At 48.1% G+C, this 144,179-nt stretch overlaps 1 protein-coding gene across 1 annotated transcript; it reads right to left on the reverse strand.

The window, feature by feature from the left end:
- Positions 1 to 51,500: 51,500 nt before the first annotated feature.
- Positions 51,501 to 112,368, reverse strand: ADCYAP1R1 (ADCYAP receptor type I). The gene is made up of 17 exons (XM_061165424.1): positions 112,311 to 112,368; positions 101,178 to 101,316; positions 99,334 to 99,439; positions 83,625 to 83,732; positions 81,542 to 81,562; positions 80,255 to 80,296; positions 77,672 to 77,781; positions 76,932 to 77,029; positions 76,311 to 76,443; positions 75,294 to 75,447; positions 74,810 to 74,870; positions 74,174 to 74,243; positions 69,884 to 69,975; positions 62,119 to 62,202; positions 58,627 to 58,756; positions 57,163 to 57,204; positions 51,501 to 55,942 (listed from the first exon to the last, which is right to left on the reverse strand). Exons 2-17 carry the CDS (start codon positions 101,277 to 101,279, stop codon positions 55,754 to 55,756), a joined length of 1,542 nt encoding a protein of 513 aa, XP_061021407.1. The 5' UTR covers positions 101,280 to 101,316; positions 112,311 to 112,368; the 3' UTR covers positions 51,501 to 55,753.
- Positions 112,369 to 144,179: the final 31,811 nt, after the last annotated feature.

The raw sequence follows: 144,179 nt of genomic DNA on the forward strand, positions 1-144,179 counted from the left end.
CCAATATCGAGAGAATTTAAAGAAACATAGCCTAAGTCACTGGTGCTCATGTAAAATGGAACTGTCCTCCTGCTACTTTATAGCAAATATCAAAATCCTGAGAAGTGGCTTATCTGTCATCCTAGCCATCTCTCTTAGTGGATTTATCCCAAATGACTAATTAAGAATGTGACCAAGGTATTTACTCTCATAGGATGACTGCCTTTTGTTCCATCCTCTATGCTCCACATCAGAGGACTGAAGATGGTGTTTACCCCTCTTACCAAACAATTCATTATGTAACCGAGTGAAAAGAATACTGATTTTTTGATAAGAACATGTAGGACAAACATTACTTTAGTCCCATATTCCTTAATTTTTTATAGTAGGCCTTAGCTTTTGGCTTTGTTTCTATTATTCCTTCCTAGAAATAGTTCAAGTTTATACACTTTTTTTTAATTGAAAAACCTTATCTAATATATACAACAAATAATTCATATGGATTTGGCCCATACTGGTTAAGTCAAAAGAGGTCAAGGTACAGCAATAAAACCTCCACAAATGTGTGTGGTTTGTCACCACAAGGCTGTATTTCTTGCTCATGCTACACATCCCAAATGGGTAATTGGAAGGTCTGTTCCACACCCCCTCACTCAAGGACCCTGTGTCACGTCCTGGAGCCTCCGTACCTGGAGCATTACTGGTCGCCCAGGCAAGGGTGGCGGGGGGGTGGGGGGGGCCCGAGCAGGTGCTGCAACAGCAGTTCAGAGCTCCGGCCTGGGAGAGACACACCTCACCTCTACTCATGAGTCTTAAGTCACGTCATCATGCAAATAATTTCAAGGGTATGTGAACTGCTGTTCTACCATGATCAGAAGGCAGAAAAGCAGAAGCAAGCAAATCACCCTTGCGTCTATTACACAGGCGGGGGTCAGGGAGTTTGTCTCTAAAGACATCAGACTTAGGTGTCAGACTGCCTACTTCACTCCTGAAATTTTCTGAGTGCATTAGGAAAGAAGAAGAAACAGGGTCAGTCCCATGAACTGATGATTCATTCAGTGATTATTGAGTATTCCTTCAGCATTGTGCTAGGAATTAGGAAAATACAAAGAATTAAAATCACAGTGTTTCCACATGCTTAAATCCAGTGGAAGAAGTAATACTATAATATTTCATATAAATTTAATTTATATAACCTTGCATATAATATTGCATAAATTTAGGGGTTCCTTAATAACTCTTGACATCAATACAAGGCTATGATTTCTTAGCCTGTTTCAGACTTCAGAATCACTCAGAGAGCTATTTCAAATGATAACATAATTAAGCTCCAATGCCAGAAATATTGAATCAGCAAATATTCAGTGAGATAAAGTCTAAGCACGTGAATTTTTATTAAAATTCCTTAGATGACTCTGGGCTTACCCCAGTTTAAGAACCCTTGAAATATGAAAATTCAACAGTTGTGCTCTTAGGGACAAGAAGGTATTCTCGACACCAAATAGAAGTTTAGAGGAGGAGGATGAACTTGTAACCTGTAGCCTTGTGGTCAGGAAAGTTTTCAAGGGGAAGGTGGCTCTGGGCCCATGAAGAAGGAGCAGGATTTGGCAAAGTGGATACGAGATGAGGACTAACCATGCTTCAGGGATAGATATACACATATATAAATTATGCTAGAGGGATAAAGAATATTTCAATCAAGTGAGAACTTAAGTTACAATGATGATATTAAAGTATTTAGTTTAGACCAATATCCAACTCTATAGAAGGCTTTTTAATCAGAGTAGTTCCTCAGCACTTTGAACAATGACAGGCAAGTGATAAGTGCCTCATTAATATTTGTTGAATTAATTAAATTATTAATAAATCAATTCTGAATTGAGTAACTGAAAATCAAACCTCAAAAGCCAAAAGGTAATTAATGGCTGTTTATGAATAATTGATAGCCAACTTCTTTGGTTCTACTTGTCCCAGAGATTAAAACAAGAAGTTATATGACCTTTTTGTTCTTTTTAATAATATATAAACTACTCCTACTTTCATAAGGCATTCTCAAAGCTCACTGAATGAGCTGAAGAGGCCCTTGAGATCTCCTAGAATGCAGACTTATGTCATGAAGAGGCTAGCAGAGCAAAAGGGGAAAACAGAAAACAAAGAAAAAAAGACTGTTGGGGTCCAACAGACCTTGCTTTGTGACTTACTAGCTGTGTGGCCTTGGACAAATCAGTCAACCTCTTTGGAAAGTTGAGCTAATAATATCTAACATATGTACTTACTTGAGAAATAATACCAAGACCATAAAGACAATTTGGAAAAGTCTAGAACAATGACATGGTTAGGACCAGTACATCTTAACAATTACCTGAAACTATCCCCTGTGACAGATGAGGATATCAAGACCTGCATTCAACTAAAGCAACAGAAAGATTCACACCATAAAACTCATAAGGTCACACTACACAAGTAACCACACCTTGGTTGATGTTGGATTTTAAACTTTATTAATTTAGTACAACTGCATTAAAAATGCTGGACATTTTGCCATATGTGTAAACTATCTTGCTGATAGATGGAGAAAACTCCCTGCATTTTGTTTTCACAAATCACTGAGACACAAATGATTTAGCCAGCACACTTTCTTTGCATTGGCCTGACCTGTATTTACAAGGTTCTCTGTTGGCCATACTACCTCATTCTCTTCCCAACCCTGTGCCACCAGCTTAAACAAACACGTGCATCTGCTCATAAGAAACACACTCAGGTCTTTGTCTTTTCCAGGCAAAGAAACAAAACAAACAAGTAAACAAAAAAGGTTGATATGATAAAAATTGAGCCAACCATGGTTTCTGGCTATAGGACATTAAACTAGCTAACTAATTTAAAAAATCAAAACAGACTTGACTGCATGAATGCACAATTTATTGGATACTAATTCAATTGAGTGGGTTCATAGCTGGCCATATAAAAGCAATAATAAGAGTAGTTAGCATTTTTAAGTATGACACTGTGCCAAGAATTATGCTAAACACTTCATGTGGATCACTGTGCTATCTACACAACAGCCTAATTGTATAACACTATTTTATCCACACTTCTCACAGGAGGCAGTAGTAACACTGAGATGGTAAGCTATTTGCCTAAGGAAACAGCAAATCACTAAAATTCAAGTTAGGATACACAGACTTCATTTCCAATGCTTGGTTCTTACATTTGAATATCAGGATTGCCATGGATATATTTTTATATCTTGGTTTTATCATAGTATTCAGCAAAACTTTCCTGAAGTCCTTGTGCTCAGCATCTGAACATTTTAGCTGGGTATTAGCAAAATGAAATAAATATATGGTACATTTATTAACCCTGCAAGAGGTGTTGGTTATTGTCATTACAATTTTTATTAAACTTTATGAAAGATGATGTCTAGTTAGGTTCTATATAGCTCTGTCTTAATCAAAATATTACTGACTTGGGATGAAAACATGGAAGAACAGTTTAGTATATTTACATGTAACATATTTGCATGCTACAAATAATATTGTAAAAATTATGAATAAGAAACTAAAGATTCAAAGACTTTCAATAGGTTCATTCTTTTATTCCACAAGCATTTATTAAGCACTTATGAAATGCCATGCACTGTGATGGGCAGCCACTAGAAGCAGAGTTGAGACAAAGTATCTGACCTCAAGGAAATCATGATATAGCCAAAGAGTCTAACAGTCTGCAAAATGAACAAGTTGGTGTTAATGAAACAAGAACAGAATCCAGTTTCTGAACTCAAAACAATCAGTCAAACAAGTACTGGATAAGGAGTGGTGAATAATTTGGCTCAATGACCCTTGATGTGAAAAAATTGGGAGTTAATTTTGCCACAAGATCCACAATTCAAGAGCAAAATGTTTCTCTGAGAGACACATTCCTGGAATGTGCTAAAGACAGTGTAGTATTTAGAATAAAGCAAGGGATAAACTAGCACTCTGGGAAAATCTGATCTAATCCACAGTTCCCGGTTCATTCTGGGTACCAAAATCTAAGCAGTGATCAGAGATGCTTACAAATTGGAGATATAGAAGTAATAATGACCAAGATAATGATGACTCTGAATCATGCTCCATGAAGATGGATGGAGATCTGTGAAAGAGAATCCAGGAGCCTTGATAACTGTTTTTGAATATCCCCAGAACTGCAAGAAAGGATTAGATGCTAGCCCCTCTCCAAAGGCAAACTAAGTACTAATGGGAGGAAAATGTACATGGCAATATCTTCAAATACCATAAATGTAGAAAAATCAATGGAAAAAGAAGACAGAAAAGTCTAAGGCAGTGGTCTATTTTATTAACTTTCTGACTATTTATATATGGTGTTTGCAGAGAAAGAAAGGTACCCAAGATAGTTCACAAGGAGAAGACTGCAGTAAGCATCATGTCCAGCAATTCACACCATAGCAAGCATTTTCATAAGCATCCCTCACACATGAAGTGAAAACGGAGGTTGGGGAGAGAATTTCTGTCCTCTAGGATGACCTGAGTATGAACAACATACAGCTAACTGAACCACAGAGCAAGAAATAAAATATCCAAAGTTCGCATTAAGGTCTTGTTCCTTTGGAATTTGAACTTGAAAGGGTTACTAAATCTTGATAATTCTTCCTTGAAAATGTGTCCAGGGACAGACTTTTTCTTTCTAACACCTGCCACCCTGCTTGTTATCACCCTACTCTTGGCTCCTTCAGCAAATTCCCAAGGGACATTCCTTCTGCTTTAGTTGGACATTGCATTTTCATACTGGGATGGGGGAAGCGACTCACAACATGTATTTAAAGATCACTCTGGCAGTCATGTAGGGGGCAGACTGGAAGGAGTAAAACTGCTCCCAAGATGAACCAGTGGAGAAGGCATTGGCAGCCCACTCCAGTACTCCTGCCTGGAAAATCCCATGGACGGGGGAGCCTGATGGGCTACAGTCTCTGGGGTCACGAAGAGTCAGACATGACTGAGTGACTTCACTTTCACTTTTCACTTTCATGCATTGGAGAAGGAAATGGCAACCCACTCCAGTGTTCTTGCCTGGAGAATCCCAGGGACAGGGGAGCCTGGTGGGCTGCCGTCTATGGGGTCGCACAGAATCAGACACAACTGACTCAACTTAGCAGCAGCAGTAGCAGCAAGATGAACCAGGGCAGTCCCATCTCTCCCTGAAAATGCAATACCAATGTTTCCACTGGTATTAAATAATGTCAGCAGCACTCACTGAATATTTACAGGATTATTTTGTAGGAACTTTTAAAAAAGTGAATTCTCTCAATTTATTGTCATTTTACAGACAAGTAAACTGAGGCACAGAGAGTTTAAGGATTTAGGACCTCACAAATTGTTAGTGGTAACACTTTGCCTCCATAACCCAATCCCCATTGGAACACAGATAATCTGCAACTGATTAATTTAATCTGCAACTAGCTTAATTTCTATGCTTGCCAACTCACTTTTTCAATCATTTCACAGTATTTAAAATTAATAATCATTCATGAAGTTTTTTTTAATTAACAAGTTCACATACAGTGGAAATAACCTTCAGCTGAGATGTCAAGTGTGATGACTAGGGCTGTTTATTTTTTTTCTCCTTTGGGCCTCAGTTTCTTTGTAGATAAAGGGTTGACATAAAATGTATGTAAGGTTTCTCACAGCTCTAACATAGTATGACTCTTGGATGCAATAGGGTGAATGTAGCACAAGCAAAAATTAGAGTTTATTAGAAAATATTACTAAATCATCTATAGCCTTTTTGTTTTTGTTTTTGTTTTTTGCTTTTTACCATTAAGAACTGAGGCTAACTCCAGCCACTCAGGATGCTGAAGAAAAATTTGACGGCTTCTGCCTTCGGAAAAACGTCTTCAGGAGGAGAACCGCGGGAGGGACTAAGGCAGGGGGGCGGCACGCAGCGGCAGGGGTCGCGGGGATGCCCCCTCTGTGCAGCTTGGGATGCACAGAGATCTGCTCCTGGCCCCGCAGGTTCTGGGAAGCGCGTGGACCTGGCGCCCGGCTCCTCTCACGTCCTGAGCGGCACGGATCTGGACAATCCCTGGATCAGACTGACGCCTAGGGGCAGCGCGGCAATCCGCAGCCAGGGCTCTCGCGCACACAAAAGGAGCCGCGGAAGCTTCCAGCTGGAGCCGGCCAACAAATCTGCAGCGAGTGCTCTCAGATGCAGACACCACAAAGCCAAAACATTAACATTTTGCTTGCTATTTATTCAGCTTCCCCGTCTTTAATTCCCCCTCGCCAAGTAGCCTCCAAATGTGTCTCTTTGAGTATCAAAGTGATCACTTTGGATTAAAGTATTCCTTCTCAAAAGATACCTTAATTAAAATGTGTGTGGTGGCGGGAGGAGGGTGGAAAGAGACCTCTGTACTTCTGATCCTCTATGAAAAAGAAATGACTAGTTAAAGGGAAAGGGGATTGGCCTTTTCACAAGAGGAGATACAAAATAAATTACCATCAAGCTTTTTATTTGTGTCTTCCTGGTTATTACTCAAATCCTTGGGATAATGATGACAATAATTTATAACCAGTAGCAGGTAACACTTGCTTCCTATATGCTAGGCACTTCATTGCTTTCATTTAGCATGCACTAGATTATGAGTTAGGAAGGCGGAGAAAGGTTAAGTGACTTATCCAAGGTCATAGAGCTGGCAAGTTACTGTTAGAATTCCATTCATAGCCGCCTTCCCTAACTGCGATACTGCAATCCCTCCTAAACTGCAGCTCTCAAGGCATCTTTCCAACCTGAATTTACACACTCAATGACTTCAGCAAATAGCAAAATTTTATTGGCACTTAAGTAAGCTAGCACTCCAGGTTCAAAAGGAAAAGTCGAGTCAAATTCTCTCACAGAGGTTGAAAAGTAGTGGGATTACCTACAGGGCTGGCTAACTGCCATAGGGAAGGACTCGACATTGGAAACTGATCCAAGTTGTTTGGGGCATCACCTAAAAGTTTCTTTGGAGGAAATTCTGAAACTCTCCCTCAGTTTCCTCATCTCTAGAGTGATAATACTAACCTTGCTCGTAAGTTTCAGTTCACTTCAGAAACTCAGTCATGCCTACTCTTTGCGACCTCATGGACTGCAGCACGCCAGGCCTCCCAATCCATCGCCAGTTCCTGGAGTTAACTCATATCCATTGAGTCGGTGATGCTATCCAACCATCTCATCCTCTGTCGTCCCCTTCTCCTGCCTTCAAGCTTTCCCAGCATCAGGGTCTTTTCAAATGAGTCAGTTCTTCCCATCAGGTGGCCAAAGTATTGGAGTTTCAGCTTCAGCATTAGTCCTTTCAATGAACACTCAGGATTGATTTCCATTAGGATGGACTGGTTGGATCTCCTTGCAGTCCAAGGGACTCTCAAGAGTCTTCTCCAACACCACAGTTCAAAAGTATCAATTCGTCGGCACTCAGCCTTCTTTATAGTCCAACTCTCACATCCATATGTGACTTCTGGAAAAACCATAGCTTCGATTAGATGGACCTTTGTTGGCAAAGTAATGTCTCTGCTTTTTAATATGCTGTCTAGTTTGGTCACAGCTTTTCTTCGAAGGAGCAAGCATCTTTTAATTTCAGGGCTGCACTCACCATCTGCAGTGATTTTGGAGCACAAAAAAATAAAGTCTCTCACTGTTTCTACTGTTTCCTCATCTATTTGCCAAGAAGTGATGGGACCGGATGCATGATCTTACTTTTCTGAATGTTGAATTTTAAGCCAACACTTTCACTCTCCTCTTTGACTTTCATCAAGAGGCTCTTCAGTTCTTCACTTTCTGCCATAATGGTGGTGTCATCTACATATCTGAGGTTATTGATATTTCTCCTGGCAATCTTGATTCCAGCTTGTGTTTCATCCAGCCCAGCGTTTCTCTTGATGTACTCTGCATGTAAGTTAAACAAGCAGGGTGACAATATACAGCCTTGACATACTTCTTTCCCAATTTGGAACCAGTCTGTTGTTCCATGTCCAGTTCTAACTATTGCTTCCTAACCTGCATACAGATTTTTCAAGAGGCAGGTCAGGTGGTCTGGTATTCCCATCTCTTTCAGAATTTTCCAATTTGTTGTGGTCCACACAGTCAAAGGCTTTGGCATAGTCAATAAAGCAGAAGTAGATGTTTATCTGGAACTCTGTTGCTTTTTCGATGATCCACCGGATGTTGGCAATTTGATCTCTGGTTCCTCTGCCTTTTCTAAATCCAGCTTGAACATCTGGAAGTTCACAGTTCATGCACTGTTGAAGCCTGGCTTGGAGAATTTTGAGCATTACTTCGCTAGCATGTGAGATGAGTGTAATTATGTGGTAGTTTGAGTATTCTTTGGCACTGCCTTTATTTGGGATTGGGATGAAAACTGACCTTTTCCAGCCCTATGGCCACTGCTGAGTTTTCCAAATTTGCTGGCATATTGAGTGCAGCACTTTCACAGCATCATCTTTGAGGATTTGAATTAGCTCAACTGGAATTCCATCACCTCCACTAGCTTTGTTCGTAGTCATGCTTCCTAAGGCCACTTGACTTTGCATTCCAGGATGTCTGGCTCTAGGTGAGTGATCACACTATCGTGATTATCTGGGTCATGAAGATCTTTTTTGTATAGTTCTTCTGTGTCTTCTTGCCACCTCTTCTTAATATCTTCTGCTTCTGTTAGGTCCATACCATTTCTGTCCTTTATTGTGCCCATCTTTGCATGAAATGTTCCCTTGGTATCTCTAATTTTCTTCAAGAGATCTCTAGTCTTTCCCATTCTATTGTTTTCCTCTATTTCTTTGCACTGATCACTGAGGAAGGCTTTCTTATCTCTCCTTGCTATTCTTTGGAACTCTGCATTCAGTTGGGTATATCTTTTCCTTTCTCCTTTGCCTTTTGCTTTTCTTCTATTCACAGCTATTTGTAAGGCCTCCTCAGAAAACCATTTTGCCTTTTTGTATTTCTTTTTCTTGGGGATGGTCTTGATTCCTATCTCCTGTACAATGTCACGAACCTCTGTCCATAGTTCTTCAGGCACTCTCTCTTATCAGATCTAATCCCGTGAATCTATTTGTCACTTCCACTGTATAATTGTAAGGGATTTGATTTAGGTCATACCTGAATGGTCTAGTGGTTTTCCCTACTTTCTTCAATTTAAGCCTGAATTTGGCAATAAGGAGTTCATAATCTGAGCCACAGTCAGCACCTGGTCTTATTTTTGCTGACTGTATAGAACTTCTCCATCTTTGCCTGCAAAGAATATAATCAATCTGATTTGACCATTTGGTGATGTCCATGTGTAGAGTCTTCTGTTGTGTTGTTGGAAAAGCATGTTTGCTATGACCAGTGCTTTCTCTTGGCAAAACTCTATTAGCCTTTGCCCTGCTTCATTCTGTACTCCAAGGCCAAATTTGCCTGTTACTCCAGGTATTTCTTGACTTCCTACTTTTGCATTCCAGTCCCCTATAATGAAAAGGACATCTTTTTGGGGTGTTAGTTCTAGAAGGTCTTGTAGGTCTTCATAGAACCGTTCAATTCCAGTTTCTTCAGCATTACTGGTCAGGGCAAAGACTTGGATTACTGTGATATTGAATGGTTTACCTTGGAAAGGAACAGAGATTATTCTGTCATTTTTGAGATTGCATCCAAGTACTGCATGTTGGACTCTTTTGTTGACTATGATGGCTACTCCATTTCTTCTAAGGGATTCCTGCCCACAGTAGTAGATATAATGGTCATCTGAGTTAAATTCACCCATTCCAGTCCATTTTAGTTCATTGATTCCTAAAATGTTGATATTCACTCTTGCCATCTCCTGTCTGACCACTTCCAATTTGCCTTGATTCATGCACCACTATGTAAAAAGCTGAAATACCAGGCAAAAAATTATTTATAAGAAAATATCAGTGAACTAAAAATTTCCCTAATGGTTCAGATGGTAAAGAATCTGCATGCAATGCAGGAGACCCGGGTTTGATCCCTGGATCGGGAAGATCCCCTGGAGTAGGAAACGACAGCCCACTCAAATATTCTTGCCTAGAGAATCCCATGGGCAGAGGAGCTGGTGGGCTACCATCCATGGGGTCGCAAAGAGCTGGACACAACTGAGCATCTAAGCACACACACATCAGTGAGGTGGACCTTGAAGGGTTCCACATCCTGATGGGGGAATGTGTCTTATGCCCCTGTACACCAGGAACTGTGCCAGGGCTCAGTGCCCAAGATATGGTTCTTGACGTTGCCTGTGAAGGCTTCTGACCCAAAATTTCAAGCCTGAGTCTGATCAAGTCTGTAGACTTACCAATTTATGAGTAATACGGAAGACAGCAGAACATGTTAAGCACACAATCAGCAAAAAGGAGAATGTAACAAATTCTATAGGACAAATGATCCAGTTGATATTCAAATCAAGATTCCAACAAAGTCCACCCATTGAATTTGGTTGAGATGTCTCTTAAATCTCTTTTAATCTATACATTCAAAGAATGTTGGACTGTGTCGGAATCTTGCTTTGAATAACCAAGTATAAAATAGTATTTAAACATTTATAAGACAGTTGGAGAAATTTAAGCATCGACTGTATGTACTTGATGTTAAAAAATGACTTTTCATTTGTTAGGTGTGGTCATAGTATTGTAATTATGATTTATAAGAGTCTTTTTTTTAGAGAGATACTTATTGAAGGACTTATGGATGAAACAGTATGGTGTCTGGGATATGCTTAAAAATTCTCTTTGAATGCCATTTGCAACAACATGGATGGACCTAGAGATTATTATACTAAGTGAAGTAAGTCAGAAAGAGAAAGGCAAATTCCATATGATACCAAATACCATATGATATTACTTGTATGTGAAATCTAAAATATGACCCAAATGAACTTATCTAAAAAACAGAAACAGATTCAGAGATGTAGAGATCAGACTTGTAGTTGCCAAGGCGGGGAGGGGAGAGGGATGGATTGGGAGTTTGGGATTATAATATGCAAGCTATTATATAGAGAACAGATAAACAACAAGATCTTACTGTCTAACACAGGGAACTTTATTCAATATCTAGTGATAAACCATAAAGGAAAAGAATGTATATAAATATAACTGAATCACTCTGCTGTACAGTAAAAATTAACACAACATTGCAGATAAACTATAGTTCTATAAAATAAGTTTCAAAAAAAATAAAAATAATCTATTAAGGGTACAGTTGAAACAAGATTGGCCATGTGCTGGTTATTTTTGAAGCTGAGTGACAGGTTCATGAAAGTTCATTTTACTCTTCTATTTAGTGTATACAGTTGGCCTTTGAAAAACATGGGAAGAGCTTAGGCCCACTTATACATGGATTTTTTTCAATAAATGCGTTCTATGGTACTAACAATCATTTTTGGTTGAATCCACAAAATGCGGGACTGACAATACAGAGGAACCTCAGATCCAGAGGGCCAGCTGTAAAGTCAGCCTCAGATTTTCCACTGCATGAGGTCAAATGCCTCAAACCCCTGAGCTGTTCAAGGGTCAACAATATTCATATGAAAATTTCCATAATATTTTTATGAATGACTGATCTAACCATGGATAAGTAAGAATCCGGGTGAAAGAACATACATGGGTGCAAGTAGGAACATCCAGGCTGCTGCAAGGAACAGTGAGCAATGTAGACTGACACAGATTACATAAAGAAGGGGGCTGACACAGAGATTTGGGCAGAAAATCTGTCCAACCATCTTCCCATGCTTGATTTATTAGACATGGAAGGAACTCTCACTCCCAAAAGTTGAGTATGAAGCCCAGAAGGCTGGGGTGACATGTCCAAAGTCACAGAGCTAGATGTTGGCAGAGGCAGGGCTAGAAGTCACGGCCCCTGCTGCCCTGTTTCAAGCAATTAGGAAGAACTGATTAGGAAGAGCCATGAACACCTATCATTAAAAGAGCATCTAACAACTTTTGACAATTTCTATGTGCCAAACGTATAGTTTCCCTAACACTCTTTTGCATTAGATCAATAATTAATTCCATCTCCCAGAAGAAAAAAGTGAAGCTTGCAGAAGGGATGTGACTTATGCAAGTGCACAGAGTCAGCAAGTTGAGGAGCCAAGATTCACACCAAAGAATCTGACTAAATAGCCCACAGTCTTAACCACTGCTGGCATGCAGCGTGGGGCCAGCGTGGGGTCAGGGCTGGGCTTACTCAGAGAGTCGTCTGGCAGTAGTGCATGAGAAGACTTCGAGAGAAAAGAGACAGGAAGCAGGGAAACCAAAAGATACTGTAGCTGTCAAACAAGAGATGGAGAAGGCTTGAACAAAAGAATGAGAGAGAAAATAGAGACTGAGAGCGGAAATGAAGAGAGTAAGAACACATAAGGATCAAATAGCAGATTAGAAAGGAAACCATCAAAGATCACTCTGAACTTGGAAGGGTATTTAGAAAGAATAGTTCCTTTCAATTGCTGCTGCTGGGGGAATAAGGACATACTCACCATTACATTCGATGTAGTTATGTTTGGGTGCACATTCTTTACTGTAGAGTATACTCAGATGTTTTCTTTACAAAATTATGCTTTGCCTTGTGATTTATGCACCATTATCTATTCAATTTTAGCTATGAAATGGAAAGTAGACATGTCTTTTCAAGGAAAAAAAAAAGCAAACTTGGACACATTTTTGTGCCTCACAATTTCAAGGGCGCCCTTGAATTCTAGTTTGGAAAATCGTGCTTCCTGGTGCAGCCTTGACAGATCTAGACAAAACAGCCAAACCACCTAGAGCTTATTGAAGGAGAGATTAAAGTGGCTTTGAGGGGAAGAACCTTCATATGCAGGCTGAAAATTGAATCCCTGATGCTCCAGTAATCTCTCCATGTTTGATTTATTAAACATGGAAGGAACTCCCACCCTCTGTAAGTTGAGTGTGAAGCCCAGAAGGGTGAGGCGACATGTCCAAAGTCACAGAGCTAGATGTTGGCAGAGGCAGGGCTAGAAGTCAGGGCCCCTGCTGCCCTGCTTCGTGTGATGTGTGTGCCATTGGACCTTGAGGTTTCTAAACCACAGCATCTTAGGAGCAATAGAAACACACTTAATAACTCCTCCAGTGAACTAGTAATTTCTCATAGCTTTCAAATTAAGAAACCAAAAATCAGCTTAACTGCCAAGGTAATAGTCTGCTGACTTGGTTGGTAAATAAATGAACTTTATAACTGTCCACTCTCCAATTTTAACAGGGACGAACATGTTAATTGGTATTATTCTGAGAAGTACACCTTAATCCTTTCATTCCAGGCACAACACCAACCCATCATAGACATAATCTATGCCTACTTGGTAAACACATGATTCTAAGAGAATAAACCTGACATAGTTATGTCTCCACCCTATGACAAGATGATCTTAGCAAGGAATGTTAGTTTATTTTAAAAGCCCGTTGATAAATTAACAAGTACAGATTTACTAGGCCCAAGACAGACATCTGAGAACTCAGATGGTGTTAGAAATTTCCCTGTACTCAGGGCAGGCCGTAGAACTTGCTCCAGCTGCTTGGCCTGACATCCTGATGGAGGTACACTGGGAGAGATGGCAATGTCTTCAGATGCCAAGCCTGCCAGAAGCTCTCAGAGACATCTGGTCACTCTCTTGAGAAGGCAGAGACTCCAAACAACAGAGAAAATTAATTCAACAGAGCAGGATGAGCAGTGCTCTGCTGCTGATGGTCAATCTCAGCAGAATGTGAGTGCCATCAAAGACAGACAGAGAGCACCAAGAAATGGATCCAGGCTTCCTGTCAAACCACAATTCTACATCTGGGGCAGGTTGAGTAATTAGCCTTTGGGATCTGCTGGGAAGACAACAAAATGGGAAGGAAACACACAGCAGTGTACTAGCATCAGCGATCAGTCATACCAGGAGGAGTCAGTGTGGTTCTACAACTTGATTGCTCCATGCAGTTTCACCCCTGAGACTTGCAGAGGACTTTCACTGCAATGACCCCATCCATGGGTAAAGGGGACAGCATCAGAAATTATTACATTGTGCCTTGGGAGAATGTGGTCATAAAATCGGAGAGGTGGGGTCAATATACATAATAGATGACTAATCTCACTCATTCATTCACTTTCTGGGCTAGCCACTGTGCTAAATACCAGAAACACAAGAATGAAGAAAACTTAGGCCACTTTCTTTGGTGACAATGATCTAGCAAATCAAGATAAACTCTTGTTTACAATATATGGTAGAGGCCACAATAGAGGCATGAAAAAAACATTCTGTGCCAACGTAGAGAAGAAAGCAGCTAACTCTATCTGGGGAAAAAGCAATGGTCAGGAAGGCTGCACAAAGAAAGTGACATATGTGTAGACCTCATATGAGATTAGTTCACCATGTTGGGCAAAATATCCTTCCCAGGCGCAAGGATGCAACAAGCTTGGAAACAGAAGGAATAGCATCTACAACCTTTCGCTATAACTGCACAACCTTCCTTATCAGATGACTTGTAGCTCTGATTGTTGTCCCTCCCAAAAATATGCTTTAGGTCACTCATAAGAATTATTTGGTTCGTGCCACCTCTTACAATCAGTCATTTATGGGCCAGTAATGGAATGAGCAAGATATTATAAATCCTCCCTTTAACTTACAAAAGTACAAGAAAATAAACTTTTAAGGTATGGAGCTAAAATTTGTTGTTGTTTAGTCACTAAATCATGTCCAACTCTTTGTGACCCCATGGACTGTAGCCTGCCAGGCTCCTCTGTCCATGGGATTTCCCAGGCAGGAATACTGGAGTGGGTTGCCATTTCCTTCTCCATGGGATCTTCCTGACCCAGGAACTGAACCCATGTCTCCTGTATTGGCAGGCGGGTTCTTTAACACGGAACCACCAGGGAAGCCCATGGAGTTACAATAGCCATTGTTAAAGTCCCTTCCAGTCAGCCCTTAGATGCATCAGAGGAGAAGAAATATTTGTGGTCAAGTAAAGGCATTTCATTAGGATTATAAAATCTATAGCACATATCCTGACCATCTCACTTCATATTATTGCAAGAGGAAGGAGATTATCAGTAGCCAGAGTTTTCTCATTTCCCACACAAATTTCCACTTACCTTGGGCAACCAGCTTGGATTGTTCTGTCATGCCATTTTTCAGAAAAGGCTCATTACTTCCTTATCCCTTCTTGTTATGCTCCCTGAAAAATTCTATTTTTATTTTAAATGCTCAGCTGGGAACTTTAAACTTTGTTTTGCTAACTCATTTGTAACTGAAGCTGGAAAACAGCATATGATCCGAATTCTATAAATTTTCCTCCTAGCTTCAAAGACATCTACTCCCAAGAGCTTGAACTCTGGCACTTTATACAGCCACGTGCTCAGAATGCGTCGGAGGACTCAGGGTCAAACTTTCCGTCAGAATAGCATTTCGAGCTGAAATAGTCCCACAGTCACAATGGGGGCCTCCCCGCCCTTCTGTCTGGATTTTTTTTCTGGCCTCACCCAGCCATCCTGGTTCCCACAGTGACCTCAGCAGAAAAAAAGAGCTAAAAACAGAAGTGGAATATAAAAAGACTGTGGATGTTCCCTCGTGATAGTCATGCATAGAAGCTGCCAAATAATAGCATTTATTCACTGATCTCAGTATGCCAAGTGTAGGGAATACCATGACAAAAAAACAACAAAGTCTGGGTATCATGGTGTAGGCATTCCTGTGAGGAAGACAGAAAATGTATACCATCATGACAGTTACATAACGAAATGTAAAGTTGGCTAAGTGGGCAGAGTGATGGTGTGGGTGGAGCCTATTTTTGTTCAGATGATCAGGGACAGTTTCTTTGAGGAGCCAATATTTGAGCGTAGATGTCTGAAGGGAGGAAGACTCCAGATGAATATCCAAGAGAAGTTGTTGCACCACCTTCTGAGAAAGACAAGTCTAAATGCCTAGGCCCAGAGTGGGGGGACAGAGGTTAAGGGACTCTGGTTCCCATTAGTGACCTGCCCAGGCAGAAGCGCTCCTGTTAAATGGTGGCCTGCTTACTGTAAGAACTCCCAGTCTGCATCGAAGAAGTGCTTTGACTGGGTCAGTGCTTAAGATGAGTAGGGTTCTTTAGTGCTCAAAGCATCCAAGGGAAAAGAGTGATTCTGAGTTTCTAAAACTAATAATCTATTGCAAGGAGAGAAGACTCCATTCAAATTCAAAATGAGATAAATAAGATGGTTATCAGCATGTGTTTCCAGGTCCCTGCCTTAACCATCCCTGGACCTGTCATGGGAAAGTCAGGCTGATATTCAAATGGAAACACTGAGTCAACAGTTAGCTGAAGTTAGCTAACAGTTAGCTCCAGTGAGTCTGGAGTTTGGAGTAAAGATCAGGGCTATGCTTATGTATTTGAAGGCACTAATATAGATATGGTATTAACAGCCAGGGAAATGCATGAGCACACCCACCATCCTGCATACAAATAGTGAAAAGAAGGCTGTTAGTCTGCTAGAGCAGATTTCCAGGGCTGCCCCCATCTCAGTTCAGTTCAGTCACTCAGTAGTGTCCAACTCTTTGAGACCCCATGGACTGCAGCACGCCAGGCTTCCCTGTCCGTCGCCAACTCCCGGAGCCTACTCAAGCTCATGTCCATTGAGGCGGTGATGCCATCCAACCGTCTCATCCTCTGTCGCCCCCTTCTCCTCTCGCCTTCAATCTTTCCCAGCATCAGGGTCTTTTCAAATGAGTCAGTTCTTCCCATCAGGTGGCCAAAGTATTGGAGTTTCAGCTTCAGCATCAGTCCTTCCAATGAATATTCAGGACTGATCTCCTTTAGGATGGACTGGTTGGATCTCCTTGCAGTCCAAGGGACTCTCAAGAGTCTTCTGCAACACCACAGTTCAAAAGCATCAATTCTTCGGTGCTCAGCTTTCTTTATGAGAGAAAAGCTCTCACACATGACTACAGGAAGAACCATAGCTTTGACTAGATGGACCTTTGTTGGAAAAGTAATGTCTCTGCTTTTAAATATGCTGTCTAGGTTGGTCATAGCTTTTCTTTCAAGGAGCAAGCATCTTTTAATTTCATGGCTGCAATCACCATCTGCAGTGATTTTGGAGCCCCCCCAAAATAAAGTCTCTCACTGTTTCGTTATCTATTTGCCATGAAGTGATGGGACCAGATGCCGTGATCTTAGTTTTCTGAATGTTGAATTTTAAGCCAACTTTTTCACTCTCCTCTTTCACTTTCATCAAGAGCCTCTTTTGTTCTTCTTTGCTTTCTGCCATAAGGGTGGTGTCATCTGCATATCTGAGGTTATTGATTTTTCTCCTGGCAATCTTGATTCCAGCTTGTGCTTCATCCAGTCGGGCATTTTGCATGATGTACTCTGCATATAAGTTAAATAAGCAGAGCCCCATCTACAGGTCAGCAAAAGGCAAGGGAGAATGGGAATATGTGGCCAGTGAAGAAAGGGGAAATCACCTCATTTAATGGAACCAAAATGAAAAGGAATTCAAAAGATGGGCAACGATAATTCTGACAAATGTTATTAAGGGATTACTTAGAACTGGCATTTGAATTCAGCATCATGTTCTTTGGTGATCCTGATGGCAATTTGGTTATATTTAATCAAAGTAAGTATTTGTTTACACACACAGAAAGTCAAGCAATTTCACTTATAATAATAGTGTATAACCCAGAGAAGTTCCCTCATTGTCACATGGGGACTTTTATTAGGATTCTCACTGTAGCAACATTTAGGGGAAACGAGGAAGTAGCAATAACAACAGGACAATGAATAAATAAAATAGGAGTTTAAGCAGGAAGAAATACAATATGGCAGTGAGAATAATGGACTAAATTGTGTATGCACTTTGGATAGATTTTAAACACATTATTGAGTGAAAATAAAGTAAGAAAAAGTTACTTAAAGCAAGAAATAGTTAGATTTAGAACATAAAATTCTACTAAGTAAATTTTAAAATGACAAACTCTAAACAACAGGACCTACTTTTAAAGAATATTAGGAAAGTACACTGAAAGGACAGAGCCTGAATATGCGCACATGTGCCGTAAGAAGAAAACGATGAAGGGGACTGGAATATTAATAATAACCAAACCAAAGAGATGCCTCACGTGGACCAATGATGTTCATTGCCATGAACTGTGAAGTCTGATGAACTCAGCTCTGTTCACTTGTGGCCCTTACCTCACATCCTTGCAACAAGAGGTAACAAAGCTAGGAAACGAAGGGCAGAGTGAGAGGGTAGGTAATTTGTCACAAACTCATTCACTCCACTGGCATCACCATCCCAATCATCTCCCTCCTGTCCTCCTCCTCTTCCTGATCTTTCTAAAAGATCACTTCCAGTCAACCACCACTGCTGGCTGTGTCTCCACCTTTGCCTGCTTGGGGCCTCCTCAGATGTTCCCAGGGGATGTCACTCTCTTCTTAGGGCCCCCAGCACACACTCTGTATACTGTCTTTGCATTGATATCACCAGTTCTCACCATACTGTATGTGATTATCTGTTTCTGCCTCTACCTGCCTATTCTGGGCTGCCCCCAGAGGTTTCAGAGCCCAGTTAGAAATTTTCCCAGCGATTCATGTAACATTTCTCCACTAATTGAGAACCGCATATATTCTTTACCTTTTAGCTTTTTCACACAAAGCCTGGCGCATCTGTAGCCATAACTGAATTTTAAGTTTATGGAGTTATGGATAGGTTTATGGAGTTTATGTTTAGGTTTATGTAGTTTAGGTTTATGTTTGGGTTTATGGAGTTTAGGTTTAGGTTTATGGATTCACAATATATGCCTCAGATGGACAGATTAGTAACAGTGGACAAGTGATACCATAGCTTTCCTTTAAAAGCCTTTATACTATTGCTTTAATAGTTTTTGAAAAGTGATTTCTGTGGGGAAAGAGACAAATTTCCCATACGAAGGAATTCCAAATCACTGATGTAGATACCTGGCCCTCAGGGAGGAGAAGCACAACTCCCTACTCCTTAGCTGTGGTCCGTGCATAGTGGATTTGGAAAATTATAACTTGACAGTGCTAAAATCTGACAAACACTGACTCATCTAGTTATCAAGGTGAATGTCAACAGCCATAAATCACATTGATAGACTGTACCTTGGTAATGATGTAATTAAAATGCCACTTTACCTCTATGATCTTCCTCCCAAAGCATATAATCCCAGTCTAATCACAAAGAAAGCATCAGACAAATGCCCAAACATCTGGCAACTGTTTCTCAAAACATTCGAGGTCATCAAAAACAGGAAAAGTCTGAGAAATGGTCATAGCAAAGAGAAGCCAACAGAAACATGATACCTAAAGGTAATATAGTATTCTGGATAGGATCCTGGAACAGAAAAAAGGACATTAGGTAAAAACTAAGGAAATCTGCAAGGAGACCAAACCAGTCAATCCTAAAGGAAATCAACCCTGAGTATTCATTGGAAGAACTGCTGCTGCAGCGGAGGCTCCAATACTTTGGCCACCTGATGAGAAAAGCCAACTCATTGGGGAAGACCCTGATGCTGGTAAAGATTGAAGGTGAAAACAGAAGGGGACAGCAGAAGATGAGATGGTTAGACAGCATCATGGACTCAATGGACATGAATTTGAACAAACCCTGGGAGATAGTGGAGGACAGAGGAGCCTGGCGTGTTGCAGTCCATGAGGTTGCAAAGGGTCAGACATGACTTAGAGCCTGAACAACATCAATGACACAAGGAAATCTGAGTAAACTATGGATTTTAGTTAATACTAACATACAAATATGTGTTCATTAATTAATACACCAAATATATTTACTTATAACAAATACACCATATTGATGTAAAATGTTACTAACGGGAAACTGGGTGCACAGTGTATGGGAACTATGTACTACGTTATTAGTTTTCCCATAAATCTAACACTGTTCTAAAAAATACAGTCTATTGAAAAATAAATTGACTTTCTTAAATTGATGCGAATACAGTAAGGACAATGGCTATGTGATTTCCATTATTACTAGCACTGTTGGCCCATAACCGTAGGCTACCCTCTCCTCACCCCTCATCCAGCCAATTCAGCCCATAGGTAATGAACATGGTCACTCGTCTATAAGGCTGATACAACCAAACAAGTCAAGAAATAAGTGCTGAGGAAACGAATTGACCCTGGCTCTTAGAATGTAGGGCAGGATCAGGAGTAGGAAGTCCCCCAGCCATACAGTGAGTGTATGAGGTGAGTCTCCCCTTAATGGAAAAGAGGTCCCAGTTACTTCACTCACTAGCAGGAAGGAAATGTAATTCCAGAGAGGAGTGATAAGAGAGAGAGACCAGGAGAAACAGACAGAGAGAGAGAAAATAGAGATAATGTGTTAGTAAGAGTTCTCCAGAGAAAATGAACATATATATATATATATTGCACATTTTTGCAAAGACAATCACATGTTTCATTAGGATTAGGAGAGATCTGAATCTGAAAGCAGTTTATAAACTGTGATAAACTATTCATAGATCAATCAAACTGTGTGTGTATGTGCTCAGACACGTCCAATTCTTTGGGACCCTATGGACTATAGCTCATCAGGCACCTCTGTCTATGATATTTTCCAGGCAAGAATATTTTCCAGGTTGCCATTTTCTCCTCCAGGGGATCTTCCCAACCTGGGGTTCAAACCCGGATCTCCTGCATTGGCAGGTGTGTTCTTTAACATTGCTGCTCCCTTATTAGCATCTTAAAGGGATCAACAGAACCAGTACACACTAATCTACAGGCTCATAGCTAACAAACCTTTGCTGACAACAACTAAGAAACCTCAGTTTGGGAAAGCCACACTGGGAAGCCCAAGCAAGTTACATAAGGAGATTACAGCAAGTTAATGTAGAGTGATATTGGACACTTAGGCAAAGAAACTGTCCTTCCAAAGCAGATTTGAGAATTAAGCAAGTGAGAAAAAAAGCTGAGTCAGAATAGAAGTCATTTTTTTCATTAGTAGAAAGTGTTGATTTTATTTCTTTTTTCTGGGTCGTTTCCTGCAAGAGAATGGACTGTTAATAAAACAGCAAGATGGTACTGGTATTTTATGTAGTGTTAACAGAAATATAGAAATGTAATCATTAAATGCTTAATGTGAGACTAGTTAATAAAACCAAACCCTCCCTTTTCCCAATAGCTTTTCAGAAATTTTCCACCAAAAAACAATCACAACAGATAGTACCGAGAAGTATGCCGTTACTATGCAAGGCTCACTCCTGCAGTTAGCTGACATCAAAAGCATTCAGCAGGAACGGAGAGAGTGGCTTTGGATGCTCAGAAACAGATGAGTTTTTGTGCTTGGAAATGTGACTGCTTTTGATCTCTGTGGTTTCCATTTTGTTGCCTGTTTCTGCGGCTCTGTAGTACTTGATGGTGTTAGGCCAGGATCGAAGGCGAGAGAAATGAAGCTTTGTGAAAACAAAATGATCATTCAGAGACTTCCCTGTTGAATATTGCAAAACTCTAGGGGAGGGGTGCTTAAGAAAAGCCGGTGAGGAGTCCTCATCCCTCCATCCCAGTCAGATGCTGTATTCTTCCTATCTTCTCAAGCTCCTTTAGGGAAAAGGAAACATCTACTCAGGGCCTCCTCGCAGAGTCTGAAACACCTAGTAAAGTGAATCCCCAAAGGTTAGATCTAGATGCTTCCTACAATCAGAATGAATTGGTTTAATAACTTTAATTGTTAGTATTTTCGTCTTGCTTTGTTTTGTTTTTCTTTCTTAAACTAGCTGGTTCCTGTTTGTGAATGAATGTTTCTATCTGTTCCAGCTTTCTTCTCTGCACAGAAGCTGGAGGAGGTCTTAAAGCAGTATTTCATAAACTTCTGTGAGGTAATGTGTCACCTTTCTGAGAACCTAAATCTCAGGACTCTTCAGATCTTTTCATAGAGTGGTATGCACACACACACACACACACACACACACACATGTATTCCATGTAAAAAACTCTTGCTGAAAATAATTTTCTCCAGTTCCTCATATTTTCATAGCTTCATATGTTTGGTGTGCATTCCTATAAGCTTATACAAGTTGCAACAAAACACATTTCTAGAATCCTTGCTGGGATACAAGTGCAGGTCTGGGTGAGGAAACGACAGTAGGCATGAGTAAATGGGGCAGCACCGCCCAGAGGCTAATGCATGAGTCTGGGTTCCCAGGCTAGTTGACCTGCTGTGGCCCCTTGGGCGAGTTACTTTGGCTGTTCCCTCAGCCGTGAAAAGAAGATAAGCTAGCACTGCCTCACAGGATAGGTACTGCCCATCCCTGCCAAGCTCTCAATAAAAGTTTGCCATTATTATATACGCTTTAATTAACTCAACCTATGCTTCCTTTATTACTTGGCTATTCTATTCTCTTTCTCCTCCCAAATCTTAAGATTTGGAAACACAGATTAATGAGAAATGGAAGGGAATGGAGACTCCAGTACAAGGACAGCCCAAGCATGGGGTCATCCTGTCTGCTCAACGTTTCCCCTAGGACAACTAAGATCCCTGGTCATGCTACCCTGCTATGAGACCCAAAGCTACCGTACTGTGAGGTCACACAACAGGAAGACTTGCTGTCTCTTTCCATCTTGGGACAGGTGTGTTTATAAAGGCCCTTTTCCTTTTATTAAACTGAAATATTCCTGTCTTTGAGTCACCAGTGTCTTTTTAGAAGCATGCAGAATCAGTCTCATTTTCCTTCCCGCATGAGAAGTGTCCAGAAAGCAGCACATGTCCATATTCATTTACCCATCTCAGGCTCCATGTACAGGATGGGCTGTGAGCTGATGCTCAGATTTTTATTTAATTCACTAAGGTTTTAAAGATTTGGAAGTAGCTATGAGGTACCTCCATGGCCTTAAATATCCCTCTTGAAATCAAACTTTCCTATTTCTTCAAAATTCTTCATTAACACGATTTCTAGACCACCACCATCTCAGTGGTCCTGTGATTTAAGCACAGCATTCCAGGTGCAGTCTGGCCAGGTCAGAGAAGGAACATCAACATCCTTGGTCTGTTCACTTCATCCATCCACTTGCACTTATTATTTCTGTCCCTAAGAAATTCTTGGAGTTCTAAAAATGGGAATTGTATCTAATACAGCCCAACACACTTGACTATTGATGTATCTCTGCATTCCCTTTAGGCACAAGCTCTCCTAGTTCTTTCTAAATCTGTCTTGGCATTAATTTCAGCTCACGTGGACCATCATTTCATTTGCTGCTCCTTGCTTTGAGCACTGAGCTTTTTTAACTTTCCTGATTGACCTAATCTTTCTCTAAAATTAATTTTAAGAAAATAAAGTTTGTTTTCTTCCTTTCACGGTTGTTTCTTATTCCTTTCTATGTCTAATTTCTTCCAGTTATCAAGCTTTCTATTTCTCCCATCAGTTGATGGCAGTGTTTATCTCATCCTCCCTTTTGACCTATGTAGTGGCAGAAGATGGAAGCCATTCCCAGAGAAATTTGGGCTTTGAATACTAATCACCAGGAATGACAAGGTCAGGAGAGATAAAAGAAGAAGTATTTTGCTAACTTGAAATTAAAAGAAACAAAACCCTGCTTCCATACTTCTGCAGGCAAGTCAGCTACACAAATGCCTGAAACTGCGGTTCTCCCAAGGAAGAGCCGACAAGTTTAATTTCAGCACAATCCTTAAAAGAGCTTAGGGAGCTCAGGATAACTGGTGTGCTGTAAACCCATGATACGACAGGACAGGAGGGGTGGGCATTCCCTAATAAATATTGATACTGGCCCTCAGATTTTCACATGATGACGGTTTCCAAAGGGAGAGTCTTTTATCTGAAGGATCAGATTGACAGGTAATGTTTTAGAAGCTCTTTCATCAACAAAATGGGTGGAGAAACACTAGCATAATTAACTCATTTAGCTGCTGGGTTTTTTGTGGTTTTTTTTTTAAAGCTTTTCCACAACTCTCAGTTCATTCTTCTCTTTCTGAAGTAAGTTCCATTTCCCAGGTGGTCAAAGAAGGTCTACTGACTTCTTCAAGGTCAAACTACCAACCAGCGGGAGGTCTGAAGTCAGGCTGCTTCTGTGTGACTGTGGCTGCGTGAGAGAGGAGTATGGGGTGTGGCAGGTGTGACCCTCCATGGGGCGGGTGAAGGGCTAAGGGCAGCCCAGGAGGGGGCCGATGCAAAGACCCTGAAGAAGTAAAATCAGCTGTCCTACAGTCTGTGCATAAACCTTGTGAGGAAAAGTCACCGAAGCACCTCAAACCCACGGACTCCTCTCACTTACACAATTTCAGAGAACAAGCACAGAGCTGGGAGAAACGCGGAGTGCAACCTCAGGGAATCTCAGTGGAAAACAGAAGGGAATTCAGGTGGTGTTTTCATCTCCTCCTCCCTAGAAAGTTTTGAGTCTGGAAGAGAAAGGAGGCTGAGGTAAGTAACCAGCTGGACTGGATTTTAAGGTGCCTCCTACAATGCCAACATGATGACTACTGGCGGGAGTACATCTAACAGAAACTGGGAAGACATCACTAGCAAGAGAATTCTGAATAAAGGGGCTTTAAACCAAGCAAGACAGAAGAGTGTCCACATGACATGGTAAAAACAGAGTTGAGAAAAGACAAATTCACATTCACATATGAAAAAGAAGGGCATTTCACTTCTGCAGAGAACACAAAAATCCTAAACTCTTTTAACATCGTTGCTGTTACTAAATCTTTGTATAAACAATTGGTAGGATGACTTGAATGCAGCAGTGGGACACCTCATGCATTTCCCCTTTCAAATGAATTTATTTTATTTTAACAGAACCAAATGAGATAATGCATACAAAAGGCCTGTCAGCTAAAACTGTGTTTATTCACTTATTGATTTATTGATTCTATGAAGAGTGAGTGCTCAGTACTCTGTGTTAGATCCTGTACTATAGACACTGCCGCTACTTAAGAAAATTAAACATAACTACTTCTTGCTCTTTTAAAGCTTACTAGCTAGCAAGATGCCCATAGTACATAGTACATGTCATGTCAGAAAGAGATAGAACCGAAGTCAAAGAGGGGGGAAGAATTCCTTTCTCTATTCTGAGATCCCACTCCAGGATCCTCCACTGATTCATGTCCGTTTATTGTCCAGTAGTTTGTGATAATTCCTCATTCTTTCTTTGTCTTTCATGATCTTGGACATTTTGAACTGGTCAGTTGTTTTGTCTGAAGTTTACCATGTAGGGTTTGTCTGGTAATTTCTCATATGCTGAGATTATCCATTTTTATAAAAACACTTAGAAGTGATAATGTTCTCTTTTCAATGCATCATATCAAGGGTTATCAAGGTGTCAGTATGTCTACCTGTTTGTTAACTGATTCCCTGATTAAGTTGGTGTCTACTAGGTCACTACAAAGTCACTCTCTTTTCCCTTTGTAATCAATAAATTTCTTGGGGAAAATACTTTGAGACTAAGCAAATATCCTGTTTCCTCTCAAATTTCATCCACTGTTTTTAGCATCCATTGGAGACTTTGCTTACAGTAAACATTATGGTGTTTGTCTAATGATAACTTTCTATTGCCTTATGTCTTCTACATTTTTCAATATTTATTATTTATTTTGTCTAGCTGAGTCTTCATGGCATGCAGGCTTAGTTGCAGTATGTGGGATCTTAGTTCCTTGACCAGAGATCTAACCTGGGCCCTTTGCATTGGGAGCATGGAGTCTTAGCCTTTGGACTACCAGGAAAGTCCCATCTTCTACATTTTAAAATTAGTGTTCTTCTGCAATATAAGGAAGAGCTATCAATCTTCCCATTTTTTAATTGAGCCAATGATTTATTTGTATCAGTGTGAGTTAATAGTTATTTATTTTATTCTGTGGGTTATAATCCATTATGATCATTATTTATTTTGTTGCTCAAACTGTTTTGGGTATTGGGAGCACCATCTGATTGGCTCTTGTGTCCCAGAAAAAAAGACTTCTTAAAAGAGACATAAACATCACTGTTAAAGAAAAGATTTAAACACCAAAAATGAAGCAAACTGTATTTATCAAAAAAGATCACTAAAAAAAATGAAAGGTAAGCTACAGAGAAGCAGTTTTCTGCAATAACTATTACATCCAGAGCAAGTAAAGGGCTCCTAAGTCAGTAAGAAAGTGTCAGTTGACCAAGACTGGAAGCCTTGAAATGGCGCTTAAGGAAGGAAGATGTTCAAGTGGCTAACAAACACATAAAAAGGAGCTCAACCTCATTAGTAATCAGGGCAGGACAAATTAAAACCACAATGAGATGTCACTAAACATCTGCTAAATTGCTCTAAAATAAAGTACAACCACTTTGGGAAAAAGGTTGCATTTTTCCACTACCAATAAACTATTACGTGTTAATTCTATTCCTATACCTTACAAAAATGTATGCTTATGTGTGATATATATATATATATGTATATATATATATATATGGTGACATTCATGGAAACACTGTTCATAATAGCCACAATAATTGTAAATAACCAGTTGTCTATCCATGTAGAATGGATAAGTTATAGTATGTTTACCTAATGGAATACCATATAGTAATGAAAATGAATAAAATATTACTACACATAACAATATTGATGAATATTAACAAAGTACTAGGCAAAAAATTTATATATATATATATGTGTGTGTGTGTGTGCATACACACACAGAAGTAATGATAAGTGCTATGGTGAAAAATGGACTAAATAAAAAACTTAAAAATAATAAAGATGTAGGAAAGGTAGATTAGCCATGAACCCTGAAATTACACAATTTCAAATGTTTAGTAAATTATAAAGTATAAACATGGTAGAAAATGAAATACAAATGATGTTTTTAAAAGAGAAGATATGTAGTAAAAATAAAATGATCATAAATCAATTTACTCAATAATCATATATGTGGTCATTACTGATAAATATTAAAATCACAAAATTGATAATCTAACAATAAGAACAAGCCCAGTAATTTCTGTATAACTTAATCATTACTATTTTGTATATTTTAGTAATGAATAAAGACATTCCCTTTTGTCTCTCTTTACCAAAACTTTCTTGGCAATTTCCTTCCATTTATTATTATATATGATTTTTCAAGATTATGTTGTCACATTCCAAAAAAGGCACATATTTCATAAAACTTTTCAAACATATGATTATTAATCAGCTCCCCTTGAATTTGATGGCCAATATTCTTTTCTAATTTCTAACTCTGTCTCTGTGTTTTCTTTTTTCTTGACAAAATCAGCCAAAGACTTAATTATTTTACTTTTTCAGCGAAATAACTGTTGGGCTTGTTTATTGGTTTTGCTTATTTTCAATAAAGAATGTTAATTTTTATATTCATGTTTATTATCATTTTCTTGTTTGCCTTAATTAACTAGCCACAAATTGGGACATCTTCATGACTCCCAATAGTAGCTGTATGTGTACAACTCCAGACACTTCCCAGAGATTACTGTAATTGTTCTTAATGTAAGATTATTAATTTTACATTATTATAACAGACCCAACCCCTGGTCAGAGGACTCTGCACAGAATTCAACCCATCCAGTTAACTTATCCCCCTGTCCACATTGATTGGTCCAGGTAAAGCCAGTCTGGATTCATCAGAATTCTCCTGGATTTGCTCTATCTCTGGGGAATGTATCCTAGTCACTATAGTATTTGACTCACTTCAATGAGGTGAGGTTATATTATAGTGCGTGCATGCATGCACACTTAGTTGCTCAGTCGTGTCTGACTCTTTGCTACCCTGTGGACTGTAGTCTACCAGGCTCCTCTGTCCATGGGATTTTTCAGGTGAGAATACTGTATTGGGTCGCCATTTCCTCCTCCAGGACATCTTCCCAACCCAGGGATTGAACCCAAATCTCCTGTATCTCCTGCACTACAGGCAGATTCTTTACCAGCTGAGTCCTCAGGGAAGGGCATGCTATGGTAACAAAGCTCAAAATTTGTTTCTCACTCAGATAAAGTTTTCAGCAAGTCCATAGCGCTCAAAGGAAACCTCTCACAATTTGTACCTTAAGGATCCCTGTAGCTTTGCTTCTTAACAAAGCACTTCCTGGGTCACTGTGCAGGGGAGGAGAGGAAAAAAAGAGAACTCTTAAGTACCTCCAGCTGGATGTGGTTTGTGTCTCTTCCATGCAAAGCTCACTGACAACGTGGCCCCAGACTAACCGCAAAGTCATAGTCCTTTGTGCAAGGAAGAGGCCACAGAGTAGCAAGCGCGTAGTGGCTTTCTCTGCCACAGCCCCTGAGTCGGTCCAAGCCATGTCCCCACCCTGGGAGAAACCCTCTGTACATTGAAGCAGATTATATGGGCCCTTTCAGGTCATTTTAAGGCCTTTGGAGGATTTTAAAGAGAGGAGTGTTATAGACTGAATTATGTTCCCTCAAAATTTATATTTTGAAGCACTAAATGTGACTGTATTTGGAGATAGGGTCCTTTAGAGAGGTAATTAATATTAAATGAAATCATAAGGATGAGACTCTAATCTGATATGACTAGTGTCTTTATAAGAAGGGGAAGAGACACCTGAGACACACACAGAGAAAAAGCCAGGTGATGACAGAGGCAGAGGCAGCTATCTGCCAGCCAGTGAGAGGTGTCAAGAGAAACCAGCCCTGCCAGTACCTTAATCTCAGACTTCCAGCCTCCAGAACTCTGAGAAAACAAATTTCTGTTCTTTGAGCCACCCGGTCTGCGGTGTTTTGTTATGATAGCCCAAGCAAACTAACACAAGAGTGACATGACCTGACTTCCATGTTTTCTGCTGGCAGTCATTTCTTACCCACCTCCCCCTTCAATTGAGGATATCTCACTGTAACTCTACCAAAATCTTCATCTCTTACCTACAAGGATCTTGGGGTTTGGGGAATGACCTAAACATGGGCTGGCCCTTTGTCGTCTTCTTACAATCTGCCATTTTAAATCTTGCATAAAATTCCTTTATGTTTCTGGCATGGGAAAGCATCTTCTCTAGTTTCCAAAACAGTCATATTTTAGCCCTATTTTATGTTCAAATAGCCATTTCACTGAGAATTTGCAAATATGGTATTGCATACACATACTTCTTCAGTTCTCCAGGAAGTCTGAGGGACAGCCTATTTAAATGAATATTGGCGATAGTAACAGATTTGTTAAAGATTTTTTGATGTAGCAAGGTTATGAATTTAATAGTCTTTCTAGTTTATGAAAATCTTCTAACCTACCTGGTAATGAAGCAGCAGACAAACAACATCTGGGCAGATATTTATCTTGTTAAGTTAAACATGCACCTGGCCCCTTAATTATCAACTGTAATTGACAACTTCATCATCGCAGAGCACTTTTCTGTCCATGCCACAGTGGTGCAAGTAATTAGGTAATAATTAATGATTCTTTAAGTGCATTATTTCCTATGAGCTCAATTTTCACTGTATGTATATTTCAAGAGCAACAACTGTTTGTTTTACCCTTATAGATAAATGTTAAAAAAGAATGAAAATATAAAAAAGAATGAAAATCACTATGCTTACACTTGGTATCTAGAGGATCATCTATAATCAATTCTGACCTTTTATCTACTCCATGTAGTGCTTATTTTATTTTCATTCAGCCCTACCAAATAACCATAAAGTATCAGAGATAATTATAGAGACCAAATGAATATACATTCACAAAGACACTTATTACTTTGTTACACATGATAAGGAAACATGTGAATATATAAATGACCAACACTGGAGAAAAGATAAGCAAATTTATGGTACATGACCTAAACAAAATATTATGCAAAATTTTAAAATAATTTTGAAGACTATAAAATATGAAAAATGTCTTAATAAATTCTGATTACAATTATATAAAATATGTATGATGAAAAGCAAATAATGAAAGGAAATAAGCATGTCAGTAAAGTCTACAAATGAAAATGATTTTACTAGAGAATAGGAAAATGCATGGTTTATTTTTTAAAATAGTGTACTTACATTTCTGAATAGGTAATACATACCCATAGTACAACATCCAAAACATACAAGAGGATATGTTCAATGTCTGCCTTGAATCTGTCACTCAATAACCTTGTCTCATTCCCTAGAAGTAACTTTTGTAGAAAATAGTAACTTTTAACTAGTTTTTGTATGTATTCCAGACAGTTAATGCATTTATAAAAAGTATATATACATTTTTTTAAACACAAATTGTAAGAGTAATGTCATATTCACACCTTGATATTTTCATTCAATACATCTTGGAATAGTTCCATATCATTACATAGAAAGCCACCTAATTATTTTTAATGGCTATGATGTTTTATTATGTGAATTTATCATAATTTATTTAACCATTCTGTATTCATGTCATTTAGGTTTATTCCAATCTTTCACTATTTGAAATAAAGTGTTCCAGACAAAAGCCAATGTGATTCATTTAAAATGAAAATGAGATCAGACTTCTGATTTGAAGATAGCATTATAGAGTTAGAATTTCTTCCTTCATCTCCCCAGAAGTCTTTGTAAAGTAAAAAGAACAGGAAATGCAAACACGGAAACCATAAACATTTTCTTTGTAGCAGTGGATACAGAGAAAAACCTTACAGATATCTATCCAGCTCATAGGAAAAAAGGCAAAAGTAAAATGAATTTATATACCAAATCCTGAATCATAAAGAAAAATCTACCTTGATACAGAACCCATACTTATTCTCCACGGAAACCTTATTAAACATCCCATCCAGGACAGTGATATATACTTCAAATATTAGTAATTAGAGGTTTATGCTTCTGATAATTACAGAGTAACTGGTTTCAAACCAACTTTCCCACTAAAATCAACCAAAAACAACACTTGGAATATGCTTTTAAAATATGTATTTGAAAGTTCTTGAATAGCTACAAAACAGGGAAGATTTGCAAAAACAAATCCTGGAAAGAATGAGTTTGCAATGAGGTGAGCTTGGCATTAATTTCATACTGCTTTTCTGATCAAGGAATTTGATGATTCACAAGTGGTCACTAAGAACAGAGAGACTGAGCAAGTATTTCCTACACTTCCATAAGACTTGGGGCAAAACAAGTCAAGGAGGGGTCCTAATAAAAACCCAGGAATTTCAGTTGAGAGTCCTAAAGGATCTATGTTGTAGAAGTAGAGATGAACCCAGAAAATAGTCCATCCCTTACAGAGACTGAAGACTAGTTTCAAATTAACTCATTACCTGACTGGACTGACATAATTCTATCCTACCCTGGATGTCTATCAGGGCAAAACAAACCCTTTCTAGGCATAGACAACACCATCCAGACCATCTCCAAAATATTTTTATATTCAATGTAAGGACTTAGTAAAAACTTGTTGCTACATCAGAAAATAAAATCCAGATGGTTTAAATCATGAGGTGGAGGGGGAGAAAAACAGGTAACAGACACTGAGTCACAGGTGACTCAATACTGGTTTTATCAGACACTGTTTTTAAAATAAGTGATTATTGGTGTTCAAGAAATCAGGCGACAAGATGGTAGGTTTAATTAGGGAACTGTAAATTGTACAATAGAAAAAATAGAATTTTAATTTAAAAACTAAAGTTTAAAACTCAAAAGTTCTGTTGATAGCAACATATATTATATATACATACACATATATGTATATATATGTGTGTGTATATTATATGTAATATATTATATATTATTATATATAACATATATATATATAATATATGTGTGTATATGTGTATACATATGCACACACGTGCGTGTGTGTGTTCAGTAGCATCTGACTCTTTCGTGATCCCATGGACTGTAGCCCTCCAGGATCTTCTGTCCTTGGAACTCTCCAGGCAAGAATACTGGAGTGGGTAGCCAATTCCCTCCTCCAGGGGGTCTTCCCAACCCAGGGATCCAGCCCACATCTCTTTTCACCATCTGGGAAGCCCTGATTACATGTAGAATATTTTAAAATTTACAGATAATTAAGTAACAAAAATTAGAAAGTACAATTTTAAAATATTATGCCATCTTCAAAAGTATCAAAAAACTAAATACCAGAAACAAATCTAAGAAAAGATGTCATCTCTTCACTGAAAACTATATAATTTTACTGAAAAATATTTTTTAAAAAAGAAGAATTGGCTTAATATTATCATGCTTATGTTTTGGGAGACTCAACACTGTTGAAGGTGTCAGTTACTCACTCCCAAATGGACCTAAAGATGCCAAGGAATTTCAGTCAAAATCCTAGCCATGCTGCTGGGTCAACTGAATAGCCACATGGAAAGACAATAAACTTTGCCTTTGACTTCACATTATAATCAAGCATAAACTTGAGATGAATCAAAATCTTAAATGTAAATGATTTTTAAAAGAGCATTAAAAACACATGTAGGAGAACACATTTATGAAAATCAGAGACTAAGATTTCTTAAATTGAACCCTGATAGTAACCAAGAGAAAGTACACAAGAGAAAAAGATTAGTAAGATGGCCTACATTGACATTAAGAAGGTCTATTCATCAAAAGATTATATTATTAAGAAAGTAAAATTGAAAGTCACATAGTTGGAGAAGATATTATCGAATATATATAACTATCAAGAGATTTGTATCCAGAAGATATTTTGCAAACACCTCCAAATCAATATAAGAAAGGCTGTCAACTCAATAGAAAAATAGATATAAGATTTGAGCCAGCATTTGAAAAAAGATAATATCCAAACTGTCCAATGAAATACATAAAAATCTGCTCAGTGTCATTATTATACAGAGAAATGAATATTGAAACCATAATGAAGTATACTATTATATACCCACAAGAATAACTGAAATTTTAAAGATTGATGCTAAGTGTTGGTGAGCAATTTTAAATTCCATATACTGCTGGTGGGAGTGTTACATTGCACAGCCAGCCACTTTGGAAAAGAATTTGGCGGTATCTCCTAAAATTTAACATATACGGGCCTTACTATGAGGCATCCCTGGTGGCTCAGTGGTTACAGAATCTGCCTGCAATGCAGGAAATACAGATTCAATCCCTGGGTCTGGAAGATCCCCTGGAGGAGGGCATGGGGACCCACTCCAGTGGGAATTGCCTGGGAAATCCCATGGACAGAGAAGCCTAGCAGGCTACAGTCTATGGGATCGCAAAGAGTTGAGTACGACTTAGGGACCTTCCTAAATCCCTGCTGTCTTATATTTGGGAGATGACTCTTTCAAGTTCTGTGTCCTCATCTGAAAAAACAAGGCTATGAAACATAATCATTCCTGTTACATAGGGATTGTTGGGTAGATGAAAGGTAAAAATCTTAGGGAAAGCTTAGAACAGTGCTTTGGTATGTAAGTTTAATTCATCTGTTTATTTGTTTAAGGAAAAGAACGACTATGATTACTTCTAGTTTATTTTGGAAGGATCACAGCATAGCAATATTTTTTCTACACGAGGCCTGGACAAGAAGGCCTGGTTCAGATCAGTGGCTGAAACTGGGTCTATTCACTCACTAAATATTTCTGAGGCTCCAAAGTTCCCACCGTCGGCTCTCAGTGACCCTGAGAATAAAGTCTGCAGTGGTACCACTGGCTTCGAGAACTGTCCATTAGACATGGGGACAGTCTGAACTCCTGAGTGCAACTCTGCACACTTGAGTCTCTGGCCACCTCTCCCCACTGCTCCTTCCCATCATAATAAAACCCTTCCAGTGCCTAGAAAAGCCATGTTCTCTCACCCCTCGGCTGCTGCTTCTCTTACAGGGTACTCAGCCTCTGCACTAGTGACCTCCGAGGGTGCATAATTCTTTGTCTTGGGGACTGAACTGTGTGTCGTAGAACGGTCAGCAGCATCCCTGGCCTCTGCCCACCAGATGCCAGGACCACCTCCCCCTCCTTCCAGGATGTAACAACCAAAAATGCCTGTAGACATTACCAAAAGATTCCTATGCGGCAAAATCTCCCCTTGTTCCTGGCTGGGATCCATTGCTCTGTTAAGAATGCTTTTACCCACACTTGCCTGGCTACCTTCAACTCATCTTTAAGATTTCAGGTTAGATGTTACTGTTGAATCCGCAGTGTCAACAGCACCGCCACATTTAAACACACAGGTGATCAGACAAAGAGCAGCGTCAATCCGTGCCAGTGCACAGGACGGGAGGACTGAGGAGGCAGATGCGAAGTGAACGGGCGATTGGTAGCAAGTTGCATAGGAGGGTGAGAGTTGTGTAAGAAAATAGGGTGAGTTTGAGGTTCCTGAAATGACTGGGTTATGAGAGTGTAATGAATCAGGAGGGAACTAGAAAGAGAAGATTGAGGTTGGAGAGGAAGGCAGAAGGAAATAACGAGTCAAGTTTTTGAAACAAGAGAGGCACCTGTGGAACAGCCCAGTGCAGGTGCTCAAGAGAGCTGAGAGTAGTGAGTAGTTGCCGTTTTATCTCCTTTCTTGTCCAGAGTTGATTCTATGTCCTTAGAGAGCCCACAAATTCCCTCTCCCTCCCCACCACCCCATTCCATCACACACACACACACACACACACACACACACACACACACACACATTCTTTTCTGCCTTCAGAATCATTTAAAAATTGCTGCTGGAATAAACCTATATTTTAAATGGGGTTGGGATGCAGTGAGAAGATGGAGGGAAACGTAGGAGAAAGAATGACAGAGGCAGAGAGGGAAGCTATCTTCAGATCCTGCCTTCTTTCTCTGAGGAAGGACCCACAGAGCCAGCCCAATATGGCACTTTAATCTGAACAGCTGGTGCCATCTTGTGGCTGATTCTTATAACTAGTGGGACTGGTGCCTGATGTGAGGACCGAAGCCGGCAAAGGCAGCCAGAGGGGAGGAAGGCGGGAGTTTCGGGAAGCAACAAAGGAGATGTAAGTGATTGGAAAGGCAGACACGAGATATTCTTCAGGCACCCAGGCTTCATACATCCAGCTCAGAACAGGGCATCTGAACTATATTCTGGCTACCCACTGGGTGTCTCCCGCCTGCAGCGGCCCCTCCCTTGGGAGGCTGGCTTCTCAGAGCTATATTGTTGCCCTGTCGCATGAGTGCTCAGTCGCTCGCATCCGACTCTTTGCCACCTGAGGACTGTAGCCTGCCAGGCTTCTCTGTCCATAGATTTCCCAGGCAAGAATACTGGACTGGGTAGCCATTCCCTTCTCCAGGGGATCTTCCCGACCCAGGGATCAAACCCATGGCTCCTGCATTGCAGGCAGATTCTTTACTGTCTGCATATACAGACAGTAAAGAACTACCAGGGAAGCCCTATCACTGCCTTATATCCACCCCAGACCCCTGCACCCTTATCTTTGCCTGATCAGAAGATTACTCATGTCTGATTGATGTTGTCCCTTTCTGATGTTTTCTTCCTGATTATTAGCAGTCTTTATTACTAATGCTGGGATATAATAGTTCTTGTTTGGATATCCAACAAGCTTTTAATTAGAGAAGCAACAGGAAGAGATATTAAGCTGTATTAATGCAACTGGAAGCCCAGCGCAGCTAAAAGAAAGATAATCTCATAGATAACAGCACTGTTGGAAATTACAGGGAACAGCTTCCAGTAAATAACTAAGTGGAAAGTCCCACAGAGGGTCAAATGTTGTTATTTAATATTTGCAGCAAAGTACAGCACTTAATAATGTGGCTGTTTCCTATCCTTGTGGAAGGCAAACAACAAGAGCTGGGATTTCCCATTTAAATCTTAACTCTGGTTCTTTTTAAGGGCCCCAGGTCCTGCAATAATGAGTGTAATAAAAGTCTGTCTTAGAAATAATCCTTTCACCATCAACTCTCAGATAAAGGATCTCTAAGATGCTTTTCATCCCAAGAAATGTCACAAAAATGACCTTGTATCAGGACATCAGATAGACACTGAAATAGGTTGTCTGCAAAAATAGTCACAATTACTCTTCTCCCTATATTCATTCCTTGAGTCTCGGCTGGCTTTGACTTGTTTTGTCCCCCCAAAACTCAGTGGAAAACATTTGCCAATTCTGAGTCTGGATCTTACAAGGCCTTGTGTGCTTCACCTCCATCTCTTGGAACCCTACCAACTGCCAAGCAAGCTGCAGGCAGCCTGGTTGGAACTTATAAGAACCCACAGAGCAGAGACAATCATCCCAGCAGAACACCATGACACATAGGAGAACCCTAAGATGAGCAAAGTCATTCACAAGTCCATGGGAGGGCCCAGTAGAAACCAGAAAGTGAAAGTGAAGTTGCTCAGTTGTGTCCAACTCTTTGCAACCCTGTAGACTGTAGCCTGCCAGACTCCTCTGTCCATGGAACTCTCCAGGCAAGAATATTGGAGTGGGTAGTTATTCCTTTTTCTCAAGGGGTGTTCCAGACCCAGGGATTGAATCTGGGTCTCCTGTATTATAGGCAAATTCTTTACCATCTGGGCCACCAGAGAAGCCCAGTAGAAACCAGAAGAACCACCCCATTGATTTCAACCCAAATTGCCAGTCTTCAGAATCATAAGCTAAACAAATGCTGATTGTTTTAAAATTCTTTTGGAGTGATTTGTGTTACAGTTGTAGCTAACTCATAAGCACTAAATTACATCTTAGAAAATTTATATTTCCTGGCTGAATAGGAAATTATTAAGAAAAGACATTTGAGGGATGGACCAGATGGACTGAAGGAAGTTGGCCCTCCTCATTCTGCCTCTCAGAGGACTCCTGATTTCCCTCTGGAGTCACCCCACCCTGGCCTGGAGTAACCCTATGTAAGCATTAGTACATTCTAGTTAAGCAGAGAGAGAAAATTTTAATAAACTACAATTCCTGTCGTTCCTACACTTACCCAAATTGTTCTTTATTTCATACCTTATTTATTGTAACAGGAGATTTTTCTTACTCTAGAATTATTTGGACTGCAACTTATATCATTGTCTACTATCAGACCAATTTTTGTTTTTATATCTCTTTTAAGATATTTCTCACCTGCACAAAATCCTTCAGAAGCCATTTCCTTCTGCATGAAATCCCTCTGAAAATAATATTAGTAAAAATAAATGTAAAGATTGATAAATTGGACTTTATAAAAATTTTAAATTGATTGTTTTTCTAAAAGTGCTATTAGGAAAATAAGGACAAGCCACAGACTGGGAAATGCATTTTTAAATCATGTATCTGATGAAGGATTTGTTTGAAAAATGTGTGTTTTTTACCACTCTAACAACTGAATAATAAGAAAACATCCCAATTTTAGGGGAAAAAAGATACAAACAGATATTTAACCAAAGGAAAGAGATGAATAGCAAATAAACATGTGAAAAATTGTTTGTCAGGATAATTCATTAGGGAAATACAGATCAAAACTTTAGTGGATATTACTACACACCTAGTAAAATGACTTCAAAATAAAACTAAAACTCAAAAGGATACATGCACCCCAATGTTCACAGCAGCACATTTACAACAGCCAAGGTATGGAAGCAACCTAAGTGTCCATCAACAGATGAACGGATAAAGATGTAGTACATGTGTACAATGAAATACTACTCAGCCATTTAAAAAAAAAATACCATTTGCAAAAACAGGAATGGACTTAGAGAGTATTATGCTAAGGGAAGGAAATCAGACAAAGTACTGTATGATATATCACTTAAAATAAAACAAATGAGAGAATATAATAAAAAAGACTCATAGAGAACAAGTTAGTGGTTACCAATGAGGAGAGGGATGAGAGGCGGGTCAATATAGGGATAAGGGATTAAGAGGTACAAACTGCTATGTATAAAATAAGCTACAATGATATGTTGTACAATTCAGGGAATATGGTCAATTTTTTAAAACAGCTATAAATGAAACATAATCTTTAAAATTTGTGAATTACTATATTGTACCCCTATAACTTATATAATATTGTATATCAACTATAATTTTTTAATTTTTAAATTCAATTCAATTTAAATTCAATTCAATTTAAAAAATAAAGTAGAGTATTGTGATATCCAACTACTATTACTGAATTGTCTCTTTCTCCCTGAATTCTTTCAATTTTGTTTCATATACTTTGATATTCTGTTATTTAGTTCACATACGTTTATCCTTGTTATATCTTCCTGATTGACCCTTTTATGCCCCTCCTTATAGGTCTATTTAGATAATATCAGTAGAGCCACTCCAGAATTCTTGTGGTTGCGTTTGTATAGCACATCTTTTCTATTTCTTTTACTTTCAAACTGCTTATTTCTTAGAACCTAAACTGTGTCTCCTATAAGCAGAATATAGTTGAATCATATTTCACAAAGTGAAAATATGGCAGAAAATATTTTGGCCAGAGAGGAATTTAATAAATGGGGGGAGATGATACCCCTGGTTCCTTCCCACCCCTGCTGTCTGCCAGAAATAATGCCTGTTGCCATCGTGGAGTGCCAGTCAGAACTGGTGTCTGAAGACAAGAAACAGATAAGCACTACCCTCCACCCACCAGATGCAACTTTCAGAAGCAGAGATCAAGAAAGTAGTCACCCGAAAGGTCCCCTGAACAGTTAACAAGGAGAGGGTGGGACAAACGGAGAGAGTAATATTGACATGTATACACGATGTATGTATACTCAGTCGCTCAGTCATGTCCAACCCTCTGCTACTTCCTGGACTGTAGGCTCCTCTGTCCATGGAATTCTCTAGGCAAAAATACTGGAGGGGGTAGCCATTCCTTTCTCCAGGGGATCTTCCCAACCCAGGGGTCAAACCTGGGTCTCCTGCATTCACAAGCAGATTCTTTACCATCTGAGCCAACAGGGAAGCCCCAGAGGCCACAATACAGCATGATTTGTGGAACTGAGGAGCAGAGAACAGAGCTTCCAGGAATCAGATTGTCAATCAGTATTTTAGAGAATCCCAGCACTAGGAAATGGGGGTCAAGATATACTTATCCTCAAGATCAGCCCCTGGTTTCCAAAACAACGCCAACAGGAAGTGAGTGGCTGAAGGGTAGCAGGACCTGGTTGAGGTAGCTCCTGAATCTCGCTCTCGGGTGCAGCCGTGGAAGACAAGGCAGGAGGGCATCGCCTAGGCAGAGCTTGAGGTCGGCCAGGCAGGGTGAATGGTGGGTCGCAGGGAGGAGGAAGGCAAAGAGGGCCACAAGGGTCTGGGAGCGCCATCCTTTCCAGAAGCGTGGAAGAACATGAGCTGCCTGCAGTGTGCTCCTGTTTACCACAGACGACTAGTCTCAGCTGAGCCAGCCCAGCCCTAGGACCACCGTCTCCTGAACCAGTCTGACCATCTGAAACTAGGGCCGATGGGAAGGCACTGAGATGGGGTGGGAACTGCAGAGATGATCATGGGGAAGGACCGGTGTGATGAGCTCTAACAACCGAACGAGGAAAAGTTAGGGACACTCAGAACATCCATGGCATTTGAGGGCATCTGCATATCCAGCCCTGAATCACAGGTCCTTGTGCTGCCATCAGAGACAGAATCATGGAAAGTGAAAGTCGCTCAGTCATGTCCGACTCTTTGCAATCCTATGGCCTATACAGTCCATGGAATTCTCCAGGCCAGAATACTGGAGGAGGTAGCCTTTTCCTTCTCCAGGGGAGTTTCCCAACCCAGAGATCAAACCCAGGTCTCCCGCATTGCAGGTGGATTCTTTACCAACTGAGCTGGGGTCAGGTTAATCATGCAGCAGGTACTAAGAAAGAAATCAGCTTAACAGAATCAGCTTTTAAAATCAGCTCAACAGATTTTTAAGAGAAATCTACTTTTAACTATTAATAAATCAATGCTGGGTGGTAGGGATTCTGAAAAAGTATAAGACAGACTCCTTCAGAAACACAGAGGGAAAAACCAGCATCTGTGGGCAACTTCGGAAATTTTAGGTGGGTGAGGGGGGTGGATTTTTTATCATCATAGCAATTGGAGTTGGGATGTAACTGGCATTTACTGGGCGGGGGCCAGGGACAGTAGACATCCTGTAATACATAGGGCAGGTGCACACTAAAAATGAATTGTCCCATATCCTGCACCACTTTCCAGCATCCTAACAGACCTTTTGCCTTCTGTTATGTAGGCAAAACATGTAGGCTTTTACCTAAAACCTGGGCTGGCGGTAGGTTACATTTAAACCTGGACCAGGAACACAACTCCTGTTTATACTTAAACACAAAGTATTTGGACTGTAATTTCAAAATACATTGCATTTTCTCAGGAAGCCAACTGCTTTGCTAATCAAGGGAGGATTAAAGCCTCACCAAAAACTTTACTGAGATTTGTTCCTATTTTTAGATAATCATGTCAATGACAATAGTACCGCCAGTGGTGTCTGAGTCATTGGCACAGCTCGAAGAGCCTGCATTTGCAGCTGCTGTATTCCTAGTGCTAGGAGGGATAAGGACAAGCATCTCCCTCTTTCTGTCAGCTAGTGTCAGCTGAGAGCATTTACTATTGAACACGTATCATTACAGTTTAGTGCCCCTTTATTTCACCCTCATATTGCAGCTAGACCATTATATAACCTCTTTAAATTAAATAAATATATATGCATACTATATGTATATGTGTATGTATATGTACATGGGTATATAGGGCTTCCCTGGTAGCTCAGTCAGTAAAGAGACCACCTGCAATGCAGGAGACCCAGGTTTGATCCCTGGTTTGGGAAGGTCCCCAGGAGAAGGAAATGGCAACCTACTCCAGTATTCTTGCTTGGAGAACATGGACAGAGGAGCCCGGTGGGCTACAGTCCATGGGGTCACAAAGAGTCAGATATGACTGAGCCATTAACACTTATGGGACTTGTGGATATACATACATATAGGGGCTTCCGTGGTGGCTCGGATGGTAAAGAATATGCCTGCAATGTGGGAGACCTGGGTTTGATCCCTGGGTTGGGAAGATCCCCTTGGGGAGGGCATGGCAACCCACTCCAGTATTCTTGCCTGGACAATCCCATGGACAGAGGAGCGTGGTGGGCTACAGTCCATGGTGTCCCAAAGAGTTGGACACAACCGGGAAACTAAGCGCAATACAGCACATATACATATAGACACACATGTATTCTATTAATTTCATTTTAGGAAGCTAAAATGGGTGCTTCAGTCATTATGAGCTACATTCGGTGGCAGAAATGAGCATCTCTGGGTTAATCCCTGTGACTTAAAACAGCCCAAGTTTATGTCCAATGCAAATTGTAGGTCCATATTGTTTGCTCCAGCAGAGGGAACACAAAGATGACAAATCTTACAGGACTCTGTAAAGTTCAGTGGCAAAGTGGCCCAGCTCCCTTCTGCTACAGTCTATTGGCCAGGGTGTGTCACATGCTGATGCCTGACTTCAGGGCCTTTGCAGTTGCCATCCAACTCTGTTCTCAGAAACAGAAGGATCAGGATACTCAGGAAAGCCTAACACCCACGGCGTTATGTAAAAGGAATATTGGCTTTCATAGGAGTGTTTGCCACAGCATTGGGAAGAGCCTGTCCCATGCAACTTAGAGAAAAATAACTGGTTCTAAGGTCAGTCTGTGTCACAGCAATCATGGGAGGCTTTGTGAAGGGGGTGAGATTTGAAAGGTAGATGCTCATTGGTTATGAAAATAGAGGACATTTCAAAAACAGACTGGGTAGAAGATGGGAGAGCTGGAGAAAGACACACAGTGAGGGCCTACTATGTACAGGCAGGAGTGGACACTGGGTGTAAGGTGTCTGCAGGAGTCATCTGCTCTAAGTCACGCCCTGGGATTCCAGGGCAGGCCTGGCTGCCCTAAAAGCCCAGAGGTTCCTTTCAGTGACCCAGTTAGCCTCTGAGCAGAAGAGCAGGCTGCACAAAGGCACGGTGGCTAGAGAGGGCTTGAGGCTTGAATGGAGAAACGATGATGGCCTGGCTATAGCAGACCATGGATAATAAGGCACGGATTTAAAAGGGGCCTGGAATTCACGTATTTCCACAAATGTCACTGGTTAAGCTGTGCAACAGGCTTTGTTTGTGCCCTTGGGACACAGGAAGATGAATCAAACACTCTCTGCCTGGGGAGACCCCACAGGCCAGAAAGAGGAGATGTTAGCGCCTAAGGCTACAGGCCTTGGGAAGGCACACTGGATCAAAGGTGGTCCTGGAACACTGGTGCAGAGAACGGACCTGAGTCACGCAGGACAAGTCAAGCCTGAGCTCCCAGGAAAGCCAGCTTCTCATCCCCAGAACCATCTGTCAGGCAGTTACCTGTATTCATCTCCAGCAACACCAGGGGCTTGCCTCCTACAGTTACAGCATTCCCAGTCCTCCAGAGGGGACTCTCTGCTCTGAAATCAGACTAAATGAAACTCTTCAAGGCTTCAATTGTGGAAAGCCTAAAGAATGCTCCCAGACCCCAAATGCAGGCTTTGGAAGTGTTTGAAAGAATGTTTGGGGTCAATGCTAAGGTTTAAAATAACCATCCACAACAAGTGTACTCAGTGGGAGTTGACATTGACTGAAATCTGAACCACTGGATAAGTGTTTGCAGAATGCTAGGAAAGAGAGCTGGAGACATTGTCATGTTTTATTTTTTACTACTGGACTTACTGGAATTCATCTAATCGTCCATTATTTGTGTTCTTATTTCTTTCCTTCCCCATCAGATGTAAGTGCCAGTGATAACAAGACTGTCATATTTGCTGCTGTGTCCCCAAGGCCTGGAAGAGAGCCCGGATCATGGAAGGCACTTGTCAATATGTGTTTGTGGAATGAACGAATAGCTCGAGTGTGCTCAAATCTCAGCTAATCTTCAAGGCACGTTTTCCCTGATCCTGACACTAGACATCGTCTTTCCTGGGCCTCTTTGATAGCACATGTTTTTGTCTGGATTCCCAAGAAGTCAAGCCTGAAACAGAGATTCTTCAGCAAGTGACTCATGGAGGGCTGGCCTGGGGAGAAGCTAAAGAGGGATGAGAAAAGCAGGGAGGGGAAGAGGAAGGAGGCAGGCAAGGATGTTGTTTCAGAAGCGTCAGCCTCCTCCTCACCCTGCAGTGTACACTGCACCACAGAGGCTATTCCACTTGGGGGCCTGGGCCATGGAACCCCTACATTAATCAGTCTCCCGCCACAGGCAACCATGGATAGGAAGTATGGAGTGGGGTTAATGTTACCCCTCAGGCATCCTTCAGTGAGCATCTGGAGAGGGGACAGATGTGTGCCATTAGCAGCCCACACCTACAGCAGCTGGACTGGCCAGGAGACCAGCCGGGCACCAATGGCATCTGGACAGATGTCTCTGCTTGCCTTCTTTTAGATATTTCTTAACTTCCTGCAAACAACATGTTCCTCGACACCAGCCTCTTTATCTTTTTCACTTTTGTGCTCCCCAGAGCACCGGGGGGAGGACATGTCAAACATCTCACTGAAAATCTGAGGAAGGTATGAATGGATATATGCGACCACTCATGCTTACAATGAAATGTGAAAATTCTTAGACACATATGCACTTCCTAAATGACACCAAACATGTTTCTTATATTTATGTGACCTTCAGAAATAAATAATAAATTTTCTGTATGATCAGGAAAAAAAGGGTATGCCTCATCTACTTCCCTGGTGGTTCAGTGGTAAAGAATTTAACTGCAATACAGGAGACCCGGGTTCGATCCCAGGTCGGGAAGATCCCATGGAAGAGAGCATGGCAACTCACTCCAGTATTCTTGGAAAATTACACCGACAGAGGAGCCTGGCGGACTACAGTCCATAGGGTTGCAAAGAGTCAGATACAGCTGAAGCAATTAAGCAGCAGCAGCATGCTTCATCTGCAGGGAAGGCAGAAATCTCTCTAGGCCACATTCTTTCCACAGGAGACTTAAGATATAAGTTTTTCCACCTGATGTTAATTATAGTAAATATTTTAACTTACTCTTGCCCACATGATCTCATTTATGAGTCACTGTGTGGAAACAAGCTTGGTGAGCAGAGCACTCGGTGCTGGGAAGAGTTCCTGCCTTTTCCAGGTTAGGGAAAGGCTGCCCGTGCCAATAACCAAGTGACCGACAGAGGGCAGCACAGACCTATGCACCAATTTTTTTTACCAGGACAAATTAAGATGGGAGATCTCGCCCGCAGACATTTTGGTTGGCATGGTGAAGGATTGGCTCTTGGTTCCCAGGCCTTTTATATTTGCTGCTGCCTCGCCTAATTTAGGTTAAATGACTGATTGTGTCAGGACCTGTTTTCAGTTTTTCTGTGCTTGTGATGCAAATGAATGACAAGGCAGGACCACTGGCTGTCTGCAGAGCCCACGATGCCTATCCTCTCCCCTCTGCATGCTTCCACGTGGCCTACCTGCCGGCCGGGGCCCAGCCTCAGGTCTCGGGTCACTGAGAGGCCTGGTGCAGCCTGGGCGTCACATAGGCCCTCAGAGCAGAAGCCTTGGTGTGTGGTTGCATTCAGTGATGGGCTATGGCTGGTCCTGGGGTTCTGGTCAAAGCTAAAGAGGCAGACATTCTGGGGTCAGGGCTGGAGCCAGTGTTCTGAGTGCTTGAGTGGGCCACATAAGGCAGCATTTCCTTGCACTTGCCTAAAGACAAAACCTGTTGAATCTTCAACTCATCTGTTACTCTGCATCACTTTCATTCCAGCAAAAGGATTGCTTTCCAGGAAAGTTCCTTCCTGGGAGAGAATAAGGACTGAAAAAGGACCAGTTCCTTTGCCAGCAAGGCCTTTCCACCACCATCCCCACTGGTTCATCCAGAGCTTGGTTCTCACCCTGGCACTCTCCCCTCCTTCCTTCAAGAGGCAGGGATGCGGACTGGACTCTCTATGGTTTCTACCAACACTGGGCCTGACCCAACCCATCCTGGAGGAAGATAGGACTCCTAACTGAGCCCCTTCCCTGAGCCAGCTGCCAGTTCTTTCTGCTGCCTGGACTCAGCTCTCTAGCAAGAGGGCAAGCTAGGACAAGTCCTGGATATTGGTGAGAGAGGCTCACGGTTCCTAAAGGTACTGGAAACTGCCTGTAATAACCGGGGTCAATAAGGACTACAAAGTGATCAGCTGCCTGTCCTGCCACTATCAGGTGACTTTTAGGTCACAAATCCCTGGGAGGCTGGGATGAGCTCTCATGTGAAGAGACCGCTTGCCATCTACCCTGTGGGGCGTGGGGTGAGGGGTGCTTCCTAACAGACCCCTCCTCCTCCCAGTCGGCCTTTGGCATCTGTTCTAAATCTCATACATAGTAACAGTTTAGGGACATATTTGTTTGCTTATGTATTTTCTGCTTTCTTGATTAGAATGCATTCCCAATAAGAAAAAAATTCTTACCTTTAACTCACAGTTTCAGTCCCAGGCATCTAAAACACATAAACCCTAGTAGATGTCCCATTAATATTTCTTGTATAAATGCTCAGAATTCAATGTGGCTTCAGTACAGAATTTTATGGGAAAACATCAAAGAGGCATTTAACCAGATTTGAGCTCATGAAAAGCTGTTCGGAAGAAAGTGAAGAAGTCTTTGCTATAATTTCTCTGCCTCTATTTTTTTTTTCCTTTTCTCTTTTTCCCCCATCGTTAATACTCAAGCCTAAGAGCAAAGTCTCATGGAAAAGTTTACTTGCCAAATGCCCCCTGCAGCTGCATCAGATGGCTCTAACAGTCAAGACACAATATGCGACAAGAGACCGAACACTGAACACCATCTCACATGTGTGGTAGTGCTGAACTGACCATGAGCACTTGGGAGATCCGCTAAGGGGAAGTTATGATGGAGATAACCTTTAGTTTGGGTTACAATTAAGTAGTATATTATTACTTCATCATATAGACTGTTAATATCCTATATTCCACTTAGCATTACATACAAAGACAGAAGGTCAGAGATCATAACATGGAATATTCTACAGTGTACGGCACTCTGAGTAATGGTAGAGACACAAATATTGACATATATAGAGCCAGGCTTTGGAAAAATTTTCCAGTCATCAGATATGTAAAATTTTAGGTGAAGGATTCTGTTCTCAGTTCTGGGTCAAAACTATGAATAATAAAACACATATTTTGATTAATCATATGACTAAATTATATTTCAATTATCTGTCTAGAAAACAATATAAAAACTTTTGTCCAAAAAGGATGGAGTCAAAGAATATACTGCCAAAAAGTAGGTTAAAACTATCATAATTAATACAAATATTGTTATTTTTCTGGATTTTGTAATATTTATGATAGCTGTCAACTTTTCTCTTTCTAAAAAAATTCATTTTTACACCTACTTTTGAATTTAAAATTCTACACTTTTTATTAAAGAAGACCTCCCCAAGTTACATGTTTCAGGCTCCATAAAACTTAGATGTGTCTTTGTTCACATAAGATAAATTGACCACAATCTGCTCTCAAGTAGGTACAGTGTCCTGGAACTGTCTGTGGTGCTGGAGCCAAGTTCCCTCAGCTCTCTCCATGGTACTAACTGCACCGGCCCCTGCCTGTGCCAGTAGCTTGTGCCGGTAAATAGAGAGTCAGGATTACCAACTGAGATCAAGGTTAACGCATAGGAATGGATGCTTCTGCCCATGGAGAGAGTGTCTAAAGAGAATAAGGTTGAGAATAAAACCACAGAAAATTCCCAACTGTCAGGGAAACTCAAAAGACAGGAGCTCCAAAAAAATATCAGCTCAAGGAAAACATTGACCACCCAGCCATACCTGAGTCTAGATCTCTTGATCTAGAGAGGAAGGACCCAGGATGAGGGAGGAAGGGATGTCTGTAAGGGGGAGAGAGAGGAGAGTGACTGAGTGGGGTGGCCTGGCAGAAAGCCCTGAGCTCCAGAACAAAGATGCTTTCCATTGAGTTTGTGGGGGATAAGCCAACTAAAGCTGAGGCATCATTCCCAATCCCTAAGAGAGTTTAAGTGAGTCAGAATAAAAGATGTAAATGATGATTTTATATGCGTCTTCTGGCATCCACGAGTGTATGTGGCTATCAGAACATTGTTTTGGTTTGCTTTTGGTTCTGCTTGGAAATGGGCTCTCAAGTTTCTTTGACAGTTGGGGTTGTTTGAACAGTGAGAGAAGGTCAGTGTTCAACCTGCTTGAATGAACTTCTTCCTGCTTCACCAGCTGAGACAGAGCCCTCTAAGGATCTGGATGCTGCTGTGTGGCTTGTGATCTAGCAGGCGATGGAATACTAGGAGCCAGTCAATTTCCATGAGAAATACTCAAAAAGAGACCAAATCAGGGCCAGGGTGAGTTAGGGCTAATACATGTTTTTCCTTTATTATTATTGAAACCCATCGGTGGTGCCAGGAGGTGACTGTGGGTGAGAGGAGGCTGTCACTCTATCTTGCCCCACATATCCATCATCAACCCCCATCTTTTCCATATCATCTCAGTCAAAGCATCGTGAAGTTTGTGAAACTTCAGACTCTATTTCCCATCACTGGGCACTGAACTGTGTCCCCACCCCACCCACCAAAGACACACTGAAGTCTTAACTCTAGGAACCTATCAATGTGATATTATTTGGAAATAGGGATTTTGAAGATGTAATGAGTTAACATGAGGTCATACTGGAGTAGGGTGGGTCCTGGCCGCTTAATTTTCTTCATAACATTTCCCTCTATCTGAAACTGTCTCTTTTCTTCTCTTCTCTACTTATAATGTAAGTTCCTGAGAACAGGGCCCTCATCTCACCGGTGATGCTCACCAGTGACAGAATAGCTCCTGGCACATGGTAGACTGTCAAGGAATAATTGGTGAATGAAAAGCTAGATGCTCAACCGGTTTTTGTTGAGTAAATAAAAGGCACAAGCCTTATTGCCACCATCCTCCTTCTAAAAATATTGACACCCCCAGCCTATGCTTTGTAGAAGTTTGCTGCTGCTGCTAAGTCACTTCAGTCATGTCCGACTCTGTGTGATCCCATAGATGGCAGCCCACCAGGCCCCCCCGTCCCTGGGATTCTCCAGGCAAGAACACTGGAGTGGGTTGCCATTTCCTTCTCCAATGTGTGAAAGTGAAAAGTGAAAGTGAAGTCGCTCAGTCGTGTCTGACTCTTAGCAACCCCATGGACCACAGCCTACCAGGCTCCTCCATCCATGGAATTTTCCAGGCAAGAGTACTGGAGTGGGGTGCCATTCAAGAGGCCAAGAAAAACTATCTTCATATGAGCATCTATAAGACCACATCCTAAAAGTTAGAAGAACTCTTGGTTACTGAGTTTCACACATCCAATTCTTAATCTTATATCTAGGATTGGGCTGGGGAGAGGGGAAGGGGATGTTGATCAGAAGAATGGCTATGACAGACACCCACCAGGGGGCAGTCTAAGATAGTTGAGAAGTTCAGAAGCTCCTAAGTTGGGTTCACTGGAGGACAACTGACAAAAATTAAAAGACCAAAAAAAAAAAAAAAATCTGAACTACATCACCACTGTGATGATCCTCCAAATTAAAAAGAGATGAAATAACATAGAGGCCACAAGGGAGCAGAATCCACTCAGGAAACATAGCCGTGGGAGAGAAAGAAGGATGGAGGAAACCAGAAGTGACGCAAACATGCCCTCATACCTCACACTTCACACCAGAGTAGGTTCCTGTGAGTGGATGTAAGCAGCTCCCTCAATTCTGACTGGGGACCCTTACGAGATATTCTTTGGTCCAAGTTGGAGACTGCATCCTCCAGTTTGTTCGCAGTGGGACAGTTCTCAGTTAGCCTCCAGTTTCTCACAATGTGGACGAGCTCAGTGACCACCACCTAAATTCTGAAAGACCTGGGGTTTTGAGACTATGGCAAAACTACTGTTTGCCAGCCAGCATCCATTCTCTCTCCCAGTTTTCCTAGGAGGGGCATACCATCACCTGTGTTGAAATGTGGCCGTGTGGTTAACTGTGAGCCAATGAGATGTAAGCAGATGTGAGGCTTCTTCCAAAAAGAAAATTTCAAAAACTAGAAGGAAGGACCTTTTGCCTTATTCTACTCTCCCCTGAGTCTGGAGACATCCAGATCTCCAGGAGACTTTCTTGGACCATGAGGTGACCTTGAGCCTGGAAGTCATACGCTAAGGATGGAGGAGCAGAAAGGGAGAAGCTTGAGTCCTTGGAGAGACCACATGGCCACTATACAATTCTGGAATGCCTCTTCTGGACTACTTTGATGTGAGAAAAATTAAATTCTATCTTCTCAAAGTCACTTTTCATTGGAGGTTTTCTGCTATAGCATACTGAACTCAATCCTAGTTGAGTCAGGGATGGTTTTATACTTATTTTAATTGAAAATAAATGGGAAAAAAGAAAATAAATGGACATCCATGGGCTGATTTTCTCTTGGAGCTTTCTGCTTTTGGTCCTTAAAACAGTGGCCTGGGCAGAAAAAGTCAATTAAAGTTCATGTTGTGGATGTTCCTGCTTGTCCTCCCCATAGGGGGAAGTTAATCACTGTCAAGCTCCAAGGTTTCCTAAAAAGGGCTAAGATGCCCAGCTCCTGTCCTCAGGTAGAACAGGTAGAACATCTAGGAGCTTCTTACAATTGCAAATTATCATGCCTAGCTCAAACTTGGATCAGAAATTCTGAAGGTGGGCCCAGCAATCTGTATTTTATTAACCTCCTGGGTGATTCTGATGCATGCTAAAACTTGAGAACCACTGAGTTCCCAAAAGGAATTGCTCATATTACCAGGAGCAGAGAGCATCATCAGGAATAACTAGGGTTGAAGGTACACTTTACTGGGTCTGGGAGAAAAGAGAGCTGGAATAGTTGATCAACTGGGGGGAATGGATAGAGGAAATAGGATTTAATAAGTGCTCATCTGTACTAAGTCTTTGGGTGCCAAGAAATTCAAGTCTAAGATGGAATTCAAGCCTTTATCTTTACTTCTTGAGTGTGACCTCTCTCTGAGAATGAAACATGTAGGGTCCCAATGCATCATGGTCACATCGGTGAGAATATTTTTCTAAGCTCTAGGAGAATCATCTGTGTGGACCTGGAGAGGAAAGAGCAGGGGTGACCCCAGACAGAAGAACCAGCCTGCCCCCCAGCTGTGCGGCACACCCCCACCAGAGACCTGGGAGCTTTCAGCGAGGAGTCTGTCTGGTTGTAGGAACCATATGCAGGTGGGTTGGGATTTATCCTTCCATTGACTTGACTTCCTCAGAGTGGCCCACCTGAACACTGGAGGGAGCTGGCTCTGCAATTGCCACAGATCTCAGGCCTGTGGTGGTCGGCATTTATCATTTCAGGACTTTTAAACACTATTGTTAAATCTATAAATTCTCCAAATACATGAGGCTGACCTCCCCAAGGTAGAACCCAGAAAAGTCAAATTTCCAGCCTCATTGTAGAGAGAACACAGTCAGTCTGATGGACTCATGTGAGACTTGGATTCAGACGTGAGCAACTGGAGGCAAAGGGGCTGGATGGGGAATTGAAGCTGCTGGAGACAGTGACAGCAAAGCCATTTGCTATCAAAAATGGTCACCGTGAGGCTGGTCCCCAGCACGGAAGAGCCATCCCTGGGTTGAGAGCAGCAGCAGCAGTCAACAGCTCTGCCGTCAGTTCCAGGCGACAGGAAGGCCTGAGACCCTTTTCTGGTTTCTCCAGTCTCAAAAGAATCCTACGAGCTGCCCAATATATTTTCTGCTGACCTCTTTTTCTGATTTATCAGCCAACATGACCTTCTGTTGTTAGAAACTAAAAAGTCTAATATAACTATGGGCATTGGAAGTTGTGAAAATCAATAGAAACTCAAGGAAATGGGGGCTCCACTGAAATGCTCTGGTGGGGCTGATGATTTGAAGCACCCAGAAACATTAGGGGTTGGGACTCTGGCAACCTGTGGTTACCTATAGCGCTAATGAAGCATCAGTTCAGGCAATCTTTGGGGATATTTGGGGGCCACTCTCATAAAAAAAACATACATATAAACACCATGAGGCAAGAAGGACTGTGGGGTGAGCTGCTTCCATTTCCAGGAGCCCCCAAAACATCCAAGTGACCTCGATTCTGCTCAGGTTGCATGATCCTTGCAGGTTCTTTCGAGGTCAGGACTTTACTTTTCCAAGTCCATTCTAAGCTCACTGGAAAAGGCCACAGGACCTTGAAGACTGGATTCCTCTGGGGGATCACACTTCTTCCCCTTCCACCTCCCCTCCTCTCCGCCCTCCACATCTGCCAATTACAGCCACCAGGAAAAATGAGAAGACGTTTATTGAGTCATCTACAGCAGTTTGACATCCTTAAAATCCCGGACAAGGCTGTGAGCACAGCAGTAGCAGTGAGGTCTGTGGGGCTTATCTTTATTGTGGGAGACGAGACCCAGGTGGGTGCAACCCCCACAGCAAGCCTGAAGTCTGGGCTGCCAGTGGCGTCCCCACTCCAGCCCTCACAGGGGCAAAGCTACAGAAGACAGACATAAGACAAGACACACAAGGCCAAGCATGGACACATCCCAGGACGTCGAGTTCAGGGGAAGGAGAAAGGCAGGCACACAGCCTACTTGAAGGATGGCCCAGATCCTTGAAGGATTCTCATGGGGGTGGCATGAAAACACTGACATCACCCATCTGGGAGTCTCCTCATTCTATCTCCAGAAAAACCTACCAGCTGATGGGAATAAACCTGGAATTCTGTGTCCATCAGAGCCCACTGGCCTTCCCCTACCCCCATCCCCCTCCCCCCGCCAAGTGCTGGTGGTTTTACAAATGAGGCAAAGGTTAATCCAGGAGGGCTCAGAGCAGCTGACAAACAGCATAGGGTCCCCCTTTCAGAGGTCTTCACCCCAGAAAGAGCTCACATCTGTGCAGTTTCCCTTTTACACAGCAAGGCATCTCACTTGAACCTCACTCCTGACCTGTGGGTCAGACTGAAAATCAGGTCCTCCCGTTTCTCAGATCAAGAAGCAGAGGCCCAGAAAGGCTCAGCCTTGGAGCACAGGGCAGGTGGTGAAGCCAGGCTGGAACACAGGTCTCCCGTCATGAAACCGACTCCACGCTCCTCTGGCAGTCTGGAGTCCTGACAACCTCCATAGCCAGAGCCCCTCTCCTGCGCAAGGCTGAATGTTTTCTGGTCAGAAGCTTTATTGGGTGTCTTGTTCTGGCTCACATGCAGGGCAGGCACACACATCAGCAGGCCCATTTCCCCACTCGGGTTTGTAAAGCATCCTGGGTCCCAGCACGGCACAGGCACCACGTTAAGCCCACCTGTCAGTGTTTTCTCAGCAGCCCGAGGGGGAGGCTTGACCTGCAGATTGCCAAATTTCCTCCCAGCTCTAGTGCTCTGTGAGTCTCCCCAGAGATACATGAGGAAGGAGTCCAGGCCAAACAGCAGATCAATGGCAGAGCCAGGAGATGCCCAGGTCCCCTATTCCCGGCTCAGAGCTCTTCCAGCAGGCATCCATGGTCACTGGGCCCCAAGCAAGAATTTATGATGATGAAGTACTCCTTGCTTTGACTCTAGGGTGGCCTTGAGTGGGTCAAGAGTACTCAGAGAGTTACAAAGAAAGCCTCTTCAAGCTTTCCTCCTGGGAAGGGAGAGTGTCAGGTGAAGGCGGTGAGTCAGCACTCTTGGTGGGTGATGATGGACTTGGGAGTATTTCGAGCCTTGAGCCTGGCTCCAGCTCTCTGGTCCTGTACCCCAGGGAAGTTGGTTCAGGGAGGGGTGGGGGTTAGAGATGGAATCACTGAGGGCCACTGGGTGTGTCGCGTAGGGTCACAGAGCTGCCCACAGAGACAGAGAAAGTGGCTTGGCCTTAGGCATGGTGGGGAGTCATGAAGTCTATCATGCTGGGAAACACCAGAGAGGCCCTGAACCCCTATACCCACTCTCCAACTCCTCACAGGCTCCCTGACAGGCTCAGCATCCTTTACTTGGCGACCCATCTCCCCCAGGGCTGGAGTCTCTCTCCTGACACTGCCTGTTCCTTGAGGGGACAGTCATGACTGAGGATGAGAGATTTCTTCATCCCAAGGAAAACAGCCTCCCCTGGACAAGTTCTGTCCTTCAGGATTGCACAGAAAAAAACAGCCCCATTAGAGAGGCATGGAGTCGGATAACTCTGCTCCTCTCCAGCCTGGCCCTTCCCAAGGCCCTTCAGCCCCTCATCCTTCAACATCATCCCTACCTGTCCCAGGCCCAGGCAAACACCGCAGTCTTTGCCTGGAGCCATTCCCAGTAGATAGCTGGTGTTTCGACAAGAATTTCAGAGATCCAGTGGGCTACACAAACTGTCTAGTCTTTTGGCCCATTATACAAATTTGAAAGAAAAAAAAAAAAGGTCAGAGAGGGAAGGGTTATACCCAGACCTCACACTATCCCCCCACTGCCGTGACCCTGAAGGACAGCTGCCTATCCTCCTGGAGCAGTCAAAATACATCAACTGCCTCTGCTCACAAGGCTGGCAGGCATTTGTTCAGAGGGAAAAACCAACCAACAGGAACCTGGAGCCTCTACGAGGATGTGGGCTCAGGGCTCAGGTGGCAGCCTGGCATGGGGATTCGGGGTGAATTTTGCTTTTGCTGTTTTGTGATGATAGATGTATAAAATCAAAGCCTCCTCTTCATGGTGAAACAGGCCTGCTGGTGGGCATGAGGATGAAGAAACAGGGTCCACACTCAGGGACTGCTCCTAGGATCTGGGGGGAGCTGTTGCCCATCCAACCGTGGCACCCTGGCCCGGCCGGGACACGAAGGAGTCTGCATACAGTGCCACAGGAGCCTGCCCTACTGTCCCTGGCCTGAGCCTTCCCTCCAGGCCGCCAGCTTCCACTGTGGGGTCCAAATGGAAGGGACAGGTGTCCCTTTTCTAAGAAAGAGAAAATATACAGAACTCCTCCCTCCCTCCACACGTACACAAACACAGACATGTCAGAACCATAGGCGATACACACAACAGTGATGAGTGCCCTTCTACCCGCCTTGGCTTTGAACCGGAGAATTACTGGAGCACAGAGCCAGGAGAAGCCCTGGGAGCTACCTCATCCCACAAATGCAGAAACTGAGGCCCAGAACAGGGAGCGCTACGTCCACAATGTCAGCCGCCTGAGCCCAACTGGGATGGATGCTGTCTCTCTGAACTGAAGCCTGTGAATCCTTCCAACCTGACAGGAACAGGTCTCCCAACAGGGCCCTAAATGCAAGGTGGCCAGAGAACAGCCCCTCCGGTAATACACGAGGCACTCAGACAAAGGGAAGGGCGTCACGAGGCAGGTGCAGGATGGAAGGGCTGCCACATACCCCATGGCCAGCCTGAGTTGCCAAGTATGCCTGGGCAGGGCAAGCAGGCCAGTTCTCCCTCTTTATATGGGGCTCATCTCTAAAGCAAGCACTAAGCCCTTCCCCAGTCACTTCACAGGCATTGAGGAACAGGTCCCTAAGCCCCTTGGGCCCCTTCCTCTTCATAAAACCAAGCAAAGCAACATTCCCCATCCTCCCAAACTCTCCAAGCATTTCAGAACACAACCACAAAACAAGCCGACAAAACACTTGGACAGCAACCCCATGAGCTGATACAAGTGAGGCGGGTCCCACATAGAGGCCACGGCGCTCTAGCACTTTCCTCCACCTTCCCCGAACCTGGCTCTGCCCCGTTTTAAATTCTCAGGCCGTGGTCCGGTAACTTGCAGCTAGACAATCAGGACAGGAGTCAGGGTGCAGTCACCCCTCCCATCAGCAGCTTCTGCTAACAGGCATGGTGGGTGGGGTTTCCCAGCTCCCCCTCAAGCCCTAGGACACACTGGCGTCCATGCTGACTCAATGGCCAGAGGGAAGTCTCTGCAGAGGTCTCAAGATTTCAGTAGCTAAACCCAAGTCGGAGGCTAACTGGGGCTCCTCATGGTCCATGAGGGTGAGCGGGCATGAAGCGGAGCCCCAGTCCCTGGACTTGGGCACATGGAGGTGTATGGTGCTTCAGAATTCACAGGAAGGCGGCTGGTTCATCCTAGTAATGGCTTGACTTCAAGGGAAATGGGAAAGGGGAGGGCTTGGGGGTTCTGTGTGGTAGGTATGGTTGGGGAGCAGATTCTCTGAGGCATCTGTCTCTCAAACTTCTGCAAGTGATGCCTGGGGACAGGAAGGGGAGGAGGGAAGCTTCCAGAAGAGCCCTTGCCTACCTGGAGTCGGGGTAAAATAATGAAGGTGGGGAATGTCTTCTTTCACAGATCCCTCCAAGCTCTTTGCAGCAGAATTCCACTCACATCCACTTTTCTGGATCTTGGCAATTTTTCCTTGGGCCAAATGAAAAGCACCAGAACTTTTCTCTGGCCTTAGCGCTACATCCAAACTGAAGTCTCTGAATGGTACATCCCTGGAGCTTTCCTACTGTCTGATGCCCAGGAGCTGGGCATCTGGACAGCTGGACACCAAGATGTTGGGTAAGCATGGGTCTGCCGGCACCAAAAAGCTGTCTGGCCACCCAAGTTGGACTTCTGGTAACCTGGGGGACTGGACCAGGCCTGAAAAGGGCCACGGGGTGGCAAGTAGACTCAAAGAGTCCAGACTGAGAATCAGACACTGCAGGAGGGAGCTGTCAGGCAGGCCCCAGCCCAAGGCCCCCAAAGCCAGGTCAGCAGCCTCAGCTCATGGGAGGCCTCCCACGCAGGGTCAGGTGATCACTGAGGCTGGTGGGGATGGGGTGGGGTGGATCTGGGGACCTGCTTGAGGTTAGCAGGGACCCTGAGGAGAGGGGGAGGGATGGGATGACTTTCCCAAAATTAAGGAGTATTTACATGTCTGGGGTCAGGGCCCAGGGGCCCACAGTGGGTGGGGCCAGCGCCAAAACAGGGAGACTAGATACCCACCTGTGCCCCACATCCTTCTCCCACCTCGGGGGGCCAGGCACCCAGCCCAGGGCCTGCCCGAAGGGAGAGAAGAGGCACAACATGCGTGGGCTGGCACCCGACCGTAGCCCCAGCCTGTGTACAGAGGAGAGGAGGGGGCAGGGTGGGCTCAGGTGGCCAGGTTGTCGGCCGGGAGGCCAGACATGCGGATCTGGGAGCTGCTCTTGCTCAGGATGGAGAGCTGGGTGCCCCCGTTCACCCCACTGCTGGCCAGGGACGGGTGCCGGTGCTTGAAGTCCATGGTGAAGTAGCGGTTCACCTTCCAGCTCCGCCACTTCCGCTTGATCTCCGCCTGCACCTGCGGGTGGCAACTCAGGCGGTCACTTCCGGGTGGACACCCTCTCACACCCCACCCGCCCATCTGGGCACCCTGGGGCCCTCCCAGGAGGGCACACCCATTAACAGCAGCTGTGGATGAGGATCTCCTGGAGAGCTTTAACAACCCAGATGCCCAGACCATTCCCCTGAACCGTGACACCCAGATCTCTGGGGTAGGGCTCCCACATGTTTTAAGGCTTTCGAGGGGATTCCAATATGCTGTTAGGGTTGAGGATCACTAAATAAAGCACCCTTCTGGGTGAACTCCCAACACATTGCTCTCAGTATGGTGCATGCGGGGCATGCCCAGTGTAAGAGTCCACATGCCAACCTCCTCCAGCCAACACCTCTGTGCGGCACCAGTACCCACAGCCTCCAGTTCCAGCTCCCATTTCCACCACTGGCCCTGACAAGCTGCTTGGACTTCTTGTTTCTCGCAGCCACTACCTGCAGGGCCCTGTCTGTCTCTCTTTATCCTTATCTAACCCCTCTGTAGGTTGTCTGAGAAAGTCTTATTTCTCAGATACAAAATCAGGGGAAGCCTGCCACAGTCATGCAGCCAAGACCCAGGCGCTCGGTGCAATGACTTCTGCCCACTCTCCAAAGCCACCCACCCATTCAACGCCCTCTCCCATCTCAGCATCTCTGCTCTGGTTCTGCTCAAACCATCATCCTAACAGGCTAAAGCAGGAGGCCTGACAAGGGAGTATTACTAGAAGACTCCAGGCCTCTCCCCAGAATCAATCAAGTCCACTCTACAGGGGACAGGTCTGAGCAGGCAGGCTGGCGTGCTGGGGCAGTGTCGAGTATTGGACAGCTCCCTGCTCAGCACCCCTGCCCAAGAGCAGCTTCAAGAACTGTAGGTACCATTTCCTGTGGCCTTGTCCTTCCTCACTTTCAGTTCACCTTTCCTAAGGTTTGTCTTAGGGTGAGCCCTCCCAGGCGGGTTTGCACTCAGAAGTTGATGCCTTTATGGGAAGGTCTCTGCTCCTGATGCTGGGCCTCAGCAAACTGGGAGGGAATCTGGCACCAGGAAAGGTGGTGGGGTTGGGGGGAGGCTGTCATCCTCCTCCTATAGGTGCTGGAAGTCTGCAGAGCCCTGGTCTGGAGGATCAACCCTGTGTGGCCAGCCAGTCACACTCCTGTCTGCTCCCCAGCAAGCTGCACCTCCACGGCTAAGAAAGCCGGGATCTTACTTACCTCTCCATTCAGAAAACAGTAGAGAACAGCCACCACAAAGCCCTAAGGCGAGAGAACAAACAGAACCTGAGAATGCTAGCAAGGAACCTCCCACGTAGGGTGTGTGGGAGGCAGCAGGAGCGGGGAGCAACACCAGGAGGCAGAAAAATAAGCTGACCGAGATGTAAGCACCTGCCCAGAAGCCTGCAGTAAAACAATCAAAGTTCTCCCCCACCGAGATGGCCACACCCCTGAAGCCAAGTGGCTGGTGGCAGCATTCCCTCTCACCCATAGCCCTGGCTTTGGATCCCACATTCCCTTGCTCAAATCCTTCCCATTCTCAAGGGCCAGCTCTGTCCCACTTTCTAGAAGAGGCCTTCCCCACATACCCTAAAGTGTTCTCCAGGCTCCCAAGCCAGCCTGCAAGCCCCCTGAGGGCAGCACTCCTTCAGGACAGAACAGCCCTGTCTTTATCCTCCACCACCTCCCCACTCTGTTGGCCAGACAGCTTAGTACATGGAACGCACAGAACACCATGCAGTTCCTGGTACCTAGTAGGTGTTTGGCTCTTCTACATATATTCTTGACTTATATTCTGTGCATTTAGAATTCCTGTGCTAAAGAGATAGGAACCCAGGCTCTGACTCCCAGTCTGGGGCTTTGCCAATAAACCCCTCAGCCTTGCCAGGCTAAGAACCTGATCAGGTAAAACAACTGAGTTAAAATGGGAGGAGGGAGAGAATCAAGTCAGATACACAGAATAACTTTTCAACTATCGAGGTCAAATACTCCTCTAACGAGCTGGGCTTGGGAGAGGCATTGTATCCTAGGGACATTCAAGGGAGCCAACCTTGCCTTCACTGACCCACTCATGCACCCATCTGTTCACGTACTCACTATGCATCCTTGCACGACTCACTCTGCTTCCCTCACTCATTTACAGCCCTGTCTGCTGATTCCTTCAAGAACGGACTTACTAGTCCTCCAGTTTTCTTATTCCCTGGATCACTTATTTACGTAACTGGGTGTTCATCCCCCTGTTCAGCTCATTCAGCTCCCTGGGACCAGATTCTGTGCTGCGGACCTCAACCTGGATAACTCAGAGCTCCAGCACTCAGAAGGGGAAGTCGGATGTGGACAGAGAGGTCTCTTGAGACACTCCACCCATCCCCAGGGCTAACGCTGAGGGAGAGGGAGCTGCTGTCTGCTGTCTCTGATGGCCCAAGGGAGGCCTGGCTCAGGACTCCCAGATCACCAGCAACATGAAAGCACTGGCATGTCTTCTCACGGAAACCCAGAGGGCAGATAGTACGAAGGGCCCTCCCAGGTCTCTTCTAATCTAGTACTGTTATTCCAGAAGGGGGAACTCAGAGCTGAGTTTTAGGTTAATGACTTAGGACCACCAACAAGGTAGAGGCCAGGGACCTGGCTCCCCACAAGCTCTTCCCTCCACACGCACACACACCACACACACACCACGCCTACCTGGAAGGAGCCCAGCCCCAGCTCAAACACGAGTCTCTCCCTCTTGCTGACGTTCTCCGGGGAGAAAGCAAAGACCGTGTAGTGGATTCCAAAGAGTGGGATGAGCAGCAGGGTGGACCTGGCGAGTCGTCTGTCAGGAGAGAGCAAGCCGTCTGCTCCGGGGGCTGCCAGGGCTTGGGATTGGAGCCGTGCAGGGCAGAGAACCACAGTCTCAGCCCCTCCTCTCCCCCAGCACTGGAGACCCTGCCCATGGACGCCCTCAGGATTCTCTCCCAGGGCGTGGGTCCTGGGGGAGATGGTCAACAGAGCCCCAGCCTCCAGAACTTCCTGGGAAGTTCTGGGGATGCCTCCCTCAGTCTGCGGGGTGACTATCCCTCTAGGCCACACCGGTGTCCCGTGGAACCACTGAACGTGCACAGGTGAGTATGTGATTGACAGAAACCTCTCTGGGGAGGTGTGAAGCCCTCTGCAAAAATGAAGTCGGGGCAAAATCCTGCAATGGGATTTGGACAGACAACATGATGCATCCTCAAGCAAAACAAACGTTTTTTAGCTCTGAAAGGAAGCTCTCTGTGCCTGGAAAGAGCAGCCCTAGGGGACCACAGAGACAGTCAGCTTCTCTGAGTCTGGGGTTAGCCAGGGATACTCATGGAGAGTGGTGGGGAGGTGCTGACCACTGGGAGGATATGGGCCCAGAGGGTAGAGCACAGAGGGAGACTCATGGGAGGGATGCTAGGAAGGATTTACTGACTCTGAACGTAAACAACCACCATCTAGCAGGAGGAACCTGCCACCTGGGAAACTGAGTCAGAGGTTGTGAAGAAAGCTTTCTGCAGGGGTGAGAGTGGAACAGGGAAGAGAGAAACGGCCCTAGGAACGTCACTACCCGCCTGTGGCCAGCTCTCCTCGGTTCCTCTGACTGCATCTGGCTCCTGGGCCCAGTGGGGTGGGACTGTGGTCTGAGAGGGTGGGGTGCAGAAGCCATGGGAAAACATCAAGAGGAGGCATGGTGACGTGTACTCCTGTGGGTCCTGCTCAGGGCAGGGGGGCACCCAGAGGGTCTCCAAGAGGGGGACCTCATCTCCACCCACCCCAGCAGACTGGTTCTCTTTGGGCCTCCTGGAAGAGCCAGCCCCACCCTGCAGGTGCAGTCTGCCTCCTGGGGCCCTCTGAGCTTCAGCCTCACCCTCTCCTGGCAGAGGTCAGTCCATGAGGTGGGCAGCAGGAGATGGGGGCAGCCCTTCAATCTGGGGCAGTTACACCAGGTGCCCTCCCTCTTCCCGACCCCAGCCTTTCTGGGAGAGACTATTCCACTGAATGTGAGGGCTCCAGATTTTCAGAAGCAGAGTCCACAGAGTCTGAGTGACGCCTACTCAGAGGGAAAGGATGGGGAAGGGGAAGAGAGAGAAGCAGAGGGGAGGTACATTAAGAAAGGGGAAGGAATAGCCTGGGGAGACCTCCAGGTGGATCACGGCTCAGTCCTGGAAAAAAGCCCCTCGACAGCCCAGCACCCACCAGTTTTCCACATGCTCACAGGTAGCCGGTTCTGCAGGACCTGGGGGTGCCGGGACCAGAGTGGGGGCCAGCAGGACCCCACTCAGAGCCCGGCCGCGGTCTCGGAGCGCCCTGGCCTCTCACCTCCCCTCTCCTCTCTCTGTCCTCTCTCAGAAGTGGCTCCTTGATGGGAGGGGTGGTGCTTCATTTATCTGTTATCTACCCTGGCCAGCACCTGCCAGGCATGGGGCCCGTGCTCAGAAAGTGTGCGTCCATGAAGGTACAACCACACAGGCCTGAGATGATACACCTCAGGGCCCTGGACACTGGGCATGACCTGGGAGCCCGGGTCCCGCGCATCTCCAGGCACCCAGAGCCTCGCCCCAGAGGACAGCAGGGAGTGTTGGCTGAAGAATGAAAAGCAAAGCGGTCTGGAAACACAGGAGCATGGACATCTTGAGGGCCCCTCTGTGACCCTGACTAAAGAGGTTACTTTAAAGAGCAGCTTAATTGAATAAGTTGAGGAGGGAAGGCAGCTGGCCTCCTTTCTCCTCTCCCCAAATGGGTCTGTTTCCAGGGATCTGTCTGTGCAGTGTGACAAGTGAAAGTGTTAGTCGCTCAGTCATGTCTGACTCTTGTGACCCCCATGGACTGTAGCCCACCAGGCTCCTCTGTCCATGAGATTCTCCAGGCAAGAATACTGGAGTGGGTTGCCATTCTGTTCTCCAGGGGGACTTGCTGATACAGAAACTGAACCTGGGTCTCCCACACTGCAGGCAAATCCTTTACCACCTGAGCCACCAGGAAAGCCCTGGAAATCAAAAGGCCAACCCTCTCCAGCATTTGTGGTGGCAGTGGATGGGATGGGTTCAGGATGTGAGAAACAAGCCTTCGGGCGCTTCCCAGCCCCTAGCATCCCAGAGTGCAACCCAAGGGCCCTGCCCTCCCTCCCCTGCAGCTCTGCGAAGGCCCAGAAAGAATGAGGGACTTCTGCCAGCGACCCAGGCATCCCAATGACTCCTTCTGATAGATGCAGCAGTGGAGGTGGATGAGGAAGGCCCTGGGTCTCAGAGTTTGAGGACCTCTGTCCTTCAGAGTGGGGACCAGAGGAATGGAATGGGGACATATGGTTTGAACCTTAGAACCCCTCTTTGGAGAGTCACAGAATCACCCTATGATCTGATTAAGCCAGAGAGACAGTGACACAGGCCCTTAGCCTCTGTCCTCCTGCCCCAAGGAGGCATCGATGGGCAGAAGAGGCCTAAGAAACACAAGGGAGAACTTCCTACAGCCAGAGACACCCAAATGACAGTGGGATCCCCCACTTAAAGGGCTTTCCAAATAGGGGCTGAAGCTCCAGCTAGAGATGCCTCGGGGTCTAGTGCTTAGGACTCACTGGGTTCAATTCCTCGCCCTGCCAACTACTGGCCTTGAGTGAGTCATTTCACCTCTGTGCTTCAGTTTCCTCATCTGTAAACAGAGGATAATACAAGTACCCATCTCAAAGGCTTGTGTGGGGAGTAAGTCACTCAGCACGTGAAGTGTGAGTGAGGTGCCTGGGTGAGGGTCCCGCCCCCCGCAAGAGGACAGTCTAAGTGAATTCAAGCTCAAGGCTCTTAGAAATAATCTGACAGCTGCAAAGGCTGAGAACCCAGAGAAGTTGGGGGTTGGAGGAAGACCACGAGTCAAAGCAGCATCGGCAGAGGCTTCCAAGCTGCTTCCTCCTCAGAACCAGCAGCACCCCAGCTGCTCCCTTGACATCCACAGCCCCATCCCCACCACCTCCCCTCACACCCCAGGCCACAGGGTTGCAGAGAACTCACAAGACGCACAGATGTCAACATGCAACAGCCGGGCAAGGGCTCAGGGCTGGAGGCACAGGCTCACTCCCCACTCTCCTCCAGCCTGGGCAGACAGGAGCTGCAGGTGGAGGCGGCAGCAGCATGCGTCCCCCTCCCATTCAGCACACCCGGCCACAGCCACGCCACGCACACTTACAGAGTAATGGTGGACAGTTCTGACATCTTGCAAGAGTGCTGCTGAGCCCGCTGTGGCTTGCAGTAGCATTTCTGCACGCAGCTGCTGGGTATGACAAGATCAGCATTTCTGTCAGCTGGGGGCATTGGGCTATGAGAAACTGAGGTGGGAACTTAGAGCGTTATGGTTCACGGGGTGGGTGGAGCGGCTCGGGGTGTAGAGACGGAGCAGGGGCGTCACATGGAGGAAGCTAAGGGCTGAGATGCGGTCAGCTCTGGACATAGAAATACACACACCCCTACATATACACGTGTGCACACAGACACAGGCGTACATGAGCACTCACACTGGGAAACCAACAGGTGGTGGTGGGGTTCACGGGAGAACTTGTGTGTTTAGAAGTGGGGCCTGGCTGGGTCTCAACACGGGACCAGGAGCGGTCTCCAGAGTTAGCTCCAGGCTCGGGGCATAGCCTTGCCAGATATCCCATGGCAAGAGGGGCAGCTGGAAACCACTGGAATCAGGCCAGTTGTGGGCTTGCTTGTGAAAACCAACTGGAACATCCACTGGTCATCCCCCCACCCTCTCCCTCCTCTGCCAGCACCTTCCTCTGACCGAACCCTGAGCACCTCAGCGTGGGCCTAAGTGGAAAAGAGGTAGGATGGATGGAGCAGATGCATGTGATAAATACTACACATACACCATGTAAGTTGAAATGAAATGAAAAATCCAATTTCTGAGTGGCCTGAGTCACACCGCAGCAGCTCAACAGCCACAGGTGGGTAGTGGTTCCCAGACTGGGTGCATTGCCAACACTGCTGAGGCTTCTACTGCACAGCGCTGGCTAGACTTCTTCATAAAAATTCAACGGGCAGGGACTGAGGGCTGAGGGGACACCCTTCGGGCTCTGCTCCACTGATTGCAGAAACGAGTCACCTTAAGGAGCCATCCACAGGTGGTCCCAGGATGCCTGTCCAGCTCTACCTGTCCCCGGGGGAGACACAGACCTCTGTCTCCTCAGAGTCATTTCCTCAGAGAGGCTCAACTTCCATCTCTTCTAGCCCCTCTCAGTTCTGCTTATCCTGGGGCTGGCACAACCCATTTTCTTTCCCCAGCCCTGCCAAACATGTAAGAGATGGAGTAAGAGCTGTGTCGTCTTGTCAGACTGCAAAGGAGAGGCCCATTTCACACAGCCTCGTCAGGCACCGTGAGGCAGAGCTCCTAGTAGCTGCTGGTGAACTGACAGACCTGCGGGGGTCTGATGCAAATGAGAACAGATACGCCCAAAGAGCCCAGACCTTTGGCATTCATGGATCTGGAATGTGTGATCCCAGCTCTGTAAGAGTAAGTCTGAAGGTCCCTCACACATCATTTTGCTGAGGTGGACATCTGAATCACACGTCATAGATGGGGCAAGCTGAGGTCCACCCAGGATCCCGGCCTCAGTCAGGTGTGTGGTTCTCCTTTAATTAACAACATCTTTCACTTCAGGCCAGATTCTGAGGTGGGTGCTGCTAGATCCTTCTACAGATGAGGGATGGTATGAGGCTCTGCTATCCAGACCAAGCATCAGTATCACCTGAGAATTTCTTAGAAATGCAGAAATTCAGAGTTTCAGACCTACTGCCTCAGAATCTGCATTTCAACAAAATCCTTAGGCGATCCCCCTGCAAATCAAAGTTCCAGAACACTGTTGTGAGGAAGTCATGTATCTGAGAAGTTTCTTCATGTGCCTCAGTGAATATCAAAGGTCTGTTTCATGTACAAAGAGACAGATGGACACATAAGTATGTTTTTCTCAATAATTAAAAGAGCTTAGTTGGATATTCAGAAATGGAAGCCATTCTAGTCTTTAAATCTATTCTCTACCTTGCCCAGATTGAAACATTGACTACTCTTTCCTACGGCAAGTGGCCTCACCCCTCAACCTTGGTCTAGGTGAGCCACAAATTTCAGAGTCAGGGAGCCTGAGAGCCCAAACCTCACAGGTCACTTCATACACACCAGGCTTAAACTCTCACCCCGAACTCTAAAGCTTCAGCTGTTCTCCTCCGAGACCTCTTCTCCTTGAGTTTCCAAGTTGTCCCTATTCTTTCTGGGCCCTGCATACAGTAAATATAGGCCCTCTGATTTCTTCAAATGTTGCTAAAGGCCATTTAGCAACAAGTAAGCTGGGAAATCACACCCCAGTAAAGATGTGTGTCTCTACAGGGGAGGCAGGGAGGGTGGATCAAAGGGGACACCTGATGCCTGGGAGAGCTCCCGGGAGAAGGGATGAAGTTAAAGGATCTTCTTCCCAAACACCCTCCTTCCCCCAAACCTCCAGTGACTGTTCAAAAGGATCCAATGAAAAGAAACCGAAAGGAAAGAGGGTGGCAGAAAAGCCAGAGACAGGCATGAGAAAAATGTCCAAATCACTGAAAAGTCACTACAATTAGTGAAAAAAAAAAAAGAAAAGAAATTCAATCAAGAGGAAGAGATTAACCTGGGTGGGCTGATCAACTCAGTTCTGATTTAGATCCAAGGGAGGATAAGCAACTCAGACAAGGATACCAGGTGGAGGCGGCATAGAGAGCAGCATTGCCGGCCTGAATCAGAACCAGCAGACCCCTACAGTGGGTTTAAGGCTGACACCCACATCTGGAGGTCAGGGAGCCCTGGCTCCCAGGCCTGGTTCTGCCCCAGCTTTGCTGGGTGTCTGCAGAAAGGTCAAGCACTGCCATCTATAACTCAGGGATGTAGCACATGGTTTCTTCTGACCTTGATTTGGTCTCAAGCTAAACAAACTCCACACATGTTGTACTGCCTTTTGTATGTAAGGCTGCCTGGACTGTAGCCCCCAGATATTAGACAGAAACCCCTGCAGGGGAACCTTTTGTAGGCAGGATCCTTGTCTATCTCATCCTACTGATCCTACTGGTCAGCATAACGCTAGACACACAGCAGGCCCACAGAATGTCGGGACCTGAAGTGAACATTCTCCATAGGGTCCCTCCTGCTGCTAAGATGCTGTGCCCCCTCAGAGCCTGGCCCAATCCCCAGAGACGCATTCCCCACCACACTGGCACTCCAACCAGAAGCCCAACTCAGCAGATCTTGGAGTTTCCCTGACCTCCCTCGTTCCCCCCACCACTGAGGACCTGTCATCCCCCTGTGCCTCGTGCCTAACCTGTGGCTTGGGGACCTGAGCTCAACAAGGCTTTGTTTGGCCACTGACTTGCTGATCTTAGGTGTTGCCACTTTGCTTTTCTGGAGCTCAGTTTCTCCACCTGTGAAATGGGGGCAACCATTCTCTATTGACAATCCATAACAGGACTGTGGTGTTGGAGAAGACTCTTGAGAGTCCCTTGGACTGCAAGGAGATACAACTAGTCCATCCTAAAGTAAATCCTGGGCGTTCACTGGAAGGACTGATGCTGAAGCTGAAACTCCAGTACTTTGGCCACCTCATGTGAAGAGCTGACTCATTGGAAAAGGCCCTGACGCTGGGAGGGATTGGGGGCAGGAGGAGAAGGGGATGACAGAAGATGAGATGGCTGGATGGCATCACTGACTCGATGGACATGAGTCTGAGTAAACTCCGGGAGTTGGTGATGGACAGGGAGGCCTCGTGTGCTGCAATTCATGGGGTCACAAAGAGTCGGACACAACTGAGCGACTGAACTGAACTGAACTGAACAGGAGTTGTTAGGATAGGGTACTCCTAGCCAGAGGATGGGGAGAGGGTGTTTTGGAAGGAGAAGACAGAGCCCCATGTGAACTGGGAGCCTCAGGCTGTGAGCTGAGTTCCTGGACTAAGAGCTTCCTGGCTGCACTTCTGCCTAGACAGGGAAGAGTCTGTCTTCAGAGGCGAATGTTGTGCCTCCGACACTGGGTAGGTCACAGCCCTGCTGAGCTATGTACTACATCACAGAGTCTGTCCTCCTTCCCTTACCCCAAGGGGCCATGGAGCTCTGCTCTGTGGGGTCCCTGAGGGGAATAAAGATGAGGTTTCCCTCCCTGACCCAGACTCAAGAGGCGGCTCCAATGCCCATCTGCAATGGGGAGACCGCTGGGAATAAAGCCAGCTCCCCGCAGAGACAGGCCTGAGATGCTCTCAGCACAGAAACCTCACCCTCCTTTTTCTGAGCCAGTCAGCTTCTCACAGAGGTAAACTCTGGTCCCAAGAAAAGGAAGGCTAACCCTGACCCCAGAATGGGGCTAAGCCCTAACCCCTGTCCTCAAACCTCGTTGAGCCTAAGCACAGGCTTAACCTGGACCCAGACCCACACTCCATGCCTGGCCACTGCCCAAGTTCTGAGCCCAGCCACTCCTTCTCCCAGCAGCCAGTGGGAGTGGAGGTGGCTCAGGGCTGCTGCCCGCTACAGGAACCCCAGCCCCCAACAGGTCCTCTGAGTTGGGTCTGGAGCACCACCTTGGTCTGCAGAGGAGGCAAACGTCATCATCTGAGCAGCTGGAACAAATCTACAGGAAAAAGAGTGAGTGTGGGCTTGTGGGCATGGGCAGGAGGTGCTCTCAGGTCCTCCTGGGGACTCCCAGGCTTAAATGTGCTCTGGGAACAGAGGGAAAAACCAGAAAATTGTTGTGGGCAGATCTGAAAGGATCTCAGCCCAACACATAACTCTGGGGACCAAGGGGATTCAGACACAGTTCTGAAATCTCCCTCTCCCATCACATCCTGCCCCTTTCTGAACTCCCCAATGGTCCCCTCCTCTCCCCACCCCGCAGAAGACACCTCCCAGCTCAAAGCAGTCCGGGTAGGGCAGTTTTGTACAAGGCTGGAACCCACTGGGGCCTTTTCTTCCAGGAAGTCTTGTTTAATATTATCATCTTGCCTATAAATTCCTTGAGTGGAGGAATGATGGTGGAAGCAAGCTCGGAGTCAAGGGCCTGCCTGCCTGCACTGTAGCTACGGCTTCATTCTTTCCCACTGGATTCATCCCGCTTCATTGATAACTAGTTCCCTCAGTTGTAAACTGGGGATTATATTTAATCCAGATTTACTGGGTGTCTGTGGGCATTAAATGAATGGCAAGTGTCTTTAAATGTTCCACCATTCTCGGCAGCATGGCCGCTTTGATTACCCCTTACGTTCACCAATAGAGTCTCCTTGACCCTGGCAACACTCAAACATGCAGCTGCACTTAAAACTGATCCCCCTTGTCCTATGTCAGCCATCCCACCTGGCTTACAGACCACATCCTCCTGAGGTTTAATCTTTAGGGCTTGAGATGAGCTCAAGCTTAGATTTCTCTAAAAAAAAATATTTTTAAGAATTTGCTGAAGTTTCATGGGGATTTTTGACACAATAAGAGCAAACCAACTATAAGCATACCCCTGAGATATTGCGGGTTCAGTTCAGACCACCGCAATAAAGCGAATATTGCAATAAAGTCACATCAATTTTGTGGCTTCCCAGTGCATATAAAGGTTATGTTTACATTATCCTATAGCCTGTTAAGTGTGCAATAGCAAAATGTCTAAGAAAATGTACATCCCTTAATTTAAAAACACCTTATTGCTAAAAAACACTAATGATCTGAACCTTCCGTGAGTCACAGCAGTAACAAAGATCAATGATCACCACAACAAATACAATTTTTAAAAAAGCTTCAATTATTGTGAGCATTACCAAAATATAACACAGAGACACCAAGTAAGAAAATGCTATTGGAAAGATGGGGCCGACAGACTTGTTCAACACAGACCCAGGTTGCCACAGGACTTTAATCTGTAATAAAGGCAGTATCTGTGAAGCACAGTAAAGTGAGGCACAATAAAATGAGGTATGCTTGCAGCTGGTTCTTTAAGCATTTGTACTTAAGTGTATAAACCCTGTGTTAATTATAGACTGTTCTGATCCATGCATTCGGAAGGTCTTATAGGACTCCACGGCTCCCAGTCTACAATACACCTTCAAAACCCTGGGTAAAGAATGTTCTGGGGTCAGCAGAGTGTCCTTACTCAGGCTGCAGCTGAGTCCGTGTGTGTCCCCGCACAGACAGAGAGGAAGCTAGGGGAGCCCCAGGAGGACAAGTCCCAGGGACCTCAGAAGAAGAAACAGATCCTATACTAGGAATCAAGGAGGCAGGGAGGCAAGGAGGGGAGCCAAGGTTGCTAAGAACTCAAAGGAGAGATGACGCTGACTTAGCTCCCTGCCAGCTTCACAGGACATTTGAGATAACTAACTGCTAATGCTGGAGCAAAACCACCCTCAAGTGGGAGAAACAGACCAGACACAAGGACGTGGTCTCTGACACTGGACAAGAAGGTAGGGGGAGCAGCAGGGCCCTGTTCTGTGGCTCCAGGAGACGAGGGCAGGAATGATCCTTCCAGGCCAGTTACCTGCAGAGAGCTGGCCCCCGCAGCGCCTCAGTGCAGGGGACTTTATGTGGATGAACAATTTTCTACTACATAACACACACATATAAGCAAAGGTTGGTAAATGTTCACAAAAACATGAAAAAATAAAAGACAATGAATGGATAGCCAGAAAAAGGAGAGGAAGCAGCGGTCAGTGTAATTATCCTACATGCAGGGAAAACAAGCCTGACCGAGCCAGGCCCTGCACTGATCCCCACTCCCAGGGAAGGGCTGCCATGGAAGAGGTCCCAGACTGACTGCAGGGACCAAGGACAAGCCCCACTGACCCAGGGAAGTCTCAAGGAGGCTGAGAGAAGGGTCCGGGGCTAGTTCCCAAGCACTCCTCCCTCTCCTTCTCTCCAGGAGAATGGCTGGGTGGGGGAAGCCTCTGTTGGAGTCTCTCTGCTGTCCCACTTGTCCTCTGGGCAGCCATCGAGGTTCTGAACCCCAGGCTGGGGTCTCTGACGAAGTTCCTTCTAGCCTGCTCTCTTCTCAATCCGAGGAAGTAACACAGAGGGCTTCCACCGCACAGACTGTTCTCAGTCTGCCCCTCTCTGGCCCCTCCAGCCAACCACAGGGGACCAAACTGCCTCCCCAGCATCAGAAGTGCGCCCACAGCCCACACACCAAGCTGGTCAAGGTTACAAGGCAAGAAGGGTGAGATGGAAGATGCTTGGTCGGATTCAGCCTAGGTGGAGGGCTGGGAGAGGGGTGAGACAGAGCTAGCAGGGATAAGCTGTGAGGGACCTGGCTGCAGAGACACTGTGAGGAAAGAAACCGTGGAGGTGGAGAAAGCCTACACTCAGTGGTAAGAGGTTGCCCCGAACACCATCAATCCTAAACATGTCAGCTGTTCCTCTGCCCAGGAAGGAGGCAGTTGCAGGAAGATGACCAGACCTAGAAGTAGAGCTGCCCCGAGAGAAGGTGCAAAGAGAATTTCTCTTCCAGTACCCAGACCAGGGAGACTGTCTGCCCAACTCACTCACTAGTGGGGACTGAGCAACTTGTACCCACTGGGCTGGGAATGGGGACTTCAGGCAACACTGTATCCAACAGCAGTCATGAGCTCCCCTGAGAACCAAGATCCCCAAAACAACTCCAATTTCTAATCCTCCAAGACCCGCCCTAACTACCTTAAGGAATCTGCCTTTTCCATCTTGATTTTCCTAGCAAGACACAGGATCTGTCCATCTTTTTCTCTCTCATTTCCATGTTATCACTATGAGGATTAGGGGCTCCTGGGTTGGTTGAAGGATAGATGGGCAACTATATTTTCAAGTCACTTTAATCCAAAAGAAGTCCTGCCAATGCCCATGCTAGGGTACCCAATTTGCAATGCCCAGGCCTTCTCCTCCTGTGTCCTGAGTGCAGGGCCCACCCAGCTGTTGGAATTTAACCAAGGCATTCACCCAGTGGTACTTACAAGTAGATGCTGGACTCATTGCCTCCCATGTCTGGAGACTGAAGTTTCTGCACAAGGATGACAATGATGCCGATGAAGAGCACAAAGTTAACCTGAGAAGCAAAGAAAAAGCAGTGAAAATGGTTCTGAGCAAAGACTTTGCACACCCCCGCCACTACACTGGCTGTTATTCCCTCAACAAGGCCCTCTTCCCATCAGTCAAGATCCCATCTAGACTTATAATGGTAGCATTATAAGTACACATAAGATGGCAGCATGAGAACACTCATTCACCTCCCCTGCCTCCCTCCATGTCACTGAAACCACAGAAGAGAGGGATAAAAAGAATTCCATGAGAGTACTGAGAAAATAGCAAAAACTGTCATGAGTGAGCCGGAAAAGCGAGCAATTTCTGGAAAAGACGGAACAAACAGCGTCTGGGTGATGGAAAAACGACAGTGCAAAACAGAGAAGAGGCTATTGCAGAGGTGAGAGCTGTCCTCTGGAGAAACTCCAAGTTCAGAGTCACTGAATACCGACAACCAGAAAGGAGAACAATAAGGATTATTGATTAAAGGACTGCCTTTGAATAGCAACAGCATTTACCTTCGGACAAAGGTCAGGGACAAAAGCTCTCTAAACAAAGTAGGAAGCTGTGTGGATGGTGAGCGAGCAGGAGGGAGGGGAGTAAATAAATAAAGACAAGGCGGGGAGTAAATAAATAGAGACGATGGGCTTCCCTGGTGGCTCAGATGGTAAAGAATCTGCCTGTAAAGAATGTGGGAGACCTGGGTTCAATCTCTGGGTTGCGAAGATCCCCTGGAGAAAGGAATGGCAACCCACTCCAGTATTCTTGCCTGGAAAATCCCCATGGACAGAAGAGCCTGGCGGGCTACAGTTCAAGGGATTGCGGAGAGTCGGACATGGCTGAGTGACTAACAGGAACATAACAATGGGGACTACACAGCAACGCCTGGCTGAAGTGAAGCAGGGCTCAAGGAAAAAAGGTAGAGACCAACACTAACTTATTAAAAGATAAGAAATATTGAAAATAAAATAATTAAGCATTCAAATCAAAATTTAGGGAAAGAGTACCACAAGTTTAATTTCTATTTCCTTTAAAGAAGGAAGTTAAAGATAAAAATTCATTAAAGAAATTGGAAAAAAAGTAGATAATCAATAAATATAAAATTTTTGGTTTTGTTTTGCTTTCACAGATCAAGCAGAATGATAAACGGCCTTCCTGGAGGGCGGCTTCTGTCAGTTTTGCCTTCTACTACATGCTCAGTATCTAATCAGTACTTGGAATTCAGCACAGTCAATACTGCTAACTGCATACGTTAGTCCCTCCAAAAGGAGAAAATGCAATTAAACAAATTGAAGGATGAGAAAGAGGACAAGACAACAGATGTGTAGAGTATTTTGAATCATCACAAGGAAAAAGATCAGACAACATGGTAAAATATAAATTAAGTCAAATCAAGATGTAGAAATCAGAATAGCACAATGACCTCAGGAAAAATTTAAAAAGTAATCAAAGATGCGTGTATTAAAAGGCACCAGCCCAGATCATTTGACCAGCCAGTTTCATAAGACCTTTAGAGAAGATAGAATTTACATGCTACATCATTATTTAAAAGCAAATAAAAAGAAAACCTCCCAAATTACCTATGAGGTGAACAAAACCCTGCTACAAAACCCAGACAAGGACAGAAACCATATTCACACACATGATCAGGCACATGTCTAAAACCAGAGAACTTACAAAGAACAATGCAAAAGCTATAAACTGAATATTAACAAACAAAAAATTTAGCAGTGCATTAAAAGGACAAACAGATCAGGGCCATAAAGGTTTTATGCTAAGAGTGCAAAAAAAAAAAAATCCAGTAACATTTGTTGTTGCTGTTTATTCACTAGGTCATGTCTGACTCTTTGTCATCCAATGGAGCCTACCAGGATCCTCTGTCCATGGAATTTCCCAGACAAGAATACTGGAGTGGGTTGCCATTTCCTTCTCCAGGGGATCTTCCCAATTCAGGGATCGAACCCACATCTCCTGCACTGGAGGCAGACTCCTTACCACTTAGCCACCAGAGAAGCCCAATATTTGTTACATTAAATGATTAAAACAATGAGCTATCTTTATCCCCATAAGATTGGTGAACAGTTCAGTAATCGAAACACCTATGAAAACATGAGAAATGAGCACTTTTATACTCCACATGTGGAGGGCAATTTGATGTCCTTGAAAATATTAAATGTATATATCCTTTGTCCCAGAAATTCTACTCCTGGAGATATATTCTAAAGACACATTCATACATACTCAATGGTATGCACAAATATACCCACAGCAGCATTGTTCATCATGAAGATAAACTGGAATATTACCATTGTTCATCACTAAAGGAATGAGCAATTAATGTCTCCAAAACACATTTGATAATATTCCTTATTTTAAAAAATACACACTGAGACAAGTCAGAAATAGGAACTTTCCTAATTCGGTGAAGGGTAGCCGCCCAAAAGTGTAGCAAACATCACCCTCAACAAAACCAAGGAATAAACAGTATACATATTGGAAATGAAGGAGAAAAAATATTTTCATTTATAGGTTATATAATTTTCCATGAGAATCAACTGAAAAGGGATAAGAACCAATAAAAGAGCTTCAAAGGTAACCAAGAAAGGAAAAAATACACAAAAACTAATAGGTTCCCTAAACACCAGCACAAATACACCCACTAGAAAATACAACAAAAGAATAATTCCTACATACGAGCACAAACTGAAAGGCACCATAAAGGTAAACTTACCAAGACAACTTAAAAAACACTATACAAAATGACTCCGTAAGAAAGACTAAATAGAGAATCATGCCATATTCTCGGAAAGGAAGATTCGGTATTTTAAGAAAACCACTTCTCCTCCAAATTTGCTTATAAATTCAGTGGCGTTCCTATAAAAAAATCTCAACCAGTCTTTTTCCTTCAACTTGACAAATGTGCAAGTCCATGTGAAAAAGTGAATGTGCAAGAAAATTTTGAAGGGAAAAAATAAGGTAAGGAATATTAGCCACAGCAGATATCAAAACATGCTGCCAGATTATGGTAACCAGCACTATAGGGTACTCGCCAAAGAACAGCTGCATAGATTAGTAACATGGAGTAGGAAGTCTGGAGATAAACACAAGTAGAGTACATGGAGTGTTTATAATAAAATTCTACATAATGGAGAAAGGATGATCTATTTAATAAAAATATTTAGAGGGTGGGATGTCTATCCATTGGGGAAAAAAAACTTGATAAGATTAGATATCATTTCAGATCAGAGAAATAAAATTTCAGATGGATTAAAGATATACATGTAAAGAAAGTGGAAATGTTAGTGACTCAGTTGTGTCCGACTCTTTGTGACCCCATGGACTATAGTTTGCCAGGCTCCTCTGTCCATGGAATTCTCCAGGCAAGAATACTGGAGTGGGTTGCCGTGTCCTCCTCCAGGGGATCTTACCAACCTAGGAATCAAACCCAGGTCTCCAGCATTGGCAGGCAGATTCTTTACCATCTGAGCCACCAGGGAAGCCCATCATACATGTAATAATCCAATTTATAAAATTGTTATAAAACTATTAAGAATATTTTTATATTCTGAGGTTGGGAAAGACTTCCAGAAACAAGAAATAAGCCTCAGAATTCATGATGAAAAGGCCTGATGGTCTGACTGTATAAAATCATGCAATGCTGGAATTATATCTACAATATGTGTTACAAATGAAGCAGTAAGTAAGTATCAAACAGTAAGAAAGATAACAAATGAACTAGAAAAAATGAGCAAAGAAATAAAGATAGTAACCAGAAAAAAAGCAAATTGTCAATAAATGTGTTAAAAAATTGCTTTGCTGCACAAGCAATGTGGAGAAATTAAAACAATGAGCTACATTATCTCCCACAAAGCTGTGCAAAAATTTAAATGATTGAAACTACAAGTGCAGACAATGATATGGGATACCCTTTTTGACCTGGCAATTCTACTTCTAGGGATTAATTCTAAAGAAATATTCACACATTCTCAAAACTATGCACAGAACTCTTCATGGTAGCATATTTCATAATGAGGTAAAATGGAATAAAGACAAATGTCCAACACTAGTGGAATAGCTAAAAGCTTGTACATTCATGTTGCAGAATATAACGCAGCCATGATAAAGGAGGTTGGTTTGCGTGGTGACCACTTTATTTCTCCTCCCCCGGACCTTTCAGCCCAGACCTCTGTCTCTCTCCTGCTTCTTGTCCCAAGCACACTCACCATTATGGAGCCAACTACAGGGCCTTTGATCACCCACCACAGAGCCGTGTTGTCATTCATATCCCAGCAGCTGTGAGACAGGCAGAAAGAAGAGAGATGATGCTTGGGAGCGGGGAGCCCTGCAAGACAGCGGGGTGGCACGTCCCACCCTGTGGCTCTGAAGGGGGGCTGGCTGAAAGGAGTGCTGAGGGACTGTACCCCCAAGCCCAATCCTGGTCCCAGTGCTTTGGTCCTCTCTTCTGCTCCACTATCAAGGCAGCGACTAGAGCTCAGGAGTCAGGGAACTGATGGGCTCCTGGGCAAGGGCCACATTCCCCCTTGAGACCTCAGGTTCTTGGGGATGCTATCTCAGCCTCAATGTTCCTCCCCTCCTCCCTGAAAGGAGAGCAGTCACTCCGAGAGGAGCCCAGAGGAAGAGCAGGGCTCTGAAACCTTGTGCCCTCCCTCATTGGGCCCCAGTTGAGATGTGGCAGGGTGGGTCCAGCCACAGTGGGTTCAGGGCATAGTCAGTGCCCAGGGCTGGTGGCGTAGCCAGGCCCGGTGTCGGATGGTTTGTCTGAGACAATCAACATGAAGTTCAGGGCATTAATGACAGGCTGCCTGGGGCCCCGGCCCTGGCTTTGAGCATGTACTCACCCTGTGTCGTCGAAGTAGAGCCTCAGCATAGCCCACACGGACACACACACCGTCGGCGTCCCTGCACAGAAAGAAAAGGAGCCCCATGATAACAGGAAAACTAATAGGCCCAGGATCCCCCTCAGACCTGGGGCTTCCGGGGGCCAATGGACCCCTCAGACAAGGGGTTCTGGTCCATGGGGCGTATCTCCCTCTCAGACCTGGTGTCCTGGGGACCCTAACTGTCCCTCATACCGAGGCCTTCTGGGGGTCCATATCTCCCTCAGACCCTGGGCTACCTTGCCTCCCTGAGCATATCCCCTCCCTCAGCTCTCTACACGGAGAAGAGCAAGAAAGTATCCAAGATCCAGCAGTACGCCATAGCTGTGAGGCAGGGCGGCACCTCCCTCTGCTTCCCTCCTCTGACCGATACTCCCGGATGGCGGGACGAAGGACATCCTGGTCATGGGGCCTGAACCTGTCCAGGCCACAATCAGAGACCTACCCCAGCCAATGATGATGTACCAGTAGAAATATCTCCTCTCAGGGAAGAAGGTCTCCACCAGCAGGGTGAAGAGATACAGGCCCTCAATGAACAGCCAGAAGTAGTTGGATACGACGCAGTAGTGGAAAAAAACCATCACGGCCTTGCATTCCACCTGCAGGGCGAGTGGGGAAGAGGAGGGGGGCGCAAGTCCCCATCGAACCTTGAAAATCCAGCCCAGCAGGACCAGGGGGAATCCTGAGGGCCCTTAGCTTAGGCATCTCTGGCTTAAACATCCCACGGGTCTGAAAGACTCAACATCCCTGGATTCAGAATCTAAAACTGCAGCATCCTATGAGTCTGAATCAAAGCTGCCCATGGAGCTGCCCAGACCCTCTCTTCTCGCCAGGCTCACTCTGCCCCGCTTTCTACCCCTTCCCCAGCCCCACTTTCTGCCTCTTCCCCAGCCCCCATAGATGAGGAGAATAAAGAGGATACTGAAGGAGCCTCCTTGGTACAATAAAGGGTTCAGATATCACATAGGTAAATAGGGTACCCTTGGCCCTCCCAGAAGTCTCATAGACACTTGCCTCCACGTGTGCCCTTTCAGGCCAAGGCGTTGGGCTCTGGGCTGTTCTCTCATCCTGCCCCCATCAAAGCCTGTCTTTTCTGCTTACTTCCAAAGCTATCAGAACTGGGTAGGTGGTATGGAGGGAACCCCAGTCAATCAGCCCCTTGGCTCCATCTTGGGCCAAAGCACCATTGACCAGGCCAGTCCTCTCTCTGAGCCAAGTTCCCTCCTTAGTCAAGTGGGACTTGACATCTCCACCTGACCTGCCTCAACTGCTCTGCCAAGTACACCCACAGGCCAAGGAACAGGAAGTGATGTCAAGCCGGGGTCTCACCGGCTGCTAGTAATCTCACGGTCATCCCTGGGTTTCTGTGTTCACGGGGGCCAACACCTCAACCTGCAGGAAAACACCTGGACAGCGGGGCGTTGCAGGGAGGACTAATCATGGCAGGGCTTAGCACACTCACAGTGGAGAGAAAACAGTGATTGCTGTCCTGCTCAGCGTAGAGGATCCAGTCTTTGATGAAGACGGAGATGGCCCTCAGCATAAACGACACGAAGAGGTTCATGTGGATGAAGTTGCGGGTGCAGTGCAGCTTCCTACACCCACAGGCGGGGAAGACAGACGCCTTGAGGTCAGGAACCCCGCAGCCTTCCACCCTCCACGCTGGGGTCCGCTTCAGGCTGACTCCACAGCTTTGTCTCAAGGGGGCCGTCCACCTAGACCACCCCTTCTTCCCAGCTCTCTAAAGCCTCACTCACTCCCAGACTCCCCGCCACCTGCTTCCTCCAGTGAGGGAGGGAGGCCATACTGCGCCCTCCTGTGACCCCTCCCCACCTATCCCAGGAAGATAAAGCGAGGGGCGTAGGTCTACTGCCCATGGTCTGCCTTGCTGTGTGTGGCCCTGGACAAGTCAGTTGTCCTCTCTGGGGTCAAGTTTCCTATCTCTTATCGTAGGGGTGGGGGAAACGCCTTCCAAGAGACCTCCAGGGCTGACACCAGGGCAGGAGGCGGGGGTGGGAGGCGCAGAGCAAGGGCTCTGTGCTGGGGTGGGCTGCAGTCGCTTGAAGGCTGTCGGGAATCTCACCGGAAACGACACAGGATGACCATGGCGGTGGTGAGGGTGACGAGGGATGTGCTGTAGCCAACTGTGTACAGGGCCTTCACCGACAGGTAGTAGTAATCCTGGAGCAGAGCACAAGATACGCAGGGCTCCATGTGAGGCCTGCCCCCGGCCCCCTAGGGATGGCACCAAGTCTCCCAGGCCAGGCCTGCCCACCTCTGGGCATGCTACCCAGCTCCTCCTTCCCCTCTTCTCTAGTTGATCACCTCTCCTGCCCTCCCCCATCAGCTCCTCCACCACCCCAGGTTCCCCAAGCCCATTCCCACTGAGCCAGCTCCTCCTTCTGTCCATCTGCACTGCGCAGAAGCTACATGCTGGTAAAGTGTAGAAGCACTGACCAGCCAGAACGAGCCAGCCTTTAGCCTGGAGAAGGATCCAGGGGGCCCCCTGTTGGGCCCCATGTTAACCCCACAATGGCTGGACCACAGAAAGGCAGGTGTCCTGGAAAAGCCACCAGGGAGATTGTGGACACGCGGTGGGGGCCGGAGGAGCTCAGGCAGCAGGACAGTTGTTTCTCAGCCTAGAATGAGTGAGTGAAAGTCCTGCCCTGCATGCATCTGGCTACACAGCAGGCACTCACGAATGCTGCCTGGGGACTCGAGTTTCTGCAGTTTCATCAGGAGTCAGGGCCCCTGGGGGACACGTGCTTCCACCTGCCTCCTCGGGCCCATCCCTCCACCTTTAGGAGGGCAGCAGATACTCACCTGGTCCCCAGTCTCAGACTCGTACTCCTCAAACCCACAGGCATCGAAATAATGAGGGAATGGCTCTGACCATCCATCCTCCGTGCAATTCCGGCTCACCACCCTCATGTCTGCAGCAGAACAAAAACGTGGTGAGGCACAGAAATGATGTAAGAGGGGTCTAAAATTCTTAATGGCCTATTACTCCTTAAGTAGAAATTCCTGGAAATCCACATGTCCATCTGAGAAGCATGGCAGCTACAGGTTCATGAGATCTTCCAGTGTCCGAGTGAAAATAATACTTGCTTAGCCTTTATACTAAGAACGTGGGATGCAGGGGGTACCAATGAAAGCTGATCTCTAAACAAGGAATGAGAGGACTGAGCCAGGATGAATCCAGCCTCCTTCCCTCTAGGAAAAGGCCTGACCCTCTCCTGGAGGCCCTGGAATAGCACAAGAATGACCTGGGATCACAGATGCAGATTCCAGGCCCAGAGTTCCTGGCCCAGGAATCACCTTGGGCAGTGGTGTGGCAGGAGCTCTCGTCATATCTGGAGAAGCTCCAGGTGAGGCTTTCACTGGGAGTTCTGGGCCTTCCAGCAGCTTCCACGGTATCCAGGGGGCACGTGGCTTGCTTAATTAACAAGGACCAGACCTCCATTAACCTAGCATCAGATCTTATTAAGATACATATTCAGGCCAAAAAAAAAAAAAAAAGACTTCTGCCTTTTCAAGTTTAGAGGTCTGTTTCCTATCACTAATGTACTTTCATTTTCTTTAGCTTGACTTTAAAGGCCATTTTGTAGGACACCAGAGGAGGCAGGAGTCATTTGTTGGCTGCAGAGTGGAGTCCAGTCTGGTTTTGACCCTGCCTGGGGCCTTTTAGCCTTTAATGATTGCTCATTTTATCCTCTCTGCTCCTGACTGTCTAAGGGTGAACCACGATGTCTAGGGGAGGGGAAAAGGCAGCAGCCCCCTCTGCCTCCAGCCCAGCCCCTAAGTGTGGCCCCAGGCTGACCCCTCTTCCCCGACTGGCTTCCTGGGAGTTTACCTGGTGTATTAGGACACCTGGGGGTGGCTCTTCCTTTCACAGGATTCAGGGACCAGGAAATCATAAAAAAGAGACATCAGCATAAAAGGGGCTCCAGCATCCATGCTGCTAGAAGAACCCCTGCTCAGAGGCCAAGGCCATCTCTCGGGAACTTGGACAGGGACAAGGGCAGCAGCCAACACAGGCGACTCCAACACTTTTCCAACCTCATGTCCTTCTGATTGAGTTGGAAGATCCAAGGCCAGTTCTTTTCAACCAAGAGTCAGAAATGCACTTCCTGGGGCTTTGGGGAGCAGCAGAGGGTGAGTGATCCTGCCATAAAGAGAGCTCTGCCCAAAGCAGGGAGACTGGTCTCTTACTGCAGCTCAGATTCTGGGTCGTATGTGACCCAGCACAAGGAGGACGTCTAGCAGACCCAGGGAGACAAGGTCAATTCTGTCCCACAGTTTAATGCCAAATGGTTTTTTCTTCCAGCAAATCTGTTTCAGGCTGCTGCTGGCAACCTCCTTCCAAGTCCCTCTGAACGTTTCTTTCAGAAAGTCTGCACGTCCTAGGGGACCATGGCAGTGGCCAAGCCCTTCCCTTCCCTGGGTCTCCTCTCTGCTCTGCCCACATCAGGGTGGTGGGAAGAGGAAAGGGAAGCCGCGCTGAAAAACATCTTTTTTTAAAAACTATCCTGGAGATACAAGCCATTTCCTTTCTTTTATTTTCCTTCTTACCCTTTTCAAAATATAGTGTGGGCTCAGAAAAGTATAAACCTTTTTGTTTAGAACTATTCCATGAATCTGCTAGTCTATTGTTCTGATAGAAATCTCCGGAAGATGGAGTACTCTCCAGACTGCCAACACCCTCCAGAGGCTGCGCCTACTTCACTAGGCTGTTTTGCTCCAGCAACTTCATAGAAGCAAAGAATCTTAGGGCAGAGGTTCTCAAAGTGGGTGCCCTCCCTAGACGGGCCCATTAGCATCACCAGGGAGACTGGCCAAAATGCACATTCTCAGGCCCCACCCAGACTGCTCTATCAGAGACTCCAGGGGCGAGGTCCAGGAATCTGTTTTAACAAGCCCAATAGGTGACTGTGCTGGAGAAGGGAATGGCAACCCACTCCAATATTCCTGCCTGGAGAATCCCATGGACAGAAGAGCCTAGTGGGCTACAGTCCACAGGGCCACAAAGAGTCAGACATGACTGAAGTGACTTAGCACACAGGTGACTGTGATCACAAAGTATGAGAACCACTGTTCTTCTTGTGGGAGCTCCAAGCTATCACGGGCCATTTAAACTCCATCAAAGGAGTTCTTTTACTGAGATCTGTCCTTCCCTGAAATTATATGCACAGTGTTCTGTCTGAGCACTTGCATGCAAATTTCCATGGAGAAAATCCACAACTTCATCAGAGAAGGAAAGTGAGCTAACAAAGATCACAGAGCCACAGAGAGGCATAGCCCATCCTGGAAGGGGGTCCCCAAGCTCACAGGTTACCTCCCTGTGACCTTACAGGTTAGACGACCTCCCTCCAGCCAGCCCATGGTCAATATCAGTTCATCTCTTACCTGAGAGATCCAAGGATTTACTGTCTGCAAAACCAAACTCTCCTGCAAAACAGACGTGGGCATGAGTCAGGACACCTGACCATCAGCTTGCCAGGGCTATCCACTCCTTACTCTGCTTCCTGGAAGGTCAAAGCTGCCCCTAGTCTAGAGATGGGGGGCAGGGGGAGGTGGGGTCTCAGCCAAGAGGAAGCGTCACACATAGCAGCCACATACACACTGCACCTTCCAGGGCCATCCCATTTGCTTTGTGTTTCTATGATGCTAATGGTGGCTCATGACTCAGTTCTCCCCACTGGACGACAGGGTATGGAAATGAGACACTGTCCGGAGGAGGGGAGGACCTCTGGAGTGAGAGAGGACTGGAAGAGGGTGACTGGCCTTTTCTCTTTTTGTCTGTCCTTGTTGTTTGTCTAACTTGTATAAAATAGTGCATATATGTTCGTGGAAAACTCCTAATTTATCTCTACCTCCACCTCCGCTCTCCTCTTTGATAATCATAAGTCTGTTTTCTGTCTCTGAGTCTATTTCTATTTTGTAAAAAAAAAAAAAAGCTCGTTAACCGACTCTTTTCAGGAAAAAGGACAAAAAAATAGCAATATGGGTTGTGAGCTTGGGTTTTTCGTTTGGTGTTCAACCCTCCATCTCAGCCCACAAACCGCTCCCATCAAAGGAACCCCAAAACTCCAAAGATTTCCTCCTCAGACATATTTTTCTCTTTCTCTCCCAATTCTTTACTTCCACCTCCACTTTTTTTTAGACTGAATCCTCTGCTAGCAATGAACTCCCATTTCCCTCTACTTTTCAAAATTCTGTTTTCAAGGTCCAACTGACACGTCACCTCCTCCAGGAAGACTTCCCTGACACCATTGTTAGTTTGCCTGCATGTCACCTGGTTAGGTCTCTTCTGCTCCGGAGCCTGCCAAGCATTCCGACTCCATGGCCCTGGGGATGTCAGTATCGGCATGGGCTCACACACACAGAAGCTCATGCCAAAGCACACAGATGTCTTTGCTTGCTGAGCCCTCTATAGGTGAGTCCCATGTTCTCAAACAAGCCCGTGAGCACCCTGAGACAAAGGAAGGGCTGCATCTCTCCATCTCCCTGTGTCTCCCCAGCCTCCAGATGGCCAAGGGGGGAGGACAGGGAAAGGAGGGATGAGCCCAGCCCCTGATGAACCTCTCATTCCACCCCCACCCACTCCTAATAGTCAGCTGGGCTCCTGCTGGATGGGAAGATGGACAGATGGACAGATGATCAGCAGTCTGTTCTCTCCAAGGTTCCTCTTACCGATGGTTTCCGTCTCCCAGACTGAAACAGAGCAAGAGAGAAAACACAGAGGTGAGCAAGGTCGGCTAAAGTCAATCTGCTCTCTGAGCCCTGCTGATGGTGCCCTGCTCCTTCCCACTCCCAGACTCTGAAGAGCGGTTGTGCTGGGGCCCCAGAGGCCTGAGAACTACAAGCTGGGATTCTACTGTTCTACTAGAGACTTCTACCATTCCTGCAAGAACAGGGCACAGTTACTGAGAAAGAGAGGCATTCCAAAGGAGGAGCGAGATCGCGTTCCTGCATCTCCAACAGTTGCAAAGCAGCGCCTATTACAATGAGCATGAGATTCAGCCCTGGGAACCAGGAAATAAAAAGAAAACTGCAGTTCTCAGCTTTCTAAGTATTTAAGTCAAGTCTAACTTTGTGAATGGAGATGCTAAAAGGCCCTGCCTTAATGAACCATTAAGAGGCAGGTGTAAATAACACATTCATTGTGCAACTGCCAGAGGGAGGCATAGAATCTGAAAGAAAGCATATCTTAAGAAAATTTTATTTTACTGCTGATTCATTTTACCTTTTCTGTGCGTGGTGGAAAAGTAGTCCTGCCACGGTACCTGACCCAGAGTAGATGTTCTGTCAACTTTAAATAAATGACTGAATGAAAGGAGTACGTGAATGGAGGAAGTGATTAAGTTGGTCTCTATAGGAATGAATTAGAAATCGGGGCTGAATCACCGGGCTGCCACCCCACTTGACGTCCCACCATTCACACTGTGCCTCTCCTTTCAGCACTTCCCGTTCTACTCTGGGTTGCATCCAGTCCTCACGCCACTGTCAGGATGGGAGAGTTTAACTGGACTGGCCTGGATTGAGATTCTGGAGGTGGGCGGTATGGCTAACGGGCCCAAACAGAAAGTCGGGGAGGCGAGATGGGGACAGCATAGCTAGACCCTGCCTTCTCTAGTCCTGGGTGGGGAGCCAGAGATGGGGCCGGGCATCCCCAACACACTGCCTCTATCTCCCTGCACCACCTGCTCCACGCAGACTCCCCTGCAGGCAGAAACAAGGCTGCTGGGCTTTCAGGTGTGAAAACATTTGCCTCTGCCTCTGACACATAGGCTAGAGGACAGTGGAGTGAAATGCAGCTTGGAGACTCTCTACTTCTAGACGGACACTCACCGAGACCTTAGGCAGGTGAGGGAGGAAGCTGAGGACCAGATCTCAAGGGACTCATGCATGGCCACACAAGTGTCTCAGACCCTCTTGTCCCTGCAGGGGTCCCTACCCTCCTTCCTCAAACCAAGGCCCCAACCCAGGACTCGGTGGTCCACGTGTGGTTCTCAGTACATCACCTGCCTGGAGCCCAGTCCCTCCATCTCCCTCTGCCCAGCCTAACTCAGCGACCCCCAGCTTGCCACCCTGCTTCCTGGGACACCCACAGAGTCAGGGTGGAGGCCCAGTCTGGCTCCAGGCCCCTCCCAGTGTCAATGTTCACTAAAAGCAGACACCAACCTTCTTTTGGGGGCAAATGAGTCTCTTCCAAGGCAGAAATAGGCCTGGAGAACCCACCAGACTCACACCCAAAGGAGAGATCCCTCCGAACCCTTTCCCCTTAGGTCCCTCCCCATGGAGAGCAGTCATCTGGGCCTCCCTGTATGAGTGATCATGGTGATAACATCAGCTCACACTTATAACTGACCATCAAGCTGCACCCAGTCCTGCTAAGGGATTTCCACTTAAATTCTCCCAGTCACCATTCCACATTCCCATCTGATAGACTAGGAAATGGGGGGACAGAGGGGTGACTGCCCTGCTCAAGGTCCCCAGCTGGGTTACGTGATGGAGCCCACATCCGAGCGCCTAGCCTTGCCCCAGCACAATGACGTGCCTCTACGGGGCCTTGCTGTGTGTGAAGGGTGCTTCTGTGTCCCTTTGTGCACGGGGGTCCCTGATTTCCTCTCACCAGCACAGGGCTCCGAAACGGGAACCACCTCCTCGCAGGGTGCCCCTGGTCTTCGGGGCTTGTCCCCCAGAATGCCTGGGGTCTGACTTGGGGGAACAGGCTGTACCAAGTGCAGCCTGAAGAGGCCCGGGGGAAACCCACCTTGGTCTGGGTTGAAGATTCGGAAGAGTTCGGGGCAACTGACGAGGACCATCTCACCCACGTGGGCGGGCTTCCAACACGTGATGTTGTCCCACATCCCAGGGCACCCTGTGGGGATGAAAACCATGGTGAGAGCGCATCCAGTAGTCCACACACACACACAGAGCACACACACTAACAGAGCACACACAGCACACACACAGCATGCACACACTCACAGAGCACACACACACAGAGCACACACAGAGCATACACACACTCACAGAGCACACACAGAGCATACACACACAGCACACACACTCACATAAAGCACACACACACACAGAGCACACACACTGACAGAGCACACACACACACAGCACACACACACAGCACACACAGAGCATGCACACACTCACAGAGCACACACACACACAGAGCATGCACACAGAAAGCATGCACACACTCAGAGCACACACACTCACATAGAGCACACACACAGAGCACACACACACAGAGCATATACACACATAGAGCACACACACTCACAGAGCACACACACACAGAGCATACAGACACAGCACACATACACAGAACATACACACACACTCACAGAGCACACACAGAGCATACACACACACAGAGTATACACACAGAGCACGCATACACACAGAGCACACACACTCACAGAGCACACACACACACAGCACACACACAGATAGTACACACAAACACAAAGCACAGACACACACAGAGCACACACACATAGAGCACACACACTCACATAGAGCACACACACAGAGCACACACAGTCACATAGAGCACACACACTCACAGAGCACACACACTCACAGAGTGCATACACTCACATAGAGCACACACACTCACAGAGCACACACACTCACAGAGTGCATACACTCACATAGAGCACACACACTCACAGAGCACACACACACAGAGCATACACACACACAGAGCACATACACAGAGAGCACACACAGAGATCACACACACTCACACAGAGCATACACACAGAGCATACATACAGAGTGTGCATACACACAGAGCACGCACACACACACAGCACATACACTCACAGAGCACATACACACAGCACACACAAACACAAAGCACAGACATACACAGAGCACACACACATAGAGCATAGACACACACAGAGCACAAATGGAGCACACACACGCAGCACACACACACACAGCACCCTGCACGAGCTCTTCCACACCCCCAGGCTCCACATCACTGTGAGGTCCAACTTCAGATCAACCTCCTGGGTGGAGGGAGAGGCAGGAACTGGCTGGCCTGAGGATGTTCCATTGCCACTACTACCCCATGCCCCGGCCACCCACTGCCTTTCAGGACAGGCCTAGAGCAGAGAGATGGAGTGAAAATGAAGGAGGAACCTGAAGGAGGAGCACAAACTGGTCAGATGGGGTTGGGGAGGAGAGCAGAGTCAGCCAGATAGAGACCTACACAGCCAAGCCCCCGGACTATGAAAGGACTTGGAGCACAAAGGGACAGGACGCAGGGACCCCCTCAGAGGCCACCATGGTGGGGACACACGCCCAGATCAGGTGAGCACCGAGGGATGGAGAGGAGTAAGGACAAACTCAGAGCTCTTTAGGAATCGTTAAGACAGTGACTCACGGGATGTGACCTGCCCAGGAGGAGGAAGAGGTCAAGTTTGAAGGCTAGATTTTCAGATTTGGGGCACTCAGTAGATCCTCCTACCCCTGTGCCCACTCTCCTTCCAGCCCCTACCAGCCTCCTGATGTTGTTCTCTGCACTCCTTGTCACTCCGTCCTCACATCCCCTTCATGCTTCACCCCTCTTCTGACTTCATCACTCCTCTCCATTGGGAGGCCTCTTGACCTTACTGACCTCATCGCCCTTACTGACTGGGCCCCATCTGACTGAATGCAGGGGCTTGCATCTGTCCTTCCCTCGGCCCTTTGCTCCACTCATCTTAGACAAGATCAACAGGCTCAAAGCTTTTCTTCCAAGGAGCAAGTAAAATTAAAGAAAGAAAACTTTTCTTCTTGAAAGAAAAGTTATGACAAACCTAGACAGCATATTAAAAAGCAGAGACATTACCGACAAAGGTCTATATAGTCAAAGCTATGTTTTTTCCAGTAGTCATATACGGATATGCTAAGTCGCTTCAGTCGTATCTGACTCTGTGCAACCCCATAGACGGCAGCCCACCAGGCTCTGCCATCCCTGGGATTCTCCAGGCAAAAACACTGGAGTGGGTTGCCATTTCCTTCTCCAATGCATTAAAGTGAAAAGTTAAAGTGAAGTTGCTCAGTTGTGTCCGACTCTTCGCAACCCCATGGACTGCAGCCCACCAGGCTCCTCTGCCCATGGGATTTTCCAGGCAAGAGTACTGGAGTGGGGTGCCATTGCCTTCTTTATGAGAGACCATAAAGAAAGCTGAGTGCCAAAGAATTGATGCTTCTGAACTGTGGTGTTGGAGAAGATTCTTGAGAGTCCCTTGGACTGCAAGGAGATCCAATCAGTCCATCCTAAAGGAAATCAATCCTGAATATTCATTGGAAGAACTGATACTGAAGCTGAAGCTCCAATAGTTTGGCCACCTGATGTGAAGAACAGACTCATTAGAAAAGACTTGATGCTGGGAAAGATTGAGGGCAGGAGGAGAAGGGGACAACAAAGGATGAGATAGTTGGATGGCATCACCAGCTCGATGGACATGAGTTTAAGCAAGCTCTAGGAGTTGGTGATGGACACAGAAGCCTGGCATGCTGCAGTCCATGGGGTTGCAAAGAGTCAGACACGCCTCAATCAGTGAACTGAACTGAACTGAACCAGGCTCAAGGGCTTCCTGACAGAATTATACACGCAACTCCCAAGCATATCTCTTGCACAACCTGAGGGCTGCCTGTCACAGCCAGGTGCCTGCTGGATATCCCCATCTTGAAAGGCCCAAGACAATCCACACCCAGCCTGTCCAAGACTCAACTGAGCATCTCCTACAAAACCTGATCTCCTGACTCAGCCTCAGTTGGAGCCCTGGAATCACTCTCACTTGTCACCTTTTCCTTTGTGCTCCATAGCCAATTGGTCACCAAGTCCTGCTGGTCTGAGAGTCCAATATTTGTGTTCCCTGGTGGCTCAGAGGTTAAAGCGTCTGCCTCCAATGCGGGAGACCCGGGTTTGATCCCTGGGTCGGGAAGATCCCCTGGAGAAGGAAATGGTAACCCACTCCAGTATTCTTGCCTGGAGAATCCCATGGATGGAGGAGCCCGGTAGGCTACAGTTCACAGGGTCGCAAAGAGTCGTACATGACTGAGTGACTTCACTTTCACTTTTCACTTATCCTACTCTCTATCCTTGCACCTCCACCTGGTCAAGAGCAGACCACTTTTCCCTAGAACCCTGGTTACAGCTTCCCCACTGGTCTCCTCACTCATCCCCACACACCTGTGACCACAAGCTCTTCCAAAGAAAGATTTGACCAGGTCACACAGCCACCACTATGGGTGAGCACCAGCCAGTGGCCCTATCACCTCAGCTCCTTAACACAATCCCTGAAGCCTGGTCCTTGCTCTATACTCCAGCACATGGGGCATGGGCGAGGCCACGGGGTGAGAGGTCAATCAGGAAAAAGACACAACATGAGAGGAGCAGGGAATGCCTCGTGTTCCACGTGGGCAGAGGAAGTGCATATAGTGATATAATCATGACAGAGGGGCAAAGGCAGAGATGGGAGGCAGTATGTGGTGTGTCCGATGGCAGAGTGCAGACTTCCAGGAAAGGGACCTCACCTGGCTGAACAGGCTCTAAATCGGGACTTTGGAGGGCTCCTCTGCCAGGTACAAGACAGCCTGTGCCTGTCCCACCCCCAGAGCTGTGGGAAGGATTAATGAGTTCATACATGAAAAGTTGTCGGAAGAAAGGCAGACTCACTCAGCGCCTGGTCACCATTGTTATTACCACTAATCTCATTATTTCACTTAGGTATCCCTGGGAATCATTCCCCTGAGACAGACCTAGGCAGAGAGATGAAATAGAGCCCAAGCAGGTGAGCAAGGCTGGTGGAGGGTCATTGGGCAGACACAGAGGAAGCCTGGCAGGCATTGGGCAGGGGTGGGGGCTTGGGGTGGGCCTCCTGAGCTCACAGCCACTCTATTGGGGCCAATGGCTGACTTTCGGGTCACGTTGAGATCAGAAAGCGTCCAAGGTTGCCAATGTGCAAAAAAAACCCTATCTCTTAGAATTCAGACCTGGCTACTTTAGAATGGTTAGATAGCATCACTGACTCAATGGATATGAGTTTGAGCAAACCCCGAGAGACAGTGGAGGACGGAGGAGCTTGTCGTGCTGCAGTCCGTGGGGTCACAAAGAGTCAGACACGACTTAGTGATTGAATAACAACAACTTCAGAACTCACATGCAGTCACATTAGCCCATAGTATACTGCTTCCAGAATGACTGCATTTGGGAGCTAGAAGCCTCACAGAAAGCTCTCAGGATGACAAACCAAGATGATGAAGTTTCTGAGGGCCACATGAAGGGAGATGGGCCCCAAGCCTGTTACTGATGATTCTTGTCTACCCATTACAGCAGGACTCCCCCCTACACGTGGCTAGTCATGACAACATGTCCTTGGAAGAGACCTAACAGTACATCTTTGGGCAACATGGCCCGTGCTGACCATAGGATGGCCATGGAGCGTGGCTGTGTATGGCCCACACCCTGGGAGCCCTCACCAACAGATGTTCCTTAATGTGGAACATTAGGCCCTGGCACAGCCAGCTGCTTCTGCCAGCTGACGTTCCCAAGGCCCAGAACTTGTTAGATGAGCGAGGGAACATAGTCACAGGGGCCGAGGGGCTCAGGTGTAGGTGGCACAATGGGGGAGGGTTCCCAGGTTGAAGGTCAGAGACATGGAGGCAGTGAGGGATCCATCCTCCCAACAACTGTTTACTGAGCAGCTAGCATGTGCCAGCACCCATTAGGCCCAGGGCTACAGTGGGGGAGAAAACAAATTTGAGAAGTTCTCATTTGAGGGCAGTGGGAGGGAAAGGACAGGCGCCCCCTCCACATCGACAGGGTGTCACAAACTCGAGGTTTGCCAAGGGCTCACAGCATGATTCTGGCAAGTCTCCACACCCTCCAGCCTGACTCAGTTTCACATTGAGCACATCAAGGGCTGGGCGACTGAGCGGTCTCCCAACTCCTAGAATGATTAGAGCTCAGATCTGGAAGAGAGTCACTCAGGACCTGCTGGGATCTGGGAAGGATGGCCAGGAGGCTGGGGCTGCCTTCCCTGGCCCCAATGCCAGGACAGACATCCTCAACAGGGCATCTGCCAAGGTCCCCTCACTTGCCCCATGGCGCACCATGCTCTACAAGCCCTCCTGGTTCCTGGCCTGCCTTCCCTCCATAGACTGAAGATCCTAGTGGGATAATTCCTGTGGCACCAGAGCATGTAGGAAGCCTAAAAGTAGAACCCAAACCTTAGGGCCCAAGTCTAGTGTCTGGGTTTAGGAGACTATGATATTGTGATAAAATAAATTTGATATCAGGATATAATAAATCACAATGACTCTGATATTGTGAGACTATGATATTGTGATATAATAAGAATTACACATTTGTTCTTCATCCCGGATTCCTGACTGCTTGGTGCTGTTCAGTCACTAAGTTGTGTCCGACTCTTTGTGACGCCATGGACTATAGCACACCAGGCTCCTTTGTCCTTTGCAATCTCCCAGAGTTTGCTCAAACTCATGTCCATTGAGTCAGTGATACTATCTAATCATCTCATCCTCTGCTGGCCCTTTCTCTTTTCGCCTTTAATCTTTCCCAGCATGAGGGTCTTTTCCAATGAGTCAGTTATTTGCATCAAGTGGCAGAGTATTGGAGTTTCAGCTTTAGCATTAGTCCTTCCAATGAATATTCAGCGTTGATTTCCTTTAGGATTGACTGGTTTGATGTCCTTGCCATCCAAGGGACTCTCAAGAGTCTTCTCCAGCACCGCATTTCAAAAGCATCAATTCTCCGACACTTGGGCATTGAGCTCCTAAAACCCTGGGAACAACCTGAGTGATAGTGTCAGAGGAGCAGCTTTCTATTCATAAGCCCCTTTCAGCCATACCTGAGTGTATGCTTATGACATTGCTCTTGGAGGATAGGGACTGGTCCAGAGGGCAACCAACTGTGGGATTAAGGAACTGGAACTTTCAGCCCCACCTCTCATGTTGGGGCCAAAAATCAAGTTAATCATCAAAGGTCAATGATTTAACCCATCGTGCCTACATAATGGAACATCCATAAGCCCCTAAACAATGGGATCTGGAGAGTTTCTGGGTTGGTGAACACATCCACATGCCAGAGAGTGGCACATTCCACAAAGACAGAAGCTCCCGCACTTGGGATTCTATTGGACCTCACCCTGTGGACCTCTTCATCCGGCTGTTCATTTATAAAATCCTGGTTCCTTTATAAAAAAACTGGTAAGCGTGTTCTGTGGGTCATTATAGCAAATTACTGAGTGTGAGAAGGAGGCCATGGGAAACCCTGATCGGTAGCCAAGACAGACTGAAATGTGGGTTACCTTAAGTGTGAGGACCCACGATGTGCAACTGGCCTCTGAAATGGGGGAGCAGTCTCCTGAAATTGAACCTTCACCTGTAGGGTCTGTGCTAACTCTAAATAGTTAGGGTCAGATTTGAATTAAATTGTAGGAACATCCAGTGAGTGTCCATAGAAAACTGGAGAATTGCTTGGTATGGAAAACGCACATGTTTGGTGTCGGAAATGTTGTGAATAGATAAACAGTTTTGCTTTATGGGACAATGTCCCCGATCCATAAGGAGCTCTCAGCCATCCACCCACCCCTCTGGCTGGCATCACTGGGGTCAAAAGAGACGCAGGTCTCCTCAGGGCTTCCCAGGATGCCTCGTGCACATTTTTGCTACAGTTATCACCTCTCAGCTGGACCCAGATGAGAAGGGAGATGGGGTCTGTCTTCTCTCCCATTCTCGATGGGTCGGCTCTGGCCTCGGGAGCCTCGGAGCCGAGTGCTCCTAAGAACACTTTCCAGGGAGATGAGAACTGGATCTGGGCTCCTGAGAGCACCTTTTTTTTTTTCAATAAGGACGACAATTCATCTTCCTTCCACACCCACACAATACGTCCAGTTTCTCTTTCCCCATCTGTTCCAGACTCCAGCCCCAACAAAGCTTAGTGCTGTTGTGGCTGGAAGATTTCAAGATGCCTTTTCTCCTCCTCCCTCTCCTCCTTTTGCCTTTTTTTCATCTTCCCATTTTCTCCTTCCCTCCCTCTTCTTCACTCACGTATTCAAGAAATATTAAGTGTCTATTAAGAGTCAGACACTGAAGAGCAAAAGTGGGTTGAATAAGCACCCCTGGTCTTGGCTTGCCCAGGGCTTATAGTCTATGATCACGGGAGTAAATCTGGATTTAATGCCAAATGCTGAAGAAGACCTTGGATGGTGTATCATTTTCCCGTTGCTGCTGTAACACAGAAAACTTAGTGGCTTACAATGACCCAATTTCTTGTCTCACGGTTCTGGAGGTCAAAAGTCAGAAAGGGGCCAAAGTCAAGGTGTCAGCATTTCTTCTGGAGGCTCTAGCGAAGAATCTGTTCTCTTATCTTTTCCAGATTCAGGAGCCCACCCACATCCCTTGCCCTGTCGCCCCTTCCTCCATCTTCCAAGCTAGTAGCATAGCATCTTCAAAACTCTCTCCTCTGACCCTCCTGCTGCCTCCTGTCACTTATAAGGATGCTTGTGATTATACTGAATAATCCAGGCTACCCACCCATCTTAATGTAACTATACCTGCCAAGTCCCTTCTGTCTTTTAAGGCAACACAGTCCACAGGCTTTGGGGGATGAGGACGTGGGCATCTTTGATGGGGGCATTATTCTACCTCCCTCAGACAGGTTTTAAGACAAGGAGGCACGTGGCCTGATTTGGCTGTGTGGGAAGGTAATATACTTCAAGAGCAGGAAAGCAAACATGAAGACACGTCTGTCAGGATGTGGCAGCAGTTGGGAGGAGGGTGGTGGGGCTCGATGAAGAGCGATGGCAGCCAAGATCGAATGGAGTGCTGTGTAGGAAGGTCTGGAGGCAGGACTTGGTGACAGACTGGCTGGACACAACTGGTGAGTGTGCCAGGGACCTTTCATGCTCATCCATCTCATGTGACTGAGCGCTCACTCATGGTGAGTGGGGCGGGGGATGACAAATGGGTCTCAAAAATACCCCTTGCAGACTCCGCAAACTCTCTCTCTCTCCCCTCTCTGCAGCATCCCTGGAGGCCACATATCCAGTGTGGCAGGTTCCGAGATGGAGCTCTGAAGGACCAAGTAGAGTCAAACTCACCTGCCCACTCTACCCACCACACTGGCCTGTGATGTGCAAGCAATAAACGTTACAGTACTAAGTCTCTGAGATGTTAAGGTTCATTTGCTACTGCACCATGGTCTAGGTTACCCTGACTTCTGCAGCGAAGGGGAGAGAGGCATCAAGGATGGCACCTGGGTTTGAGTGTCTGGATGGCCAGCTGACTGAGCCACCAGCCACAGTGGGGAGGGCTGGATGAGAGGCAGGTGGTGGAGGGAATCAGCAAGCTGGAACTCAAGAGTGTCATCTGGGGTGTGTTTAGTTTGAGATGATGCAAAGAGCCAAGCAGAACTAGATTTCAAATAGGCAGTTAGATAACATTCTAGTGTTCAGAGGGGAAATTGCCACTGGAGGAAGAGAACAAGAAGTGGTCAGCACAAGGAAGTTATGTAGGGCCATGGGCCCAGATAATATGTCCAGTGAGAGGGTGTAGATTTGAGAAGGAAAAAAGAGAGAAGAGACTAGGGCCTGGCCCCAACAAAAGGAAGGTCACCACTCAGAAGAGAAGTTGGCAAAGAAGACTTGGAGAGGTGGCCAAAAACACAAGGAAAACTGGAAGATACTGATGACACAGCTGCAAGGAACTCTGCTTCAAGGAGGAGACGGTAAAGTGCATCAGACATGGTTTCTGGGTCAAGAGAGTTCCTGTCCTCTTCTTCCCCGTGCAGAGGAAGCCAGAGCCAGTGTTCTTCCCTGGGAGAACTCTCCACTCTGACACCCCAAGCCTCCCAATTCTCCATGAAGCCTGCCTACACCTTCCTGGCTCAGTCTATCCCACTAAAAGCCTCGATGGGGACTCAGTGAGAATTCAGGCCCAGAGGGATTTCTGCTGGGGTGGGCAGTGATGGTGGGCACACTCTCGGAGCTGCTCCCACCGAGACACTGATACGCACAGCGGCCAAGGAGATACAGTGCCTTGTGACAGCAGGAGGGGGAAAGACCACTTGGGCAGGTTAAATGGAGAGAGAATGCAAGAGCCATTAGCCCTGACTGGAACAAAATAAGGAGCTAATCTCGGGTTGTCATGGCGATGATTCCATCCAGTTCCACACAGCGTTCAACACTTGTGAGACCAGGGGGAGTCACACAAAGGCGCAGTCCCCTCTTTTGAGAAGCTGCCCGAGGGTGCCTGGGTATTGTTAGAACAAGTCCCTCATCACAGCACATGATTCAAGGGTAAAAAATGATTCAACATACTGAAATTTACTTTACAGCCAATGTTGCTGATCCATAAAATGAGGACCAGCTGTGAATTCGGCGCTAGGGGAGTGGAGGGAGGACTAAAGACACAGCCCTTCTCTGTGGGTGTCAGTGGTCCTCAAAGTGTGGACCCCCAAGCAGGAGCGCCACTGGGAGCTTGCCAGAGGTACGGATACTCGGGCCCCATCAGATCCACTGGGTCAGCAATCACTGGGCCTAGCAATCCGGGTTTTAACAAACCTTCCAGCAACTTCTGATGCAGGCTTACATCTGAGAACTACAGGACCAAAAGGAAACAGGTTTGGACAGAAACTGAACCCTTTGTCAGATCTGGGAAGTGAGTTCCTCAGAGGGAGGGTCCCTGCAGACCCCCTTGCTGGGAGTCTGTTCATTCTCAGAGCTGCTGGGAGGCGCAGACAAGAAGCTGATCTTGCTCCAAGGATGTCGAGCCTGGGCCCAGCCTTGCAGAGGTTCCCCCTCCCTCCTTCAGGCCGCTCTCCTGGTGAGGGTGGAAGTGGAGGCTGGGATATGCACTCTGCACCCTGGACAGGCCTCAGCGGCTGGGTCAGAATAGCAATGAACAGGCTGCTTGTGTCTCCTCCAAGCTGCTTTCCTCCTGCTCATGCCAAAGCCACTGCTGGCCTCCCTCTTCCATCTCCTCCAGAGTATGGGGCGGGGGACCCCCAAGGAGGACCACACCTGACCAGCCCACTTAAATGCAGGGAAGGCCTCCAGACTGATGCAAGCCCGCAGCCTCAAAAAGAAGAGGTGCTGGCAGGACTCACCGGGGCTGGCAGGGCTGCCTGGGCTGAACGGAGAGAACAAAGCGGCCAGCCCAGCGGGCGGTGCCTGTGCCCTGTGTGGGCCTGGGGACGCTTCAGAGAGGCGACTCCGGTTCCCACGCACAGGAGTCCTTTCTCCTTGTGTCTGGTCTCCCTGTCTCCTAGCGCTGCCCGGCTGGGACGTCAGACCTGGGGCCAGTCCCATAGCTGGCTCCGGCCCTCGGTGTGACTTGGCCAGTGACGGCCACCTCTGGCCTCGGCCTCTCCGCGCGTCACAACGATGAAGCCGGACTTGGTGTTGTCGCAAGATCTAGTTCGCATGCAGGGGTTTGGAATGAGGGTCAAAACCACTAAATATATCGCCTCAACAACGGTCCCAATAAACATCCTTAAAACCTGCCAAGGATGGTGCGGACGAAACCACCCAGTCAGAAACTTGCTTTCACTCTCCATGATCTTCCCTGTATTTTCTACTCGCTTAAGCCCTCTGCCGAGCTCCAATGCCCCTTCCCAGCCTATCACTGTCCCTCGGCTTCCACTCTGAAGGCCACTATATATACTACCATCCCATATTCTCTTTGGGGGTAGGGGGTGGGTATCCTGGGATCAGTGAGGAGTAAAGATTTAAGTGGATGCAGATGCCCACCTGGGAGCCCCCCACCTACAGCTACACAGCTACAACATGCCACAGACACCTCTCGTCTCTAACAAACCAGTGTCCTCATTCCAATGCACTCACTTTACTGGATATAAAAGATCATGGGGACGTACAAGTAATATGCTATGCTGTGCTTAGTCGCTCAGTTGTGTCCAACTCTTTGAGACCCCATGGACTGTAGCCCGCAAGGCTCCTTTGTCCGTGGGGATTCTCCAGGCAAGAATGCTGGAGTGGGTTGCCTTGCCCTTCTCTGGGGGATCTTCCCAACCTAGGGATCTAACCTAGGTCTCCCACATTGCAGGCAGATTCTGTACCATCTGAGCCACCACGGAAGCCCAAGAATGCTGGAGAGGGTAGCCAATCCCTTCTCCAGGGCATCTTTCTGAACCAGGAATTGAACCAGGGTCTCCTGCATTGCAGGTGGATTCTTTACCAGCTGAGCTACCAAGGAAGCCCACAAGTAGTAAATATATAAATATTAGTACATGCTCACGCTCAATTGCTTAGTCATGTCCAACTTTGTGACCCTTTGGACTGTAGCCCACCAGGCTGCTCTGTCCATGGGATTCTCCAGGCAAGAATACTGGGGTGGGTTGCCATCTCCTCCTCCAGGGGATCTTCCTGATCCAGGATTGAACCCACATTTCCTACACTGCAGGTGGATTCTCTACTGCTGAGCCATCAGCATAAAAACATATATAAAAGTGTTGTCGTGAATTCACACTCACAGTCATTGGAACAGGCTGACAGATTTCCTTGTTCAGGTGTGTTTCAGTGACACTGGCTGACCCTTGACCAATGTTCCATGCATAGCGTACACGCTTGGGACAGAAGGGGCAGGGAAGGTGCAGAGAAGGGGTGTAGCAGAAGAGCTGGTCTCTCTCCACCCCAGGCACAGATATCAATACCAGAATGCACAACTGCTGACCCTTAGTTACTGTCAGATTGGACTCCTGGCTCCCAGACGGGTTTGCCTGGACCCTGAGCACTGCTCCCTGGCCTGAGCTGACATGAGCACCCTGGAGGATGGTCTTCTCTGACCAAACCAGTGGTTCTAAACTTGGATACACCCTAGAATCATTGAGAGGCTTTTAATACATACTCTCAACAAGCCACACTGCCCTAATACTCCCCACATTGCTGTGGGGAGGGCCTGACCATCAGCATCTTTAAATGCTCCCAGAAGCTCTACAAGGCGCGATTGGATGAATGGCTACCCATGGTTCATAAGCGTGTTAAATCTGAAGCCAAGGATGCCCCGAGGACCCAGCCTGAGTCTTGAGTCAAGCCCAAGCCCTGGCAGCTGACAGGATGGCCGATATCTCCCAGGACATCTGCACTGGAGTGCCCAGAGGCCCCCTGCTCTGAAGGACCCTCAAGGTGGGGCTCCTCCAACCTCAGCCAGCAGGAAGGACCCCTGAAGTGAGCTGAGCTGGACACTCACGCCTCCCCTCTACCTGCCCCTCTCCTTCCACAAGGCTGAAGCTGGGGCCTGGGAGACCTAGCCAAGCAGGTCACTAGAGGCTGGGGCCTCCCAGCCAGCCTGGCCAATGGAAACGCAAACACCCTCTGGCCTTTAGTAGCCAAGAAAATTGCAGGCCTTCAGGGGGGTGGGCGGCGAGGGGTGCCGATGTAAGGCTCTCCTCTCTCCCAAGTCCTCTCTCCAGCCTCATTTCAACTTTCTCTGCCCTGTGACCTTTCACTGCAGCCAGGGGGATGCGGGGGTGGGGCTGACTCCTCCCTCCTTTCTGAGCCGCAATGCAGTCTAGAGAGTCAGATCAGAGAGCAAGAACTCTGGAACGATCAAAGGCATGTCCTGGCTCCACCCTTCCAGGCTGTGTAACAGGCTGTGTTACCTGTGTAACAGGTAGTGACTTACCCTCTGTGAGTCTGTACAGCCTCATCCAGAAAATGGGAGGAAAATGCTACCCGGCTAGTAGGTTGGTGAGGTTTAAATGAGCTATGCTATGCAATTGTCAATGTGTAATGATTTAGAACCTGGCCCCTGGTATCTGAGTGCCAGCTGTCACAATTCCCTCTGACCATACTCACTGCCCCCTTCTTACTTTTACTATGGTCAGCCCCAACCTGGAACTTCCCTGGCTTCCCCATCTGCCCTCCAAGGCCCAAATCTGGTCCCTATCCCCTTTCTGCTCTTCCAGAAAGCCTTCCCAGATGGTCTGAACTGCGCTGACCTATTCCCTAGAGATGTATCCACACTCCCCAGAACTCTACAGGTAGGGCTATCAGTGTGTGAACCTCTCTCTCGGCAGGCCCCCATCCTTCCCCTGACCTTGCCCGCACTCCACCAGGCAGGACCCAAGGTGCCAGCTTGTCATGGGAGCTGAATGAGTGAGAGGGCGAGGGGATGAGTGAGTGAGGGAATGAACGAGCCGGTGGGTGGGTCAGTGGAATTCTTCCAGAGGCTTGAGATCCCTTGCTCAAGTTCAGGTTTAAGGGTGACCTGACTCACAGGGTCCCCAAGGCAGGGTTAGAGCAGGGAGGTCCAGGTGGTATCCTGGGAAAAGCTGGAGAGATAGTAGCTTGGGGGAAAACACCCCCAGTGCCATCCCCTCCTCCGTCCAGCTCCAGTGGCAGTGGACACACAAAATACACAGATTCCTGCTCCCTGGCCCTCAGCCATACCTCCCTCTAGCCCACCCCCACCGACTCCAATCCAGGGTTCCAGACATAGGGACCTGCTCACTCCCCTTCCCCATCTGCCTCTTGCTGCTGTGGTTCCCTCAGCCTAGAACATTCTCCCCAATCAGCCATCCCTCAGCTCTCACCTACCCTCAAGAGCTACCCCTCCCCAGGGCCTAACTCAAGGGTTCTCAGCCTAGCTTCTCATCAGAATCGCCTGGGAAGTCTTTAAAAATCATGGCGACTATGACAGACTGAGGTTCTGGTTGAATTGGTTTGGATTGGGTCTTGGCTACATTTTCCTAAAAGCTGCCTGGCCTGAGGCACACGCAGCCAGGTGTGAGGACCAAGGATCTGGTTTAAATGCCACCTTCTCCATGAATCCTTCCCCACAGAGAATTCCTTTCATCTGTCCTCTCCTGAGAACACCCGGGGTAAGAGCCCCTCCCAGCGGTTCTGACCTGCTGCTCTTGGGTGGCACCCATCATTACACCTGCCCCGCCCACATTCACACTTCTGCCAGGATACCCTTGCAGGCAGGGCCTCTTGTCCTCCTCCTGCCCAGGGCTCCACGGGCATAATTCACTTGCACACCTGTGGGCCCAGTCCCCACCCCACCTCCCATCTCTACCTGTCCCTACCTGAGGCTTCCTACCGCTCAGTCCCAAGTATATCTGAGATCTGTGATTCAGGAACAATGGCCTTGTGCTGGGAGACAGGATGCTTGGGTTCCAGGCCCACCTGAGCCTGACACTCCCTATTCCCACAGTTCCAAAGAATCACTGCCCTCTGGGCTCCACATTCCCATCCTCTATACAAAAGGCCTGGATCGGCTATTCTTTGGGTCTCTTGTAACTGTGTGCCCATCTGGGGCCCCTGCCTTGGCTTCCCTGGCTGGTGGGGCCTCAGATCCACTTTTGGCCTCAGGCAGGGCTGAACAAGAGCTTGGCTGGAGGGAAAGGCCAGCATGGCTGGGAGGGACTCCATTACTAGTTACTGTTCGCTGAGCTGACTGGCTAGGGAGTTCAGCCCAGAGGGACCATTACAATTAACTGATCTGCAGGCTAACCAAGTATTTAAATAAATGGTACTCAGAAGAACTCCCTGAGAATGGGGAGGACCAAAGAGAAAAGCAGATCCCTCTGGAGGGGGCAGAGAGTCCCACCTTCCAGTGACTGAGGCATGGGAAAGTCTGAGTTCTCCAGTGATGCCCGCTACTCTCAAGTCCCCAGCTTCCCAGGCAGACCCTCCTCCTGGCTCTGCTGGGGTCACGGTGCCCTTGCTCTATGGGCCTCAGTGTCCCAGAGGAGGAAAGGGTACACAGGACCACTGGTTAGCAGCCAGGGGCCATGCCACTCTCTTGGGACATCTGGTAATGTGAGGCTTTGGGGGCTGTCACTGAGATGAGGGGGTGTTAGGGGCATCTAATGGGAGAGCTAGGGCCACTAAATGTCCTGCAATGAGTGGCACCATCCAGCCTAAGGAAGCAGCCTCCTGCCCCCAATGCTCGTAGCAGCCCCAGAACAGCAGCACCAGACACACACAGGACTGGGTTTCCTCTGCCACCCTGTTCTCTGCCCTCTGATGGAGTGAGCAGAGGAGATGGGCAAGATCCCACACCCCACGCTCTGAGTTAACCAGGTGCTCTCTAGCTTGGCCACCAGCAACAGCTGTGTCCCTTCTGCCACGAGACCCAGGCTGCCTGCTAATGAGCTCTCTGACAGCCGTTGGCTGCTCAACCCAGATACCAACTCATTCTCGGCCCCCATGGGAGAGAAGGCGGCCACGTCCAGTCACCTGGAATAGCCCCTTTCAGAGGGAGGCATTCAGGCAGGCCATCCCTAAGGAGGGCAACCCCAGCATCACTGCCCAGAGCAGATCCAGGGCTCCATCGCCCCAAAGGGCTTTCTGAAGGACCCAGGGGCCTGTATCCTCCACCAGTTTCTGTAGGTGGCCAGAGGCAGGGACATCAGTTCTAAGGCTGACCTTAGATGTGCCAGAGGTGATGGCCCTCCCCACCACCATCCTCACCTGGGGAGGAGTCATTCAAGCCCATCAGGTCATTCACCCTCTGGATCTTCTCCAGGCACATGGCTTGTTCCTTCTTGAAGATGCAGTCGGAGTGCATGGCGGTGGCCTGCAGGGGACACAGGGGATAAATGGTGGTGAGGAGCAGGGAGGTTCACTGATAAGCCCGGCTACTTAAGCCTCAGGGGCAGTGGGGGTGGGGAGCAAAAGAAGCAGGAAGAGGACAGTGACTGAGAGATTTCAGAAGCAGCGGTGCCTCCGCTTTGTCACAAATGCCATGAGGACTCTTCCACTTTACCAGCTCAATGTGGGACCCGGGCAGACCCCACCCCTCTCCCTGGCTCTTTTTCCACATTTTATCATAACATTAGCAAATACATAGATAGCACCATACTAAAGTGCATACATTACTCTGTCCTATCCATGCATACATATATATCAAGAGTACTACAAAGTAGGCACTATTTTTACCATTTCCCATTCAACAGATGTGAAACCTAAGCACAGAGATGTTAAGAAACTTGTTCAGAGTCACACAGCTTAGTAGACTGAACAGCCAGAATTCAAATTCATGCAGTCCAGCTCCAGAGACCCCGAGGCTATGACTGCATTTTAGGGGAGCAAGCAGCAGGTGAGAGAGAGGAGAGAGTTGGCTGAGAGAGTTCATCCTTCCTCTCCACCGGGGGCACAGGAGTTGCAGGCGAAGGACAGTGATAGCACTGCATGGTGCTTACTAACCACGCTCATTCACTCCTGCCCCATTTTACAAAAGAGGAAACTGAGGCTCAAATAAGTTAAAAACAACTCCTGCTCAAGGTCATACTGCCTGCTGGTTAGCGGCAGATACTGGATTTAAGTGTAGGATCAAATAACTTCAAAGCCCATGAATGCTGTCACGACAGCGGCATACTTACGCTGTCACTTCTGCTTAAAACTCCAGGGCAGGGATGGTTTCACAAGGGGATGTTGGCAAATGTGGAGGCAGGTGTCAGGCATCACAGGCTGCCAAGAGCAGGGCTCAGGGACCTAGTCTAGCGCTGACTGTCCACAGATGTGTAGGGAAAGGGCTGAGCTTATCTGGAGTCACACAGTAAGGCAGGCCAGAGGCAGGACTGGCATCCAGGGCTCTGAAGAGAGCTGCATCTACGCTGGTCAGAATTCCCAGGTAGAAGAGCAGGGGGCCAATGCCTGGGAATCATCCACCTATCCCTCTTGGTCAGGGAGAGGTTTCTGAGTTCTAGCCTGCCAGAGACTAGTAGGCTGGGAACCAGGATCAAAATTGCCTTCTGCAGCCCTCATGAGGGCCCCTGAATACAGTTGAGCAGGTTGTATACTGCACAACTCTAAAGGCTGCCACAAATATGTGTGTGTTAGTCACTCAGTCATGTCCGACTGTTTGTGACCCCATGGACTATTAGCCTGCCAGGCTTCTCTGTCCATGGAATTCTCCAGGCAAGAATACTGGAGTGGGTAGCCATTCTCTTCTCCAGAGAATCTTCCTGAACCTGGGTCTTCTGCATTGCAGGCAGATTCTTTACCATCTGAGTCACCAGGGAAGCCCACATATATTACTATCATAATCAATTTGTAAATTATGTAACAATTTCTTGTCAAACTGGTACACGGTCTTGAGGAAGAAGCACCCTTTTTAATGCACACATTGGTGTGGGATGGTCCAGTGGGGGTACAGGCAGAGATACCAGCCATGCGAATTGAGCTTGGCTGAGAGGACACAAAAGACACAGGTTATCTGAGGTGGGGGCTCAAGTGAGCCTGGGGCTCTGGCTGGTCATGGCGGTGGCGGGGGGACGCGGGCGCGGGGGGCAGCACGGGTCCTGGGTCCTTACCATAGGCAGCAGGAGGAGAGCAGCCAGGGAGGCCTGCGTGATGCTGGCCATGACGCTCCTCAGCCTGGAAGGCGGCTCAGGCCAGTGCCGCCCGCCTCTCATTCACAGCCGCCACTGCTCAACCCCAGGTGTCTACAGGCTAGAAAGAAAGGAAAAGCATGAGTCCCGCAGGTTCAGTGGCATAGGAGGGGCAGGGACAGTCCCTCTCCCCTAGGCGCAGCAAAGCCTCCAAGGGTACCCCCGTCCATGCCTTTGTATGTGCGGTTCTTTATTCTTCTAACACACAAGCAGCTGCCGAGCGCCTGCTCAGTACCGGGCACTGGGGCCACAGCAGGGAACCCACTGGCCCCGGTGCCCATCGGACCACGAGCATGGTCTGGATGGCTTTTTCCTCCGCAGCAGATGACTGTGTCCCTGGATCTCCCTCCACAGGGGCAAAGCTTTAGCTGGCACATACATGCCCCCCCCAGAGAGGACACTTCTGGGTCCCTCCTGCTCTTGGGTGCAGGCATGTGATGAGTTTCCCACCTATGGAATGTGGGTGACATGACACGTCAATACTACCTATCCCGAAGGCAGCACGTGCTTGCCCCTGCTGCTCTTCCCCCGCCTCTGACCCTGTTTGGACGGATCAGTCAGGATAACACCTAAGGGATGGGGAACAACTCGCCAGTGGCAGCCAGGATGACAGAGTGGGCCCCGGGGCACTGAGCCTCCCTATCAGCCTGAAGGCCCACCTAGCTGCCGGCTGCTACGTGACAAGGAGCTGCTCTTCTCTCCAACTCACTGGCTCATACAGGGCCGCTTTGTTCCAGCAGCCGAGCCTGGTCCCCAGCAAACATAGCATCCTTTCACCCTGCCTCAGCCCACTCGGCTTCCAGGATAAAACCATCACCAATGCAACAGACAAAACGTGATGCTATGGAGGATGTGCTCAGACCTTGAGGATCTCCCCGTCAGAGCTCCCAGGGACGAGACAGGGCAAAGGGGGTCAAGTGAGGAGGTTGAGGGAGCCCCAGCACCTGCCCAGAGGAAGAGTTTGGTCTGCTTCTAAAATCAATGAGTAATTGATATGCCTCGCATGCCAGCAATTCGGCATCTATCCCAGGGAGATAACTGCACTTGTACAGAAAGAAGCATATGCAAGAATGTTCAGCATCATTTAAAATAGCATCAACAGCAAAAAAAAAAAAAAAATGGGGCAGCCAACCATCAGGCAGGCACTGTTAATAGACCCCTGCATAGCCACACAATGAAGTATTAAACAGTAATTAAAAGTTATTATTACTATTAAATTATTACTAAAAATATTGACTAGGCCCATATCAGGGCCACCACTAACCCACAGGTGCCGGGGTTGCATCCATGGGAGACTCAAGGGGCTGCATCCCAACCATGAGTCCTTGCACACCCCCACCAATGGGCAGAGCAGCAATCACTCCAGGGCCCTCTGTGCCCCCGAATTTCTGCCTCCTCATACCTCCCTCTTCTCCTCACCTCTTCAATCTCAATCTGGTGACAAATAAGCACCCAAAAAGGAGAAAGAAAACCAATTTTAGGAAGGTTCAAGGAAGGGGGGACCTTCTCTACCTACCTGCTGTTCTGCCTTTTGGGGGTGACTTGGAAATACTTGGGGGCCCGGGTATCCCCAAGAGATGCTCTGAGAAGGCCAGAGGGGCCTCAGGGATGCTGGCCCAGTCTCTCCTCTGCAGGTCAAGAAGGACTGGGCAGGCTGGGGAAACACTGGCCCCAGCACCCCAGGCACAGGCTTCAGCCTCTGTACCCCCTCCCAGAACCCTCCATACTCCTGGGGCCACCAGCTGCCTCTGGCACAACTTGGCACAGGTGGTCCCCAGGGGGATCCATCATCTCCACTAACCCTAGGGAGGCCAAGGCCCTGTCTTCGGACAGCTGGTGCTTCCTACACACCTGGCTGGAAGAGAGGAATGCTGGGCCCACAGTGCCTCAGCAGATGCTGGAGACTAAGGGCTCAGAAAAGCTACTAAGGCAGGAAGACTCCGATATCTGGACTGAGTCTCCTGCATGTGCTGCAATGCGGAGCAAAGGCTGATGGGGCCTGGGGTCAGAGAGGCTTCCACCCAGGACAAGGCTGGTGCCCCCCACACCTCCGTCAACCACCCTGGCAGTCCTCAACTTGGGCTGTCCAGCAGAATCGCTGAGGAGCATTTAAAAATACCCCTGCCCAACTGAGTCTGATTCCCTCAGGCTGGGCCTAGGTACCAGTGTTGTTTAAATTCTACAGGAGATTCTCATGCAGAGACAGGATTATAAGCCTCTGCTTTAACCTTAACTTAATAGAACCAAAAGCGTTAGCCTGGAAAGAAGAGCAAGTGGCTGGCCCCATTGTGGTTGTTCTAGGGGGCAAGTGCGTGGCAGCAGGCAAGCAGAAGGAGTTTGTTTTTGAGGACTGGTGCTCTCTTTCTCTCTCTCTCAGACACACACACACACACACACACACACACACACACACAGAAACAGGTCTACAGAGAAGAGCATAACGACACATCAATTCCACAGAGAGAGACTTTACCCCCAGGGCACCCACCTGAAGGCATCAATATAAACACCGAGTGTGAAATAATGAAGGTGGAGACTCCTTCAGGGATTGACAGACAATCCACACACCTTCACAGAAATGCCAAGGCACCCTCACAGAGCACAGAACAAAGGTATGTGCAGATGCATCACACAGAGATTTACATCTTCAGGTACCTTTATCGGATTATTAACACATATAACCACAGACGCACTCATTCTGCAAAAGCATTCAGTTATTTAGAAGCAACAGATTTATCTGGATTCAGATGGAACTGTAGGTACACACACATGAGTATATGAGCATGCACACACAGACACATAGACAAACACATCCATACACACACACACACACACAAACACACACACACACACATACCCACAAAGCCCTGACTTGCAGGATGCTTATCCCTGCAGTGGATTAAAAACAAGCTGGAGCAGAGGCCCCAGCCTAACTGCTTAACCATCCCCCAGCTCTCTGCTTTGTCACCAGGCTGCTCAGACAATATGAGAACCAAGAGAGCGGTGTAACCCCCACCCCACCCCCACCCTGTGCCTCAGGGTAGAGGGGATACTCTCAATATGAGGCCTCTTCTGCAAGGAGAGCTGGGTTCCTGATTCCCACTTTTGCCCTCTCCAGTTCACCTTCCCCAACTACAGTCTACCCTCTGCCCAACAGGACACAGACATCACTCACCAAGGCATGGAGAGAGGGAACCTGCGGGCTCCCAGGCCTTGATCATCCCCCTCCCCAACCTCAACTGGGAACCTGGTCTCAAGATGTAATCCCAGGCCCACCTCTTTTCCCAGACCCCCCACCCCAAGACCACTGTACAACGCTTAGAGCTTACAATGTGAGGCCACCTGCCCCAAACCTCATATACATCTGGACCATATGGTGGCGGGGGGGGGGGGGGTCCTCTGTCCCGGGAAAGCCCTTCCAAATGTAACCCCTGGGTCTGCCACTCCCAGCCCTGTCCTCTGCTCCCTGTCAAGGCTGCTTTCCTCTTCTGGACTCCCCCAGGTTGTCAATAACCTTCATAAGCGCCAGTCAAGCCTGGCCACTGCAGCCTGGGGTTGGACTCTCCCCTCCCTCAGGATGTATGCTGGGCTCTTTCAGCCCCACCACACATGTGGCTCAGGATGACCAGCTCACCGATATTCCCAGGCTCTGTCTCTTGGGTCCAGGCTCTGCCGAGATAAACCGGCTTTTGAAATTGATCTGAAGGCAATTAAACTACATACTGACATTTAGTATGGTGGACTTGAGAACCATTTTGCTAGAGTTTTAAACTTAAAGACCTCAGGCAAGCCACTTAACTTTTCTGTGCCTTAATTTGATTATATGTTAAATGAGAATAATAATACCTACTTCAAAGACGTTACTAGGAGGCATCAACCAATTCATGTAAGTTAATAACTACAGACAGGGCTTCCCTGGTGCTCAGTGACGAAGAATCCACCTGCACTGGGGACCCACGTTCAATCCCTGGGTCGGGAAGATCCCCTGGAGAAGGAAACAGCAACCCACTCCAGTATTCTTGCCTGGGAAATTCCATGGACAGAGGAGCCTGGTGGGCTATAGTCCACGAGGTCCCGAAAGAGTTGAACACAACTTAGCAATTAAACAACAATAAACCATAGACAGTAGAGTATATCCTGGCTCCCAATAAGGACTATCCATATGTTAACTATTATTATCTTACCACCTGTGTTCAGGTTTTTTTTTTTTTTAACCATCCTACTGTCATCTCTACCCCCATGTTATTCCCTCAGTCGTGTCCGACTCTTTGCAACCCCATGAACTGTAGCCCACCAGACTCTGCTGTCCATGAAATTCTCCAGACAAGAATACTGGAGAAGGTTGCCATTCCCTTCTCCAGGGGATCTTCCCGACTCAGAGATTGAACCTGGGTCTCCTGCATTGCAGACAGACTCTTTACCATCTGAGCCACCAGGGAAGCCCTCTGTCATATTCAGAATGGGAACATCAGGTCTGCTGCACTTTTATTCACTAATGGCTAACATTTATTAAACACTCAGTACATGCCAGGCACTCTTCCAAACAATAAATATACATTAACTCATTTCACCTGCCCCAAACCTATGCCGTCATCATCCTCACTCTACTGCTGAGGAGACTGAGGCACAGAGAGGGTAAGCGACTTCCCCAAGGTCACACAGCAAGCATGTGGTAGAACTGGGGAGTGAACCGAAACAGCCTGGCTTCAAAGCTTGTGCACTCCATCCCTATGCTCCCACCACTCTCTGTTATTGCTAAAAGGAAGACTAGCTCAGAATCCATGGGTATCCTAATAGCAATCCCTCTCACAGCCCCTGGGACTAGTGAGGCCATCTGCTACCCCTCTACCCACATTTCTATGTCTGAAGCACCCTCCTTAGGAAGAGTTCATGACAGACACAGCATTTCAGACCTGAAATGGACTCTGAAGGCCACCTCCCCATGGTACTGAACCTCCTGTGGGGAAACTGAATCCAGAGTGGGGGAGACACTTCCCAAGGTCACCCAAAAGAGAGTCCCAGAGCCTTGCCTGGCAGGAATAGATGAGTGACGAATATGCAGACTACAGGGGAGTTGGCTCCCCCTCCCAGACTTGGGAGGGCCTGCCCTCCTCAGGACCCACAAGCCCAGTGACTGGCCTGGGGCAGGAAGAGGTGTCCTCCAGCAGCCACCGCGCCGGGCGCACAGGAAGACGGCATCATCAGTCAGCACACCGGAGCCAGTGGTGACTCACTGGGCTCCGCATGGAGCGGGAGGGGACGTGGAGACCCTGCAGCATCTCCCACGCTGGCCAACCCTGCACGACCCTCTCTGTAGCCCTCGCTGCTGAGATGGTCCAGTCCCTGGGCTGGGGAGCTCAGCGCTCTTTAGGGCCCTCAGGGGAAGCTTTGATGTCTTTCCACTATATCCTTCCAGGCCAGCCCTGAGCAGCACAGGTTCTTCTGCCTCTTGGGAGCACCCACTGGAGGAGGGCAGCATCTCACTCTTCCTCTCCGTGGAGCTGCAGAGCCCTGGGTCCCTCTTCTGTCCTCATGGAGTTGAGGCATCTCCTATTGGCATCTCCTCTGGCCGTTCAGCATCCGTCCCCATCACGGGGCAGTGCCAAGCCTGGACACCAGATCAAAAACAACCCAGAGAAAGTGGACCATTCATCTCCCTTTCTCTACACAAGCTCCATTTACTCATGAAACCTGAGCAGCACCCACCCCCCACTTCCTCCTCTCCCTCCTAGTACAGGGGACCAGTGAGGGAAGGTTGGAAGATGAAACACTGCCCCTCCAGCTCACCCCTCAAATGGAGGGAACTTAACTTGTTTCTGGGAAAGAAGAACCTCTTTTCTCACCAATAAGGTCAGAGCTGATAAAGGTCAGTGCCCAGTGCTGCAGTGAGGGGTGTTCTAGCAATGGACAGATTAATCATTAATGTGAATGTTCTTCTTTGACGTTCAGATGTTCCCCTTTCAAAGTCTGGTTCCCAGAGGCCTATGCACAGCAGGAGACAGAAGTCGTGTCCCTGAAAGGGTCTCCTACTATTCTTACACATAGGGAACCTGGGCTCAGGAAAGGCTGGGCACGCATGGGCACTGGTAGCACGTGTGTGTGTGTGTGTGTTCGTCACTCAGTCATATCCAACTCTTTGCAATCCCATGGATTGTAGCCCGCCAGGCTCTTCTGTCCATGGGATTCACTAGACAAGAGTACTGGAGTGGGTTGCCATTTCCTTCTCCAGGGGATCTTCCCAACTCAGGGATTGAACCTGGGTTTTCTGCATTGCAGGTGGATTCTTTACTGTCTGAGCCACCAAGGAAGCCCGCCCATTGTTAGTAATGTCCTGTTTCACAGGTGAGGGTTTGAGGCCCAAAGTGACCCAGAGTCTTTCCCAGGGTCATGCTGCCAAACCCTTCCACACTAGCTAGTCCAGGCGCATCTCCTATCCCTGAAGGGTCCTAGGAATCCTCTCTGAGGGACAGCCCCCCAGGGCCTGGAAGAGGAAGAGAGAAGAATGGAAATAAAGAAGAAGATAAAAGAAAGGGGAAGGCATGAGTAGGGGCGGGAAGTGATGGAAGACAGTGGGAGGTGGTGGGTGGGGAGGAGAGGGCAGTAGTGGGGGAGCGGGAACAGGAAGCAGGTGCTGGTTTTCGGATGGGTGACTGCACCTCCGAGGCAGGGGCTGAGGCTCGGGGCAGGTGGGATGGAGAGCGTGGCCATCTGCACTGCCCTTCTTGCTAACCAGCCGTCCCTCTGGAGGGGATGTTGACCCCTGGAAGGGAGGGCCAGCTCTGAATGGCACCCGGCACAAGTCAGGCACTCGGTGGGCACCCTAAAACTCTGAGGGGTGCCTAGTGATGAGCTTAGAAAGGTGACTGAAGAGTGTTGAGGGACCCAGCAGGGTGGGGGATGGTGAGACGGTGGAAGGTCAGTGCCAGTCTGGGATGCCAGGGACGCAGCAGCCTAGTTACAGGAGAGAGGGCTGGGGCACTGAAGAGTTTCACGCAGGGGACTGAGGTGCTAAGCTTCTCATTTAGGGAGTATTCCTCAGAAGGCTGGTGAGCTGAGTGGAAGGAGAAAACACAAACAGAAAACCTGGAATCCAGGTAGAGGAGATGGGGGTCTGGGCAGGGAAGGGCAGCTGGAATGGGAAGTGGAGGTCAGAATTCAGAGACTTGAGAAAGTGGGGAAAGATCTCCCAGGCCCCTCCTCTAGGGAAATAGCAGGAAAGAAATGTCAGAAGGGGACAGGAGGGATAAGAAGAAACTGAATAGGACCCAGTCTACCACACAGCCTTAAATCAGAAGCTGGAACATTCACAGCTTCTTATGTTTTACTCCCCAGCCAGCCCTCTGTGGTGCCCATTTGTCATGGGAGAAAGGTGAAAGCTAAGGCAATGCATGGAGCTGGGATGAGAGAGTCCAGGTATTCCACAAAGCCAATACAACCTCCTGTCACCACCTCCAGGAAGCCCAGCCTGGCTGCACCCACCTCCACTAGCCTCACTCTCCTCTGACAACTACCAGCCCTAGATGAGGAAACCCCTCACCCCTGCCTGGGCTGTTTCAGGTCTCATCCTTGTCTTTGTGAGTTTGAAGTCTTGTCTGAAAACAAGGGGCATGTCCAGGTCTCCCTGCAGGTTTTCCTCCTGGTGGAGGTGGGCATGTCCTTGGCCAACAGGGTGAATGGGAGAGGGGCTCAGGACCTGTTTGGTGAGTCCAGTGACATGATATCCTTTCATTTTCAGGCATGAACACTGTCTCCAGGAGTCCTTAGCGTGGGAGATGTATAACGTGAACCCAGCAGAAGCTTGTCTAGGATAGGATGCTGAGGTCAGGCGTTAAATAGATGGGTACCCTGAGCTCCAGGCAGGGTGAAGACAGGCATCCAGGGCCCCCTAGAGCACTGTGGGCTCCCAGAACTAAAGCTCCTCCCTCCTTCCACCTCTTAAACCAAATTCTCTTTGCTAACCTATAGCCCAGGAGATCACAAACCCTTCCAGCTGGTTGGATCCAGCCTGTCACCTATTTTTATACAGTCAGGGAGCCCAAAATGGTTTTTACATTTTCAAATGGTCAGGAAAAAAAATCAAAAGGCTCATATTTCATGACACAGGAAAACTGTGTGAAAATCAAATTTGTGGCCATAAATAAAGCTCATCAGCGCACAGCTCCACTCATTTGCATAAGTAGCATCTACGGCTGCTTTTACGTTATGACAGCAGAATGAAGCAGTTGCAACGGAGTGTACAGCCAGCAAAAGCCTAAAATAATTTACTATCTGGCCCTTTGCAGAAAAAGCCTGCCAACCCTCGCTCCAGCCTCACGCAACACACACACTTTCTCCATTCAGTGTCAACGCCGTGCACGTGGACACTCATCAAGGAAGACTGTGATCTTCGTGGAGCAGACACCTCCATCCCCAGGCGTGTCCAGATTTGTGTGAGAGGGTGTGTCTCCATGTCCGTGTGTGTGTCCCCATGTCCCTACGTATGTTGCTCTCTGCTGTTGCATGCTTGCCCTGGCTTTCTGGCAGGTGTCACAGGAAGCCTTGATGCCACCCCAGCGGTGTGTCACTGCCTCCCTGTGTGTCACTGTGGGGGTGGCTGCCACCACGTGCCTCTGACGGCATCCAGGGCTCAGTACAAGCATGCTGCAGCTGATGAGTTTCCAGACTGCATGTTGCCAGGCAGCCAGACCACTAGTCCCAGCCCATTCAGACCCCACACTCATAGATTCCTCCATTCAGGGGGAATCAAGGCTTCCAGGGGCTCTAGGCCTACCTGTGTGGGACATGGGATCTCTGCTCACTCTCCTCCCCAGACAGGAAACCCACTGTCACCCCCAAGTGTCGGCTCCACGCTGGGGTGGCTCTCGGGGAAGCGACGAGGCCTCTCTGGCACTGAGCTGAGCTTGTGCTCTGTGACTGGCACTCCTTGGTTCTGCCCTCCAGCAGACAGCACAAGTCCCCCACCTAGTGCCGGCCCTGGTCAGGGAGATCTGTGAGACTGGATACCTGGGACACATAACCTGAGGCCGCATCCCCAGGAAGAAAGCCACTCTGTGGCCTGAAGTCTTGTCTCCCCTAGCCTTCCAGGTGTCTATGTTGATCTGTAAGCCCCCATTTTGTTTTATTTGGATTATTCAACACGAATTGAGGGGGTGTCCCAAAGTAGGGGCATGGCAGAGAGGGGTGGCTGCATAAAAGGGGTTGATTCCAGTGTTTCTCCAATCAACTCCCTGCCCACCTGAACCTGACAGAAAACAGCACTTAATGGATCTTTCAGCCTGATTAGTTCCCAGAACGTAGGCAAGGGTCCTTCAGGAATCTCCCCATAGACATTCCCTCTCATCGCAAACAGGAGCAGAGTCATACATCCTGTCCCAGGCACATAATCATGGACGAATGACCCACGGCAGGGGCAGGAAGGCAGCGGGTTTGCCTCCCTGGTCACCCCACACACACTTGTTGATGAACTGTTTGGAAGATCCGGCCAGGGCCTGCCCCAGTGTGTTCTATTTCTAATTTATAAACTCAAATTTTGACTGGTGTCCAGACTGGCACCTCTGCTTGTCCTCCCCAAGGTCAGAAGGCAGCAGGAGCCCCAGATTCATCTGGGTAGGGACTAGGGGTTCTGCCAACCCCACCCGCACCCAACACCAACTCAAACTGGCCTTCTGAGATAATCTGAGTGCTGCTCCTCCCCACTCCCCCCTACCCCTCCAAAGTTCATATAGTTTTTTTAACCCCTCCAGAGGCCCACAGCCACTCAAAAGCCTCTAGCCTGACCTTCAGAATGCCTTTCTGCCCCTCTCCAGGGAAAATTGCCCCTCTCTGACTGTGTAGCCCCTTCTCACTCCTCAGCTGCCCCCCCACCCCCCCACCCCCCAGCAGGGCTGCTCACTGGAAAAGCCAAATGCCATGTCTTTCCTTTTGGTAGTGGGGAGGAGGGTGCTGGAGGAGATAAGGAGACTGATGCACCTGTACTAAAAGCATAGAAATCCTCTGGAGAATTGGCAGGGGTCCACCCTCCCTCCCCCAGCAGCTTTCAAAGGGGGTCTCAGCACCTTCTAGGGGCGAGCTTCCACTCCCAGCTCCACATGAAATACAATCAGTTCCTGGCTGGGCTCCCTCCCGAGTGTCTAGCTCCATCCAGTGGCACTCCGGCCGCTTCTAACCCATCACCCCCGCTTCCGCCCCCCCCAAACCCGCCCCGAACCCCCTCCTGCAAACCTGCAAAGGTCCTGCCAGCCCAGGTTGCGAGCCCCTGCCTCCCACAGCTGCAGCGGGAGCCTGTGCCTTTAAGGAAGCGGGCAGGGGTCTCATCTCAGGCGGGCCCACTCCAGCCAGGGGAGACGACACGTTTCTTCCACAGGCTCCCAGGGACCGTTTCCTCGCGGAACCTCAGAAACCCAGGCATCCCGACCCCTGCCTCTGCACCGCGGGAAACCCAGAGACAACGCTCTTTTGAACCATTGCGAAGGTGTCACTACTCGGGAACGTTATATACGCTGGCCCGTACTTCACCCCCTACACAGCATGTCCCGAGCCCACCCCTCACACCCTTGAAGACTGCGGTACCCAGCCCCCAGGGAATCCTCCAGCGTTGCCTTCCCGATCGGATCCGCGTAGCCGCGTCCGTCTGCCTCAGGAGTAGGTAGACAGGTCCCTCTGGGTCCCTCCGGTCGCAGTGCCTTCCTGCCCCGGGTCCTCCCTTCTGGCACGAGGAGGGGCGCCCGGGAGCTAGCCGATCCCACCCCCTGCGGGCTGCAGGGATCGGTCTCTCCGGAGCGCGATCCCAGACACTGGGTGGAGGGGGGGTGGCTCGGGACGGAGGGTGGCAGAGTGTCGCGCAGGAAGGAAGCAGCGGCGGGAGAGGGCTTCATTTAGGTTTCGGGAGGTTGGCCCCGCTCTGGCCCTGGCCCGCTCTCCGTCGGTGAAGGACGCGGCTGGCGGAGACAGCTGAGCTGGAGGAGGGGGTCCCGTGGCCCCAGAGGGGCGAAGGTTCTGGAGTCAGGGGAGGGCGGACGGGGCGTAGTGGGGCAAGGGCGGCTGGGCGGCGCTTACCTGCTCACCCAGGGGCCTCGCGGCGTGGCCGCGGGCTGCGGGTCTGGGCAGGCTCCGCGGGGAGGGCGCGCAGCGGCGAGTCCGCGCCCCGCTCCGCCCAGAGATGGGGAGCTCGTGCGCTGAGTAGCGCGCGTAGAGCCGGATCTCCGCGTCTGTGTGTCCGCCGGGCGCCGGGGTCCGTGGGTCCCTGCGCGGCGGCGTGAGCTTGTGCGCACGCGGGGACCACGCTCGCCTGGAGCCGCCGCCGCGGCTGTCAGTCGCCGCCCGGGGCCCGACCGCGGGGCCCCCGGCCTGCCCTAGCCCGCCCCGCGCCGCTCGTCCGCCCAGCCTCGTCTGCCCTGCCGGAGAGGCGCCGCCTCCACAGCGAAGCCAGGCCGGGGGCAGGAGGGAGGCGACCGACCACCGCCTCCCCCCGTGCTTCGCAGGCTGGGGGGTGCGGTGCAGGCCAATGGGCGCCCGGGGGAGGGGTTAGGGGAGCCGGACCCCGCCCGCCGCAGACCAGAGCAGGAGCTTTGGCGCGGAGACCTGGGGGCGAGGATGCGGAGGCGACAATCCCCCTCTGTCGCCCGGCTTCCGGGACTCAGTCCCGGGGCTCACCTCCCTCCTTTCAACCCTCCCGAAATACCCAGAGCGAGAAACCATCAGTCTTCTCCCTCCCACGTCCTTCTGATTCCCTGTCAGAACCAGTTCCCCCTCCTCCAGGAAGCCTTCCTTACAGGGCCAAATGCCAGACTCCCCTTGGGATTTTTCTTTTGCCCCCACAGCCCTGGCCTGGGAACGTCAGCTAGCTTCCTGGAGCCTGTCCGAATGTCTTCAAATGTGATCCCCTCTAAGGCCAGAAAAGGGAGGTGGGGTGCCTTACAGGGGAGCCCTACAGCAGCTTAAAACAACAGTGCTCTGGGGTCAGATTGCCTGGCTTCCGTCGTGGCTGTGCCAGGGTTAGCTCTGTGAGCTGGGGCAAGTGACTCGGTGTCTCTGAGCCTCAGCTACTTCCCTGTATAGGGGCATCACAGTACCTTCCCCCCACACCCCCCACCTCCTCACAGCATTAAACAAGACCGGGACTAAGTAGGTTTTCACTGATTTTATTTCCTCACTAATGAATTAATTACTATTGCTACACGAACTCAATGGACATGAGTTTGAATAAAATCCAAGAGACAGTGAGGGACAGGAAAGCCTGGCTTGCTGCTATCTGTGGGGTCACGAAGAGTCGGACATGACTTAGAGCCTGAACAACTGTTATTATACTGCTCAACCTCCTCCTGGTACAGATGGATAAGCTGAGGCTTAGTGAGGGGAACTGACTGACTCTTTGCAACGCTAAGGACTACAGCCTGCCAGGCTCCTCTCCATGGCAGTCTCCAGGCAAGAATACTTGAGTAGGTTGCCATGCCCTCCTCCAGGGAATCTTCCCAACCCAGGGATAGAACCTGTGTCTCTTGTGTCGCCTGCACTGGCAAATGAGTTCTTTACCACTAGTGCAACCTGGGAAGCCCCAATCGGGTCAAGGTCAGGTAGCCAGTTGGTGGCAAAGCCAAAGCCCAACTGAGAACAGTTAGTTACATGCTCCCATGCCAAGCACTTACCCTCTGTCCACCCCCACCAGCCAACCCACTGCTCCCACCTGCCCCTGCTCATGGTTTCTCCATCCTACCCCAGATGTCAGCATCTGAAGAGCTCCCTCCATACCCCAGCCCACAGCTCTGCAACCAGGCTCTGGCTTTCCTTATTCGAGTAAGTTATTGTTCGCCTTCCAAGTGGGTTTGAGTTTTGGGTATGCCATCTTGTTGAGGAAGCTTCAAGAAGGAGGAGGAGGGAGAGAGAGACTTGAGCCTTTCCTTGGGAATTCTTGCCCAACTGAGGAGGAGAGGACTGGAGGATGGAGCAGGGACTCCATAAGGGAAAATTAAAGGAAGTATCTGAGTGTCCAGAAAGTCTGGTCAGTGAATTGATGGTTTCTGTCTACAACACAGTGAACCCTGGCCCCCTCTAGTACGCCACATTGTTGGTCTGCATGGATCACATTTCTTTCAGTCCAGGAAAGCTTCCTGGAAGAGGAGGATGTTAGTTCTTATCTGTATCAATAAAGAGTGAGACCCCTCTGGAGAGAAGAGGGCTCGGTGCCTTGGTCAAGTCAGACAGACAAGACCAGCAGGACTTCTCTCCAGACCCGAGTAGACCCCTTTCTAGATTGTTGCCTGACCCCTGGCAGCTTCCTTTCATCGGTCTTCAACCCAGTTGTTTGAAGATCAAATGAGATGCTGTGTGTGGAAGTGCTCTATAAACTGTGAAACGTGAGGAGAAAGGAGGGGCTACAGCAGTCTCAGAGTCAGGAGGGAAGCATGGAACTCAGGACATTAGAGGCACGAAGTGTGAGGAAGGTCACTTGCGACAAGCCAGCTGTCCTTGGAAATGTCCATGGTCAGGCCACTAGATGAGGACCCTTGGCCCAGAGTCAGCCTTTGTTTCAATGTTTACTCTCTTTTCCATACTCCAGGTCCCCCTCTGGGCTCTGGAACACCTGCTCTCTGTCTTGTGTCCCAGATGTGTGTCTTGCTTGGTGTGGGCAGTGAGCAGGTTGAGCATCCCTTCCCCCCTCTGCCTGGGCAGCCAGCGGACAGGAATTAACCTGCAATCCTCCGCTCACATCCCTTCCCTTCACCTCTTCCCCCTTTGCTGTCAGGCTCCTAGCCAGAGGGCAGGCTTCTAGCTGACTACAGCTAGGGGTCAGCCAGGGCTCTGGGTCCCACTGTGCCATCCATGTCCAGCATGGAGCAGGTAGGAGTAGAAATCCAGCTCTTGCTCTGCCTGCTGCCCGCTAAGCCAGGCACACAGGGTCCACCATAAGGGACACTTCTTATAGTTGGCTCTGGACAGGGCACCTCTCTACTCTCTCCAAGGTGTTGCAGTCCTTATAGATGGCCTCTAATCCCTGCTGTACCTAATAACATCAGCTTAGATGAGCCACAGGAATGAGCATCATCAGAGCTGGGATCCAGGAAGGCTGACTAGTCCCCTTCTCTATGAATGAAGCACCCAAGCCTGGAGGGGCCACAGGACTAGCCCAAGGACGCACTTAGACTGGGGACTAAAGTTTGTGTCCATGTGCCCAGTTTGGTGTTGTTTGACCTTGCTAACAGCCCCGATCATTCTGGAGCAGGCTGACCTCTCATGCCCCGGATTGTTCTCCACACATGCAGGCATACAGCTCTGGTCTCTCCAGACAAGCCTGGTTCTCCTTCAGCAGGAGCTATGCCAATTCTGGTCTCCCAGACTGGGCCTCCCCAAGGACAGGACCAGACTTCCTTCTTTTTCCTCCTCACCCAGCCTGCCTGGCTTCATTCAGGGAGACTGGAGGCTGAGAGACCACCCGTGGGACCACCCACTCCTCCCAGAGGACCCCTGGAGTTTCCTTCTCTCCCCTGGGGTTGGACACTGGGGTCTCCTCAACAGTTTTTCCCTCCCCTGAGGTGCTCATTGCCTCAGCTCCCTTCCACAAGCCAGCCAGCCAGGCGGGCAGCAGCCGAAAAAGATGGATTTTAATTCAATTTTCTGAGATGTGGCAGAGGGAGATGGATGCCAGGCTGCCCTACCCAGCATTTGTCTCTCCTGGGCACCGGTTCCCTCCGTGACTCTCAGCCCCCACCCACCCCACCCCACGCCAGCCACACCAGTCCAGCTGCGCCGGCAGGAAGAACAGCACATTCGAGGACACCGGGGCGTTTTTATTGTACAATAAACAGCTGATGTTTGCTGAGGGCTCACCTTATCTGGAGCCAGTGCTTCTCAACCCTCCGGTGCTACAGAATCCTTGGGGAGCTTTAAAAATGTCCCCATGCCTGGGTCTTACCACCAAGATCAGTAGACAGTCTGTGATAAGGCCTGGGCAAACGGGTTTTTTTTTAAGCTCCCCAGTGGGTTGTAATGTGCAGCCAGGCTCAGAACCACTGTCATAAGCCCTCTGTTAAACGCCTTCCTTGTGCAGGTCACATGTCCGGAACCCTGAGAGGTGTGTCGAGGGACCGTTCCTCAGTGCACTCGGCAACCATCAGCAGCTTCTTCTACTTCCTCTGGGAACTATTCACATACACACGTTTTTGTTTTCTACATGCTCCGGGCCATGAAAAGGATGGGGAAGTAACTGCCTTCCGTGCATTTGCCCATCTAATTCCTATCTGGGGAATGTGCTAGGCCTTGCATGGCAGGCTATGGAGTCTGGGTTTCTTTCTATGAAGGAGCAAAATGCTGACCCTGGGCCACTTCTCACACAAGCCAGTGCACAGTTCCGGGGAAGGTTTGATACTGAAGGGCCCCTGGTCACCCCCTGCATCTATGCTGGAGTCAGACAGCCAGGGAGGCTCTGAGTCGACCCAAGTACATCAGGGAGTGGCCCCTGGAAGGCCCAGAGACACAGCGGGGTGAGCAGGGAGGCTCCGGAAGGTCAGTCCCGTGATGGTGCGTAGGGCAAGTCCAGTGCCTCCGAAGCTCCCCTCTCCAGCAGATAGGCAGTCTGCAGGGACATCCAGGTACAGGCCTGGGCTCTCCAGGGAGAACACCATTCCATAAGCAGGCTTGTGCCCTCTCACCCAGGGGGCAGCATCCTCAGTGGATAAACCAGTACCCTCCAAAGCCTTTTCAGCTACCCCAAGGACCCTTGAAATTTTCTAAGAAACCAAGGCAATAAACACCAGGCTACTTAGACCCATGGTTTTCAGACTGTTCTCCAGGAACTCTAGAATACTTGAAGCTGCCTCACCAGAAACCTGGAGCACAGACAGGAGGAAGGCATGTTCTCAGAGCCTCCTGGGAGCTCCTCAGAGTTCAGGAGTTCTGCGTCCTCTCTGTTCCATGCCCACGGGGCATGGTGATGGATGAGGGTGAGCAAGGGGAGGACTGTCAGAGGAGGAGAAAGAGACCAAGGGTCACTGATTTGGGAATCCTAAATTCTAAGTGCAGACTTGACTGGTTAAGCATCCCATTTCACAGAGAAAGCAAATGAGGCTCATCAGGAATGACTGGCTCAAAGTCATAAAAGCTAATTAGTATCAGAGATGGGGCCACATACCAGGTCTCTGGATTTCAAGTCCTGAGTTCTGTCCCCTGAACCATAACTCTTAGAAAGGAAGAGGTGCTTCCTGGGAGGTGGAAAGTGTAGGTAACTGTGAGTAGTCATCAAAAGAGGTAAAAGGAAAATGGAATATTACTCGGCCATTAAAAAAATAAAATAATGCCACCTGCAGCAACATAGATGGACCTAGAGACTGTCATGCTGAGTAAAGTAAGTCACACAGAGAAGGAGAAATATTGTATGACTTCTCTTATATGTAGAATCTAAAAGGAAATGATACAAGTGAACTTACAAAACAGAAAAAGACTCTCAGAGGATAAACTTACGGTTGCTGGGAGGGAAGGATGGGGCATGGGATAATTAGGGAGTTTGTGATGGACATGATACACTGCTATATTTAAAATGGAGAGCCACCCATGACCAACTGTGTAGCACATGAACTCTGTTCAATGTTATGTGGCAGCCTGGATGGGAGGGGAGTTTGGGGGAGAATGGATCCATGTATGGAAGAAGGCAATGGCACGCCACTCCAGTACTCTCTTTTTTTGTTTTTTTCATTTATTTTTATTAGTTGGAGGCTAATTACTTTACAATATTGTAGTGGTTTTTGCCATACATTGACATGAATCAGCCATGGATTTACATGTGTTCCCCATCCCAATCCCCCCTCCCGCCTCCCTCCCCATCCCATCCCTCTGGGTCATTCCAGTTCACCAGCCCTGAGCACTTGTCTCATGCATCCAACCTGGACTGGAGATCTGTTTCACACTTGATAATATACCTGTTTCAATGCTATTCTCTCAGATCATCCCACCCTCGCCTTCTCCCATAGAGTCCAAAAGTCTGTTCTATACATCTGTGTCTCTTTTTCTGTTTTGCATATAGGGTTATCATTACCATCTTTCTAAATTCCATATATATGCGTTAGTATACTGTATTGATGTTTATCTTTCTGGCTTACTTCACTCTTGACTGGAAAATCCCATGGACGGAGGAGCCTGGTAGGCTGCAGTCCATGGAGTTGCTAAGAGTCGGACACGACTGAGCAACTTCACTTTCACCTTTCACTTTCATGCATTGGAGAAGGAAATGGCAACCCACTTCAGTGTTCTTGCCTGGAGAATCCCAGGGACGGGGGAGCCTGGTGGGCTGCCATCTATGGGGTCCCACAGAGTCGAACACGACTGATGCGACTTAGCAGCAGCAGCAGGATCCGCGTATATGTATGGCTGAGTCCCTTCACTGTTCACGTGAAACCATCACAATATTGTTAATCAGCTGTATTCCAATACAAAATAAAAAGTTTTTTAAAAAGAGGCAAAAGTGAGAGATACATGTGAAGAGCCAAATGTCCTATCTCCATCCCCCATGTACATAAGTACCCAACTGCAGCCTCTGGCCTGGAGAAGGATTCTTTACCAGCTGAGCTCCAAGGGAAGCCTCCCACACACCCAAATACACATACTTATTGCTGCGTGGAGAGGGTGGTTCCCAGGTGGTGCTAGTGGTAAAGAACCCGCCTGCCAATGCAAGAGACATGAGACACGGTTTCAATCTTTGGGTGGGGAGGATGCCCTGGAGAAGAACACAGCAACCCACTCCAGTATTCTTGCTTGGAGATTCCCATGGACAGAGGCGCCTAGCAGGTTACAGTCCATGGGGGTTGCAAAGAGATAGACACGACTGAAGCGACTTAGCACGCATTGCTGCATGGGAGTATTCACGGCACAGGCGCACATGTGCTTCTCTGCCCATGATGTATGCCCAGAGGTGCATTCGCCGAGGGTCCAAACATGCTCTCACGCACACGCACAGGCACTATCCACAGATCTGCCGGGCAAAAGTACACCGTCTCTACCAAGAGAGGCCTTTTCTCCCTTGCAGAATTGAGCCAGGCAGTGGGCCCCTCTCAGAGGCAGAGCTTCATCACTGTCGGGCAGCTCGCCTCGTAAAGCAGAGTTTCCCATTCACCTTCCGTAGTCCCCTCCCCAGGGACTCAGCTGTTTACCCACGAGAGCCGAATACCCTGCGGGAACTCTGGTGGAAGGAGAATGCGTATTTCCATTCCATCTCCAATTCTCTATTCACCGGACTTTCTTTTCTTCCCTGCACCTCCATCCTCCCCATCTTCACTGGCACACCCTGGAGTTGGTGTGAGGTCTTCCGCTCTGAGAAAGGCCCCCTCCTGGGCACTCTACAAACGGGCCTCACTGCTGCTGTTCAAGAGCCACTTTGCTCACGCCTTGCCCTCTGCTAGCTGCTTGCTCACTGCCCTCAGTCTGGCTCCAGCTCCTGCTGGGTTGGACACCCAGCCTCCTCGCTGGCCCTCCCCACCCCCTTGCAGGTCCCAGAGAAAAAGTCTGGTCCTGCTTGCTGTTGTTCCAGTTTCTTCGGAGCCTGACTTGGCTGCCTGGAAAATAACAGCGCACCTGGCCCAGCGCAAGTCCTGGCTTTCACGCGGGACCCCAGCAAGCAAGCACGGAGGTGTGGAAATTACAGATAATTCATGTGGGAGGAGGCAGCAAGTGTGAGGCATGGATCCAGCCGTTCCCAGAAAAGCAACTCGGGATAATAGGGGGCCTGTGACGGGCTGAGCCCTGACTCGGTGTGGTGCAAACGATGCTGATAATTATATTAAAAGTAGGGCAAATAGAACGTTCTTTGACAACCAACTTTGGGAGCAGGTTGGCAGCTGAAACAGTTCTTTGCCACAGCTGATGGGAGCTTTGTCTGCTGGGAATTCACTGGGGGTGCTGGGGGCTCTGGGCCCTGAGTGGAGGCTGGGAAGATAGAGCTGGCAGGGTGACCTTGACCCAAGACCTTTTAGGTACTCAGGGGCGGGGTATGTAGATCAGGCTTCTACTGCAGGGTAACAAGTTCCCGCCAACTTGGCAGTTTAAAATAATGCACATTGATTATGTCATGGTTCCCCTAGGACAGGAGTACAAGTGGGGTCCCCTGCTGAGGGTGTCATAAGACTGCAATCAAAGTGTCAGTCAGGTCTGGGGTCTCATCTGAGGCTCAGGGTCTTCTTCCAAGCTTGTCAACAGAATCTATTCCACATGGTTGAGGGGCTGAGCAGTCAGCTCCCGGGACCCATCTGGTCCTCTCTACAACATGACAGTTTGCTTCTTGAAGGCCGAGAGGAGAGAGACTGATGCCTCCATCTTTGAAGTCTAGACTCGCTCTTAAAGGGCTCTTCTGATTATCTCAAATTGTCTTGGGTTAATCTCCCTTGTGACAAATTTAAAGTCAAAGCATCATGTGTGAGTGCTTAGTCACTCCATCGTGTCTGACTCTCTGCAACCCCATGGACTGTAGCCCACCAGGCTCCTCTGTCCAGGGAATTCTCCAGGCAAGAATACTGCAGTAGGTAGCCATTTACTTCTCCAAGGGATCTTCCTGAACCAGGGATCTAACCCAAGTCTCCTGCATTGCAGGCGGATTCTTTACCATCTGAGCCACCAGGGAAGCCCAACAACCTCTGCAAAATCCTTTCCCCTTTGCCATGTAACTAGCCTAACCAGGAAAGTAAAATCCATTCTATTTCTATGTCCTGTCCACATCTGAGAGGAGGGACTTGTGTGGGCTTGTATCCCAGGGCACCTTACAGTCCTGTCTACTGAGGTCCCTGTCATCTAGAGACTGAATGTGAGAGATGGGGTGGGAACAACCGACTGACAAAAGATCTCAGAGGGAACAACCTGTGTCAGTCTTGTTCCATCCAAGTGTTTGGCATGAAATCAGTGCTCAGGAAATATTTTTCAATTGAATAAGTGCATCACCAACTCCTGCCTCCAATGTGCATGTGGGGAAGCCAAGACTAGAGAAAAGAAAGTACTTTTTCAAGTCATCCAAGGCAACCGATGGCAAAGTCGGAACAACAATAAGTCCTGCCATTAGCTGAGCAGTTATTGTGTGCCAGACATCACGTTTGGTTATTTTACCAGCTCATTGAATTGTCATAAAGCTGTGTGATTAGGAATGATGAATACCCCAGGTTTACAGATGAAGAGACCAAGTCTCAGGGAGACGAAGTAATTTTTCCAAAGATGCTGCTGGCACCATCACAAATCAGGACTCAAGCTCGCTCAAGTTGATCCCCGTGTCCCTGGGGCTGCGTTTTCCACGCTGAGTTGCTGTGTCTGCAGGTGGGATAGACTGAGAGCTGCACCAGGAGGCCATGTGTGTGGAGATGCTTACGGATGCTTGGTCACCTTCCCCCATGACTCTGCCCGCCGCTCCCTCTTCCTTCCCGTGGGGATTAAGTCATCACACTGGGCCACCCAGAGCCTGACAAGGCAGGGAGGTCTTTCTAATTACTCATAATTAGCAAGCTGATTAGTCCTGTCACATGGGACTGTCTCTGTTAGCTCTCTCCTTTGTGTTCTGGGGACACTTCTCTGGAAAGGAGGGGACCCGTCTGCATAACCAAGAGAAAGGATGCAGGGGAATCTGATTGGGATTGGGCAGTCAGGTCATTCATGACCACAGAGATAAGTATCTCACCAAGCCTACCCCTCCCACCAGATCCCCATGGGAGCCTTTTTTTTCCCCCAGATCCAGAGCACAGAGAACACGTTGTGCATCGTGGGAGACAGGACCTACCTTACTCCACAGGGGAGCATCCTTCCCCAGAGGTCCTCACGCATCACTGCCTCTCCGCTGTAAGTGAAAGTTGCTCAGTCGTGTCTGACTCTTTGTGACCCCATGGACTATACAGTCCTTGGAATTCTCCAGGCCAGAATACTGGAGTGGATAGCCTTTCCCTTCTCCAGGGAGCTTCCCAACCCAGAGATCAAAGCCAGGACTCCCGCATTGCAGGTGGATTCTTTATCAGCTGAGCCACAAGGGAAGCCCCTCCTTCTGTAAGGCTCTGGTCAAATGTCACTGCATTCATCACTATCCGGCTCCTGACCCCGAGTTATAACACAGTGGGTAAGCCCAGATTTTAGAGCCAGACTGCTGGGTTCCCATCCTGGCTCTGCCATTTGGACAAATTGTTTACCTTCTGTGCCTCAGTTCCCTCACCTATCAAGTGGGACTAAACAGTAGCATCACATTATTATGATTGTAAAAGAGTTAATATATGTAAATCATTAGACTTCCCTGGAGGTCCAGTGGTTAAGACTCCATGCTTCCCCTGCAGGGGACCTGGGTAAGACTACTGGTCAAGAAACTAAGATCTCACATGCCACATGATGTGGCCAAAAATAAATAAGAAGAACATTAGAACAGAGTCTAACACAGAATAAATACACTAAAGTGTTAATAATTCCTTTGTTCTTTTTCTTTCTAGCACTTATCACTATCTGCTATGGAACAAATAATATGTTGCATATTATTTGTCTATTTGTTGAATTATTTGTCTCCCCCAAGAGGATGGAAGCTGCTTGAGGGCAGGGCTTTTCTTTGCTCATTGCTTTATTCCAGCAGCTGTTGAATCAGTGAGTGAATCTCACCTTCTCTCTTCTCTGGCAGAGGTTTCATGTCTCTCTGTGTACTTCAGAAATTCTCAAAGAGAATAAAGATGCAACTTCCATCGTCTTCTAACCTCTGTCACCCTGATTCATGACCACAGACTTCACTTCTGGAACCACAAGGCGACTCTGTCCCATAATAACCAAACTCTACCCTGTGATGAAATGGTCTGAAACCTGTGTCATAAAATCCTGGAAGTCTAGAATTCATGGATTCCTAGAATGGACTCCAGGCCTTGGAGAATTCCAGAGTGGAACTCTGGAAGCTCAGAACGTAATCTGAGATTTGTTGATAGAACCCAGGAATCTTGGAGAGGACACCCAGAATTTCAGAAGAGGCTCTCAGAACCAGGTCTTTGAGAGAATCCGGTGAGACCAGGTGGCCCTGAGTTGTTGGCTTCTTTGCAGTGATAAAAACAAACGTAAGTTGAGCTGGTGTTCAGAGCTGAGGGGCAGGGAGAGGGGTCAGGACAGCGGTGGGAAAGGGCTCCCCTGTGAGGGTTGCTAGGCGCTGGCACCGGCTGAGACAATGAGGCTGGCCGGGTAGGTGGAGCCTAAGACTGCATCCTAATGAGGACGCAGGAGGAGAAAGGGAGGGAGGGGATTGGAGCAGCATGCAGGGCCTGGGCTTGGCCCGCCCTAATCCCATTACAGCTAGCCATCCAGCTGCCAGGGCAGGCTGGGCCCCAGGTCTGGCTCTGCCCTCCCATCCAAAGGCAGGCTCGGGCTGCACAGTGCTTGGGGTTCAGACAGGTGCCCCATCCTGTTCTGAAGTCCACACCCTAGAGCAGGAGTGTGATTATGTTATGAGTCCCAGGAGACCCAGGGCTAAAAGGGGGAAGGTGGCCAGGGGGCAGAGAATGGAGGAATCCCTCAAGAAAATGGATTGACCTAGGGTAGAATGGTAGACCTAGGGTAGACTATATGGTACTTGATGAGAAATTCTGCATATTAAACAGAGGTTCAATTAATAGGCCCCTGACACTACTTCTACCCTGAATATTGACTCAATCCCAGCCAGCCCTTTGACCTGGGCTAGACACTGAACCCGGAACTTTTCTCAAATTAGGCCCCAGTCCCAGTCCCATAGGAAGCCCCTATCCCAGCTACAGACTAACCTCTAGATTGAGCCCTGATCCCAGCTACCTGCGTGCATGCTAAATAGCTTCAGTTTTGTCCGATTCTTTGCAACCCTATGGACTGTGGTTCTCCAGGCTCCTCTGTCCATGGGGATTCTCCAGGCAAGAATACTGGAGTGGGTTGCCATGCCCTCCTCCAGGGGATCTTCCCAACCCAGGGATCGAATCTGTGTCTCTTATGTCTTCTGCATTGGCAGGCGGGTTCTTCACCACTAGTGCCACCGATCCCAGCTACACTTTCCTCCAAACAATGTTTCATGAGTCCTCAGATCCCTGAAAATAGAATTCACCTCAAATAATCCAAAGGCCAGGAGGATTCCTTAAACTGTAAAATAGCCCCACATCTCTAAAGCATGCTGGCTTCTAGAAACAGCTTCTAAAACATGCTGGTCTTCTAGAAAAGACCCGGACTGATCTCCCTGTCAAAGCCCAGACGAAGTGGACTCTCCCCTCCCTGCTGTGGGAAGGGCTTCAGTTCAGATGTAGTCCTGCTCCAACCTGAGCTCTTTCCAACATGAGAAGGAGAACCTGGAAGGAGGTTGGTGGACCAGACCCCATCAAGACACTGCTGGGGATGGAGATGCAAAGTGCGGCATGAGAGCCGGAGGAGCATTGGCAGAGGTGGCCCTGGTGGTATTGGAGGTGGAGATAGCTGTGGTGATGCTTGCCTGGGTGGTCTTGACAAATGAAGTTGGTGGTATCGATGAACATTTGTAAGTCTAGTGATAGACACGTGCCTCATGCAGGTCTCCCAACCTCTCTGCTCTTGCCTCAACTGCACACCTCTCTGCCCTTCTGTCACTCACCATCTTGGTTTTGATTGGCCTGGTTTTAGTGTCTTGGAATAGGTCACTGTTTTTCCTTAATGAGCCCAGTGCTTTTGGAGGAGGAACTCTGTAATAATCCAAATAACAAATAAGTTGGAGTCTTTGTGTATTCCCTGCTTCTGCTTTTAGCTTCTCCAAGGTGGAAGGACAGCTGCCTTCTTCCCATCAGTAATGGTGCCCAGCAGAACTGGAGGCTCCCGGCCTTAGGCACTTTAAAATGTCTGACACACACACTGCTCACTCCCAGGAAGGTAAGGCAGTGAAAGGACAGATGGGCCCACCAACCTGTTGGAGCTGCAGTCAGCTGGACGAAGAAGCGAGAAACCGTCACCCATATTCCGGGGGCTGCGGCAGTTCCTCTACTAAGGTCCAGCCTCACTTGGCTCAGATGACCACAAGATATGAGGGTCACAAGGAAAAACCCTCTATCCTCTGGGCCATCCTCCCTGTTCAGTGCTGCACAAAAATATCTCCACTGAGACTCATTTTCTTCTGGAAGGTGGAGGAAATATGCAGTGCAAAGAGCTCTGGTCTGATGAGGAGAGGCCTTGCATTCTAATCTGGATCACAGTACTGCTTCTAACCCATACCTCTGCCACATAACCTCACATGGTGGGCATCCTGGTTAGGCTACTTCTTCTTTGTTGCCAGACTTTGCCTTGCAATGCACACCATTAAGCATTAGTCCAGTCCCCAGTTCTAAATGCTAACGGCATTGCGCAGTTATTGTGACATTAAAAACCCTCCACTACCCACTACCTACCCACTTGAGAACTATTCAGAGACATTGTCTATGCAGTAACTGCAAAGGGAAGAGCCTCAAACCTGTTTAACCAACATCAGCCCACCACCACCTCCAAGCTATATGAGAGAAGATGAGGAAGACATGTTAAAACTACTGAAGATGTGTTTGTGGTGGGGGCTCCCAAAGGAAGACACGTAGAAAAGGGCACTTGCCCTCATTCCAGCCCCATGAAAGGAGCTTGAAAAGACTCTCTTGGAGAGCTTGGCAGTTTTTGCTGAAATTGGGTGGCACAGAGACTGACAGCTGACTGCCGAGAGACGTGTCCCAGCCCAATGTGTAGGAAGAATTACACCAAGAGATTGATCTTATTTATGGAGGATATAGAGCCAGGGAAGGGTTTAAAGCAAGGCATGCTAAACAGAATCATTTGGACAGCAGGATAGAGGATGCATGAGAGGCAGGGAAACAGTTAAGAACCTACTGAGGTAGTCCTGAGGACAGGTGATGAAGGGCTGAATTGGACTATGACAGTGGACATAGATGCGAAAGGATAGGGGTGGATCTGAAATAAAAAATAAGATGAATCAATAGGAACGGTTTGTGAAGACTCCAAGAGGCAAGACCCATAAGAGGAGCTTTTGTTATCATTATTGTCTTAAAATATAAAACTTTCTGGAGAGGGAATAGCTGAGTGCCATTATCAGTCATTAACACTTTAGTATGAATTAGCCATTCATCCATGGAGCTGTTGACATTTAGCAAAAGCAGGTTTTAAGAAAACCTGGTAGGGAAAGGCAAAAGAAAAATGTACCACCAGGAAAATGAAAGACACAAGTGGGAATGAAGCTGGACATCTGGAGAAAGTGATGCAGACAGAACAAACTGCTCCGGACAGAAAGTCTGGGGAACAGAGTTTACGTCTCTAATGGATCCACAACTTACCAGCCCCACGGTCCTGGCAAGTCACTTAACTTCTTGGAGTCATATGTGCCTCATAGATGATACTATTTATCTCACAGGATTGAGTTCTATAAAGGACCTTTTAAACTGTCAAGCTCTGTGAAGGGTTATTATCCCAGCAGGTTGCTGAAAGTTAGCTTTGCCATGATCACCCTTCACCTTTCACTGAAATGCAGACAGCCCACCAGCTGTCTTCTTAAAACTAGTTTTTTCCTGTTCCAGAGAAAACTTGAGTAGTCATAATGGGTGCAAAAGGGAAAGGGCAAGAGAATGACAGAGAGAATTAGTACAGCTAGAAAGTGTTACAGCTTCCAGATCTTCTTTCCCATCTACCTAAGGGGAGTGATACTATCTAGCCTCACTGTATAAGATAATCTCACGTCTCTAAGCATTTTTAAACAAAGGGGCTATAGTTGTTCTTCTTTTAGCCACCAAGTAGCTGTGATCTTGTTTTGACTTTTTTATTGCCTTGGTTTCCCCTGGGCTTCCCAGGTGGCTCAGTGGTAAAGAATCTGCCTGCCAATGCAGGAGACTGTGGGTTCGATCCTTGGGTCAAGAAGATCCCCTGGAGAAGAAAACGGCAACCCACTTCTCTTGCCTGGGAAATCTGATGGACTGAGGAGCCTGGAGGGCTACAGTCCGTGGGGTCGCCAAGAGTCAGACACAACTGAGCAACTGAACATGGTTTCCCCAGCTGTAAAATGTGAATAATGGCACATGGAGCTGTTTTAGGGATTAAATGTGTTTCTATGCCTAGCGCCTAGGGTGATGTCTGATATGAGTGAGGCTCTATAAGAGCAGCTATACTATTCTGCCACTGCCACCATCATGGTTGATCCCCAGGCCTCATGGGGATCCTGCCACCTCATGGATAATCCCGCATCCCGTATGTGTTTGCTGAACAAGGCTGCTCATGGGTGTAGAGCGTGGTGAGAAGTGTGCGCTGTCCCCACCTTTCCAGCCCCTCCATGCTCGCTGTGCTTGCTACCCAGACCCTCAGCTTCCCTGACAATCTAAGGCCTCGAACAGGCTCTTTTGAAAATAGAATTCAGTAGAGAAAATTGCATTAAGGAGTTCTTCTGGTACCTCTTTCTCATTTCCTCTCGTCTAAACTTAGACACAAGACCAGGACCCCTATTCTTACCACCCTCCGCCCCCTCCAAATGACTGCTTTTGTGGCAGACTTGACCCATGATAACCTTCAACCAAGAGGAGAATCCAATGTCAGTTGATTCAAGTTCTACATCTTCATGGAAGCCCAGGGTCACTATCCAACAGCCTGGTTGACATCCGTGGCCCACCATCTCCAACACTGCACACGGGATCCTACCCCAATCTGCACCCACCTCCCTGGGCCCTGACTGCACATTTGGCATTCAGTGTGAGCCAGAAACCTGGGAGTCATTCTTCACACTTTGCCATGCCTCACAATTCACCCAGGCAGCCAACATTTAGTGAAGACGATTGTGGGCCAGGCAGCATGCCAGGCACGGGGGTCACAACAGTCCCTGCCCCCCTGGAGCTCTGGGTCAGATGAGGGGCACCAAAGTTAAACAATGATCACACAAGCAACATTATCCAACCTGTGACACTGAAATAAAAGAAAATGATACAGTAAGCCCAAGGAACAGGTGGCTTGATCTTATCCACGCAGTCCAAGAGGCTTTCCAGAGAAACGGCCCACTTATCTTGGTTCTAAAGGACAAGGTCTGACGGGGCTGGGAGTGGGGGGAGGTAGGGGGTCAGGGTGGGGAGAAAATACTGCAGCAGAGAAAGCAACAAGAACCAGGACCATGAACAGAGAGACGGAGCCAGCTGCTCTCAACCCACTGGACTGAAATCAGTATGGCTGGAAGACAGACAGCAAGGGAGAGAGGCTTGATCTGAGGCCAGAGGACCAGGTGAGATCATGAGGGCCTCTGGGACTTATCCTGAGAGCAGTGGGAAGTTGCTGAACAGATGATCTGGTCTTGTTTGCTTTTAAAGCTTATCACTAATTTGCATTTAAAACCAGGCTGGAGGATGTGGGGAGACCCACTAGAAGGCTCTTGCAGTAGATGAGGTAGGAGATTATGGGTTGGACTAAGGGGATGGTGGAAGAGGAAGTGGAGGAGCCGGAGACCATCTGAGCAAATAAAATCAATAAGATACATTTCCCACTTTTCCTTGCAGCCAGGTGTGGGCCTGTGTCTAGATTCAGGTCAATGGGATATGAGCAGAAGTGATGTGAATGACATCCAACTTGTGCCCTAAAGGGCCGTGACCTCCCTTTCTCCCTTGCCCCTTTCCGATGGCTGGAATTGGGACGTGACAGTGGGAACTAAAGAGAACATCTTGGACAAAGAGAAGAAATCTGCTCATGCTGGAGAGCAAGACATGATTGAGAGGGAGACAGGGCCTCTGGTGATTATGGAGTGGCCATGCCAGCCCTGAATTTTCCACCCACCCTTTTATGTAAGCTTTATTTTGTGTGGGCACTGCTATTTGGGTCTCTCTGTTACAGCTGCTGAATCATATCTTCATAGAACGACAGGTTGGACATGAAGAATATGGACACAAGAGACAGGGCTGCTATCCGGTCACTGGCTTACACCACTGGATGGTGGGGGTCAAGCTCACTAAGACAGAGATCCTGGGGGAGAAACGGGCTTCAAGGTGGCACGAGGTGGGATTTGTCCATATTGTGAATGTAACTTGGGCAAGTTGTTTCCTGGAAGGAAACAAAAAGAGATGTCCAGGGAGCAGGTGGGAAACTTAAAAGAAAGATTGGAGTTGGAAGAAAGTATGATCAGAGAACGAATTTGTGGTTCTCAGCTCTTACTGCACAAGGGCATTTAACAAATTCAGATACCTAGGCCCAACCCCAGAGATTCTGATTTGTTCAGTCTGGGACACGGCTTGGCATCTTTAAAAATCCCCTCTGGTGGTACTAACGTGCAGCCAGAGATGAGAACCAGTAGTGTGGATGATAATGAAGCTGTGCGGATGGATGAGATGGCCAAGGGAAGGAGCAGAGAATGACAAAAGAATCCATCTTCCAGTCCCATCAATTCCAGGCCCTCTCACACCACCTGGACCCCCTGGGAGAAGCGAAAGAGCAGACAACACAGAGCAACTGCCCAGCCATCTCTACCCCAGTTCTTACATGACTCAAGGCAAGGAGAGGCAAAGAGGCGATCCAATAGCCCTCTCGAAGTCACCAGGCTCTGGAGTGACAAAATGGATTCTCCTCTCTCCCTTCCTCCCTCCCTCCTGGGGTTGCCTGGCCGCCACTCAGGAAGCTGCTCCAGTCCTCACAGCTGAGCTGGCCAGAAGCTGCAAGGGAGGAAATTCCACCTTCCCTGCTGGGGTGGAGGCCCTGCCCCGGGGAACTCCACCAAGGCTGTGGCCATAGCTGGGCTCCCTGTCTGCAGGGCCCAGCTGCCTGTGCTGTGAGCTCACACACAGGGAGCCCTCCAGGTACCTACTGCTCCCTTTCTTTCCAGACATTTTGTTTTTCTGAGCCTCCGATTTCTCTTCTATAAAATAGCCTAGTTCTACTCAAGATGGTAAGTTTTTTGGTGAGCGTCAAAGTGGCCAGTAATGAAATTATAAGGATTTATGAACACCTTTTATCTCCCCTACCTCTGCTGCTCTCCAGGTTTGGTGGAAGACAGAGGGAGGGAGAGAGACAAAGAGGGGAAAGTGACCCCTATGCTTACAGAAGAACGCGCCTGACTTCAGTGAAAGCCATGAAGGGGGAAAGCCCTTAGCATTTGGTCAGGAGGAGCCTGCAGTTCAAGAGGGTAGAGGTCATGATAGGAAGTCCCCCAGAAGGATGTCCCAGCTGCAGCATTGTCTTGAAATCAAACATGTTTTTCCCTCATCTGGGTCCCCCACAGCATGTGACCCATGTCTGTCCTGGGAGGTCAAGGTGGAAAGTGGCAAGGAACACCAGACCTATTCAAATATCAGTGCTACCAACCTTTGATTATGTGACACTAAGCAAGTTACTAGGCACTTATCCTTCGGAAGATACTTCTTCATCTGCAAATCATCTCGCATAAAGCTTAGACCATCGCAGTAGCCAATAGTAAATATTAGCTATGTTTGCTGTTGACAGGATTACACAAAGGAAATTGTGAATGAATCAGGGAAAGGCCTGACCCAGAGTAGCTGCCTATCAGTTCTTTTTCCTTTACATTAATCAAGTGACTGTTCAGTGTGGTACAAACATAAAATCTGAGGACTATGAGTTCCCTGTAACCAGGAGATTTCTGGCAATATTATGGGCTGACAGGAAGAGGACTTACGGATCCAACACCTGAAATGACCATCTCCAAGGTGAGAAATCAGTTACTCCACCTGGGGTGTCCAGAGAAAATGTGAAAGGTCAGACACACGACCAGAAAGTATTGTCTGACACAAGGGAGGGCCCACAGGGAATAGCATCGACAGCTTGTGAGTGGGGAAGGAGCCCCTTGGGCAAGAGACAGTGGGGGTGAGGGTGGTAGCGGCAAAAGCAGGACAACTAGGAAATGTTCCCCGGATGAGTCAGTGGACAAATGAATGGGATGATGGAACCCGGGTCTGGCTGGGACTAGAAGACCTGACAGGCTTGGGCAGCTGATGCTGAGCCCCTACCCTGATGTTAACAGGCTGTCCAGCCACCGTCTTTGACCGTAGCTGCACCCCTGGGGCCTGGGTGGCCTGTCCTACCCTGTGGGAGTTGCTCTCCCCGTGTCTGGACTGGGCCACTCCCTGGAACCCTGAGTTGGGAGGCTGTCCCAGGGCCAGCTGCAACCCCAGCCCCCAGTCCCCACACTCAGGCCTGTGGCAGGGCCTGACTGACCTGAAGAGTGCTCCCTGCGTCCTACTCCAGATTCTGCTCTGCTGGCCCTCTGCATTCATTGCTCCTCTTTCTGCTCCCAGAGACGGTGAGCTGGGGTCCCGGATGTAGGCTATGTCTCCTTGCCCTCTGCCTCCACCCTGCAGGGCATCCCCTGCATCCATCACTCCACACCAGGCATGCCTTCTCAGTGACCCAGTCTCCTCCTCTGGGTGCAGAGCCCAGCCACAGTGAAGGGCCTTGGTGGAATCTCGGGGGCTCTCAGAGAAGATACCCAATACCCACCTGAGCCCAGTGTCCCTGAGGCCCCCTGGTGTTACAGGCACTTCCAAAGGTCTGGACCAGTGAGCTTGGGAGCTGAGCGGCAGGTTGAATCTGGTCTTCACGGTGGCCGGACTCAGGAGGGGAGGGGAGGCCAATTGACTTGAAGCCCTGGAAGCTGTTGCTTGAGGTTCCTGAAAGTTCTGGCACATGGACAGAGCTCAACTAGCATTTGTTGCATCAATTATATACCCAAAGGACCTTAAACACCATCAATCCAAACTCCCTCATTTTACAGACTGAGCCATGGAGTCACAGAGCAGCGCTAACCCACTGGGACTAGGAGATAGGGCCACGGTCCCCTCGCATCCCTGGACACTTTACACTCAGAGTCACAAAGCTCTCCTCTGGCAGGACATGTTGTTTCCCAGCTGGCCATGGGTAGATCCACTCTAGGTGTGAGCTCTGATGGTGCCCTGAAGGCTCCCTCCTGCCCAGGACATCCTGCTGACCAGGTGGCCAGCCCTACAGCCCCAGAGGCATGGACATGGATGGTGGAATCTCAAACAGAGCCCTGCTCTCCTGGCGATATCACCTCCTCTGGCCAGGCCCCTTGGGTGTGAGCTCCAACCAAGAGATCCTAGCCACTCAGCAGAAGCCGAAGCAATCAGACTGCAGAAATCTATGAAAAAGAATGGATTTTCTTACTGCACTCAGAGTCTTTAATTTCTTGTGTTTGCCCCCAAAGGAGTTTTTCATCGACAAAGCACTTGGTTCTGTGGGCAATGCGGTTGAAGAGAAGCTGCTGATGAAAAGATTAGTGACTGGGGACATGCAGGGGCTGATGCACTGGGGAGATGGCTCTGATGAAGCCGCAGGAGAGCCCAGACTAGGCATGGGCTCCTGGCGGGGGCTGCCCGAAATATCCAGGGTGGCTACACTGAAAACAGAAGCCAGGTCGGGCTGTAGTCAGGAGCCAGGTGCCAGCGAGGAGGTTGCCAAAGCAGAAACAAGTGCTCTTGAGAACAGATTCCTGGACACAGAGAACTTTCAAATCAACTGAAAGAGACAGTGGGAAATAAGGTTGGGGGCCAGAAGCTTCTAGAACAAGAGACAGGACACTGGAAGCTCAGATCAGTTTCTACCTATATCTCCCCATGTGTCCTAAATGCCAAACTCTGAGCTCGGAGCTAAATTTATGGGCTATTGCAAAGAGGAGCAAAAGAAGCAGTAGTAGCCCGGGAGAGAAGGGCTGATGGATTTATGAGAAGGTGGAGGGGGAAGAAGCATTTTCTGTCTCCAGCCATAAAAAGGATGTGTATGAGGGCATCTGCTCAGCTGAGCTACCAAGAACTGTTAGGCTAACTTTGAAGCCCCTAGGATTACAGTCAGATATAAGGGAGGACTTCCTGGTTGCCAAACAAAATGAGCTGTCTGGCTCCCACTCCCACACTCCAGGGCCTGGCTCTCACTTTAGCTGGGGGCACTTGGCATGGCCCCTCCCTGATCTTTCCAGGAACCAGGGATGTCTAGTTCTGGAACTCACCCATGGGTCTGGCCAGCCTGCAGGGCTCCAGCTCACAGGTGAGCCCAGTCCCCCAGATGTCTTACCTTGGGCCAGTGAGTTCTCCTCCTGTCTTGCTCCCACTGACCAGAGGCTCCCAGGCTCCCAGGTCTGCCTGATTCCACTCTCTTTCCTGAGATCGCTTCTTTCCCTGTCTAGTTTTCCTCTTGCCTCACTTGTTTCTCTCTCTCAGCCTCCTGTTGGGGCTCCTTCTCCACATCTCCCCTTCAAATGTTGGTGTGCTCCAGGCTCCATCCTAAGAAACCCTCTCTACGGGGTCACATTGCCCCCTATGGCTTTAAATTCCATTTTTCTACTGCTGACCCCCAGTTGTGTATCTCTACCCTAAATGTCTCCCTGTAAACCCCCGGCCTTCTTGGTGTCTCCGGTTGGATGTCTACAGTCATCTCAAGCTTAGCAGGACCACCCAGAACACGAGTCCTCTTCCATGCCTGCTTCCTCCCCCAACTTCCCCAACTCAGTGGTCAGCATCACCCTCCACCTGCTGTTCAAAGCAAACCCAGTGAATCAGCTCTACACTTACTCCCTGTGTGCCCTTAGACAAGTTAATTGACCTCTCTGAGCCACAGCTTTCTCACATGGAAAGTGAAAATAATAGCAATAGATCCCTGATGAAGTCATTATGAAAATTAAGTCAAATGGTGTATGTAAAAAAGAATAGTGCTCAGCACATAGGAAGCAATTAATATCATCGCTGTCCAACTCAGCACCACCCAATAGAAACATGATAACCTGAGCTACAAACAGAAGTTGTACATATGATTTAAAATTTTCTACTAGCCACATTATAAAAGATAAAAAGAAGTGGGATTAGTTTTAATGTTTTATTCAACCCACTGTATGTAAAATATGATTTTAACATATAATTAATTTTAAAAGATGAATATTTTACATTATTTTTTTGTACTATTTCTTAAATCCACTGTGTGTTTTACACTCCCAGCACATCTCAGCTGGGCCTACCCCATTTCAATGCTCTAAAGCCCCATATGGCCAGTGGCTGCTACCTAGGCCCGTGCAGGTCTAAGTATTCTCAAGGCTTCCACTCTTCCTCTACAGCAGAGTTTTTCAGCCTCTGCACCATAGATATTTTTTGGGCAAGTGGTGGAGACAGAATTTTAACCCAGAATATATAGAGAAAGTGCTGCAAATGTGAGTACAGGGGCCCTGGATTATCCAAAAAGAACAGCAGCCTGGGGAGCACAACCTCAGCACTATTGAAATTTTGGGGCAAACAGTTCTTGGTTGTGGGGACTGTCCTGGACCTTGTGGGATTTTTAACAGCGTCCTTGACCTCTACTGGGGCTTCCCCGGTGGCTCCAATGATAAAGAATCTGCCTGGAATGCGGGAGACACGGGTTCAATCCCTGGGTGGGGAAGATCCCCTGGAGAAGGGAATGGCAACCCATCCAGTATTCTTGCCTGGAGACTCCCATAGACAGAGCAGCCTGGTGGGCTACAGTCTATGGGGTCGCAGAGTTGGACATGACTAAGTGATTATACTTTCTTTCTTTCCTGACCTCTACTCCCTAGAGGCCAGAAGCAACCCCACTCCCACCTTCCTTCTCGTTACTCAGGCCTCAGTGTACGGCTCTATGGAGACTGTCAGACATCTCTACCCACCTCCAAGCTCCCACTGCTCTTCACTCACTCCCCATCCCCAGAGTGTAAGTCTTTGCACGCTGCCTGGTGTTTTCCTGGGTTACTGTTGTCTGTTTCTTCACTCTGAAACGTAAGCTTCAGGACCGCAGGGACCTTGTCTGTCTTGGTGACCACTGTCCTCCCAGCATCCTGAGGGGAGCCAAGCAGAGTAAGTGTGCTCAGTCGGACTAAAGGAACCAATGCCCTTTCTCTCTGAGCCTCCAAGCCTCACGCCAAGTTCCCAACCCTTCCCCACACAGCTGTGCCAGGAGCCACCCTTGACTCTCCGGGGTTTGGTCAAAGCATCACTGCCTCTCCAACTGCTGCTTGGCCAGCTGCTCTGGATGGCAATTCAGGTTCAGCCCTGAGCAATGGCCACCTGCGCACGTGGCAAAGAGAAATCCATGCACTGCCGAGGGAAGGAGTCTTTCTCTATTTCACACGAAGGGGCCGCTGGGGCTGGCAGTATCCTGACCTAATGCTGTCAGCTGCCCAGTCACAGTGGAACTCTCCACAACAGCGATGGCTCCTTCTAGTGCCCCAAGCCTGGCCCAGGACCCAGGGCACTCAGCCTGGATGGGGAATGCCTGCCTCTGTGCTCTGAACCTGGCGATCTGCTGGGGGTGGGATGGTACTGAGAGGGTAACAGGCAGGAAGGCCAGGGGTCTCCAAATGGAGGAAAGAGGCTGTAAGTGCCAGATATTTTTATCTCTCTTAAGCGGCAGGAAGAAACAAACCAGCGATCTGTTTTTCCTTCTCTATACAAATTTAAAAGGAGGTTTCTCTTAACATTCTGTGTTGCCATGACACCTGGTCTCACCTAAAGCTAACTACTCTCAGACTTTGAGTTAACCAATACATTCCTTTTTCGTATGGAAATGTTGTCTTAAGCTATGTTAATGAACCCCAGACTCTACCTTCAAGTTGGTTCCGCCAAACGGCCTAACTTACTTACTCAGGTATTGTTCCCCTAATCTATGTAAATGGAACTATTTGTTGGTATTCTGCCCTTCTACAAGATTCCAGTCAATCGTTTTATGGCCTGGGATGGATTATCTGATGCCATTCTAAATTTTATGACATTCCTTTCATTTCATTAACAGACTGTGAGTGACTATATAACATACAGCTAAACACTAGGAGGGGGGTACTCTTTTGCCCCCTTCTGATGCCTATGTCAGAAGCTTTCTCTATACTTTAATAAAACTTTATTACACAAAAGCTCTGAGCGATCCAGCCTCGTCTCTGGCCCCGGATTGAATTCGTCTCCTCCGGAGGCCAAGAATCCCGCGTCTTATCGTTCAGCAGCAACCTTTCAGTACCTCCTTTCCCTGTCCTTGTCTTGTAGATGCTGGGAGGTCTCTTCTCCCGCCACCCCGGCTATTCATATACCAAGGCAACCATCTGCAGGAGACTCTCCTCTCTGTCCATCCCCCTCTGGTCCCAACTCCCTGGGCCAGCTCAAACTTCCACACCTCCCAGAACGGGAGTGGGATAGTGGCCTTAATGCAGGAGTGACTCTAAGAAACAAGAATCTGACCCCCAGAGCCTGCCAGTCCTGGGAGTGGCAGCTAGGAGAAGGCTCGTCACAAGGGGTGTTGAGTGAGGAGCAGAGGGTAGCTTCTGGACCTTGGAGCAAATGCTCCTGGAGACTTTGTCTAGTAAATGCCATGGAGAGATATACCCTCTGATGTCCTGCTGGGGCAGCTGTCCAGAGACTGTTCAGGGCCCATTCCCTAGACCTCTGACATCCCAACTGGGCTCTTGTCTCAGGCCATTAGTGTCTGAAGGGCTACAGATTGGCCCCCATCCCTTTGATATATGGGGAAACTGAGATTCCAAACACAGTGTTCTAGAAAGCAGGGGTCACTGAGAGGGCAGTGTTAGGAGGATGAAGCAGGCGGAGGGCAGCACAGCCTCTGCGTCGCTTCCCCAGGCCCCCTGCCCCGGCGCCGCCCCTCTCGACCCCGCTCAGCCTTTGTCCGATTTGCTCCTATGACAGCTGGAGAGGCTGGGCCTCACCCTGGCTCCTGCCATCGGCCATCTCAGTGAGGCACTAAAGACGTGTGCGCGAGCCAACCCTGGCAGCGAGCTTGGCAGGCAGCTCGGTGTTGCCTTGGAGACCATGGAGAAGGAGAGTTGCTTCACACGACTACAGAGAGCCAATGGCCGCTGGCCCCAGAGGTACCACTCCAGGGGGCCACGGCCACAGGGACGCCATGCAGGTCCCTCCTCCACATGCAGGAGGCAGATGGGGAAACTGAGGCACCGATGGGGGAAGACCTGACAGGTGGACACACTGAGGGTCACTGGTGGGGGAACCAGGACAGAGCAAGGAGCCCCGCCCCTCAGCCTTGGACCCTACAGACCTCCAGGGGCCACAACCCAAGAACACACAGCCAGGGGGCATACAGGTCTCCACGGCCAGGTCTCCCATTTGCATCCTCCGGAAAGACCTCAGGCTTTGTTAAAGGTCCCCACTAAACCTTGCTCCCTGGGACCATCGGCATGTGCACCCACCGAGTCTGAGGAAATCTCCCAGATATGGATGCCCTGTAAGTGAATAAGCAAACACTGAGAGATGGACGCCGGGCCCCAAGAGGGGAGCCAGAGAAGAGGTGCTGAGATGGGGCAGCGGGACCTTGGAGCCAGTCAAGTCCACTCCCTTCCTTCCACATAGCAAGAAATCAAACGGTATGTTGGGTTGAGGGGAAAATGCAAGCCTCTGAGAAAGGCTGTATGGCCAGGTTTGCCTCCTTAAAGCTGGTGAAGCAGCTGTGGGGCCTCCCACAGACCTGCAGAGACAAGGTCGAGGTCGCCGTCCTCAGGGTACATATGGTTGTTTTGCTGAAGGTGATTCTAAGATAGCCGTCCTCGGCCCTGCTGTGTTCAGTACTCAAGCTCTCCAGTTAAGCGCTTAGCTGTGCCGAGCAGTACAAGGGCCTGGAGCAGACCCTCAAGCAGAAGAGTGGCTCATCCGTGGCCTGCCGATGAAGACCCCAAGGCTGGCAGGTGCCCCCCTTGCCCCCCAGTTCGTGGGTCCATGAAAATTCGTGTCTGGGCTGGAGTCTGAGGCTGGGCCTCTCAGGGTTGTGGGGGCACATGGGTGGGGCCATCAGCAAGGGATGTCTTCCCAGAGAAGGGGAGGGAGAGGGGGCATCCGGTCCTTCCCTGCAGGAGGTGTGAAAAGACCTGGCATAGCTCCAAGCATAGATCTTGATGGGTGTCTTTTCTTGGAGGAAGGGGTGGCAGGACTCAGGCATGAGATGGCTAGGCAGGCTCTGGGGTTCACGTAAGTCAGCTCATTGCCCTGCAGCCTACTCCTCCATGGTGCCAAGAGAAATCCCCTCATGCCCCAGGTTGTCACCCAGACAGCAGCATTATTTGGTTCCCTCAGAGCTGCCTGCAGCCCAGGGCCTCCCGCCCCCAGCCCCTGCCTGCTGCCTGAGCTGTCAGCCTGACTCCCAAACAAGTTGATTATCCTCATCTGGGGAAAACAGAACTGCCATGCCTGAAAAGAGGCCTGTCTTCTTAGTGAGAAGTAATCTGAGGGAAACTCTCAGCTCTGATATGCAGTACAAAGTAAATGATCATCTGTTTAGTTTGGCTTTCTCCTGACACAAGGGCAGGTTTCCATATGTATTACCTCCTCCGAGAAGACTTCCAGGCCTAGGCTGACCCTACCCAGGCTCACCACAGCCTTCTCTGGACCCTCCCAAGGCCTGTGATGAACTTGCAGTCCATATTCCCCTGTGCAGTCCTACAGATTTGGTCTGTATATTAAGAAATTCCTCCAGGAAAAATTCTGATCTGGTTGAATAGGGTGATCTAAGCAACCGGTGGGGATGGAGCAGAGTTTCAGGCTTGCCTCCTTTTGGGGAAGAAAACTTCGCAATTTAGACCTACATTCAGTCTACCAAACACTCTTCATAATTCCCCACCCCTCCCCTTGCCCATGAGCTCCCTGCATCTGGCGTGCTCTTCAACCTACCTGTCCTACCAAAATGTCTTCTATAAAAGCTGTCTGTCAAACCCCAACCAACCAAAACAAAACAAAACCCCTACCCTCTCCGGCTTAAAGGGCCCTCAGCCCCCATTATAGCTACACTTGACATGGTATTCAGTTAAGGGGACATCTTCACCCGGCTTCCTCCAGTCCGGGAGCTCCCATCGGCAGAGATTATATCTGCCCAGGACCCAGCCCAGGGGCCAGACACAGTTCTTGTCCAGTTGCTCAGTGAATGAAAATGAAAGTTTCCAATGTCTCACCAGATTTCTCTACCTGCTCCCATCTCTTTTAGCTCCTGGTGCTGCCACTGCCAACTTCTCCCCAAAGTCTAAAGAGGAATCTTGTGTGATACTTTACCCAGGGTTCTCCTACCTGTTTTCTTTGGGAGGGGAACTAATATTTTCCAAATGCCTCTTCCAGCATGCCAGGTAAAGTGATAAGCATTTTACACGTTGATCTGATCTAACACTCACAGCACCATGGCGTGTTTGGTATAAGGCTCCCCATCTTACAGATGCAAAAACTGAGGCTCAGGAAAGAAACAGACCTGCCCCAGTGGCAGAGTAAGGATCTGAGTTCCAAGCCTCTTGCTTCTGGGGCCAGCACACTTTCCTCTATGTTCAATCAAGGTTCTAATGACCAAGCCTCGGGCAAGAAGTGCTGCCCCTGGGACAGCTCACCCCACAGCCCCTCCTTCAGGCTAGATGCCCCACCTGAGCCCACAGGAACCGAGTCATATCGCCATCATCGGCTGACTGTTAGCGGCATTTACCACCTGCCAAGTGCAGTGCTAAGTGTTTTGCGTGAATTGATACATGATACATTTCATAATAGCTCTTTGAGGTTTGTGCTTTTAGAATCTTTACACTCAGATGAGGAAACTGAGGTACAAAGATGTGAGCAAACTTGTCTGAGGTCATAGCTATTAAGTGGCAGAATCCACATTCTTAATAGCATTAGGGCCAAAGACACAGGAGCTATTTGCCTCTGTTCTGCAGCTAGCCAGAATGATGCCCTTGTGGTGTCTGCCACACTGCCCCCCTCCCCAGCCTGTCTGCAGCTTCTGAGGGTGGACCCAGAGTCTGCCACCCTCTCTCCCCCAACAGCCCACCCTGACTGTGAGCTTATCAAGGGCACGGACCAGATTCATCCTTTTATTTCTTCCCACGGGGGAAAAAAAGGAGCATAATGATTTTACATATGCATTGACGACCTTCACTCTGCCTGCTTCCAAAGCAGATGTAAGATGGTTTAGAATATTGAGATGCATAATTAGGACAATAAAATTATTCTTTAAAACAGAGCTGTTGGAATCCAATCAGCAGTCAGGAAGATGGAGTTCTCTCAGGCAGCTGGGAGGCCCCAGGCTGGGATGCAGGAACCGGGGTTCATGTCCTCGGCTTTGCCACAAACAACCTCGTGTAGATCATTCCTCCTCCTCAAGTCTCAGCATGCCTATCTGTAAACCAGGTAGGCTGAATATATCATGCAGAGATTGAAGCTGATACAGACAACTTTTCAGACTGTGCTACCTGGAGTTGCAGGTGTTAATCACAGACACTCCAGGGGCTGCTGTGGGGTCAACAGGGACCCCAGCCCCTCACCCCCCAGTGCAGTCACTGTGACTACTTTCATGTACTTGAGCCACTGCTAAAAATGTTTGAAAACCCACATTAGGCAAGACATTCTCCAAATTGTTCCATATTTAAAGCTCTCGACCTCTCTCCATGTTACCAGACCACCTACCCACAGCAAGGCTCCATTCTGGGCATAGCTAGGTATTTCTGATCTTGTTGAGCTCAGGTTGGGAGATATGAGTGTCCCTTAGGGAAGGAGCTATAGTTTGGAGCTATCTGTCAGGGGTTGCTGAAATAGAAGCAAAGGTACTTTGGATCTCTTTGGATAGGAACTCACCCTGTGCCTCTAAGACCCGAGTCTTGTGTGTTGGTCCTAGACCACGGGTTTCAGGGGCCTCCTCACCCTCTCCGCCCATCTCTGCAAGGCATCCGTGCTGCAGGCCAGTGCCAGGGACACAGTCTCCTCCAGGAGATCACGTCAGACACAGGCCGGCAGTGGGTGGCCCAGATAAGCTCCTGTCCACCAGTGGGCACTGGATGTTCCAGCCACGGCAGCTTCAGAGATGACTCAGCCGCTGCCCAGACCTCCAGGCGCCCCTATGTGGACCTCAGGGACTGTGCCTTCAGCTGCCCAACGCCCCCGGTGCTGGCTGTCTCCCTCAGCCATCGGGTGGGTGGCAGAGACCATCCGCTCTCCCAGCCAGGGTCCCGATAGCCAGCTTACTAGTACACTTCATCACCTCAGAACTGGCCCAGCCTATGCCTCCCCCCAAAGTCTATCCACTCCCTCACAAGACCAGGAAGGGCTTGTTTATGCTATAGGAGGTCAGAACTGCAGCATAAAATTCGGGTTCATTCTGCGTGGTACTTCTGCCCCCCTTGGAAAGGGGGAGCTCTGGGGCCCCGGAGTGGGGTGCAGGAATTGGTAACACACTCAGGCCCGAGGTGGCCTAGTCTTCTGGCTCTGAAAGTGTGAGGCAGGGAGGAAAGGGACTAGGAGGGCTGAGAAGACAGATGGCCAAGACCTGGGACAAATGGGCTAGGAGAGGGGGAGATGCTGGCTAGTCAGCTGCCTCTTCCCGTGAGCACAGGATGGAGGGCATCCCTGGGGCTTTGGGGGCCCACAGTAGTGCACCCCACATTCCTTCCAGGACAGTTTGCAGAACCAGTGGGAGCCAGTCACAGTGGGAGTGACTTGGCTTCTGGAACATGGGCTCTGCTGACCCCATGCTGTAACCCACACCTCACTGCACTCCCCTTGGCAACACAGACACCTATGACTGGGACCCTGAACTTCCTTAACCCCTCCTCTCTTAGCCGCTCCTCTCTTAGCCACTCCCTCTTAGCCACTCCTCCTCTGCTCCCCCAGTAAACGATGGTGGTCCCGGGCTGTGTCCCCACCATCTTCTCACTTTGCAGCAGCACTTAAACTGGAGTCATAGCACAGTCTCTGTGGAAGGGGGTAGAGATGTCCCCCATGGACTCTGATATCGTACCATATACCCATGCCCACTGCACTGAGCATCACCCTGTATCCCCGTCTATTTACCAATGAGAACAAATCCATCATTTGAGCCCCACTCCTCTCTATCCAGCTATCTACTGGGCATCTCCACACTGATGCCTCACAGATACTTGGCAGTCAGCCAGTCCAAAATCCAGCTCATCTCTGCATTCTCAGTCCTTGTAAATGACCTAATTGCCCAAATCTGAAACCTAGTTAAGAATTAGCCTCTTTTACGAAGATCACTCCTATCCTGATCTAATCCAACCAGTCCTGTCCCTCATTTACATTAGAAAGGCATTTTGTTTCTCTTTTCTAACCATAAGGAATTTCACAAGCCAGGGATTGTTACCTCCTACCAGTTGCAACATCTTCCCCATGGGTACCAGGCCTCTACCCTCACCCACTGTCCCACCAGGAATTGAACGAGTTTTGCCACCTGCTAATCTGACCAAGCCATTCCCTTGCTCTAAAATCCTCAGTGGCTCCCTATTTCCCATTGCATCACACCTAACTCTCTCTGCCATCAGCTTTCAAGTCTGTTTTCTCTATCCTGATTTACTCTCCACGCCAAACTTTCTTGATCCAATCATGTGGAGCTTTCCTTCACCTTCCCCCATCCTTTCTCGGTTCATTCTCAACTTTTGCCCCAACTCAAGTTGCAAGACGAGAGCCTCCAATGAGGCTCTTCTGCCTCAGTTCCCATGTCCAAGTCTTGAAAGACCAGCTCTATCCACCCTCCTACAGGATTTTCCCAACAGCCTCAACCCCCACAGGCCTCCCTTCTCTGAAATCCCATTGTCCCAAAGGGCTGAGCTCTCCCTTCCAGACTGGCTCTCACCTCAGCCTGGGTTCTTCTCTGACTGACAAGCTGGTGAGGCTGGTCTCCCCACCAGCCAGGGGCTTCCTGAAGGATAGGTCACAGGTCTCCATCCCAGTCTTTCCAGAAAGCCAATAAAGTGAAGACCAGGACTTAGAGGACGGAGTGTAGAGCAGGGTCTCCTTCAACATTCAGAGGGACCGCTCATGCCTTCCACCTTTCCTTGGCCTGGACAACTACATTTACTGTTCTCAGAGGAAAACTCTGGGATCCCAGTGGTCTTGGATGGGTTTAGCACCACATCTTCTTAGGGGAGCAGTTTGGGAGCTCAGGTCTTACAGCTGGGAGCCTGGGTCTAAGTCCTCTGACTCCTGGCATTTACCTCCTCCCCAAACATGGACTTGGGCCTGGGACTGCTGCCTTCTGAGGCCCTGGCAGTGTGAACATCAATTTAGAAGCTACTGTCTTCCTCCTTGATCCTGATCATCCCTCCCCACCCTACCTACTCCTAAACTGTACGCTGAATGCTCCAGACCATTTTAGTCTGAAGATCTGAGACCTGCTGCTCCGAATCAGCAGGGAGCAGTGTGTGGGACACATGAAGAGGGTTACTGGGCAGGGATGAAGCGGAAGCCCCTCATCTTCCTCCTGCCCTCACCCTAGACACCTCCCCAGGTGGGAATCTAGAGGAGCCTTCCCTGCTCTCCCCAGGAGGGCCTGTGACCCTGGGCAAACCACCTACCTTCCCCAAGCCTCAGTCTCCTCATCTGTATAATGGGCATTTACATCTTCTTCAAAGGATTAGATGAAGATTGGAAATAATATAAAAAAACCAAGGAGGAGGCCATTGGAATTATTGGAAATTATTACTTTTCCCATCCATCATCAACTTGAGTTCTCTCACCATCCTTGGCAGGCAGTATGAGCCAGCGTCATTCTCTCCCTTTTGGTGGATATGATCACCAACATGCGGATGTTAAATGTTTGCCTGTTGTCCCAAATCCATTCAGAGAGCCCCAAGTAAAAATAGAGCATATTTATGGAGACCTTATGCTGTCCCAGCCTCAGTGCTCTACTTGGATTATCTCATTCAACTGTCATAACACCACCATGAAATGGTCTGATTATTATCTCCAGTTTACAGATGGGCAAACTGAGGCAGATTGTGCTTAAGCAACTGGCCCATAGAGGCACCTAGTGAGCAACTGTCAGGGATTAGAACACGGGGCCTCTGATCTCTCAGCATGCCACGCTCTTCACTACCTTGGCCCCCTTGAGTCTAAGGACTAAGAAGGTGAGCCTGAATGGATCTGGTCAGCCACACCCCCAGGCATGGATCGGTGCCTTCCTCAGAGCCCACAGCCTACGGAATGCACTGTGGTAGTCCTCACCCGTCTGCAGAGGAGATGGCCAGAGTCAGTG

Source organism: Dama dama, chromosome 18 (assembly GCF_033118175.1).
Source record: "Dama dama isolate Ldn47 chromosome 18, ASM3311817v1, whole genome shotgun sequence".
NCBI classification, from domain to species: Eukaryota; Metazoa; Chordata; class Mammalia; order Artiodactyla; family Cervidae; genus Dama; species Dama dama.

Bases quoted from the DNA above. Each gene is read 5' to 3' on its own strand.
- ADCYAP1R1 (XM_061165424.1), bottom strand. From the start codon at position 101,279: ATGAGAGGCGGGCGGCACTGGCCTGAGCCGCCTTCCAGGCTGAGGAGC. The intron at 81,563-83,624 runs GTGGGTTTCCCC...GCTCTGTTTCAG, and splicing joins AATCTTCAACCCAGACCAAG to TCTGGGAGACGGAAACCATC. The intron at 55,943-57,162 runs GTAAGTAAGATC...TGCCACCCGCAG, and splicing joins ACTGTTTTCTGAATGGAGAG to GTGCAGGCGGAGATCAAGCG.